General features: G+C 41.1%; 1 protein-coding gene and 1 long non-coding RNA gene across 8 annotated transcripts; one reads left to right on the top strand and one right to left on the bottom strand.

Moving 5' to 3' along the window:
- Nucleotides 1–8,470: 8,470 nt before the first annotated feature.
- On the top strand, nucleotides 8,471–11,151 carry LOC148055187 (uncharacterized). The gene is made up of 2 exons (XR_015705824.1): nucleotides 8,471–9,483; nucleotides 10,334–11,151. It is a non-coding gene; the product is annotated as an uncharacterized LOC148055187 (long non-coding RNA).
- A 299-nt stretch (nucleotides 11,152–11,450) lies between these two features.
- Nucleotides 11,451–89,624, bottom strand: LOC104020651 (kinesin-like protein KIF2A). Of its 7 annotated transcripts, XM_087762456.1 has the most exons (22): nucleotides 89,441–89,624; nucleotides 78,675–78,821; nucleotides 65,761–65,855; nucleotides 64,326–64,445; nucleotides 63,807–63,861; nucleotides 59,238–59,360; nucleotides 58,560–58,660; nucleotides 55,519–55,614; nucleotides 52,521–52,575; nucleotides 49,076–49,238; nucleotides 45,806–45,896; nucleotides 45,603–45,666; nucleotides 45,102–45,193; nucleotides 44,721–44,863; nucleotides 43,839–44,043; nucleotides 40,364–40,474; nucleotides 35,747–35,814; nucleotides 33,832–33,945; nucleotides 32,559–32,709; nucleotides 30,842–30,943; nucleotides 28,344–28,479; nucleotides 11,451–23,048 (listed from the first exon to the last, which is right to left on the bottom strand). In XM_087762456.1, exons 1-22 carry the CDS (start codon nucleotides 89,502–89,504, stop codon nucleotides 22,963–22,965), a joined length of 2,382 nt encoding a protein of 793 aa, XP_087618582.1. In that variant the 5' UTR covers nucleotides 89,505–89,624; the 3' UTR covers nucleotides 11,451–22,962. The 7 variants fall into 7 exon arrangements, with proteins under 7 accessions (XP_087618582.1, XP_087618577.1, XP_087618576.1 ...); XM_087762451.1 differs by lacking the exon at nucleotides 78,675–78,821 and having other exon boundaries at nucleotides 59,295–59,360; XM_087762450.1 differs by lacking the exon at nucleotides 78,675–78,821 and having other exon boundaries at nucleotides 33,862–33,945.
- Between the last annotated feature and the right edge of the window lie 54,555 nt (nucleotides 89,625–144,179).

The following is a 144,179-nucleotide window of genomic DNA, read 5'->3' on the forward strand; positions in this document are numbered from 1 at the left end:
ATTTTGTACTTACATGGCTGAGTTGGGGGATGATATTGTCACAATGTATTAATGTTTCCTAATTTCTGCTAAAGTCATCTCTGTCATGTAGTAAACTCAGATTACTTTTCTCACTTTCTGTGCCATATTATTTTTCAATTTTTGTCAAAGGAACCATGTTATGAGACTTTGTTCATTCTAAAATTACCTAGCTGTAGTCAACTCTCAATAACGTTTTGCCATTCTGTTCTGGTGTGGATTGTCTGTGCTGTAAGTGTACAGAGAGTCTGGCATAAACATTTTTACTGATTAGTTGTAATCCAGTGCTGCTCTAACACTCTTTCATACAGCATGGAGCTAGAACTGGCTGACAGTAACTTCTAAAGCTTCTACAGAAAACGACTTACACTAGTTGCATGTCAGTACAGACTTGTTGCCGCTGCAGTAAATTTCAATACGCACTGAAGTTTTCTGGACCCATCTCGAATCTGGCATGGAGAAAATCAAGCTGGATTAATAAGTTCTGAGGTAAGTGCTACAAGACCCACACAGGTATCAATGCTCAGGGTTGCACAAGAGCATATGTTTTGACAAAGCACTAAACCCAAGATGTCTCCATGCATTGGTGTCACAGCAGGCCAGAATTTATAAGCCTTCTTGGCACCTGGTATTCTGGAAAGTGTAATTCAATGTAAATTAATTTAATGTAAATTAATCAATGTAAATTAATTCACTTGACTGAAAATATGTGCCAGAGAATATAAAAAAACCCACAAATTTAATGTAGGAGGATTTGCAGTGTTTGGTAGTGCTTACTAGCAATAGTTTTGAAATGGAAAAAACAGCACTATGACTTACTCTAGATAAATGGCCCATCACAGAGAGAAAAAAAGTACTATATTCGTGATTCACCCCCACTCAGTAACTCTTTTGACTTTTAAGTCCAACTCATTTTAAATAATTGTTTGAAATACATAAATTTTCAAGAAACACAGGCATTAAATCCAGCTTATTGCCAAAATAGCATCAGTTTATTCACTATGTATATGTTTCTAAGCTACATAGCTATCTGATAATCTATAACTTTACCAGATTTGAAAAGCAGAACAATTAACTTTTTATACTTTATATCATGAGAAGTATTGTTGTGACCAGAGGAAAAGTAAATAATTTTCTTAGCATGTAATAGAAGTGGGTTAATATTTTCGCTGACAGGCATTTTATTACTTAAAACTGCGTGAACTGTGGGGCAATGTAAACTGGTAACGTAACTTAGAATTTGATTTCCACATCATTTCACTGTATCCCGAAGTTACTCATAAAAGCTGGTTCTGTGCTCTTCTGGGGCAGAGTGACTTCACTGTAATAAAATTTTGTGGAAGATCTCTGTGTGGTATCTGTACTTAGGTATCAGCACTGGTTAGTACATTTTTTGTCAGGCCCTATCTTATACATATCTAGGGCTGTCTAATCCAGATTTCCCCAGGAGAGGGGTATTTTGGTCTGCATGCAGATTTGAACTCAGCTTTCAGATTTACCTATTGATGCTTGGAAAGGAGCATGTTATTGCAATTCTTTCCTTTGTAAAGGGAAATGTAAGCTCCGACTGCAGGGAGCTGGAACTGTTGCTATGTGCCAACCTTTCTCTGAAGCCAGATCACTTCATACAATGGAAAGTACGTAAAAGTCCCCTTGTAGTCTTGACCAGTGCTTTAAGGGTATTGTCATGGTTTAACCCCAGCCAGCAACTAAGCACTACACAGCCGCTGGCTGACTCACTCCCCCACCGGTGGGATAGGGGAGAGAATTGGAAGGGCAAAAGAGGAAAACTTGTGGGTTGACATAAGAACAGTTTAATAACTAAAGCAAAATAAAAATAGAACAGTAGTAATAGTAATAATAACAATAATAAAAAACCCAAGTAATAATAGTACAATAGTAATACAAAGCAAGCGATACATTCTACAGTTGCTCACCACCTGCTGATCAATGCCCAGCACGTCCCCCCAAGAAGCGATCATTGCCCCTCCCCCAGCCCATTCCCATAGCTTATATACTGAGTATGATGTCATACAGTATGGAATAGCCCCTTGGCCAGTCTGTGTCAGGTGTCCTGGTTGTGCCCCCCTCCTGTCTTCTTGTGCACCCAGCATAGCATGGGAAGCTGAAAAGTCCTTGACCAGCGTGAGTGACACTTAGCAACTACTTAGCAAAACCCAAAACTTCAGTATATCATTGACATTGTTCTCACCCTAAACACAAAACACAGCCCCATACTGGGTACCAAGGAGAAAATTAACTCTTTCTGATATGCTATTCTTGAAATAGCATTCTGAAACACCTAAAAATAAAATATTTTGCAATGTTACTACTAAGCTGACTTAATTTTATTCATCATGTGAATAAAGCACCTGTCGTGGTTGACATAACTATTTATAGACTGGTACAATTCAATTAATGTTTTAAGAACCTTTAGACTAGTCATCCTCGGGGTATTCACCCCCTGAACTGGAAGATGGAGATGGGAAGAAGAATAAAGCCCCAATAATCCAAGTGGTAAGTTAGTGACCTGCTCCTCCACCTGGAAGCCTACCTGGGATCTACCCAAGGGTATTGAGGGAGCTGGCAGAGGAGATTGCCAAGCCACTCTCCATCATTTATCAGCAGTCCTGGTCAACAGGGGAGGTCCCAGATGACTGGAAGTTAGCAAAAGTGACGCCCCTCTACAAGAAGGGCCAGAAGGAGGATCCGGAGAACTACAGTCCTGTCAGCCTGACCTCGGTGCCGTGAAAGGTCATGGAGCAGATCATCCTGAGTGCCATTACGTGGTACGTGTGGGACAACCAGGGGATCAGGCTCAGCCAGCATGGGTTTATGAAAGGGAGGTCCTGCTTCACTAACCTGATCTCCTTCTATGACAAGGTGACCCACTTAGTGGATGAGGGGAAGGCTGTGGATGTTGTCTACTTGGATTTAGTAAGGCCTTTGACACTGTCTCCCACAGCATTCTCCTGGAGAAGCTGGCTGCTCACGGCTTGGATAAGTGCACTCTGCGCTGGGTTAAAAACTGGCTGGACGGCCGAGCCCAGAGAGTGGTGGTGAATGGAGTCAAATCCAGTTGGCGGCCGGTCACGAGTGGTGTTCCCCAGGGTTCAGTACTGGGGCTGGTCCTGTTCAATATCTTTATGGATGATCTGGATGAGGGGATTGAGTGCACCCTCAGTAAGTTTGCAGATGACACGAAGGTGGGTGGAAGTGTTGATCTGCTGGAGGGTAGGAAGGCCCTGCAGAGGGACCTGGACAGGCTGGATCATTGGGCCGGGGCCAACTGTATGAGATTCAACAAGGCTAAGTGCCGGGTCCTGCACTTGGGTCACAACAACCCCATGCAACACTACAGGCTGGGGGAAGAGCTGCCTGGCAGAGAGGACCTTGGTTGACAGCCGCCTGAACATGAGCCAGCAGTGTGCTCAGGTGGCCAAGAAGGCCAATGGCATGGTGGCTTGCATCAGGAATAGTGTGGCCAGCAGGACCAGGGAGGTGATAGTGCCCCTGTACTCGGCATTGGTGAGGCCGCACCTCGAGTACTGTGTTGAGTTTTGGGCCTCTCACTACAAGAAGGACGTCGAGGTGCTGGAGCATGTCCAGAGAAGGGCAACGAAGCTGGTGAAGGGTCTAGAGCACAAGTCTTATGAGGAGTGGCTGAGGGAGCTGGGGTTGTTTAGTTTGGAGAAGAGGAGGCTGAGGGGAGACCTTATCGCTCTCTACAACTACCTGAAAGGAGGTTGTAGCGAGGTGGGCGGGGGGGAGGGCCAGTCTCTTCTCTCTAGGAAGAAGCGATAGGACAAGAGGAAATTGGCTCAAGTTGTGCCAGGGGAGATTTAGATTAGATATTTTGAAAAATTTCTTCATGGAGAGAGTGGTTAGGCATTGGAACAGACTTCCCAGGGATGTGTTACAATCACAGTCCGTAGAATTTTTCAAAAAAATGTGTGGATGTGGTGCTTAGGGACATGGTTTAGAGGTGGACCAGCCAGTTAGGTTAACAGTTGGACTCGATGATCTCAGAGGTCCTTTCCAACCTTAATGATTCCATTATTCTATGATTCTATATCTGTGACACTAAGGTTTTGTTTAGAAGAAAACCAAAGTGGCTTATGATCAGAGATGAAGCCGTAGCTGTTTCTGTGCTTTGATGCTATATCAAAGTAAAATATTTGTAACAGGCAGATTGATGTAAAACATTAAAAAAAAGCCTGAACTACTGAACACTGCATTCTGCATTTGGAAAGAAAAAAAAAGGCAATGAAAGAATTAAAATCTGACTACTATAAGAGAAGAGAGCAAGGAGTGGGAAAGGTAGGAAACAGTCTAACCGATGATGACAGCATTGGTTAAACATTTAGCAATCACTGGATTTATATGACATGAGTAATTCTGAACATGGGGTTCACAGCCTAACTTATCACATAGACCCAGGTGCCTCACATTTGGAGATGACAGAGCTGAATGCCTCCATGCTGAGGTCTTTTTTTTTTTTTGTATCAAACACAAGCTGAGGAGTAATTTATATGATGTGGCCTTGCATATCTGGAATTTTGGAATAGAGATATAATCAAAGGAAGGTTTATCAAAAGGATAAACAAAACTCCTTATTGGTTTAATGTCATTGTTATCACTGGCGAAACATTACAGAAGAATTTTAATGACTGATATTTACTGAATGCAGATGTAACACCTGAGGAAAATGTAAATTTTTTTGCATTGTAAAGCAAATAAATCCCCGAATTGTGGTCTCCCAGACTTCCCTGGCTCCATGCCAGTGGTAAAAAAATAACTGTTTTGATTAGAAGCTGAAGTAATATTAGAAACGACATGAAAAAACCAGGAACATTTCTAGCTGGTAAGTTGTCTGAAGAGCAAACTGTTGCACTGCTTTTGTAGCATGAATCCATATCAATACTCTTTAATTTTAATAAATCTCATAAAGATTTATGTGGCACAGAGCAGACTTGGTTGTATGGAATGGCTCTTTATTATCGCTCTGGCATAAAGACCTTTTCTCCTTAGGCAACAATGAGGAATTACAAAGCATGCAAAGTTTTAAAAAGTCAATCCAAATACCATTATGCTTATGACCCATACATAATTGCAGTGTGCGGTTAGCTATAAGAGATAAATACCTCCATGATTTTTTGCCTTTGTTCTCCTTTTGTTTTTCTGTGCTTGCATTCTCTTACATGCTGGTGATAAGAGAGCCTACATCCCATCATGTTTAAAGAAGCCAAGATCCCTGCGGATACACAGTGATAGGTTTTGTCCTCCATCCACAAATTGTTTTCATAAGGTGATAACTAAGGACATTAATAGACAAAATAAGTTTAATATTTACAGCAGGTTTATATAGACGTTTAGTGGCCAAATCAAGTTTGATATTACCAGAAAAATTTATCTTTGGCTGCAATCATATGTAACAGGCATATTTTCTGTGAAACCAGCCTAAAAATACTCATTGGGTGTTTCACAAGACCATGCGACAGTCGTCTTCCCCACTCCCCAAGCAGCTCAGAAATGCTGTGATTTTCTGAATAGCAAGGAAGTCTATGACAACCATCCTGAATTCAAATACTGTAGCAGGAGCTTTAGAAGAGAGTTTGGTTTCTTTCAGTGTTACACATGGTGGGGTGGACATGCCACGGACACTCAGTTTCCATCAACAGTTCGAATACACCATATCTAAGTAACCAGACTGTTATGAGAGCATATGAAAAACTGAAGTTCAGACATTCTCCATTTCTGGGGAGATTCAACATTATAGTTTTTGCCATGCAAGAAAGCATAGGGTTTTGTCATTCATCATCCATAAGTCTAAACCTTCACAGAGAGAAAGATTATTTCTCTCAACTTTCTGAGTTAGTGTCTTGAAATACAATGAAGCTCTGAGTGATGCAATCCAGATATGGTGACAGGCGGAATCTTAATCCATGGATTTGAGATAAGCATTCCTGTTCGTGTCTCAACGGAGATTCTTAAAGTTAGAATCACAGAAAATCCAACACCTGAGCAGCACAACAGTATATAATCCAGTATAATAATGTGCATAAAGTCCAACCTAGAATTTCAGGGGAAGGGATTGCAATCCTTTAAGAAATAACTACAGAATCTTTGCTCATAATGTAGTAGGTGAACCTTCACTAGTAGATGTCTTAGGCCTGCTCCAGGTCTTAGTCTCTTCTCTTCAGCATAACTATGTTTGTTTTTCATTTCCACATAAATGTTTAATACTGGCTTAAATCTTTCCTAACTATTTGTCTCACTCACATTCACAGATCTCATTCCCATAAGCAAATTGCTACTTTGAAAAAGTTGTTTTTGAAAGGTCCTACCCTATTATTTTCTTTCTCTGTATTACTATTTTATATCCAGTTAATCTGCTGGTTTCAGGTTAGCTAAATTTCCACTTTCAAAGACAGTTTATGATTATTAAATAATTGAGTACTTAGTCATTTATGCCACAATAATTTTCTGTTTCCAGTTTTGCTTAGGAGAAAGGGTGCTTTCTTCGACACCATTAACGTAAAATAAATAGCTAATGGGAAAATATTCTAGTCTTCATTTTTTTAAAATTATCATTTTTTTAAACTGGTTCTCTAATATAAATTGTATTGATACAATTTTAGATTTGGCACACTGTATGCATTGTGAATGTTGTTTTTAGGAACTGTGCTTCATGGGGTTTATTGCTCATTCAGTTGTGGTTACTGATATGTGTAGCGAGCTAATTTTTATTATTAATAATATTTTTTAGATTTGGCTTTGATTTTATCTGCTCTAGACAGAGTATTTAATACACTTTTGTTGACAGTAAACTTCTAGCTTAATAATACTATTCTGTTTGCATCTAATGATGGGGAATAATTTAAATTTTTTTACAAATATTGCCAGATGGATGAATCTAATTAGACGATATGAACCAGATTTACAATATTATTAAGTATCAAAGGTAGATGTCTTGTAGCATTTACAAAACTGTAAGATACCTGCCAATATTCAAACCGAATAAATGGTATCCAAACTGCTTAGGTCTGCTGCTTGCCTTATATGTCTGAATACATTTTGAAAATATATTCACATATCCCACAAAATCCTGTTTTTCTCCTCACATAATGAGGAGTCAGTGACCAGTGCGTCAGCTGGTCCTGACCATGAGAGAACACCCCGACGAAAGAACGTTCGGATATTTTTCACAGGATTGATACTATCAATATTTTTTCCATTGCTAAACATCCCAAATCACCTTATTTCACTTTGCAGCTTCTCACATTGGCATTTAAATATGAGGCACAACTACAGGAAGATCTCACCTTTTTCATCCTCTCAATATGAATTTTGTGACTAAAAGAAAATAAATCTCTCCCAGGATGAGACTCATCTCTCATAACTTCAGGGTACCTGCATCTGATTTAGGTGTTTATGGTCCCTTTACTGTCAATATAGCGCAGGAGGTGATGCCTTTGACCAGATATAGATGTTTGCTGGAGGATGAGAACAATGATATGTTATGCTGTACTGACTGTTTAGACAAAATTCCTGTCAACTATAATGGGATCTTAACATCTGTATCGTATGCAGACACCTAATGTTAGGAGAAATGAATACCACCAAAAGTAAAAAAGATTTTTTTCTTTTAGTAGAACATCTTGAAAAAAAAAAAAGCTACAAGCCAATCTTGGTTGGCTCCTGTTAGAAAATTTATGGGAGTCTTTGCTGCTGTTGGGCCTATTCAACATATCTTGCAAGACTTTTTCCTCTTGAAAGATGATCTTAGACTGATAAGATGTAGTCATAAAAATAAAGCACAAAATTATTGCTTTTCTCGTGGTTAAATCTTGTGTGGCAGATCACAACTATAGTTCACAAAATACTTTTTTTCTTTTTCTAAGAACAAATAGAAAAAGGTAAATGTTGTCTTCCTTAAGAGTAGTAGTAAGAACATCCCTACTGCAAAATGCATGAAAACTAGATCAGGTATACTAGCAGTTTCTGGATTTCTGAAGAGCAGAAGACTGTTGATTTTTAGGCTACAAAACTGATTTTTCTAGAAGGAAGGTCAGATGCCTTCATGCCAGATGGGAGTGGGAAGTCAAAAATGCAGTCCAGAATCTGTATTGTATGATTTAAGGAAAAGATCTCATTAAATCATACACTAAAGTATAAACTCTTAGATTCATCTGAGATTAAATGGTGCCAGATTAAAACTTTTTTCCATGCTAGGGTCATATCTCATTTACTACAGAATGTTGTAGGGTATGCCATGCAGTAATCAAGGGGCAAAACTCATCTTTTTTACTAGGAAAGGCAAAGTAGTTACTTTACTTCAACAGATCATGGCAAAAAAGGATTCTGTAGATTACCAGGGAATACTACAAACAACCCTCCCCCTCAGGACAAGATACAAGAGGCATTTTTACCTATTTTTCCTATTGTCCTGGTTTCAGCTGGGATAGAGTTAGTTTTCTTCTTAGTAGCTGGTAGAGCGCTGTGTTTTGGATTTAGGATGAGAATAATGTTGATAACGCACTGATGTTTTGGTTCTTGCTGAGCAGAGTTTACACTAGTCAAGGACTTTTCAGCTTCTTGTGCTCTGCCAGGTGCACAAGAAGCTGGGAGGGAGCATAGCTAGGACAGCTGACCCAGACTGGCCAAAGGGCTATTCCATACCATATGACATCATGCTCAGTATATAAGCTGGGGAAAGAAGAAGGAAGGGGGGGACATTGGGCGTGATGGCGTTTGTCTTCCCAAGTAACCGTTACGCGTGATGGAGCCCTGCTTTCTTGAGGATGGCTGAACACCTGCCTGCCGATGGGTAGTGAATGAATTCCTTGCTTTGCTTTGCTTGCGCGCGCGGCTTTTGCTTTACCCATTAAACTGTCTTTATCTCAGCCCATGAGTTTACTCACTTTTACTCTTCCGATTCTCTCCCCCATCCCACCGCGGGGGAGTGAGCGAGCGGCTGTGTGGTGCTTAGTTGCTGGCTGGGGTTAAACCACGACAGTCCTTTTTGGCGCCCAACGTGGGGCTCGAAGGGTTCGAGATAACGACAGATTTAATTGGAATGTGCTAGATCGAAGTTATAGCAGGTATTGCTGTTTAGGTATTAATCGGCAGGCTTCTGTACTTGCCATGGGGCTTGCTTGCCTTACTGTATATTAGAGTCTAGTGCTCGTTAGTGGCTGCTTTTTGCTTTTGCTGCTTGCTGTACTGCTGAACTGCTTATCATCTTACTCTGCTGTGCCTGGGAACATTTTGATAACAACAACGGCCATGCGCCTGGTCTGGCAGATGGCCAGGGCATCGCTGCTGTTTCTGTGCTGCTGTACTGGACAGGCTGGAACTCCAGTGTGAACTCGAGTGGAAGGGACTGTGACCTGTGGATGAGTCCATGCGGGAGCAGGACACCCCGAAGCATCTGTGGACGTGGATAAACCCATGCCAGAGCAGGTATGTCTCGAAGCATCTGTGGCCATGGTTATGTCTGTGCCGCAGCAGATATACCTCTTGAAGGGATTGTGGCCCAAGGATAAGTCCATGCTGGAGAAGGTACACCTCGAAGCATCTGTGGCTGTGGAGAAGTCCATGCTGCAGCAGGTATGCCTTGAGGCATCAGTGGCTGTGCATGAGGTCATGCTGGAGCACCTCAAAGCGTGTGGCCATGGGTAAGGCCATGGTGGAACAAGCTTACTTCTGAAGAGACTGTGGCTGCGGGTAAGGCCACGGTGGAACAAGCTTACTTCTGAAGAGACTGTGGCTGCGGGTAAGGCCATGGTGGAGCAAGTTTACTTCTGAAGAGACTGTGTCTGCGGGCAAGGCCACGCTGGAGCAGGTATATCTCTGAAAGCATTGTGGCCCATGGAGAAGGCCATGTGGGAACAGGTGCACCTCTAAGTGACTGTGGCTGTGGATAAATCCATGCCGCAGCAGGTATACCCCTGGAGAGACTGTGGCTCATAGACAAGGCTCCACTTGGAGCAGGTAAACCCCTAAGGGACTGCAGTCTGTGGATAAGTCCAAGCCGGAGCAGGGGCAAGGGGAGGAGTCCATTGCAGTGTTAAGCCCAATGGTCTGGTCCAAAGGGGCCAGGGGTGGAGACTGTAATGGAAATACCTTTAAATTGTTGTAATCTGGGATTCGAGTTGCATGTTATGGGAATTACTATAGCAAGAACCCTTTATTGCTAGCCAGGCTAGGAGCAAGGGGAGGAGTTCCTTGCAATGTTAATCCTGGCCCAAAGGGGCCAGGGGTGGAGATTGTAATGGATATACCTTTAAATTGTTGTAACCCATGATTTGAGTTGCATGTTATAGGAATTACCATACCAGGAACCACCTGAACCAATGGAGAAGAAGCCTTACAAGAAGCAGTGCAAGTGCAGCAGTGACCCAACCTGAGCTGGCTTTGGTGCCCAATAACTCCACGCAACACACCACCTCTCCTGTCCTGAGTGACCACCATCACAGATGGAGCCCAAAGTCACGGACTAAATGAACTCCATGGACATTATGTGGACATTTGTGGATATTTATGGACATTTTACAGACATTTTACAGGGGTGGTCCATAAAATAAGTGGGGTGGTGGTTAATGAGGATGTATTGGATAATGTGGGACCTGAGCATGACGTAAATGGTATGGAATAAGGGGTGGATACTGTCCTGGTTTCAGCTGGGATAGAGTTAGTTTTCTTCTTAGTAGCTGGTAGAGCGCTGTGTTTTGGATTTAGGATGAGAATAATGTTGATAACGCACTGATGTTTTGGTTCTTGCTGAGCAGAGTTTACACTAGTCAAGGACTTTTCAGCTTCTTGTGCTCTGCCAGGTGCACAAGAAGCTGGGAGGGAGCATAGCTAGGACAGCTGACCCAGACTGGCCAAAGGGCTATTCCATACCATATGACATCATGCTCAGTATATAAGCTGGGGAAAGAAGAAGGAAGGGGGGGACATTGGGCGTGATGGCGTTTGTCTTCCCAAGTAACCGTTACGCGTGATGGAGCCCTGCTTTCTTGAGGATGGCTGAACACCTGCCTGCCGATGGGTAGTGAATGAATTCCTTGCTTTGCTTTGCTTGCGCGCGCGGCTTTTGCTTTACCCATTAAACTGTCTTTATCTCAACCCATGAGTTTACTCACTTTTACTCTTCCGATTCTCTCCCCCATCCCACCGCGGGGGAGTGAGCGAGCGGCTGTGTGGTGCTTAGTTGCTGGCTGGGGTTAAACCACGACACCTATTCATGTTGTTGTCCCAAAAACTTGGATCCGTTACCCGGTATGCGTCGCCCAATTCACACACAGAGTCGAGGTATTTTTCCTTTATTACATAAATGTGCAAATACAGGTGCATGGTAAAAACCAGCACACCGTTGATGTAAGCTAACAGTTATTTATACAATCATATAATACATATTCGTTGTCTTTTATTAAATAATTGGTTAAAATTCTTCGCCTGCCATGTAAATTACTACGCATGCTCACTATGATTCTCGAGAGCTTTACTTGCTTAATCTTTTGGGTCGGTGGGTTTCTTGAGTGGGTGGTCCTTGAGTCGGTGGTCGTGATCTCCCCCTGCCGGAATTACCTTTCCCCTAAGTTCACTTAACTTTGGCAACACTATGCAGTCTTTCACAGGCCGTTAGCGAAGCAAACTATAATTCACTTTGGGGTTCTTTGTTTTCCGACAGATATCCTGTTTAATGATACTGTAGTATTTTTAGGGTAAAAATGAGCAAGGTTAATCTTTACTGACATCAATGTCCTAATCATTTCTTAGCCTCTGCAGTTAATGCACCATAGCAAAATTTTACTGACTACACAATTTACCTCAAAAAAATCACTGGTTAAAGAATAAAGTCTATTATAAACAGAGTAGGAAAAAAATCACTGTGCTTATGGGGAAACATGGACTATTTGCAAAGAGCCTGCATGTCTTCTGCAATGTGCAATCCTGCATCAATAACATCCTAGAGTACTAAGAAGGTATCAATAAGCACGTGGATGGGGACACTCATGGAGATAGTGTGTTTCTGCACCAAAAATTACTAAAGAAACTATCTTGCCATGGAGCAGGAAATAATTGGACTGAAAACTGGTTAAAGGATAAGAAGCAAAGAATAGAAAGCAAAGCTTAACAGTCACTTTTTAGGCTAGAGATGAGTCAGCAGTGTTGTCCCCCAGGGATCAGTGCTGGCACTGGTGTTATTCCTGGAGATGGCAGTGAGTAGTAACATCTTTTTCCTAGGAGTTCTGATGAACGTTTTTTGGAGGATGTTCTGAGTCACCAAACTCTAGCATGCCTACTGCTAGTGCTCCCCAAGCGCCTTAAAATGGTACTAGACCCATGCTCCTGCCTTCCCCTCTGGAGGCAAAGGAACAGCTGAGCACTCCTGTCTGTTAGAGCAGCTGCCTCCAGAGGAGACATGGGAATGCAGACACATCTCTGTGCCTGTGTGAAGCCCAGCACAGGACTGGGCACTGCTGCATGACACAATTTCTGTGTTGGTGATATCCGAGACCTCCATCCCAGGCTGCTGTGGCTCCTCAGAGAGCCTGGGCTCTGGAGGACTCAAGAACAGCTGTGGTGCCTCTCGCTTCTCAAGGCACATTTAAGCCCAGCTGCTCTGGCAGTCCTGAGTTTGTTCCCAGTTTAGTAATCATTTGAATCCTTACCTAAGGAGATCTGTTCCTTGTCCAATCAAATAAGACATATTTAAAGGCAGTCTTACTTTTTCAAGCTTGTGAAGAACATATTTTTCTCACTGAGATCTGCAACAAACTGTAAACTCTCAAGTGTAAAGTGTAAAGTGTAAACTCTCAAGTTTAGAGAGTGGGTGGCATCAGAATGTTCTCTTTATCCAAGCAGATGTTTTAAAAAAAGTATTTGAAAATTAAAGTTGAAGACAATACCCATTGATTATTATTCTCAGTAATACTGAACTAAGGTATTGGTCATAAATAATTAGCGAATTATTCAAAATCCATATGGAAAGTCAGAATCCTCTGTGGTTTGACCTTACACAGAACACTTCTCACATAAAAATTTCAGTACAGTAAAATGCCAGACTAAACTATATGCCTGGTTTTACCTAATCCCATCCTCAGTAATTTTAAATATATTACCTCTATGGAGTAATCCAGCTTCTCTAACCCAGTTAAAACAACATGAAGAATTTGGTGCTACTTGAAGCAAGACATTTCATTTTAAATTAATTTCATTTCATTCTAAAACCATTCTATAATGCCTCTGCATATTTCACTGGTTGTGCAGGCATAACCCTTGAAGATCATTAAAAGATTAAAATGCGCATAAGAAGGACAGCTTCGTGATTTGTTTCAATGAGCAATCACATTACCAACAGTATGCTCAGCAAGGAGATACTAGCAGTGCTCATAGAGCTCAGACTCCGTGTTTCTCCTATCAAAATTGTTAGTGAAACACCCATACTCTTTATTTTCTTCATCTCTAAGCAACAATGCCCTACATATTCTTTGCATTTTCAATTTACTTCTTGCCTTTCTTTTTTATTCCATTACTGGAAAGAAAACCACCAACTGCCTTGCCATTTTTCAAGCAAAAAAAAAAAAATAAATAGGGAATTCTTTTTGAATTTTTATTGCTGTCTAAAATTTTGATTAAAAAGTGAGATTGGTGTATAAACCAAAGAAAAAAAAATCTATATTTCTGGTAGAAATGCTACTTACTGTCAGCTTTCAATATTGACTTAAGCTATAGGTCATCACAGTTATACTCACTTTAGCTTAAAGTTATTAACTAACATTCCCAGTAGTATTTTTACATCCATTTGAAAAACAAGTTAGAGCCTGCCATCTTAAACATCGTTGCCATCGATCTTAATCAACCCTCACAGCAGACAGGTACAGCCTCTTCTCTGCCAGTGGTAGCTCCAGATCAACATTTTGCATGGCTCAGCTAAACACGTGCTCTGTCACAGCAATTCCCATTTGTTTCAAGTTAAGGATCACTGGGCTACAATTAAGAGGGTTTTTTAAATCCCTCCCAAACTGCTTTTTATGCCTAAGCATGAGTTCAGCCTGCCTGTGTTTTGGGCTGGCTAGCACTTGCAAATGGGGAGCTGGATAACCGCACGAGATTTGTAAAGCCTGGCTTTTGCACAGGAACGCTGCCAGTTATCCAGCATCTGCTGCTGAGAAAGTTGCAGGCTGCTCTGAGGGTGCCACAGAGGCAGCTGAGCAAAACTATCACTCGCTAGTACAAAATTAACTAGCACAACTAACAGCACGTGCTAGTTTCTGCGTGCAGTCTGCGATACCCTGTGCAGCCACAGCCAGTCCGAGACAGAGAGAGCGAAAGGACAAAACCCTCCTTCCCACCTCCCACTGATCTGTGTCAGGCATGAGCTTGCAGCTGCCACAGAGCACTTTTGGCAAATCTGGAGGCAGAGAGAAATGGCAGCAGCTGGGAGTACACAGATGCCATGTCACAGTCTTCCGCCTCCTCTTCCTCCCTGTGGTTTTAGAAGGCTGCTCCTGTCACCTGAACTACAGAGTATACTAGAGTAAGATGCTCAGTTTAGCCCACTGATCTTCAGTTAGGCAGAGACCACAGGTACCTGGAGCAGCTCTGCAGTGTCTGTTACAGATATTCTTAGGGGCTCATGCTTAATAAGTTGCTTTTTGAGTGATTATCCATACACACACAGACCCTTAGGCAATATCTCTTAAGATGGAGACAGTCTCAGCAGCAATGCTCTAATACACCCTGTGCCATCACATGCCACTCGTGGACAGATAGGATGCTGCATACTGTGTGCACCAGGCAGAGCCAGAGCTTTATCCATTTGTGACTGTCACCTTAGCAAGCAGATATTAGACTTTTGTAAACATTTGTATTTGGTTTCATTTTTTAAAATTCTTCATTTTCCCTTTCCTCACTCCATTTTGCTGCTAGTACTTACTCTTTAAAAAAAAAAAAAGACTGAAACTTTGTGCCCTTTGTCACAATTTTCTCCTTTTCCTTGAGCTTCACCTGCCTCATTTCCTTATGAGAGACACTTTTTCTTAGCAAGAAAAAACACTTCAATAACAATGTCTACTATTGGGAAGCTTTCCTCTTCAATCAACCAGCAGGTAGTAGATACCTTTATCAGAGAGATATACATACTGTTTCTGTTGTCTAGAAGACCCTACTCTGGCAAATATAAATAATTTCACTCACAGATGCATTAACGGATGACACAGAAGTGTTTTCAAACTTGGGGACCATGGACCATTCTGAACTGCATCTCCTTTTCAAGACCTTTCACAACCTGGACCCTACACTGGAAGGGGGAAGAGTAGACCTTCTGCACATCTGACCTGTATACCACAACCAGTCTCCACCAAACCTCTAAGAAACGTTTCTGGCTGATGAACTCATGCCCAAAACCTCCCAGGCCACAGATACCCATCAATACATAGACATGCTCTGAGTAATTTTGCCCACTATATAATTTGTACAAAACTAAGGAGCAGAAAAAGAAAAAAAAAAAAGAAACAGCAGGTTTTTTCCTGAAGTTGAAGCACAAGCTCTCTAAAGATCTAGCATTCCATTCCTCTGCCTGAGAATGGCAGCCCTCTTTGAGGTCCACCTCAAAATCTGCTTCTGGAGCTAAATACCTATTTATTCACCTCAGATTTCAATTAAAATCAAACATTTCCTTTCCTAAACCACATACTCTGAGACTGAGCTATCACTGCAAACCTAGGATGTCAGGCACATGTATTTTGCACCTATACAAAACAAAATCCTTTAGAAAGCTTTCTGGTCTCTTCCTCTGCTATGGCAGGCTCCAGAGGCACACCTATCTTGAGGCAGGGACCCAAGTACAGCCCAGCACCCTGCAGCGCTGAAGGCAACTCCTGGGAGGATTCCCATGTTCCCCTGAAGGCTGAGGAGACCTTGGTAGCACCTCTGGGGAGGGCTCAGCCCTGGAGGCCAGCAGCAACACTGCGGAGAGCTCGTATGAGAGCAACATGGCTTACAGGATAGCAGCAGAGGACATTTTTTCCCCCCAAAACCCCAAAATTCTCTTTCAAGTTGCAGAATATGCGGTTCTGGGGGAGGAAGAGGTACTACTTCGGGGCGTTGGGGTGTGAATGTGGTATATTGACAGTCAGCTGAGGGGAAAAAAGTTACTTGCCAGTAACTAGTTCTTCAATACGTGTTGTCTAATACGTACACCTGGTATGTATTATGTATGATTGCAATCCTCCCTCACCTCCACAACCAAGTCTCCTGGACAGGTTAGGACTTGCAGTCTGTGAGGACTGAAAAGCACAGGCTGTGTGCCATGTGTATGTGTGCGCATGCAGGAGAAGAGATGGGGGAAAGGAAAAAAGGCTTCTCTGAGCAGAACTTGTGACCTAGACTAACAGTTTTAAACCATTTTGTAACAAAAGAAATTCAGCAGAAATTCCAATATTCACAAAGCAAGAAGTCCAGAGCAGGACACCAGGCTTGCATATGCCACAAACATGAAGCAAAGAGCTAAATGGGCCATGCCTGCTCACTTTTTGCCTATGTGTTTGCAATGCAGTGTCCAAAACCTTTCCCCTAATCTTGGAAGCACCAGGTGACAAATCAATCGAGTAGGAGTGCGAGATAAACTAGGTTATGGATGCCATTAAATACACAACCTGCTGATGCCCTCCATGTGCTTCAAAATGGTCAGGGACTAGAAGGACTGGGTTGGATGCACAGCTAGGTAGCAACATAATATTTTTTAGGAGTGGACATATAGAAACAAAGGCCTGGCCAGGGATCCAGGTTCTTCCTGTTCCTGAGAGACCCTCACGTTCTTCCCAGACAGACTTTCAAGCAGGCTCCCCATAACAAACTGCCTTACCTTGGCACCCTAAGCACATCCTCTGAACAGCTGCATCAAGCATGTCCATGAGCTCCAGCATCCGCCACCCCCTTGCAGGGGTTTCTTTAGAGAACAAACTTAAAATATACATTTAAAATATTGGAATAAGATTTGTCTTTTTTTTAAATATTGATGTGAATGACAAACAATGATTAATTTCAGCAGCTCTCTGTATACATCAGAATACCCACATCCTCATCCCATGAGTTTATTGTTCCAAAAATAAGCCATAAATAAATTCACGCTGAATTAATGTGATTATGACAAAAGCCTTTCAGGAAAACTTTGCCTAGGCATAACCAATAGTAATGTTTCATTCTTCATTTTAAGACATTAAAAGGTTCCACTCTTATTGCAAAAATGTATGTTTTTCTGAAATGACAGTTTCATTTAAAGCTAATAAAAAGGAGTTCTCCCTTCCCCATTACATGAAATCACAACCCCTCTTCTGTATATTACTGTTCTGTAATTTTAGAAAGGATTAACTTTACACAACCTGTTTCACTAACATCCATATATTCACTTCCATGTGCTGTACTATGAAACATCCTGGATAATAAACCTTGAGATATTTGGGCTGTAAATGGAGGAGCCAACTCAACCAAAACTACAGCTCTGCTGCTGGAATCGCAGCAATAAACACAGAAAGTGCCTCCCTTCAGTTTTCTTTCCCTTAAATCCACTTTCAGGAAATTTGCCAATCTAATAATTTCATTCACCTCAGTAGTGTTTTTTCAAAATTTTGCTGTCCTGGTTTCGCCTGGGATAGAGTTAATTTTCTGCCTAGTAGCTGGTATAGTGCTGTGTTTTGGATTTAGGATGAGAATAATGGTGATAACACACTGATGTTTTGGTTCTTGCTGAGTAGAGTTTACACTAGTCAAGGACTTTTCAGCTTCCCATGCTCTGCCAGGTGCGTAAGAAGCTGGAAGGGGGCACAGCCAGGACAGCTGACCCAGACTGCCCAAAGGGCTATTCCATACCGTATGATGTCATGCTCAGTATATAAACTGGGGGGAGTTGGCCAGGGGGCAAGGATCACTGCTCGGGGACTGGCTGAGCATTGCTTGCCAGGTGCTGAGCAGTTGCATCACTTGTTTTTCCTGAATTGTACTTCTCTCTTTTTGTTATTTTCCTTTTCATTGAAACTTATTATTATTATATTTGACTTCAATTATTAAACTGTTCTTATCTCAATCCATAAGTGTTCTCGCTTTTACTCTTCCAATTCTCTCCCCTATCCCACTGGGGGCGGGGGACTGAGCAAGCAGTTGTGTGGTGCTTAGTTGCTGGCTGGGGTTAAACCACCACAGTCCTTTTTGGTGACCAACGTGGGGCTCGAAGGGTTGAAATAATGACAGATCTGACCAGAGTGTGTTAAAACAAATTTGTGATAAGCATTCATTATATTAGTTTAATAGTCTCTAGTCACAATGTTGATTCATTTGCTCTCAGAGCTGTTGTGCTTGCTCTCAGAGTTGTGTTATGTAACACCTTACTTGCCATATGCACTCCCTGTGGTGCTGTTTATCACCTCTGGGAGTTGGATTAAAGTTATCGCTTTGCTGTACTGTGTAACACTGGCTTATGGTATGACAAAATTATCGATTATGAGATGATTATACTCAGCACTGCTGTCATCCCCATACTTCAGGAACCATCTCTCGGAAACTATTAATAATTACACTTTTTACCTCTTCTCCTCGGATAGCCAGTCTACGGGGGAGAGACATTCCTTCCCCTTCCCCATCTACTCCAGGCTGATTACAATAGCTCTTGAGAATTTTTAATATCCTTGGGATGTTCAAACCAGCATGGTACAATTGCTATATCTCCTGAATATGTTTCAGGCCTTGTTTAAGGTTAAGCAACTATTTAAGAATACCACCCAGAGATCTGCCCCGACGCTGGATAGTTATGAGTGGCAGGGTGTGTGGGAGAGCATGGGCAAATGCCTAGGATGGTGGGGCCCTCCAGTGTATTGGAACTTCACCCCTGAACAAGTGCAGAATCCTGAAAAACTAGTAAAGTATTTGGAAAAAGTATGCTGTCACCCTGGCAACTCCAGAGAGACACAAATCACCGCAATGTGCTGGGCCCTGGCCCATGCCTACTGACCCCTGTTCAACACTATTTAGTACCCTCAAGGAGAAAAGGTGGTCTCTGGATGTGATGACAAAATGACAGGCACTGCGGCTAAGCCAGCCCCGAACAGCAGGCACTGCAGCTACTCCAACCCCCACGACAGGCACTGCGGATAAACTAGAGAACCAACCTGTGCTGGTATCAGTCGCCCCTATGCCGAAGAAGAAATATTGGAAGCAGAAGTCAGCTCGTTTAGTAAGGGATGAAGAAGCTTCTTCTAAGAGGGAGCAGGAGGAAGAAGTAGAAGAGGCAGATGACTCCGAAGCAGGGCCATCACAAGAACATGAGGAGGAAGAGAGGAGGCCACTTCTCGGGGAGGAGGAAGAACTCATAAATGAGATGGTAACCACCCAATCCCTATGCCTGAGTGAGCTGCGAGATATACGAAAAGATTTCATCCGTCGTCCAGGCGAGCACATTGTCACCTGGAAGTGCCGATGCTGGGATAAGGAGACCAGTAGCCTAGAATTGGAGGTGAGGGAAGCCAAGCAGCTGGGATCCCTTCCTAGGGAAGGGGGCATTGACAAAGCAACTAGAAAAGGGGCACAAGCCCTCAGCCTCTGGAGGCAACTCCTGTTAGGCGTGAAGGAAAAGTATCCCTTCAAGGAAGATGTATATGTCACCCAGGCAAGTGGACCACCATGGAGAGAGGTATCCAGTACCTGAGGGAATTAGCTGTGCTGGAAGTGATTTATGGTAACCTGGACAACGAGCAGTTATCCAAAGATCCAGATGAAGTCCAGTGCACATGACCCATGTGGCGGAAGTTTGTGCGGAGCACACCATCATCGTATGCAAACTCTTTGGCAATAATGACCTGGAAAGATGAAGAGGGACCAACGGTGGATGAAATGGCTAGCCAACTCCGGGAATATGAAGAAAGTCTCTCTTCCTCCCTCGTCTCGGCTGTGAAGAAACTGGTCCAGCAACTCAAAGAGGATATATCCTAGTCCCAACCTGTACAGACCAGTATCTCAACCATTAGGAGTAAGCATCCCTCTGCTCAAGAGGGAGGATATAGAGGGTACACAGCACAGGCCACCCTGTGGTTTTACCTGCGTGATCATGGCGAGGACATGAGGAAGTGGGATGGAAAAATCTACCTCGACCCTAGAGGCACGGGTACGTGAGTTGCAAGGAAAAACAATCACACAAGGGGGGGGGGTGTGTGTCTTCCAGGAAAACTGCTGCTCCAGTTTTCGGTGGACAGTTCCCCAGACAGAGAAGAAGGGCCGATCTTACTCCTGATTTTAATGAAAGAACGCCTGGCTCATATGTACAAGAAGTGAGTAATGACTGCTATGACCAGGACTAGAGGGGCCCTGCCTCCAGCCAGGTGGAGGAAAGGGACAACCGGGTGTACTGGACTGTGTGGATTCGATGGCCTGGGACATCAGACCCACAGGAGTAGAAGGCTCTAGTGGACACCAGTGCACAGTGTACCCTAATGCCATCAAGCTATGAAGGGGCAGAACCCATCCGTATTTCTGGAGTGACAGGGGATCCCAAGAGCTGACTGCATTGGAGGCTGAAGTGAGCCTAACTGGGAACGAGTGGCAGAAGCACCCCATTGTGACTGGCCCAGAGGCTCCGTGCATCCTTGGCATAGACTACCTCAGGAGAGGGTATTTCAGGACCCAAAAGGGTGCCGGTGGGCTTCTGGTATAGCTGCCTTGGAGACAGAGGAAATTAAACAGCTGTCTACCCTGCCCGGTCTCTCAAAGGACCCTTCTATTGTGGGGTTGCTGAGGGTCAAAGAACAACAGGTACCAATCGCTACCACAACAGTGCACCGGCGGCAATATCGCACCAACAGAGACTCCCTGATTCCCATCTATAAGCTGATTTGTCGACTGGAGAGCCAAGGAGTGATCAGCAAGATTCCCTCACCCTTTAACACTCCCACATGGCCAGTGCGAAAGTCTAATGGAGAGTGGAGACTAACAGTAGACTATCGGGGCCTCAATGAAGTCACGCCGCCACTGAGCGTTGCCATGCTGGACATGCTAGAACTTCAATACGAATTGGAGTCAAAGGCAGCCAAGTGGTATGCCACAATCGATATCGCTAATGCGTTTTTCTCAATCCCTTTGGCAGCAGAGTGCAGGCCACAGTTTGCTTTCACTTGGAGGGGCCTCCAGTACACCTGGAATCAACTGTCCCAGGGGTGGAAACACAGCCCCACCATTTGCCATGAACTGATCCAGACTGCACTGGAACAGGGTGGGGCTCCGGAATACCTGCAATACACTGATGACATCATTGTGTGGGGCAACACAGCAGCAGAAGTTTTTGTGAAAGGGAAGCAAATAGTCCAAATCCTTCTGGAGGCCGGCTTTGCCATAAAACAAAGTAAGGTCAAGGGACCTGCACAGTTGTCCTGGTTTCGGCTGGGATAGAGTTAATTTTCTTCTTAGGAGCTGGCATAGTGCTATGTTTTGGATTTAGGATGAGAATAATGTTGATAACACACTGATGTTTTAGTTGTTGCTAAGTAGAGCTTATACTAGTCAAGGACTTTTCAGCTTCCCATGCTCTGCCAGGTACACAAGAAGCTGGGAGGGGGCACAGCCAAGACAGCTGACCAAAACTGGCCAAAGGGATGTTCCATACCATATGATGTCATACCCAATATATATACTGGGGGCAGTTGGCCAGGGGGCAGTGATCGCTGCTCGTGGATTGGCTGGGCATCAGTCAGCAGGTAGTGAGTGGTTGCATCACTTGTTTTTCCTGGGTTTTCCCTCTCTCTCGCTGCCTTCTTGTTTTCCTTTTCATTACAATTTGTTGTTATTATTATTGTTATATTTTATTTCAATTATTAAACTGTCTTTATCTCAAGTCGTAAGTGTTCTCATTTTTGTTCTTCCGATTCTCTCCCCCATCCCACTGGGGAGTTGGGGGAGTGAGCGAGTGGCTGTGTGGTGCTTAGTTGCTGGCTGGGTTTTAAACCATGACATTTGTCCATTTAGATGTGATATCTTTGTGCTACTGGATTTGGGTTCTACTCTAATGAATAGTTCCAATTAGCTTTCTATGGGCAAGTGCTCCTGAAATGCATCTGCCTATGGTTGATGTTGTACATAGAGACTTGTGTAGCAAAATCAAGCCTTAACAGCCTCTTCTTCTTCCAGATTCACATCCTCAAAGTATAGCTATTCTATAACCTTAATAAAGTATTCTCTCTTGCCGTTTCTTACATCATTTAAGGTCCCAGTACACTAAGTGTACTGGGGGGGGGGGGACATCAGCATTTAGCACACAAAATGGGGGGTTGCTGAGGGTTGAAGAACTCAAATGTACACACACAAAAAGTAATTTATATTGACAAATAAGGAATGTTGTTTATTAAGGCTGTGCTTCAGAAAGAGGATGTTTAGGGTTAAGTAGCCTTCATCAAGGCACAGAATGGGAAGAGGTAAGCACAGCTGACGGTAGAAGATAAGTTATGTAAAACCACTAGCGAAGTATGCATGCATGCATGCAAACACAATTTAGAACTGCACAGCTGGTCTTTGTAGCAAAACTGAACATAGTTAAAAGGAAATACTGTGACTTTTTAATGGCCAGTTTTACTTCATTATTAAAAACATGGCAAATATTTCCAAACATAAAATTCACAATTTGAATAAATGAAATATTTTAAACAAAGTACTTCACAGATCTGAACCCCGCGTGGTTGTACTGTCTGGTCTAGAAGCATTTTGTAGACATCATAGGAGCATTTCACACAAAACTGAAAATGTCTTTCAGGTGAATAAGAAACAGGACATTTCCACAGACATTTCTAACACTTTTACACTTTCAAGTAGTTGAGTTCTTACGGCCACTGGGTTTTGTAACAAATGTGTGCTACAGCAGTACGGGTTCATGGATTCCTTTAGCAGCAAAGGCCCATTTCAAAGGGCACGTGGTCTTTTCGGGTTGATCTGTTTACTGGCCTGTTCTTCCTCTTGTAGAGCTGCCCGGAAAGATTTCACTTTATCTTTAATGAAAAAGAGAGAATGAGTACTGATGTGCCTGTGCTCAACATACATAGATGTTGAAACTAACCCCTGATGCTCCACATCCTGGCCCTAATGCTCAACAAAGAACATTCCTCCACAAAAACAGCTGACACTACAAACTACAAGAGGATTGAGATAAGTTTAAATTCAGTACTCACCATACAAGCAAGTTGCTTAGCAACTTAGTCCATTCTTAGATGCTACCCCTGTCTCTAGGCAGGATAGGTTTGGAAACTGCACAGTTGCATTGTGCAGCTCAAGAAGAAAAAGAAATTGTACAATCTCTGGAAGCAAGGTCAGGCTTTGCAGGAAGATTACAGAGCCGTGGTTCATATATGCAGGGAGAAGACACGAAAGGCCAAAGCTCAACTAGAGTTGAAACTGGCCAGAGTTGTTTCAGACAACAAGAAGGGCTTTTAAAGTATGTTAATAGCAAGAGGAGGTCTTAAAGAAAACATTGGACTGACACTTGTTGAAAATGGTCATCTGACTAATAGGGATGAAGAAAAGGCGGAAGCATTCAATGCTTTTTTTGCCTGAGTCTTTAATAATGCTGCCCAGTCTCCTGAGTCAGAGGACCACAAGTGCGGGAACAGTGACTTTCCATTTGTGGACACTGAAATTGTAAGGGACCAGCTGTATCAGCTGAATGGTCACAAGTCCATGGGGCCTGATGGGATTCATCCCAGAGTACTTCAGGAGCTAGCAGATGTTATGGCAGGACCCCTTTCGATCATCTACCAAAAGTCTTGGGAGTCTGGGAAGGTCCCTGCTGACTGGAAGCTAGCCAATGTTATTCCCATCTACTAAAAGGGCGTGAGGGAAGACCCAGGGAACTACAGACCTGTTAGTCTAACCTCAGTACCTAGAAAAATTATGGAGACGATCATACTGGGTGTTACTGAAAGGCATTTCAAGGACAATGCAATCATCAGGCACAGTCAACATGGGTTCACAAAGGGAAAGTCCTGTTTAACTAATTTGATATCCTTCTATGATAAGGTCACCTGCCTAGTGGATGAAGGGAAGGCAGTGGATGTAGTTTTTCAGGATTTTAGTAAGGCTTCAGTAAGACACCTCAATGTCTGTCTTGTAGTGAGGGGCCCAAAACCGAACACAGTATTCGAGGTACTGCCTCACCAGTGCCAAGTCCAGAGGGACGATCACTTCCCTAGTCCTGCTGGCCACGCTATTCCTGATACGAGCCAGGATGCTATTGGCCTTCTTGGCCACCTGGGCACGCTGCTGGCTCATATTCAGCCGGCTGTCAACCAACACCCCGAGGTCTTTTTCTGCCAGGCATCTCTCCAGCCACTCTTCCCCAAGCCTGTAGCATTGCATGGGGTTGTTATGACCCAAGCGCGGGACCCGGCCCTTAGCCTTGTTGAATCTCATACAGTTGGCCTCGGCCCATCGATCCAGCCTGTCCAGATCCCTCTGTAGGGCCTTCCTGTCCTCCACCAGATCAACACTCCCACCCAGCTTGGTGTCATCTGCAAACTTACTGAGGGTGCACTCAATCCCCTCATCCAGATCATTGATAAAGATATTAAACAGGACTGGCCCCAATACTGAGCCCTGGGGAACACCACTTGTGACCGGCTGCTGGCTGGATTTAACTCCATTCAGCACCACTCTCTGGGCCCAGCCATCCAGCCAGTTTTTTACCCAGCGCAGAGTACACCCATCCAAGCCATGAGTAGCCAGTTTCTCCAGGAGAATGCTGTGGGAGACAGTGTCAAAGGCCTTACTAAAGTCCAGGTAGACAACATCCACAGCCTTCCCCTCATCCACTAAGCGGGTCACCTTGTCATAGAAGGAGATCAGGTTAGTGAAGCAGGACCTGCCTTTCCTAAACCCATGCTGACTGGGCCTGATCGCCTGGTTGTCCTGTACGTGCCGTGTGATGGCACTCAAGATGATCTGCTCCATAACCTTCCCCAGCACTGAGGGATGATGAGCAGGTACACAGCACTCTGGGTGAAGAACTGGCTGAACAGCAGGGCTCAAAGGGTTGTAGTGAATGGGGCTACATCTGGCTGGCGACCAGTCACCAGCAGTGTTCCTCAGGGTTCAATTCTAGAGCCAGTTCTGTTCAATATATTTATCAATGATCTGGATGCAGGAGTTGAATGCACCATTAGCAAGTTTGCTGATGATACCAAACTGGGAGGTGCTGTTGACTCTCTTGAGGGACAAGAGGCCTTGCAGAGGGATCTACATAGATTGGTGCATTGAGCTATGATTAATGGGATGAAATTTAACAAGTCCAAATGCCAGATTCTGCACCTGGGACAGAGTAATGCCAGGCACAAGTACAAATTGGGAGAGGATCTGGGGGTGCTGGTTGACAGCAGGCTCAGTATGAGTCAGCAGCATGCCCTGGGAGCCAAGAGGGCAAACCACATCCTGGGGTGCATCAAACACAGTATAACCAGCCGGCCAAAAGAGGTGATTATCCCTCTGTATTCGGTGTTGGTGCAGCCTCACCCTGAGTATTGTGTGCAGTTCTGGGTCCCACAATTTAAGAAGGATGTGAAGGTCCTTGAATGCATCCAGAGGAAGGCAACAAAGCTGGTGAAAGGGCTGGAAGCCAAGTCCTATGAGGAGCGGCTAAGGACTCTGGGTTTGTCTAGTTTGGAGAAAAGGAGGCTGAGGGGCAACCTCATTGCTCTCTGCAGCTTCCTGAGGAGGGGAAGTGGAGAGGGAGGTGCTGAGCTCTTCTCCCTGGTATCCAGTGACAGGACACATGGGAATGGTTCAAAGCTGTGCCAGGGGAGGTTTAGACTTGACATTAGGAAGCATTTCTTTCTCAAGAGGGTGGTCAAACACTGGAACAGGCTTCCTAAAGAGGTGGTCTATGCCCCATGCCTGTCAGTGTTTAAGGGCATTTGGACAACACCCTTAATAATATGCTTTAACTTTTGGTCAGCCCTGAATTGGTCAGGCAGTTGGACTAGATGATTGTTGTAGGTCCCTTCCAATTGCAACTATTATTTTCTATTCAGTTCGATGCTATTCCCAGCATGTAACCTGTTCACACTTAAATTATGCTTCTAATTTACAGAGTATAGGGAGATACACACCGCATACTTCCTTTTCCTTCCCAGCAGCTTGCAAACCATCCTTAGATGCATACAAAATTGTATTTAGTGTACAATCAGTCACTTCTGTACATTCTAATACCCAGCAGAGTAAATTCTACTCCCCCCAATTTTTCATAGAATCATAGAATTGTTTAGGTTGGAAAAGACCTCTAAGATCATCAAGTCCAACCATTAACCTAACACTGCCAAGTCCACCACTAAACCATGTCCCTAAGCACCACATCTACATGTCTTTTAAATATCTCGAGGGATGGAGACTCAACCACTTCCCTGGGCAGCCTGTTCCAGTGCCTGACTACCCTTTCAGTGAAGAAATTTTTCCTAATATCCAACCTAAACTTCCCCTGGCGCAGCTTGAGGCTGTTTCCTCTCATCCTATCGCTTGTTACTTGGGAGAAGATCTTCTCCTACGGTGGGCGGTACTTCATTCTCCCAGTCCCTGCCTTTACATTCTGTGACTTGGGCAGTGTGGCTATAGCACTTGCCGGTGAAGACCGAGGCAAAAAAAGTCATTGAGTACCTCAGCCTACTCCATGTTGGTTGTATCCATTTCACTCATTGGGGGGGGTACAGTTTCTTTCATCTTCCTTTGTTGTCCTATGCCTGAAGAAACCTTTCTTGTTATTTTTCACGTCCCTAGCCAAGTTCAGCTCCAGCTGTACCTTGGCTTTCTTGATCCCCTCCCTGCACTCCCTTGCCATATCACTATAATCTCCCCAGGATGTGTATCCCTGCCTCCACTGCCTATGCATTTTGTTTTAGCGACAAGGATGTTGTGCAGGACAACTTTTCTGTGAATATGAAAAGCATTTGTGATTAAATTTTGGAAGTAAATAGATAAATGCATCATTCGTTTGTTTCATCATAACTAGCACAAGAATGGGAGAAACCTGAGAAAGGAATTATGGCATCCTTTCATATTTCTATTCCCCCCTCCCCATTCCCCAGTAATATGCCCAAGAACGGGAAGAAGGAAACCAAAATGATAGCATAAAAAAGTCAGTCCCAAAGTGACAGGAATAAAAGCTGAAATATTCAGTGACCATTATGTGTCATGAGCATAACACAGAAGTTACTGGGAGAAAGAATCTTTGACTTAAAACAGTTCTTCCCTCCTGTAAAGCTATACATGTATCATGCAAGGATCTCTTAGATATCCTTTACCTCCAGTATCTTATTTCAAAAGCAGTATCTAATAAATTTTGGACAAACAGGGAGTCACCTAAACTGTTTTTTTCACTGCTGGTGTCTCAAATTGTCTTTTCCTGAAGAGGAAGTCATCATCTATAAGAAGTAAAGGAATGCACATCTAATTCTTTGCTAAAGTATACTGGTGCCAATACAGGCAAGCAGGCCACATCCGATTTGCTTAATGTATTCTTCTAACTTACAGCAGATACTCAGACTGAGTAAAAATAAGATTTTTATCTTATAAGGAGTTTTCTAACACAGATCAAAAAAAAAAAAACCAACCACCCTTGGATTTTTACCAGTATAGCATGTCTGCTGAAATCCAAATAGATACAGAAACTAAAATGAAAAATTCATTTCCATGAGGTACCAAGCTGACAAGCTGATTTTAGAAGACAAGTGGAAGAGTCAATTTTGGGAACTAAGAATTATCTGCATTTTTTTTCTCAACAAAGAGCAGCTGACAAAATTTTGACAGAAAGGCTGCTGAGGAAAAAAGTAGGCTAACAACAGCCAAGCTACTCAGAGCTCGATGCCACTCAAGCACAGACTGAAAAACAACAGCAGGCTCCCTGCTACACTACAGAGTGCAACAGAGCAGGAACTGGGAGTTCCTACTACTTTTTCCTCATTGCATTACCTTCTTTTTTCGTACAGTTCTTTTGGATTTTCTTTTTCCTTCCTTTATTGTTTTGGAACGAAGGAAAAAAAAAAAAACCAACAAAGTTGCAGGATCAAGTTTATACTTCCTGGAGGTAAAGCAGAGACTTTTCCTTTAAACTAGGATGAACTGAACACAGATGTGAACTTGTTCTTAGGCAGCAGAATAAATGTTCCTTCCACAGAACATTACAGGACATCATAAGGTGAAAAAAGACCCCAAAACATAACCACACTCTTTTTTTTCTCCTCATTATTACTGCAAGTCTCCATGGCATATGAAAATGCACACAAAAGTGATTAAAAGCAATCTACCTCTAAGTTCGGTCAGAATATCAATTTTTTGCTCTAGAATTGCTTCAAGTTGGGTAGCATAAGAATCCACATCATAGTCTACTTCTTCTGTCATCTCAAGAAGAGCTTTTTCATCTTCCAGCCATCTAATAGATTCCTAGATAAAAGTTAAAAAAAACCCAGCTAAATACATAGCAAAGTTTCAAGACAAGTTTCAAGACAACAAGCTGAATTACTTACTCCTTTTCTCAAGATGACCACACTTTTACTGTCTAGTCACCTCACTATAATAGATTTCAATCCTAAAATGAATCCTTATTCCTAATTCAGCAAAATTGTATGTTTTCTACATAGTTTCTTAACTCCAGTGGTCACACCAGCAACAGATAAACCTCAGCTACCCCAGTTCTCTTCAAATTTAGAACATTAGGTGGTTGTAAAGCTAAGAAACTCAGAACTTTATGTCATGGTTATGTCCCCTTAAGCAGGTATCAAACTTTGAAGCCAGGCTTCAATTTTAAGTATGGGCTAGTTGCCACTGACTATAATCATAGTATCATTACTACAGTCAAGGAGCCAAGATAATTCTGGCCATACTCAAAACCAGTTTTGAGAGAAGCTGTATAAAAGAAGACCTATTTTAAGCTATTGCATGAGCTAACTACCCAGACAGATAAGAGTACTGTAAAAGTTGGTTAAAGCAGCTCTTAGGCATCCTTGCACTCCGAATATTACAGAAAAAAAGAGGGGGAAAAAAAGAAAAAAGTCTTGCAGCAAAGAAGAATGCAACCAGGAGCTTAAAGCTTACAGAACCATGCAAAGCTGTGATCAGGAGAACTGATCCCATTGGAAATGCTTTGATTTAAAAAAAAAAAAAGCAAGCAGCTGACAGTTCTATGCGTGCTGGGCCTGAAATACTAAAATTAAGTCTTTCCCTCTGTGCTCAGTAGTCCAAGTAATATTGAAAGCATAGTCCAAACCCCATGTATGTTTTGTTGGCTTTCAGGACAGATAGAGCTCACATTGGGATAGGATTCATCTCATCTAATGTAAACTCATATATCTAAGAAACAAAGGAAGACCAACACCTCTAGAGCACGATTCATTCAGTTGCTCTATTTTAGACATTTTTGTTAGGATAGGATGTTTTGTATCCCAGAATCAACAGCTTCCAGGAGAAAACTGACTGAAGACAACTTCTGCGTATTACAGCTTGTAGATTTTGTATTGGTGCAGCCCATCTCCACCCACGGCATAAACTAACATGCTATGCTGCAAAAGAAGGGAGCTGAGGCTTGGACACTTTTCCTTCTAATGACTGCTGTGAGGAGCAGTTATCTCCAGCATAAGGCCAGATGGACACACGGAGGCAGTAACATCTTAAATTAACGCAGCTCATCTCTCCAGAAGTCGCAAGCATTAGGACACAGCTACGGCATATGCCATAAGACTTTCACACTTCTGCATGTTTTACTTCAGGGCTAATGTTTCATAACTATATCTCTACATCTGTTGTAAAATGTGCTATTTAGCATCCTACTGTATTATATGAACACACATCAATGTTCCACTAAGTTAGATACCTAAATTGAGGAGATGTGTGTATTCCCTACAGGTTTAATGTTTTGCTGTTTTCTTGCAGCAGATGCACCAAATGGACAGCCTGCCTAAAGACTCTAAGGTTATGAACAGAAGCAACTCACATTTCCTTCTGAAAACTAGTAATTCATACTTATTATTACAATTTATTTTGTGAATGTAAAAGGCTCCAAGGTGCTGACCAGCATTACACTGTGTGGGCAGTATTCCTTCCAAAGACCCTGACTAATAGCAAGTGAAAACCTTTATGTATCTGTAAAAAGAAAGCAAACAGGCAGTTAGAAATATATTTGTTTCTTCTGGATCTCAGTATCTCAGAGGAATATGTCACAGAAGGATATTTAGAGGAGATACTTGGAGGGAGTATCACAGTATCTTAGAGGGAGATGACCAGAAATGGTGCTGATAGAGACATTACTATGTAGAGACATTACTATTAATTACCAGCTTTGGCATAGGAATATTGGCATAGATTAGACAGTGAAATTGAAAATTTCAAGACCAATCTGAGTAAGCTCCCTGCAACTAGAAAAAACAGTCACTAATGCTGGAAAAGGACTAACACAGAAAATATAGTAAATAGTTAAAATAGTAAAAAGAAAATAGCAACTTTTCTTATGACGAATGAAGTCTATTTAGGAATGTTTGTTGAGAAGAAAAGGAAAATTTTATTAAATTTCTGGGATGGTAGAAAAATATGCTTCTCTTTCATCATGGGGACAAAGATTAATGGTTATGGGATCTAAACATCTGTTCCTATTTGTTTGCTACAATGGGCTTAGCATAATAAAACAATTTAGAAATCTCTAACAGCAGCGGAATGACCAGATGATATCCTACATCTTCAAGAGTATGCACTTTCATTGGGAAAACCTGAATTCCTGGATTAGGATAAAACAGAGTAGAGCTCCATCTTTTACCTGGAAGACAGCCCTGTGGTCTTCTACTACTTGCTCTTCCATTTCTACCATTTGTGACACAGCTTCATGGAAAGTAAACAACTGTGGAGAAACTTCCTCTTCCTAAAAACAATAGTTAAGCTTGTTAGTCTGGAATGAACTGTTGCTACAGGAAATATATTGAATGTGACCCATCCCATCACAGAACATGAAAAGAAATATGCAGAAAGCAGAATCTGTCAAAAATAGAACTTAATACTTCTAACAAGAAAATCTCCATAAATGAGTGGACAGGGCAATAAATTCAAAATGTTCCCAGAGTTAGATTTAATTCCTATTCATTAAAAATTTCCAGCCACTAATCCTAGTGAATACTGGAAAACAGAATATTCCACATGAAAAAAAACCAAGTTATAGTAGTGGGAGGAGGAAGTCACAAGGGAAGAATATTAATTTCTAGTAGGTTTTAACACCTACAGAAAACTCATTTTCTGTCAGGGCTTTTTGTTGTGCATACCGCAATAGACAGACAACAATTTTCAAAAAAGAGAACAGCAATTACATTCAATACATTTCAGGAAATCAAAATTAAATTAATCCTTTGGGAAAAAAAAGTGGAATAAATGTAAAGTGAAATATCTAAAAAGTATATAGTGATTAATACATTAGAAGAATGCACAACATGGATTTACAAACTGGGACAAACAGGACTTCTTTAGACATAAATAGTTAACAATCAAAGGGGAAAGCGCTAGGTAGGCTGCAATTAATGTTTTAGCAAGACAGTATGGTTCCTTATACCATGCCTTTAAAATCTTTTTAAAAACACATTGTAAAGCTTAATTGAATTCCACATGAACAATGAAAAAGTATGATATGAAAGGATATCTGGCTGGAAGGACTATCCAGTGGGAAGCTCTAGGAATCACTAGCATGTTCTTATAAAATAGAGTCCTGGAAGAAGAGCCAGTTACTAAAATGAGAAATACAGCAAACACCATGAAGAGGTGTCTGAGAAGGCAGAGAGTCTTGAGAAAAATAAGTTAGGGTAGTAAGGATTTTTCTTTTCTGTCTTTCATCAGCATTTTCACAAACCAAGCTTTAATCCCTGTTGAACACTTAAAGAACCAGGACTAGAGCTGATAATCAGCAGTGAGGGAAAAATGCCCTTTAGAAGATGCTTCTCAGTCCCAGCTCTCCACTCATGCAGCCCAGGGAGACATCCTGGGAACATGATGTGGCTCTCTCCCAAACATTGCTCTGGGGTTTCACTCCATGAAAATCAGGATGTTGGGAAGAGGAATGATGGGTAGCCAGATTTCTAAATGCAGAGAAAGGCAAACTCGCTTGAAACAGGTGTTGCATGCAGGGAAAGTAATGGTCAAAAACACAGGAGTGTTAAATAAAATGGACGGATTTCCCAGGCTAATTCTAACTACCTAACAAGAGATAAAGCACACTAAAAAATGTGAGATCCTAGAGCAGACCCTGCCTAGACATTAAAAGCCCTAATCAGCAAGGAAGATAAAGAAAAGTAAAACATTCTCCTCTCACCCTTCAAGGAACCTTTTTTTTTGTGTATGGGAATGAACATAATACCATAAAATGAAAAGGTGAAGGGGCATGCTGTATCTACTTAATGATATTGCTAACAGGCTATAAATACACATTACTCTGGATTTGTTCTGCCACTGTATTTATCATCATCTCTTTCCATGTAATGCTGTAAACCACTCACGTTTTGTTCACAAAGCAGTTTGAGATCATCTCTCTGAGGAGAGCTCCCCACACCCCACTGTGTCTCTAAGTCATCGATCTGATTGGGACCATGGTGTATAATGGGACAGATATCTCCTGCAGCACTAGGAGCAACCATCAGCTCCTTCACCCTACAATCAGAAAATATTTAATTTGTAAATTAGCAACTTCCTGTGCAAAAGAGTCACAACAAAAAATAAAGCTCTATGGGTTTATGTGCAATTTAATTCATTTAATAAGGATGATAATGTCAGCTTCACAAATTTAATGTACTTTCAGTGACAAAAAGATGTTAGTCCAACTCCTAAAAAGCATGGACCATTAATTTCAACTACTTGCAGGTGGATTACAGTCCATCTTCTAGCAAGAGGCATTTTTTGATTGAAATCTTACTACTCATTAACTGTTAAGAGGGCAAAAATCTCCAAACCCTCAATATTAACTCCTTAACAATGAATAATATTTGAAAGAAAAGTTCATTCAGCACCCTAAATCTGACCATCTTTCTTTTTCTGTGCACACAATTGAGCTTTAAAAAAAACAATACCCCACTAGCTGTTATAAGCAAATCCACCAAGGATTCTGAAGAAAATAATAATTTGCAACCAAGTATCCCAGAGAATGAATAGATCCTTTAATTAAAATAATTTCAAAAGTGAAAATATCTTATTAAAATGTTAGGCTCTTGCAGCATGAAAATAGTTTAAAAGATTTATAATGATTCTGTCCAAAAAAGCCCATTTAAAAGAACATTTATGAAACAGACACATCAAAGTCTGCAAGTATAGCAAGTTTTAGAACAAATTCTTCATTTTTTAAGGGGATTTTTTTTTCAAGTAGCACATATTTACTACAATGGAAACTGTATTTCATTCATCTTTGGAGTGTTGAAAAGTTTTAAAAATATATACGTATTAAAATTTTTTTCTTTTTTAATTAGACATATTCAAATTACCCTAAACACAGACTTGTCAGCTTTTGTCCACTAAATGTACAAAGGTGACATCACCATTTTTTTTTAAATGTATGAAGGAAACTAGCAAGCCTGGATAAAGAGTGTAGATGTTTAAGGAGAGGGAACAAAATAGTGAGAAGATGATTGCAGATCATGCAGAACCATCACCTGCCAAACAAAATAAAAACAAAGTATGTGTGACTCAAGGCAAGGGGACTAATGAAAGGTTGGTCTGTAAAATTACATTGCCAAAAAGAAAACTTAAAAATAAAGATTCCATGTATAGAATGAAGTAGACCTGGTGATTGAAGGAGAAAAGTCGTCATACTCATAGGAAGGAGAGAGATCAGAGCGACTGCCACTACCCTGTGAGAAGGGAATGTCCGAAGGACTAATTCCAAATTCCTTTACTCTGCAGCAGCAAAATACAGCAGCAAATTAAAAGAAAATGTTCTCATAAACACAGTTAAAATGACAACTCTTTGTTTTGCATTCCTCTTTAATAGTTTAACAATAAAATTATTTTTATATTAAAACACAAATAAGAGTGTCAACATATTTAAACCTTCTGCAAATAGAGTTACACTAACAAAATTGAACAAAACCAGTGCTGCTAATTTGCAGGAGACTATAATAGCAATGTTTTCAGAAGAGTAATTCCAAATTTCAGTTTGTGCAGTTAATAATATTTGCTCTACATTCAATATTCCATTAAACTGCTCCTTTTAACATATCAAACCACTACAATACTTTAAATTCTATACTGCCCCCTGTCTTACACTGTGCAGACACTGGTGTTCAGCACTTAAAAACTAATTGTACTATGAAAATGATATATTGCTAGAAAAAATTAAAATACTACACAAAACACATGAAGCAACTTTACACTGACAGGCATTTATTCCATAACAACATACAAATTTAACACCAAGGAGAAGAAATAGTTTCACCACAACGATTTAGTATAGTAGAAATAGGTAATTAATTTTTTTTGCAGTGTCTTTTTCTGGAGTCACTTCAGCAATGTGTATTCTATAAGGGATAGAAAGATCCAATGAGTTTTGATGAATGTGCAACATCCTTCGTTATTTTACTGTAAGCAGGGGAGTAGATGCCCCTTTCTCACCAGGAAGGAAATCCCATAGACTGGTCCAAGCCAGGCAGATTTGCTACTAACTCCCTTGATCCAAACACAAAGACATTCGGATAGCAAGAGGAGCGGGCAGTAAGCTTCCCTAGCAGCCCTTTGTGCTCAATTAGCCACTGGCCGGGGGTGCCCAGCCAAGCAGGAGCAGATGTGGTTCTGCCCTATCTTTCACTGGGGCAAGCAGGCCACTAGGTCGTAGCCTCTTCTGGCAAAAACAGGCTTTCTGATGGCCCAGAAGCTTGTTTGCCTCCTTCGTTCTTTGCAGCAAAGCGGGAGGTGGGTCTCTGGGTCGCAGGTCTGACTGCAGGCACATGCAGGACCTCATTTCCACAGACATTAAACTAAGGAGAACTGCAGCTGGGGAAGGCTCCTTTCACATTCACTGAAGAGACAAACACTTTCAGAGAGCAGTACAGGTCTCAGAGGTGCTGCATTAGCCTCTGGAGGTGCTAATTTCTCTACACTGATTATAACGTCACTGTTGGATTAACTGACTCTTTACTTAGGGGTCTCAGATATTTGCCTGAAGTTGGGAAGTATAAAATTTGGGCCACAGCAACTGCAGAATTTGCATAAGAATAAGCTAGTTGAGATAGATATAGATATGATATGATGTATCATACATATAAAAGAAACAGACTGGCAACTGAATGCAATTCCACCAAGGGGATGAAAAATCACATTGCAGAAAGGTATTTTACCTAACACCCCAGGGAATCATAATGAAAACTGACTACCCCTAATGCAAGAGAGGATGCCTCCAGAGCAGGAGCAAAACTAATAGGGGCATCTCGCCCATTCCTTGCAATCCACACTATATCCATCTCTGGATAATGAATTAAATGCAGTTTCTATTGATTCTCTTGTAATGGCTGTAAAAAGTGGCAAATTAAATTAAATGTGAGCCTGAATCAGTAATCAGTATTTTGGTTTTAATCTTATTAAGAAATGCAAGTATGCTAAAATTATTCAAGTAGTTAAAATAATTATACATCATGGAACAACAGTATTACAAACATCAGTGATCAACAGCCAGTATAGCTATAAGCAATAACATTTTCCATACCTATTTGCATATCTCAACGTATTTAGAGTGTTTTCACATGATGCCATCCCTGGAGAAATTGTAGCAATCTGGAGAAAACAAGCCACGCATTAATAAATTGCTTTGTACAGATGAAAGGGTAGACGAATTCAAATTAACTTTTGGAGGAAATGCTATCATTATCTACATGTTACCTTGTTATAATAGTATTGCACAGTATATAACAGCATTGTACCTAAAAAGGTCTTCTATGCTTTAATTTACTTCACATAAAGTACACACTCTTCTAGACAACATAGCAGTGATCTCTACAGTCAACCGCAGAAACCTGAAATGAAACTACTCATTATTAAACTATTTTTTAATTATTTTTTAGAAGTTTGAAGCACCACAGTTAATTACATGGCTCTGCTGCAAACAATCAGTCAGTGTACCTACAGGATAAGTACTCTTTTAATTTAATAAAATATTCAACTTTAGCTATTATAAACCATAATGACTTGCCCTTTTCTTTCCCTGTATATTTCATCAGTAAAATTTTGCCAGTGCATGATATAAAATCTAAACATGAACATACTTACAAACCAGACACATCCTGCCAAAGAGCCAAATGTAAATACCACACTGGAAGGCTGAATACATTTTCTTGATAAAAGAGGCAAAGGAAGACCCAGAAGAGTGGTAAAGCTGCAGATCATTATCCACTGTTCTCACCACTTGGCCACTGGAGTGCAAATCTCCTCTCCTCTTTCCAGGGAACTGGGGAGGACTGGAGGTAATTCCAGGCTAAGGTATCTCCTACACCTCCCTCAGTTCAATATACGCTGTTCAGAAACCTGTCCAATCTCTACAGGCAGCTTTTTTTTGCATCCATCTAGTTATCGCAGGAACAAGCGCTGCAAATGCGAGAGCTCAATTCAAACAGTTGTAAAGATGCACTGTAGGTTTCTTTTCCTTCCCTCCTTCCTTTCAACTATAATATATAATATAATTATGGACCATATGATGGGGATCAGGGGGGCAAAGTTCCTCCCACTGTAAGTGAAGATCAGGTTCAAGACCACCTGAGGAACCTGAATGTACATTGCACCCATTTTTAAAAAGGGTAGAAAGGAGGACCCTGGGAACTACCGACCTGTCAGCCTCACCTCTGTGCCTGGGAAGATCATGGAACAGATCCTCCTAGAAGCTATGCTAAGGCACATGGAGGACAGGGAGGTGATTCAAGACAGCCAGCAGGGCTTCGCCAAGGGCAAGTCCTGCCTGACCAACCTAGTGGCCTTCTATGATGGAGTGACTGCATCAGTGGACGAGGGAAGAGCTATGGATGTCATCTATCTGGACTTCTGTAAGGCCTTTGACATGGTCTCCCACAATATCCTTCTCTCTAAATTGGAAGGATATGGATTTGATGGGTGGATTGTTCGGTGGATAAGGAATTGGCTGGATGGTCACATCCAGAGGGTAGTGGTCAATGGCTCAATGTCCAGATGGAGATTAGTGACGAGTGGTGTCCCTCAGGGGTCCGTACTGGGGCCAGTGCTGTTCAATATCTTCATCAATGACACAGACAGCAGGATCGAGTGCACCCTCAGCAAGTTTGCAGATGACACCAAGCTGAGAGGTGCAGTTGACACGCCTGAGGGATGGGATGCCATCCAGAGGGACCTGGAGAAGTGGGCCTGTGTGAACCTCATGAGGTTCAACAAGGCCAAGTGCAAGGTCTTGCACCTGGGTTGGGGCAACCCCCAGTATCAATACAGGCTGGGGGATGAAAGGATTGAGAGCAGCCCTGCTGACAAGGACTTGGGGGGTACTGATAGATGAAAAGCTGGACATGAGCCGGCAACGTGCTCTCGCAGCCCAGAAAGCCTACCATGTCCTGAGCTGCATCAAAAGAAGCATGGCCAGCAGGTCAAGGGAAGTGATTCTGCCCCTCCGCTCTGCTCTGGTGAGACCCCACCTGGAGTACTGCGTCCAGCTCTGGAGTCCTCAGCACAGGAAGGACATGGACCTGTTGGAGAGGGTCCAGAGGAGGGCCACAAAAATAATCAGAGGGATGGAACACCTCTCCTATGAAGAAAGGCTGAAAGAGCTGGGGTTGTTCAGCCTGGAGAAGAGAAGGCTGCGGGGAGACCTTATTGTGGCCTTTCAGTACTTAAAGGGGGCCTACAAGAAAGATGGGGATAGTCTTTTTAGCAAGGTCTGCTGTGACAGGACAAGGGGTAATGGTTTTAAACTAAAGGAAGGTAGATTCAGACTAAATATAAGGAAAAAAATTTTCATGATGAGGGTGGTGAAACACTGGCACAGGTTGCCCAGAGAGGTGGTAGATGCCCCATCCTTGGAAACATTCAAGGACTAGATGAGGCTCTGAGCAACCTGATCGAGTTGTAGATGTCCTTGCCCATTGCAGGGGGGTTGGACTAGATGACCTTTAAAGGTCCCTTCCATCCCAAAGCATTCTATGATTCTATGATAATTCAGAGTAAGTCATAACCACCCAAGTGCTCTTCTTCCCACATCACTATCTTAAGAAAAAACATTGCTGATTAGATTCTTGATAAAAATTACATGTAAACAAACACTAAAATCAGAATTTCAGAAATGGTCCTAGTACTAAGAAACTACATGAAAAAGTAACAGGAAGAATGAGTTTGAAAGCAGTATCTCATCATGAAAGGGTTTTCTTATTCTCAATTATAAAGTATATGACTTTATAGTATATAGTGACTGTAGTTATGTGAATGAGAAAATAAAAAATAATTCAAGCATATTTCCTCTCACTTTCAGAGGGCATTTTTTCCTTCATTTGGAACTATATTGAATATAAAAGGAAGGAATGCAAGCTTTATCAGAACTTAAATACCCATAGATCATAGATTATTCTTGATGGCATTCTCATGCATTTAAACGCGAAAAAATGTTATGTCAGCTCCATGAGAAGAGTAAAAATTAAATAAAAAAGCTTCACCGAAACGAACACAGCTTGTTAGCACTTTAAGGAGTGGTAAGGGTGATGGTGAGAACTTCATGAAACATTCACAAATGTTAATCCTTCTGTGTACAGAGAGCAATTCCCAACAGGCTAACTTTCCAAACCTTCTTCAACAGTGTGGATACATTGGCTAGAGATGCACAGTTTAGCTTTCTGATCCTGAATAGGATTTATGAAATTATGTCTCGGTGGAAAGAAAACAATCTTGTTGTTTTCATTAGAAAACTGAAGAAGAATAAAAGATTAATCAAAAATGCTTTTACCACCATTTTCAACCATACCTAACATCTGAAGAGAAGACTAGGCTGCCCTAACACCATGGTTTTCATGTTGTGGTCTGCAGACTTCTGTGGCCTCTAGACTAATTCCAAGGAGCCTGTGAAAAGTAACCAACACAAATGTATTGGGTCTGCCTGGGATGGAGTTAACTTTCCCCATAGCAGCCCTCATAGTGCTGTGCTTTGTATTGGTAGCTAGAAAGGTGTTGATAACACACACCAGTGTTTTGGCTACTGCTGAGCAGTGCTCCCACAGCATCAAGGCTGTCTCTCCAACATTTCCACCCCCTCACCCCCGAAGGCCAGTAGGCTGAGGGTGGGCAAGATCTTGGGAGGGGACATAGCCAGGACAGCTGACCCAAACTGACCAAAGGGATACTCCGTACCATATGATGTCTGCTCAGCAATAAAAGCTAAGAGAAAGGCGGAGGAGAGGGGGCATTCATTATTATGGTATTTGTCTTCTGGAGCAACCGCTACTCATACCGAAGCCCTACTTCCCGGGAAGTGGCTGGACATAGCCCGCTGATGGGAAGTAGAGAATAAATCTTTTGGTTTTCCTTTGCTTCTGCACACCTTTGCTTTTGCTTTATTAAACTGCCTGTATCTTGACCCATGAGTTCTTTTCCATCTTATTTTCTCCCCCCGTGTCCTGCTGAGGAGGGGAGTGATCAAGTGGCTTGGTGGGCACCTGGCAGCCAGCCAAGGTCAACCCACCACAGCAAACAAGCCTAACAGTCGGTGTCTACTGCAGAGAGTTTGCATTTCCATAAGGAGAAACGTTAAGGATGCACAAATAAAACCACCGGACATCTGCGCTTTTATCTGTCCTTTCCACCATCTGACAGAAGAATTCTTTTTTTCAGATTGATGCAAATGCACATTTATACAGTACACAACTATTCATCCCATCTATCCCAACTACTTCTCCCTTCAACAGCCTAGAGCATATTCTGATGCCTTTGATACCAATTCTGAATTTGCCTGTCATTTAAAGATCATAATTCACCGCTATACTTCCAGTCTACACCACATTTTCCAAAATTCTCATTCAACAAACAATACTCTCATATAATTAAGACATTATTTAAAACAAACAAACAAACAAAACCTCAAGCTAGAAGTGCTTCTAGCTAGGTGCCTAGCTAGAAAACTAGAACAAGCAATAAGAAATGCCAATAAAAAGTGAGAAGGGAGCAAGTTATCTGAAATGTCTCTGCTGAAAGACTCACTCCAAATATCATGTCAGTTAAGTCTAACACATTGGCAGTAGCAAGTGACCAGTTCTAAACAGAAGATCCTAAATTCCCAGCTTCTTTTCTCTTTGTAATTGGAAACATACAGTTAACTAAACAAACTTACCATACATGTACGGGAGTTTTCTCCTATGAATGAATCTCTTAGCACCTGAGTAAGTTTACTTGCTCTGAATGGTGTATGAGGTTTATTTCGGCCTAAGGCTCTAATGCACTCCTGAAAGAACAAACAGGTTTATATTTATTCAATCTATGTTAAAGAAAAATACATAATACAAATGCAATTCAAAATCAGAAAATATATGCCTTAGTTATGCTGCTGTCCTCTAAGATATCATTAAAATTTACTATTAAAGCTTGAATTCAAGAAGTGTTAGGCTTTTACCTCTCATTAAGTTCAGTAGAGAGGTAAGAACTTAAAAAGGACTTGGGAGCCTAAAAACTTTCTGAATCTCATCCAAAATGTTTACATATATTGTATCCAACAACAACAGCAAAAAATTCAGTGTTGATGTTAAATCTCCAGACTAACAACTATTTCTGATTATGAGCTGCAAAAGCCTGAATGATCTACAGCCTCTGCCAGCAGAAGAAGCGTGGACAGTAACTCGCGTTAACTCTATCAGTTAAAAGCAGTAGCTTTGATTCTGGCTCTACCACTGACTTTCTTTACAGCTCAGAAGAACACACTGGTGTCCAAACTTTCTGAAAGCTTCCACAGGTCACAAACCTAGTCAGTATAGCTCTGTATTGATGTATTCAATATTGGAAGACACTTGAAAATGTAAGTCATTCCCTGTTTTAAAATATTCTTCATGTGAAAAAACAGGGATAACATCTCCCCTTTCACTCACAAGAAGGGTATGGGGCTAAACTAGTATTTGCAATTGGTTGGAGAGTTCCAGAGAGAAATACTGTACAGAAGTAAATATTAAGAAATTACTATAGAAGTTACAGCAGCAACTAAGTACAACAGTGCAAACCAAGATCGCACTAATCTAAACATCACTTCTGCCCACTCAGAGTTCTAACATCAGCTAATAAATTACTTCTTACAGAAAGAAAGTTTAAATTTAAATTTCTGGTTTTTTGTTGTTGTCATATTTTGATCATTAATTCCAGTTTCTGGCTTTGCCTTAATACTTTGTGTACAGGCATCTCTTCAGATTCAGGGCTTCCTTGGTACAGTTTTAACACGTTTACACAGAAAACTTCTTCAAACAACCGTACATCAAAATCTTTTCATGTTATAGCTTTGCTTTTAGCAGGACTAACAGATGGAATGGCTTTTGTGTTACATGAATAGTTCTACAGTAGTTCAGCTAATCCTCCAGCTGCAGCCATATCCTTGTGGCCTTTTGAAATTTCCTAGAAACAGCTAGCCAGGTTAGAAACTGTGGGATGATAATCCAAGAAAGCATTGCAACTGTGAAACAACATAAAACAGAACTAAACAGGCTCAGAATAAAACTGCCATGATACAAAACAGAACAAACACAAGGGCAAGTTGGCTTTAACTAAAGTGATTATTTAAAAACTCACCAGATTAATTTTATAGAATGGACACAGCTCAGATAAACAGAAAGACTGAAGCTTGTTGAATGCGAATTTCACATGCAAATGCTAACAAGAATTCAACACTTATAGGTGAGCAAGGCAGTGCATTCCTTGAAATTTTTTAATTTGTTTGTACATTACTACTATATTTACATAAGGAGAAAAGCAGATTAGACAGGAAGAGGGGCAACAGATTTTCACCAAGTGACATTACAAACTAAAACCAGTAACAAATGTGTATGTTGAATTACTGATATGGCAACCAACAAGTTTAATTAAGATATTTTAATTTACTATAATGATTTTTAGTTTTCTCACTCTTGAAAAATTAGAATTGGATTGTCTCCTTAATAGTAAAAGGATTATGGGAGGATACTGCCAGCTTCTAAATTAATGGAGTTTTTAACTACTTTTGCTTTTCATCACAGCTCAGAAAACCAGGTAACAAAATGACAATACTACTTCCATGTAGAGACATTACAGAAATAATTTCCTGTACCAAAAATCTGAACAGGTAAGACAGGACTGATATCCACATGCAAATAGCAAATCTTGGATTAGCACCAAAAACCACTCCTCAGAACATACTAGTTTAATTCGAACTTGACAATAACTTCAAGGATCTTGAATACAAATGGAAAAAGCTGTGTAATGTTTTTGGGGATAGATGAAAAATGGAAAACTAATATATCATTGAGAAACATTTATATCTTCTTGTATCGCTGTTTAGACCTCTGCAAGACCTCCACAAGACCTCCACAAGACCTCCACTTATTTTTATTTCCCCTTCCCCATATAATTTAGATCACAACCACCAGTACAGCAGCCACAGAGCCTTTCACTATAATTAAAAAGACAAGTTGTATGAAAATGAACTAAGTATGTCGTATGGGTATTGTATTGAAGGCGCTAGACAGCACAAAATCAGCAAGTAAACTAAAAAAACAAAACCAAAACAGCTTTATTCAATTACATTTGGAAACAAGTGATAACGTCAACACAATGTTGTTTGCATTATTTATTTTGATACTAAATCAAAACAGGCCACAGTTTTGGAACTGCTGCTTCCAATTTTTCAACATGGCATACAATTTTGTAATGACACGTTACAGTTTTGTGGTGTTTTGTGAGATCTGCTTAGAGTCTGATACAAGTCTTCTCCCAAGTTTATACTGGGATAAAAAAGTAAGCACGGTGATTTTTGGGTTTAGATTCTTTATATAAAACCACAGTGCTGTGCAGAGAGTAGTGAAACCTAAAGCAAAGCTAACCAACAACAGAGATAAGTTTTGGACCATTCAAAACTACTGTTTCCCCAACTGAGACCAAAAAATTACTTTCCCTATTATAGACTGAACCTCTTTTGAGCATTATGCAACAAACAAAAAAAGCATTTGAATATTTAAATAATATTTCTTAGCTCCCTTGATGTGTTCTGGATTAATATATGAAAATCTGCAAAGTGATTGTATCAGACAATTTGCTATAAAGAATAGTCAAAAATGGATTCCACCTTTCAAGGGTTATTTTAATTGATTTGTTAATTCTTTCTGGATATAGTGCTGTTGTGTTGTTTTCTTCTTTAGTTAATTAATTAAGTGGCAAATAAATCTGTCATAAAGGTAACTTTATTTTTTATCTTTTCTTAAAAAAATATATACTGAGATCAGTAAGAATATTTCCAGTTAGCATTTCAGACCTTGAGTACCAAAGTAAGTCATCTCTCCTTCCATTTTAGGTGTATATCAGAAAAGTGTTCAAATTCAACTACTGGGGATTTTGTTTTGGTTTTTTTTTTAAGCTACATGAAAGTTGATAGCACAATGTTTCTGCAATGTTTCTACTTGGTAATTACCAAGTGTTTCTTCAGGCATTTAAAGAAAAAATCAATACGTTATTTTACCTGTCACATCAGTAGACAACGTAGACAAGCAAAGCCTGCAAAAACACTCATTTTAATAGTCATTGCTATTATATGTAGAAGGCTTCCACCTACTCAAAGGCAATGGAAACATTTCAGTTACCTTGAGTGCTAAAAGGCTCTTGTTAATTTCCGCACCTTCCAGTCGTGTCTGCCTATCTGCACTGGAAGTATCTGCTCCTCTTTCATTGCCAGCCAAATCAATCAGAGAAAATTTACCATGCAATTTCCCTTTCCTTCTGAGAATAATCTGAAACACTGCATGGCTTCGAGATGAGTGTGCATTTGCAGATGTCTGGCCAGATGTCCTTTAACAAAAGGAAAGAAAGGAAGGACACATGAACAGGCGAAGGACCATACATGTTAAACACTACCTTCAGAACATTAGTTTTTTCAGGGCAGAGTCCTGTATTTACCCTAATAATTTGATGCACATAGTATAATTATACCTATTTTTCCAATTTTTCAAACAGAAATGGAAGATTAATAACATTTTACCTCCCTCTTAAAAGCAAGAATAATCAGATCTCCAAAGATTTCAGACTATCAGAGAGCTTACATGTAAAATGCCGCCAATGGCTGCTCAGGCAGCAGTCTATGCAGAAGGCTAATTTTAAAAACAATAAAGCTGGATCTTAAAAAAAAAAAAAAAATTTTATGCTTAACTTCTGTCACTACATATCAAGGCCTTTTAGAACTGAATTATCCGGCAGTATTCCAGATTATAAATTATGTGAATTTAAGTCAGTAAACTGGTTATATAATGCATGCAATTAACATCCTGTAGAAAAATCAGTTCATATTTCTCTCTAGGAGAGAAACTCTAAATTATCTTTATTCAAAAGATAGGCAGACTCCTTACTTGCAGCCAACATTATCAAAAATACCACTGCATTTTAAAAAGCCATCACTATGTAGAGACAAAAAAATCTTGTTCCAATTCTTTAATTTACAATGAAAAATTGGTGGAAGCTATGGGAGATACCTGCAGCTGTTGCCTATTTCAATAAGCTTAAGAACATCTTCAACACATTTGACTTCCCGTTCCTGTAATCCCACCACCTGGACTTGCTGTTTACCATCTTCTAACACTCTTAATTTTGTCTTCCTGTTCAACAAGTCAAAAACCTTAGGGAGGGGAAACAGAACAGTTAAAGAGGAGCTTTAAAAGACATTTTTTCTTCAAATCTCGTATCAAAATATGCAAAGCATTCCATGAACAAACATGATTGGAAGGGAAGTGTAAAGAATTATTTGAAATAAAGCTTTCAGTACAAAAAGGAAAAAAATCTTTTATGTGACAAGCTCACAATCTTGTTTGTGAAAGAGAAATTCCACCTTCCTCAGAAAAAGATCGGGTACTTACCTTACCACTGTAGATCTCAAAAAATGTTGCATATACTTGAAGTTCTAACTTCTTATAGTTTGGCTTCTTTAGCATTAAAAAGACATCTCGAGCTGTGAATACATTTCCAAAATAAAAAGAAACCTAGTTATGCATTTTCATTTAGTGAAGACACATTAATGCATAACAGTCTGTTTTACAGCATCTCTCATATTTTGCAAGTGTAACAGATAGGATCAGTCAATCAAGTAAAAAACTCTTGCAGTTTAAACTGCCACATTACATTGGAAGATGCAGAAGACCCCAAAATTGTAAACTCAATTAATCATCAGTTATATTTCTTATGTTTTTGAAGCTATCTACATATATATTTACTTCACTGTGTAAAGACTACACACCTAGGAACTATTTTTTATGTTACCAAAGCTCCACTGTAATGCAAAATATGTTTGTATGACAGGGAGTAGAAATGTATTGACCTCAACTAATTTGCAAAAAGCCAACAGAACAATAAAGTCTCACCTGCAAGTGCATATATTCCTTTAGAACAATCTTGGTTCTTTCCTGAAAAGTCACCACCCATAGTCTAAATTAAAAAAACAAAGACGACCAAAAATACAAAGATCACAGAACTGTAACTTACATATTTGTTACTTATTAGAATTTATCAAAGTGTATCATACATAAAAAGACGTGTATTGCTGACATGTAGAAGAAATACTTACATGGGTTTTTCCACTGCCTGTTTGTCCGTATGCAAAACAAGTGGCCATTCCCCTTTCAAATATGGTCTCCACTAACGGTCGAGCTGTAAACCTAAATGCAAAAAAAACCCCAATACTTAAGAAACTTAATTGCTTTAAGATGTAACACTAACCACAAGGACACTATACATTTTAAGGCCAGAAGTGACAAAACTGGTTTTGTACTTTGAGAGGCCAAAGGACATCTCCACATTAATTCCTGAACTAAAGAGGCTACCAGCTCTAAGGCATTAAAATATCCTAAACAATTAAACAAAAGCTACAAGGTGTCTCCCATTTATTTTACAACAATATTATCCTCCTTCAAACCCTGAGAAAAAAAAATTCCTTGTTTTAATGATGCAACATGGCACAGCTTACTACATGGAGTTTGGAGCTCCATAAAGAAGACAGGATTAGAAAATATGGAAGTAGGACAGTGCAGCAGATAAATACTTAGATTTTGCCAATACAAAAATTCGGCTATAGTTTTGTTTTTGGGGTTTTTTTCCCTAAATCAGCTTCCAGGAATAAGTTTAGAAGACAGGTGGCCAAAACAACATTGCACGTCTTAATATTTTGAGAACATAGTTACGCTGAGAAAAGGCTCAAGAAAATGTATACCCAAGTTCATCAGAATGGAAAAATCCAGTTATCCCTTAAGTATTATTTGATGTGTCAAAAATATTCTCCAAAGTATCATTTTTCTATTTTAGAGAATTAATTTTTGCTTTAAAAAATGTAGAGTTATTGCTTCTACTTCAGCTGCTTATCACCATTACTTCATTAAAATCTCCAAAAGCAAAGGGTAACCTTATGGAGGGTTACCTCCACTAAGTGATGGAGGTAAGATTCTTTCTGCAACAGTCTCTCTTTCTAAACTTTTTCCAGGTGTTTACACATAAAGTATGTTTAGTGACAGAAACAAGAACGATTATTTACAGAAACACTGAGGTGTTACAACCTCCTTTCATTCCACTTTGGAACAAACACAAGATAACTTACAAAAATAATATGGGTAAGACCAAGCCATTCAGCAACCAAGGGTTATGCAAAAATCTAACTGAATCATCAATTTTCATCAAAAATGTACCAGATGATTCCTGATCAGCTTTAGTCTTTCTTTTTTGCTTCCTCCAAACATATACTTCTTTTGTCTTCAAGAGGATATTCCCGTATTTCGGTGTTTGTTCTTTTTATATTTGAAATATAAATTTCAAGAAACCTATCCACCTAAGAAGCACGTTCCATTATCTCTGTTTAATTGAGTTTGAAATTATTTATTTTGCTGATAAAAAAGGGATTTAATAATATGTATTTTAAAATAAGGCAAAATACAAACATATCTATCTTTGTAAAGCATTATACAAGTCCAAATGGTACCATGCCAAAACAGTCCAACTTTCTTTCTAGTAGAACCTTTATTTGCAGTCTTGATCCTTCAGAAATATAAACTCTGATTCTCCTTTAAAATTCAAAAAGCCTACCCATTCACACTAGTGCGTGTTTTTTAATACTAAAGAAAACTTGCAACTCAGTGTTGTGGCTCATGGATTCAAAAATACTTAAAATACAGCTTAAGCAAAATAATAATAAAAAAAATAAGAGTAGTACATTTCTCAAGAATGTTTTTCAGTACAGAAGTATAGTGAGTAATTTTAGCATACTGAAGAAAACTGGAGTAACTTGTCATACTTTTTTTTTCCCCACTGTGACCCTGATAGTTCTGGTGAGAGCAGATGACGATACCTATCTTCCTCTTAATTTTGTTATTACAGGAGGCCTTGAAGGAGATTATCCTTCATGTAATAATCATTATTGTGCCATATGAGGGAGAAGGAAAAAGCCTGTACTGCTATACAGACTAGAGATTTACTATTTCAGTATGAATACAAGCATCTTTAAATATTTTCCCATACTACTATTAATTTATTATGAAACTAATAAAAATTGTCCAGAAGTAACTCATTACAAAAACATAATAACGTTGTATGTCAAAACCAGCCCTCACATTTAAACACAAGACAAATAACAGGAAGGAGGGAGATTACAAGAACTGGTTGTTAAGCAGGAGGAAAACTATTGCAAGAGGCACATCTCACCAGCTAGATCACTCTCTCACATCTCTTCAGTATCAAGTAAGAAAAGATGCTACCAGTAGAAAATCATTAGAGACAGAAATTTCCAAGGGCACAGCTTTGCTGTTTAGAAGTCTTTCGTTAGCGTAAACTAACAGACTAAAAAGATTTTACTTTGCTACCCTTCTCCTCTTACTTATATCAAGCATAAGACACAAGTTTTCATTTTCAAGGCCTTTTAATAATTCTTTTACTATGAATTTTCTCTTATCCACCGACAGGATGTTAGCATCTAACATCAATCAAGATCGATGCCAACTTTCACTTCCTAGTTGGATTAAAAACAAAAATTAAGATATTTCTCTGTCACTAATCCTTAAGGCTATGGGAAGCACTTTCTAAGCATAAGGAAAATATCTTCATCAAATTCCTTTCGAATATCAATATTCCTCACAAAAATCTTCACAATATTTAGACTGCATACCGAGATTATGACCTGTCATGGTGTCTAACCTTGCCTGCTACTGTATCTAATCCATTTAGTGACTTGTACAAGGTAAACAGCTGCTTCTAAACAAGTTTTTAAAAGTGCTGTGTGCATTATTCTGTTCCAACTGTGGAAGTGAAACAGAAGAATAAAGGAGAAAATGGAGATCCAAATACCTTGGGGCTGAGGGGATGTGTGTGTCTCTGTTGCTTTTGTTTTTTAAATCAGAAAGATTCAGCATTTTGAGCAAGATAGATAAATTAGCTCTATGTACATGTTACATCAGCTAGATTGCTTCCAACAGCCAAACTAGCTCAGATATCTCAGCAATAGAGCAAACATACACACCTCACCCCCCACCCCCCCACTTTGTACTCTTTCCCCACCATCTCCTGATTCTTTTGCCTCCTGAGGAGGCAATACATGCTAGAGCCTGGAAAGGCAGGGCTTAGAGGAGGACTGAGAGCAGGACTGAGGTCAATAGAAGTGGAGATGATACTGCAGATGAAAAATTCAGGATAAACAGAGATAAAACAAAAGTAAACAGGCAAAAGAATGGAGGTAGGAATATACGTATCTGATAACACAGAGAATAGAAGTAAAATCCATGACCAAGGTAAGCCCACAGTTATTGACATGGGAGATACATGAGAAAAAAGATTAAAAAAAAAAAGCATATACACATACCTGTAAACCATTTCATTAGGAGCCGTGTCATCAAAGGCATAATCAAAACGAAAAGTTTGGTTTTCTAGGTACCTTGTTAAATCCACCTTTTGTTTTGGTTCATGTACCATCACAACATCTTTACTAGGAATTGTTATTACATCAAGGTCTTTCATTAAAGTTTCTATAAAATAAATGAAATATATATATTTAAGTAGCAACACATCACTATTTTTTACATTTCTTCATTGTTTACACTCTTATAACATCTCAGATAACACAGCTCCTCCAAGTAACAACACTGCAATGGACTTGGGCTTCTGATACCTAGATAGTAATCTGCTAAGTAAGAGATTTCATTTTGGAAGTCTAGTCATCCTATCCTACCAAGTGCTAGAAAGTAAAGAGAGGTTGTACAAAGTTGTTTAGAAAAACTAAGATCATTAATTATAGCACTATCATTATAGCTTCATTTTAAAATTTTGTCTTTTTATTTTCCCTAAATCCTTAAAGTTATAGTCATATGTTCACAGCTTTCAAAAAGAAAAAAATTGTTTTCATTCTACACAGACATTTTCATTTGTGCATTCCTCCTGGAATCTAGAGTATACATCTTTAATATAGAATTTCTCTAAAGTAAAATCCTTTCTAAAAATTACCTTGTAAGCGGAAAAAGCTGAAAATGCTAATGATGCTTCCTATCACTGGGAATGAACAAAAGCCATCTAGATGCGATTTCAATAGTGAGTTCCCAGGTTATAATTACTACACAGCACTACAATTTATTGCTAATTGTTGTATGAGATACGACTCGGCAAAACAGAGAACCCAGCGATCCATGAGATGCACAAAATCCTTTCTGTGTACAGTCAGGATCACTAATGTGTCCTACTTGCATTTCTATGTAAAATTTCTTAAAGGCATGCAGTTCAAGAATTTGATGTGGCTTTATATGATCAGATAGAAATCTTTTCATCAGTTAACATACTGATCAAACAGTACAATGGTTACCATTGCATGACATTACACACCAACAGAAATATGCATTCAAGTCACTATATAATCAATTTTTTAACTGCACTGCAATAAAATAAAATGCAATTATTCTGCAGTAATCACAGAGAAGAAATAAGGAATAGTGGTGAAAAGATATATATAAAGGTCAATTCTTTGCAGCAAAAGCTTTTTAGTTAAAGCAGTCAAAAGCTGGTTTTTCTTAAATGATTGTTTGGAGTAAGACATTTACCTGCTCCCAGCTATTTGTTATGACAACCTGTATTCCTTGCCGATGAAAATTTGAAATAGTGTCTCTGAAACCCACCACACAATTATATAATTTCTCAATTATAAATATATGTCACTGAAATAAAATCTTAAAATGTCAATCTGAAGACCTACTTCCTGCAAAGTCAATCCACAGAACGATTGGTGCTGAGAACACCTAAAACTTTGGTGATAATTCTGTGTTTGTGAGACTGACAGAACTTGATTTGTACACTTGATTTCTATTAAATTATTTGAACATCTTACAGAATTTCAAAATACAGAATACGAAAGGGGAAAGATAATATTTTTGACATGTTATATTTTTTGACGTGATATTATTGCAATAATAAAGGAAAAAATATTTATATTTTTTCTCTTCAGGGGATTACACACTAATATCTTTGATTCCTTTATACTCTTCAATTTTAAAATGTGGCATGAGAAATATTGTTTCTTATGAACTTTCAAAATTAAAGTGCATGTTCTCAGAGATTGTATTATGTGGGTACTAGATTATCTCTATGGTTAATCCCCAGCATAGATTATTTCATTAATAACTTTTTATTATAGCTTATTCTTAAAAATGCAAAATAACTTTAGTGCCAACCTCATTTTTACTTAGACACTCATCTTCCTACCAACACCTCAGAACTATTTTTTTAATAGCTCCAAACCACTAATACCCAAGATATGCAACTTGCATAGACTCAAATCCCACTTCTGAATACCAACTCATGCCTCATGACAACTTGCTGTCATTTACTGTAATTTCACTTTGTCCACCTTCAGTGCAGGTAGAAGGGAACATTCCCTCCAAATGTATCACATTTCTAAGTCATATTTTATTAAAGATAACCTCCAATGCTAAAACAGAAATTGAACTGCTACCAGACTTGTATATTGAATGCCCTTATTACATAGGTTGTGCAAAATAGTTTCAATCGACCAATTTTTGAGATTATGCATTCCATTCAGATCAATAAAAGAAAAAATACAGGGAATAAGAAAACAGTAAAAGTAAAAATAAAGAAAAAAAAAGGTAGGGGAAGCAGCAACACGGAGGGAAAAATTAGAAAAAAAAACCCTAACTATATACTGACATCAACATATGTTTTCCCTTCCCCTTTCCCATACAATTCTCCCATTTTCCTCTGGATATGCTCCAGATAATCCTCAATGGGCAGTTCTGACAGTACAAAAATAATAAATGCATCCCATGTTGTTTCAGAGTCAGAGTGATGTTCTTTGAGTCCTTTAGCTAAACGAAATATAACAAAAAGAGAAGGAAAGAAATATCTTTCAAAATGAAAGTCAGCTTACTTTAGTGCTGGATTCAGACAGGCTGCAATCCAGAAGCATTTGTGGTTTTTAATTTCCCGCTAAAAGTAAAGAACTTCATAGAAAGATTGAGATTTAACTGGAGTCGAAAACCTAAATGTTTGGCTGGTTTTGTTTTTTTTTTTAATACAGACTCCAGTCTGATCAGCAGGCAGTAAGAAAAAAAGTTGTAATACTAATCGTACATAAAAATAAGTCACTAGGGAGTGATTCCAGTACCTAAAAATAGTTGTTTAGTGCCATTTCATATGCCCTAGGGTATCCTGTCCAGCCCTGAGCAGCAACTCCAGGAGATACAAGTCTCCAGTTTGTCTGTAACCCATCAGCCCTGCGAGGATGTCTTGGACACCCTTGGGCACCTTACATGTCAGAAGACACCAACATTCAGGCACCTGAATTGTTCCCTTGATGTCTGATTCAAGACCACTTGAAAGTATAAATATGCATATATAAAAAAAAAGTGTAGAAAATTTTTCATTGGGTAGCTCACTGATCAGAAGATCACTTAAAGGATAGTTTAAAAGAATGGTGATCCTAACACAATGTAAGAATACTGAAGAAATTACAGTAGAATTAATTCCTTGATCAACTAAATACATCCTAGATGGCCTTGGGAAAAAATTACAGTCTTTCTGTGCCTCAGCTCCCAGTCCATAAAATGGTAACAGTTAAACTACTTTTCTCCCTGTCTTTATCCAGGTTATGATAAGTCTATGAATTTTCTGGGTCTCTCACACATATTGTCTAGTATAACAGAGTTTCACCTTTGATCAGTATTTCTAGATCTCTTTAATACAAATAATATTACTATCAGAAGCAGCTTTTCAGAGAAAAAATTCTGCAAAATCTTAAATGGCCATACCTTTTTTATTGAGTGGTCGTTTTCGTACACAAACACATATCCTGTGCTCATCAGTCTACAAAGGAAACAATCATTCAGTGAACTATACCCCAATTCTAGTTATACGATATTTTACTTCTATTCTTGAATTAATTAACCAATCATTTAAACAAAGAGAAATTTCCAAGACACTGAGTCATCTTAACGTGTAAAAGCCCCTTGTGTCTGCACAATAACCAAGAACCCAAAAGGGAGAACCATACATTAATAAAACTCCCTGCAGACAGTGATCTGGTCCTACAGAATACCAGGTATATCTTGGAACATTGCAAGCAAATCCAGCTGTAACAGGGTAGATACGCTATTGACAGAAATTGTCAAAATCTCCTTGATCATGCCCTGGTAGAATTCTCAATCATGAGGGGTACAGGATGGGTAAAAAGTAGAGTCAGGACCCTAAACCTCAGAAAGGCAAACTTTCAGCTGTTTAGGGTGCTAGTGCATGGGATCCCTTGTGAAACTGCCCTCAGAGGTAAAGGAGCGAACGAAAGCTGGGAGATATTTAAAAGACATTTTTCTTAGGGTGCAAAAGCTCTCAATCCCAACGTGCAAGAAGTCGGGCAGGGGAGGCAGGACGCCAGCATGGCTAAGTCAAGAACTCTTAGCCAAACAAAACCACAAAAACAAAATGCATAGGCAGTGGAGGCAGGGATACACATCCTGGGGAGATTATAGTGATATGGCAAGGGAGTGCAGGGAGGGGATCAAGAAAGCCAAGGCACAGATGGAGCTGAACTTGGCTAGGGACATGAAAAATAACAAGAAAGGTTTCTTCAGGCACATAGGACAACAAAGATGAAAGAAACTGTACCCCCCATGATGAGTGAAACGGGAGACCTGGATACAACCAACATGGAGTAGGCTGAGGTACTCAATGACTTTTTTGCCTCAGTCTTCACCGGCAAGTGCTCTAGCCACACCGCCCAAGTCGCAGAATGTAAAGGCAGGGACTGGGAGAATGAAGTACCGCCCACCGCAGGAGAAGATCAGGTTTGAGACCATCTAAGGAACCTGAATGTGCACAAGTCCATGGGACCTGATGAGATGCATCCACGGTTCCTGAGGGAACTGGCGGATGAAGTTGCTAAGCCGCTATTCATCATATTTGAAAAGTCGTGGCAGACTGGTGAAGTTCCTACTGACTGGAAAAAGGGGAAACATAACCCCCATTTTTAAAAAGGGAAAAAAGGAAGACCCAGGGAACTACAGGCCAGTCAGCCTCACCTCTGTACCTGGCAAGATCATGGAGCAGATTCTCCTGGAAATTATGCTAAGGCACATGGAAAATAAGGAGGTGATTGATGAGAGCCAACATGGCTTCACTAAGGGCAAATCATACCTGACAGATTTGGTGGCCTTCTACGATGGGGTTACAGCATTGGTGGATAAGGGAAGAGCAACTGACATCATCTACCTGGACTTGCGCAAAGCATTTGATACTGTCCCGCGCGACATCCTTGTCTCTAAATTGGGGAGACATGGATTTGATGGGTGGACCACTCGGTGGATAAGGAATTGGCTGGATGGTCGCACTCAAAGAGTTGCCGTCAATGGCACGATGTCCAAGTGGAGACCAGTGATGAGTGGCATTCCTCAAGGGTCAGTATGGGGACCGGCACTGTTTAACATCTTCGTTGGTGACATGGACAGCGGGATTGAGTGCCCCCTCAGCAAGGTTGCAGATGACACCAAGCTGAGTGGTGTGGTTGATACTCTAGAGGGAAGGGATGCCATCCAGAGGGACCTTGACAGGCTAGAGAGATGGGCCTGTGTGAACCTCATGAGGTTCAACAAGGCCAAGTGCAAGGTCCTGCACATGGGTCAGGGCAATCCCAAGCACAAACACAGGCTGGGCAGAGAATGGATTGAGAGCGGCCCTGCGGAGAAGGACTTGGGGGTATTGGAGGATGAAAAACTGAATATGAGCCGGCAATGTGTGCTCGCAGTCCAGAAAGCCAATCACATCCTGGGCTGCATCAAAAGTAGCGTGGCCAGGAGGTCGAGGGAGGTGATTCTCTCCCTCTACTCTGCTCTCGTGAGACCACATCTGGGAGTACTGTGTTCAGCTCTGGGGCTCCCAGCATAAGAAAGACATGGACCTGTTGGAGTGGGTCCAGAGGAGGGCCACGAAGATGATCAGGGGGCTGGAGCACCTCTCCTATGAGGACAGGCTGAGAGAGTTGGGGTTGTTCAGCCTGGAGAACAGAAGGCTCCAGGGAGACCTTATAGCGGCCTTCCAGTACTTAAAGGGGGCCTACAGGAAAGATGGGGAGGGACTGTTTATCAGGGAGTGTAGTGACAGGATGAGGGGTAACAGTTTTAAAGTGAAAGAGGGTAGATTTAGATTAGATATTAAGAAGAAATTCTTTATTGGGTGGTGAGACACTGGAACAAGTTGCCCAGAGAAGTTGTGGATGCCCCCTCCCTGGAAGGGTTCAAGGCCAGGTTGGATGGGGCTTTGAGCAACCTGGTCTAGTGGAAGGTGTCTCTGCCCATGGCAGGGGGGTTGGAACTAGATAGTCCCTTCCAATCCAAACCATTTTATGATTCTATGATTTCCACAGAGATCTGATAATCTTAATCATTTAAAGATTCTGTTCCTCTGACTTCTCTGCAAATCAAAGGCCCTCATCACCTTCAAAGATCAAATATTAATCTTTATACTCAACGGGGTTTTCCAGAGAAGGTTAATGGTTTTGTGTGCACATCCCTTAGCAACCCAGGAAAATCTATAATATAGAGGCTGACTGACTACTTAATACATGTTGGTACTATTTTATAGTCAAAAGATGACATAAAAAATGACTGAAAAAATAAACCCATGTTATAAAGAATACTAATATGTATTAAATTACTTATTTTTTATTTTTACAGAAAGAAGTATATTCATACATTGAAAAAACTGGAAACAAATAGCAAAATTCAGAATAAAAAATTTCCACATCACTGGGGTACTTACAGGATCTGCAGATGTCAGTGGTCTGTAATCCAAACTTCCCCTGAAATCTCTTATCATACACATAATTTCATAATTTGGGTTTGTAGCATCAACATCCTAGGGAAGCAAGCAATGTCATTTCTAATACATTTTTTTTCCTGAAATGAACTCATTAAAATATCTTCTAAATTTACTTGTAAAAAAAAATACACATTAACTGAAATGTTAATTTTTCTCCAAAGTGTCATAAATGTCTCGACTGCAAGTTTAACACTTTTTTCCGTTCTGATGTAGCTAATTTACTGATCATAAAGCAAAACAATTATATGCCTTCTATTTCATATTTTTGGTTGACATGTAACAAAAAATACTTTTTAACTGGGGACTCATTAAAAGTCTACTCAAGAAAGAAATGACTCCTGCCTTTTGCCAGAATCTTCACATTAAAGAAACGCAGCTGAACAATTGCGCAACAGATAGCGTATACAGTCAACGTATCTTAATCTGAGATAAGGCGGTCCAAGAGACAAATGGATACACTCTATTATACAACGTCCTGGATTCGGCTGGGATAGAGTTGATTTTCTTCCTAGTAGCTGATAACTAATAATAATAGCTAATAATGTTGATAACACACTGATGTTTTAGTTGTTGCTAAGTAGTGCTTACACTAGTCAAGGACATTTCAGCTTCCCATGCTCTGCCAGGTGCACAAGAAGCTGGGAGGGGGCACAGCCAAGACAGCTGACCAAAACTGGCCAAAGGGATGTTCCATACCATATGATGTCATGCTCAGCATATAAACTGGGGGGACTTGGCCGGGGGGCAGCAATCGCTGCTTGGGGACTGGCTGGGCATCAGTCAGCAGGTGGTGAATGGTTGCATCACTTGTTTTTCCTGGGTTTTGTTTCCCTCTCTCTCTCTTGTTGTTTTCCTTTTCATCATCATCATCATCATCATCATCATCATCATCATCATCATCATCATCATCATCATCATCATCATCATTATTATATTTCAATTATTAAACTGTTCTTATCTCAACCCATGAGTTTTCTTACTTTTTCTCTTCCAATTCTCTCCCCCTTCCCACTGGGGAGGGGGGAGGGTGAGCAAGTGGCTGTGTGGTGCTTGGTTGCCGACTGGGGTTAAACCACGACATACAGGTACAAAACACACTGCAGAGGACAGTGCAGGTGCCCCAGCTGCTCTAAACACAACCTTGCTGGATCTGAGTTGGTTAAAGGACATTGATCCTACTTGCTGGTCCTGAGTTAACTCCTACAGTTACTTGGATGCATTGGAAACTCTTCTAACACTCCTAGACCCCCCAAAAATCAGAAGCAATCCCAATGATACAATAGGCTACATCCAGGCTCACAAGACCTCCTGTCCCTAACCCTGGAACCATCAGTATCAGAGTGAACTGACATGCAAGAGGCCATGCACGGAGCCCCTCTAAACCTTGCGAAGCCTGAGCTACTGAGCCTACTGTGAGCTGAGCTGGTTCTCTGCAGAATCGCTCAAATGTCCTTCTTGTGACTTCTCCCTGCGACTGTCAGTTTTTACCCCATTTCAGGATATGGTGCTGATGCCATGCATAGCCAGCTCTGGTGCTCAGACCTTATTAAGCTTTGCATGGCACCCACAAATGAGCTAAAACTCCTTCTGGATCAAAGCTGGCTGTGGAAATAGCATAGGCACTTTCAGAAAGCACTGCATTGGGGTTAATAAGCTGAAATGCAGCCAGCTCATGTCTCTACACCTGTGACACAGCTGATCCACACTTCAGACAAAACTGTGCCCTGGTAATCAGAAGTTGACTGTACCTTTAAGTTGTTCACCCTGACTACAGCGAACTAAAAACTACTTACAGTCAGTCCATACAAAATGTATTCCTGATGAAACATTTCCTTCTAACATTCAGAAAGGGGTATTGCTATTATTAGGTATTTGCCTAATATTCTTCAAATCCTGTTTAAAGGTCTTGCCCACCAGAAGCCAGTGCTTGGCTAATTATTGCTGCATTTCATAATAACAGAATACACAAAGCAACACGAAGCATAGATACATACAAGTCACCAAGAAAAACAGAACTTTCTCATACAGAGGTATGCAAAGGGAGTCGTCACTGAAGTAATAAAAAGAAAATCTTAGGTGTCGTACCACACCAAAGAATTTTAATATATAAAACAAAAATTATTTGTTCCTCACACATAAAGCCATAGTAATGTTTGCATTTGTTTAAGTGGATGGAAATTAGAGAACATGAATTCAACATAAGTGATTTTAGGTCAACTTAGAAACATCATTAAACCATGAAGTAAATTGCCTGAATTATTTATGTGGTGGTGGCACTTCTCATGTCAGTAGCAGATTGGTAGTATCTCTTTAGAGAGACTAACACATACACGCAGGCCTGCCAACAAGATCACGCTACTAGTTTTGCTAAAGCTTTTACACTACTGTGACAGAAAGTCATTTAATATTAAGAGATTTTCTCAAAGGATTAACAACTTCATTTCTTTCACGCAAGTTTCTAACAACTTGCTGCCAAGCTGTTTGCATGATGCAAAGCTAAACTATAAATGCATAGACAGGTGTAAAGGAAAAAAAAAATCACTGTTCAAATTTGAGCCTCAAATAGATCTCCTACGAAACATCAAAGATCATAAAGAACACTTTATCATAATGTTGTAATACCTCCTGTAGAATAACAGCCCTATCTAAAAGCCAAAGATTTGATTATTTTCATCAATATATTTTCCCTAAGAAATAGCTATCATCAGTACTTGATTTTTAAATAACACACAGAAAGATAAGCAATTTTAAGCAATTATTTCTGTAGGAAGAAAAAGAGGGGAAAAACTGTCTAAAGAAATAGTTATCAGAGCGATGCAACCATGCACCAAAATATTTATCAAAATTGTATACAGGATGAAAACATTTAATTTCAAGATTATTACGGTTCATGAAAATTATTGAAGACTGAAAAAAAGCACAATAATTTTGCAAACATCTCTTCCTGACATACGTTTTCCATCTGAGCTAAAAATACTAACCTGAGCTCTTTTTTCTCTAAGTTCCTGCTGCTGTAACCTTCTTTTTTCACGTTTCTCTTGCAATTTTTCAACCTCTTTTACACAATTAGATTTTCTACGTGCTTAAAGAAAATGATATAATTTTAAAATATTTGTAGTGTTTCATGAATTTAGTATTTACACTATAACATTTCAATTCTACTAATTTATGAATAATTAGAATGCATTTATTTATATCAACTATCTTTTCAAGCAAATCAGTATTAGTACAGAATAATAACAGCAATTTAATTTCTAAAATTTATAGAATAAATGAATTAGAAAAAAACATAGGAATGGGACAATAATTACACAATTGAAAATATAAGAACAATGACCCTCAAAAAATATTTGGACATGTGATAATATTTGGATAGATGTGATCTCTTGGTTTGAATTGAAAGAAAGCCCAGGCAAATTGAAAAAAAAAAACAGTGTCATGGTTAAAAAAAGATAAAGGAAAAACAAATTCTAAATACTAGAACAACTATGACAAAAGTGAACATTTGTTTAGCCACAGCACTCTGAAAAAGCTTCTTGAGGAAGCCTACAGGCAACTGCGTATATAGACCATTTGTCATTTATGGACAACAACATAATCCAAGAGAATGTACATGTAATGCCCAGAATGAATGAATCCTTGATACACGGTTTACATACAAGGGGGTCCAAATTCCTTTTTTGCAGCTTGAACTGGAGATATATCTGAAACACTACCATTCTGTTGTGAGGAGGAAGACTGTTCAGGAAGCTGAGTAGGCCGCGCACGTGCAGAACCAACCACTGCAAAAGAAAAGCACAAAGCTCATCTAGATATGGAAGAGTAACGTTTCTATCAGATTCTGAAATACTTTATTATGACAAGATAAAACAAGGCCCCTTTCAAGACACAATTTATTGGGGGCGGGGTGGAGCCATACATGTAGAAAGTCTATTAATAAAGACATTTGGTATGCAGCTTTTTTTATCCTAGTGTTATACACCAACACAACATAATTATTAAGTTCCAATGCTGCATGTACATATTTTTAAAAACTCTACTACAGAATTAGTAGAACTTATTATGTGCATAGAACGAAGTACGTACTTGGAGATATGCAGTTTTGAAGTTTAAAGTGTTGAAATTTTATTTATATTTAATTATACCCAAAAAAACAGTAAGAAAAAAGGACCCAGTGTTTCACATTCTCTAGATGTTACAAAATGGTCCCACCCCATTGAACCTATAATCTGTGGACGAGTAGAGGGATACAAATGAAAGGCAGCAAAGTGCAGTTCAGTCTATGAGTGGAAGAAACAAACCTTTTTGACACTATACTGAAAGGGATATGGATACTATCAATATGTCTACCTAAATTTATTGATTCGATATACGATAAGGATGCCAGTTTCTGAAGATGCAGAGTGATGTCTGTTCCCAGTGAATGCAGTGGGAGTGGCATGCATGCAAGCCTCTTTGGTAGAGCTGAAAGTTTTAGGTTGTTTTTCAAAGACTTGCTTCAAGCAGCTCTGCTTCAGCTGGCCAGTTTCCTGTACATGTTCCTAACGAGGTCTGCCAGAAGAGTACGAAAGTGAAGGTAACAACTTTGATTAGTAGCCTACATTCCAAATGAATGCCAACTGTATGAGGTTTAAAAAGGCTAAGTGCCGGGTCCTGCACTTGGGTCACAACAACCCCATGCAACTCTACAGGCTTGGGGAAGAGTGGCTGGAAAGCTGCCTGGCGGAAAACGACCTGAGGGTGTTGGTTGACAGCTGGCTGAATACGAGCCGGCAGTGTGCCCAGGTGGCCAAGAAGGCCAATAGCATCCTGGCTTGTATCGGAAACAGTGTGGCCAGCAGGACTAGGGAAGTGATCATCCCCCTGTACTCGGCACTGGTGAGGCCGCACCTCGAATACTGTGTTCAGTTTTGGGCCTCTCACTACAAGAAGGACATTGAGGTGCTGGAGCGTGTCCAAAGAAGGGCAACAAAGCTGGTGAAGGGTCTAGAGCACAAGTCTTATGAGGAGCGGCTGAGGGAACTGGGGTTGTTTAGTCTGGAGAAGAGAAGGCTCTGGGCAGGCCTTATAGCAGGCCCAACTCTCTCAGCCTCTCTTCACAGGAGAGGTGCTCCAGCCCCCTGATCATCTTCGTGGCCCTCCTTTGGACCCACTCCAACAGGTCCATGTCCTTCTTATGCTGGGAGCCCCAGAGCTGAACACAGTACTCCAGGTGGGGTCTCACGAGAGCAGAGTAGAGGGAGAGAATCACCTCCCTCGACCTCCTGGCCACGCTACTTTTGATGCAGCCCAGGATGCGATTGGCTTTCTGGACTGCGAGCACACATTGCCGGCTCATATTCAGTTTTTCATCCTCCAATACCCCCAAGTCCTCTGCAGGGCCGCTCTCAATCCATTCTCCGCCCAGCCTGTGTTTGTGCTTGGGATTGCCCTGACCCATGTGCAGGACCTTGCACTTGGCCTTGTTGAACCTCATGAGGTTCACACAGGCCCATCTCTCTAGCCTGTCAAGGTCCCTCTGGATGGCATCCCTTCCCTCTAGAGTATCAACCACACCACTCAGCTTGGTGTCATCTGCAACCTTGCTGAGGGGGCACTCAATCCCGCTGTCCATGTCACCAACGAAGATGTTAAACAGTGCCGGTCCCCATACTGACCCTTGAGGAATGCCACTCATCACTGGTCTCCACTTGGACATCGTGCCATTGACGGCAACTCTTTGAGTGCGACCATCCAGCCAATTCCTTATCCACCGAGTGGTCCACCCATCAAATCCATGTCTCCTCAATTTAGAGACAAGGATGTCGCGCGGGACAGTATCAAATGCTTTGCGCAAGTCCAGGTAGATGATGTCAGTTGCTCTTCCCTTATCCACCAATGCTGTAACCCCATCGTAGAAGGCCACCAAATCTGTCAGGTACGATTTGCCCTTAGTGAAGCCATGTTGGCTCTCACCAATCACCTCCTTATTTTCCATGTGCCTTAGCATAATTTCCAGGAGAATCTGCTCCATGATCTTGCCAGGTACAGAGGTGAGGCTGACTGGCCTGTAGTTCCCTGGGTCTTCCTTTTTTCCCTTTTTAAAAATGGGGGTTATGTTTCCCCTTTTTCCAGTCAGTAGGAACTTCACCAGTCTGCCACGACTTTTCAAATATGATGAATAGCGGCTTAGCAACTTCATCCGCCAGTTCCCTCAGGACCTGCGGATGCATCTCATCAGGTCCCATGGACTTGTGCACATTCAGGTTCCTTAGATGGTCTCAAACCTGATCTTCTCCTGCGGTGGGCGGTACTTCATTCTCCCAGTCCCTGCCTTTACATTCTGCGACTTGGGCGGTGTGGCTAGAGCACTTGCCGGTGAAGACTGAGGCAAAAAAGTCATTGAGTACCTCAGCCTTCTCCATATCCCAGGTAACCAGGTCTCCCGTTTCCTTCCAGAGGACCCACATTTTCCCTAGTCTTCCTTTCATCACCAATGTACCTATAGAAGCTTTTCTTGTTGCCCTTGACATCCCTGGCCAAATTTAATTCTGTCAGGGCTTTAGCTTTCCTAACCTGATCCCTGGCTGCTCAGACAATTTCTTTGTATTCCTCCCAGGCTACCTGTCCTTGCTTCCACCCTCTGTAGGCTTCCTTTTTGAGTTTGAGTTTGTCCAGGAGCTCCTTGTTCATCCATGCAGGCCTCCTGGCGTTTTTGCCTGACTTGCTCTTTGTTGGGATGCATCGCTCCTGAGCTTGGAGGAGATGATCCTTGAATATTAACCACCTTTCTTGGGCCCCTCTTCCCTCCAGGGCTTTATCCCATGGTACTCTACCAAGTAGATTCCTGAAGAGGCCAAAGTCTGCTCTCCTGACGTTCAGGGCAGTGAGCTTGCTGTGTGCCCTCCTCGGTGCCCTAAAGATCTTGAACTCCACCATTTCATGGTCACTGCAGCCAAGGCTGCCCTTGAGCTTCACATTCCCTACCAGCCCCTCCTTGTTGGTGAGAACAAGGTCCAACATAGCACCTTTCCTCGTTGGCTCCTCTGTCACTTGGAGAAGGAAGTTATCAACTCATTCCAGGAATCTCCCGGATTGCTTATGCTCTGCTGTATTGTCCCTCCAACAGATGTCGGGGTGGTTGAAGTCCCCCATGAGGACCAGGGCTTGTGAACATGAGGCTGCTCCTATCTGTCTATAGAGGGCCTCATCCGCTCGGTCTTCCTGGTCGGTAGCCTGTAGCAGACCCCCGCTATAATGTCAGTTGTCCCTGCCCTCCCTTTAATCCTGACCCATAAGCTCTCGGTCAGCTCCTCATCCATCCCCAGGCGGAGCTCCATGCACTCCAGCTGGTCATTGACATAGAGGGCGACACCCCCTCCTCGTCTCCCCTGCCTGTCCTTCCTAAAGAGCCTGTATCCTTCCATTCCAATGCTCCGGTCATAGGAGCCATCCCACCACGTCTCTGTGATGCCAATAAGATCATAGCCCTGCAGGCGTGCGCACGTCTCTAACTCCTCTTTTTTATTCCTCATGCTACCTGTGTTTGCATAGAGGCATTTAAGTTGGGCCCCTGATGAAGCTGACTTACTGGCTGGAGTGGCTGGAATTCTTTTATGCTGCTCTTCAGGTGCTCTCTTGCTGACCTGTGATCCTTCTCCAGGCTCTGGGCATCTATTGCTGGCACTGGCATCAAACTGGTAGGAGTGGGACAGATTGAGGTTCCCCTCCCCCGGCAACTTTCGTTTAAAGCCCTCTTCACCAGCTTGGCAAGCCTATGACCGAAGACACTCTTCCCCTTCTCTGACAGATGGACCCCATCAGCCCCTAGTAGACCAGGTTTCTCAAAGAGAGTCCCATGGTCTAAGTAGCTGAATCCCTGGCTGTGGCACCAGTCCTGTAACCATTTGTTGATTCACCAGATTCGACTGGCCCTTTAAGGATACTTTAACTTGGAAAAGTCCATATATGATTTAATTAATTAACTTCAAATTTTTGCACCTTCAGTTCATTCAGCTTAACTTTCCTAATGCTATATTGCTTAAACTTGCATATAAATACTATTCATACAGTATGCATTCCTAAATATACATAGGAGTAATTTTAGGAATGATGTACCATGTCTTTTACATTCACACGCATACATACTGAATTAGAAATGCAGAACTATTAAGGAATGTTAGATGAGCAGAAGATTAAAATGTTCCCATATTTTTTACTTCCTTGAAATGGAAAGAGAGAACATTTACCTCTGTTATCTCTGGCAGGAGCGTCATTCTTAATAGGTGCCACGGTTCGTCGACTCTATAAAGAAAGAAATCTCTGTTATTTGGTCACCTTATTATTGAAAACATAAACTGCAGCCCCACCTCTGCTTCTTTCCAGGGAATAAAAATAATACAACGTCAGCAATACAGAGAGGTGATTGCTGCCAAATCCTTCCCTGAAGAGCCTAGGGTGAAGACTGCTTGAACTATATGTACTGTTTCAAAACAAACTCCAAAACCTTTTCTATATTTTTCTTTGAAATATATTTAGTTATATAAATATTAGTTCCCAACTCCCTCTCTGCCAAACCTGTTCTTAGAATATTTTTAGAAACCCCTGTTCACCATAGGGAAAAGAAAGGAACACAGTTATCAAGTAGCTCCACAGACACAAAAGTTAGATTCAAAAATTCAAGCATAACAACATGTATAGGAGTACTGTAAGTTTAATATGAACATGTTGCATAGGTATTATCATATGGTATTATTCATACTACCAACCTTTACAATTTTGTTTACTTTGGCTGCTGGAGTAGGTGGTGGTGGTGTCTCTGGACTAGGTTCAATATCTTCATCAGGTGCAAGATCTGGGTTAAGTGAAAATATGCTCTCCAAGTCAATCTGTGTAAAATAATATAAAATGCATTTATGAGTCTTAGAACAATATTCTCCCTCTCCATTTCTCCTGTTATGTTTGAGAATAAACAATAAATATATTTAGTGTTTTTACCCCACAATTTGTTAATTCTATAACCTGAATGATCTTATTTTATATTAACTAAAAACGGTGTAAGCTTTGGTCTTCATATTAGTTGAAAACACATCCTTCAGAAAAGGGATTAATTAAAAATGACCAATAGATATTCATAATTTTGTAAAGTGATTAAATTAAAACAGTATCTAGTATTACTGTGGTAATTTGACAATTACTGCAGAATATGAAAGACATTCTGTAACATAAAAAGAAAGAGATCTCAATTATTTGAAATTTCCTAGACAGCACAAAAGAAACAGACAAATTACAACCACTCAAAAAATAAAAGCACAGTTGAAACCATGTTAAATTTATCATGCTATTTTTTTTCCTTGTAAGTGTTCCTCATTGAAAATGCTGTAAAATGTAAGCGGGGGAAGGGCAGGATCTTAAAAATAGCTGTCTTCAGATCTATTGAAACTTGGTTTCCTAAAAATCTTCAATAGCTTTGGTCTCTACAGACTGCCATTTCCTCTGGCTGGACCTTTCAAAGACCTCACTACTGTACAGATTCTGTGTGTCCAGAGGGATGAGCTCAGCTGATGAGATCACCAGGACAGTCTCACAACTTTTTTTTTCCTTTTTCCTGTTTTCACAAAACTGGTGAAGTGTAATTATTTCTGAGCTGCTTCTCCAAATCTCAGCTGAAACTGGCTAACATGGTCCAAAATTTACAGGAAGAGTGGATAGCAAAGCATAACTGGGACACACACAGACACAGTTTCTTAAGGAAAGCAAGATTGGAAAATTATTGCCTAAAATAAATAAACAAACAAACTAGCAGTTCAATCCCTCAATAATACAAACACAAAAAGATTTCTAATCCAGCTCTCCTACTAGTCTCCTGTCTGAACTGCAAGTCATTCTCCCTCTCAAAAATTTGATTTTTCTACTTGTAAAAAGGGGTAACAAGGTCAGCCTTTGCAATCTGGTTCAAAATCAAAACATGAAAAGCACTATTTAAAAGCTATGACACAGAGTTCAGGAAGTCAAATTTAATACAACAGAAACCAGCATTTGCCCGATAACTCCCATTCAAAACAGTCTATAACCAAAGAATCATCAAGTAAATTAAGATTTATATTTATATTTTCTCTTTGTTTCCAGTGCATATTCCAAAGCAATATTCATGTAGATTACACATTTTTTAAAAGAGAAAAGTTCTAAAATAATTAGGTTTACCTCTTTGCCTTTAGTATCTCCATTTTCAATCCATTCAACAGTTACACTTTCATTATCTTCATTTAGGGATGTTACCATAGCTTGGTGAATTCGGCCTAGAAAGGAAACACAAAGATCAATTAACAGATGGAAACATTTTCCAGAAGTTATTTTAATCCCTGCACTGAGAAATGCAGATAGAGGTAGGAATAAGAGGGTTTAAAAAAAAAAAAAGTAATAAATAGAAGATGATTCCTGGCCACATACTGTAAACTGGCTCAGATTTGATCCACTATCGGAGGCTCTAACAGGACAGTCAGTGTACAAGTGAAAAACTCAATGAACAGAAAACTGAGTGTAAGTAAACAAAATACCATGTGAAAGCCACACCACTTAGACTCTCTTTTCTGAGAGTCTCCCATGGGTGGGAATGTTTCCTGAGGTGCACTCCACAAAGGCTTGTTTGTCTCCCTTCTAGGCTGATTAAACATTAAATGTCCCGACATAGGAGGAAAGCCCCCTGAAATTGTATTCTGATATCCATTTCTTATGGGCATTCAATCAGTTGGTAATTCAACTAAAATTAAATTGCCTGCAATTTAATACAAATCATCATTTTAAAAACAATTGCTAACACAGACTGTTAAGCTGGAGTTAAGGTGCCATTGCTATGACTTCTCCAGTGAAAGATCCAAAGCCAGCAAGCCCCCATAAGGTACAAGAAAACCAGTAAACTTTCAGTAGGAATAAGGATTTTCCTTCTCAAATATGTAGTGTACCGCATTTTTTTAATATGTCATATTTTATCCTATTTCCTACACGTGGTAGCGAGGAGCAATTGGAAGAGCAGAGCAGCCATGCACTGACACAGAAGTGTATGTCACATGGATTTCACATCTGTGCTTTGCCCGAAGAGTACCAAGAATTGGGGTTTCTAAAGAACACAAGTCCAATGAGACTGCTCCTCTAACATCCTCCTTTAATGAGCCATAGCACAAACAAGCAACCCCTTACTCCATTGCATTTGAGAGGGAAACACAAGCGATACAGTAAAAAAGGAAACCTAAATAATGTTTTGTTATCTCCCCAAAGGAAAAAAATGGAAATGTAAAGCTTTATACACCCAGCAAGAAGTATTTTCATTGCAACTGTACTTAATCCTTCCATGAACTCCCTGAAAACCACACAATTTAAACTTGTTTGTAGCTTGCAGCCTGCAGCCCACACACACCCACAGCGGCCCCTGCAGGTGTCTCTACCAGGCCACCCTCGGTCCCACCAAGCTCACCTGGGCCCACAACACCAACACAGCTCCCCAGCAGTTCTGCAGGACGAGCGCAGTCTGGTAATTCTCACATCCACACACCACAGCGCGCACCTCCTCCTGCAGCACCGTCAGACAAATCCACTCCTCCAACGCCAGCACGTCCCACCTGCCTGCCGCCCCTGAGCCACCCCCCAGAGACCACACTTCAGCACCCACCCTGAGCCACCCCCCAGGAGCCCAAGGGCCATGTGTGCTCCAAAAGCACAAGCCAATTGTCCTGGACAGTCCATGCATATGCTGCTGCTGCTGGGCACCTGCTTAGGGGCGAAACATAGCACGGTCCTTACACATCTGCTCTTGTCTGGGTCTCCATCTTGCATCTTCTCTTCTCTTTTCCTAAATCTCCCAACCTCCCAAATCCACCCCAGTTTTTTCCTCCATCGACTGTTTCAAACTTCTGTTTCAGCCATTTCAGTCACAATTTGACAGTTTTCCAAAGTTAATCTTTTTATACAGTCTAAGCCTCTTAGGGCCTGCTGAGGGACAGGAAGGAAGAAAAACCTTAACTGGTATCCCAAATTATCTCACCTAACAGCGCAAGTAACAGATGTATATTGTTAATATATCTTTTATTGCAAAGGCTGCCTAAACATTCACATCTAGTTAAAATTAAGCAAAAAGAGAGGCTACAGGTAAGTGTCATGGAAGGTAACAGCAAATCTGTGTACTCTAATATAACATGCAGAGGAAGAGACTAACTGAAACTCAGGCAGAGCATAGCACATGGGGGAACTCGCAGAGCTGTCGGCACCCCTGGGCAGCACTGCTTTCGCATCTGTGGTGCTTACCTCACCGGCAACAGTACATTACATACACATTTCTAACCTCCACACTTCTCCTTGCCTAAAGCATAAGATTCAGTCCACCACTAAAGAAGGTTAAGTAATTTTTTTACTCAAAAAAAAACCAAACCAACCCACAACACTTCCCCCTTTGCTTCACTTGGTTCCTTTCCTCTAGCATTTGCTAGCTTTTATTTCCCCGACCTGTATTTTGTCTGAATAAACCCTTCCATTTGTGCTTCCTGAGCATCATTCTCCCAGGCGCCTCAGCTGTGTGCACTGCAGGGACGGTCTGGATTCCTCACCGAGGCACTGCCAGCAGGAGATGTGCAAGCAGGGATCACAGCCATGCCCTCCCCTCCGTGCACAAACATTCCTCCATTTCCCCTCATCCAAATGACATAGTGCAGGCACACATCCTGCCTTCAGGATCGTGCCTGAATTCTGCTGGTGGCTGGGCTGAAGCAGACTCACTGAGCATGATGTTCCCACACCTCATTTCCTTGGACGAGCATTTTTGTGTAAATTGTCTTTGTGCAAGGTCCTCCATACACCTGTCCATTAATTTTTCTGCATTTAATAACCTCTAGTGACTTAATTTGGTGCAAGAACACTGTCATAGAACTGTTTCAATTAGCTATCTGTCTGGTCTGTTAGCAAAGTAGCAACAGTGTAGAGAACTGCTAATGTAAAACAACAAGATGTCTCAAACAGCCTGGTGCTAAAACCACAATGCAGAGCGACGGTCGCTAGGACCCAGGACCAGACAGTACCCTGGAGTGAGGGTGAGGGAGGGAGTCCTGTGGAGACAGGCTGGCCTTGCCTCGGCCCCATCTCCCGAGGTCTGTGAAGCATCTTATTCCCCCCACACACCTACTGCCTGGGGGACAGTCCTGGTATCACTCCTCTTGGTTTGACTGGTCGCTGATGTAATTTTCCAATTAGCAAAACTACTAACCACTTGTGCCTTGGGAAAGGAATTTGGGAGGGAGCTAAAAGATAGCAAACTGTGGAAAACTAACGGCTCTGACCTTGAAGAAGAGCTAACAAGCTAACAAGCAACAAAAGTGAACATCTTGGCACCAAAGACTGGACGGTGGCCAGAGAAGATAAAACTGCAGAAAGTAGGTGAAAGGTAAATGTGGCGAGGGGAGATCACGACCACCGACTCAATTCAGGACCAAAAAGATTTGCCCCCCCACACCTGAAAGGAGCATGCGTGCTAATTTACATAGCAAGCGAGGCTAATTTTAATACAGTAAACCAATAGTGTATGAAATGTTAATCACTAACCAATAAGAGTAAATTTAGGCGGGTTTATACTAATCATGTAGCCTGATAAATGTGCTGTAGGTTGTGTGTGGTGGGTGCTTGTGTGTGTACCGGTACTCATGTTTACGTTCGTGCTCATGCTCGTGCGTGCGTGATTTGTGGAATTATTCTCACTGAGCACCCTGCGCAGAATTAACATCTCTATAAGAATCTTCTTCTTCCCTCACCGAATACCCTTGTTGGCAGGACCAACGCTGGATCCAGGACTGGTGATTTTCTCTCTCTCTCTTTTTGTTTCACTTTTCCTAAGGTGATTAAGTTGTTAAATTGAAGTCAAGTACTGCATGGCCTACCTTGATTTTCTGTAAAACCACATAGCTGGGGTGAATATAACTGTGAGAGGGTTGGCGGGTATCGAATATTTGTACTCAATATTTGTCTCTATAGAAGCTTTCTATTAAAGTTGGTGTTTGTGTACGGACCTTGAGCGTTGGCCCACCTTAGTCCAAGAGGATTTGTGAATCTTTGTCACTCCTCCCCCCTCCTCCCCAGGTGGGACATGACACAACAGAAGCCACTTTCTTCCTGTAGCAGTGCCACTTCTACAAACAGCATGCTGGGAAGCAAGGACACAAAAACTTTTCAGCACTATGGGAAGTGGAAGACTCTTCAAGCTTATGTTGGTATAATCTTCTGCTATTGTTTTGAGGCTTGGCCCAGCTGTCAATCCGGAATCAATACTATAATAATCTTTTGCATGTTAACAGATTTTATAAATTTTGAAGAAAAGCACTATTCACAGCCTGTGACACTGTATTAGTCACAGAGCCATCATGCAAGTCCTATTACCTACTCCTGTGCTCTATTCCTTTTGACAGAGAACGAATAATTAAAAAAAGGTTTAATCTTTGCCATAACAAGTAAGTTTAAAGCAGGCTGATGAATGAATAGAAAATACTGAATCCTCTCACAAACACAGTAAGCCAGCATGCTGTAACAAAAGAATCACAATAAATCTTCCATCTTTGTGCCAGACTTTATCCGCTCCCTGGCCAAGAAAGTCAGGATTGAATTAAAAAAACACTAACAAAAATAAAAGTTATGTCCATCTTCCAAATATTCTCAGCTTAAATAGAAAATTTATACTATGTTTAAACTGGCAATATACCCATACAATTTGTTCCTCAAAATCCTTTATGTTACTAAAAGTTTACATGTTATTGAACTGCCAGAAAGCACACGTACATCTTTATAATTGTCTCTTGCTCTCCACAAACAGTATTTCATTATATTTTTCTAGTACACAGCTGAATACAGTAGTTGTGAAATTCAGGAATGCCAGAAACCAATTAGGCTGGCATAAACCTTGTCTAGCATATAAAGCAAGACCAAGCTGCAAATGCTAAAGCATAAGAGCCAAATCAATCTGCAGAGAGTGGTTGAAGGTAATGTCCCTGATTTCAGGTGCATTTTCTGTAGTTGGTATCAAAATCTGAAATGTGAACATGTTCATGTAAACATGAACGTGCATTATGACAAACTGAAAAAGGAACAAGTGATTTGAGAAAGACTATCTTCACATACATCAAAAACAAAAGAAGAAAGCAGAGTCATAATGCTGATACACCAATTCTTCACTCAGCATTTCTTTATTTTTTATTGCCTCTCCTCACATGATTAGAATTCACATCACAGGCAAATCTTTTCCTGGGAAGTCGATCCATTGCTACAGAACTCAAAACTAATGGAGAAGTTATTTGAAAAGACTATTATTTGTGTAAATAAGTTCTGTTATACAGTGTGTGGCATCTGGAGGGCCTGGTGGGCAATGTGGTGGTCAGAGGCTGTCTTGGGCTCAGCGACCATAAAATGATGGTGTTTTTGATTCTTGGAGAAGTAAGGAAGGGGGTCAGCAAAACCACTACCCTGAACTTTAGAAGGGCAGACTTTGGATTGTCTAGGAGTCCGGTTAACAGAGTCCCTCGGGAGGCAGTCCTGAAGGGCAAAGGAGTCCAGGAAGGCTGGATGTTATTCAGGAAGGAAGTCTCAAAGGCACAGGAGCAGGCCGTCCCCATGTGCCATAAGTCGAGCAGGAGGGGGAGAAGACCGGCCTGGCTGAACAGAGAGCTTTGGCTGGAACTCAGGAAAAAAAGGAGAGCTTACTGCCTTTGGAAGAAGGGGCAGGTGACTCAGGAGGACTACAAGGATGTTGTGAGGTTATGCAGGGAGAAGATTAGAAAGGCAAAGGCTAGAACTTAAACTGGCCACCGCCATTAAAGATAACAAAAAAAGTTTTTATAAATATGTCAGTGACAAAAGGAGGGCCAGGGAGAATCTCCCTCCTTTGTTGGATGCGGAGGGAAACTTTGCCACAAAGGATGAGGAGAAGGCTGAGGTACTTAATGCCTTCTTTGCCTCAGTCTTTAATAGTCAGGCTGGTCATCCCGGGGTTTTCAGGGCCCTGAGCTGGGAGATGGAGATAGGATGCAGAGTGAAGTCCAAGTTGTTGAAGAGGTGGCAGTCACCGACCTGCTCCTCCACCTGGATGCTCATAAGTCCATGGGGCCAGATGGGATCCACCCGAGGATACTGAGGGAGCTGGCGGAGGAGCTTCCCAAGCCACTCTCCATCATTTATCAGCAGTCCTGGTCAACAGGGGAGGTCCCAGATGACTGGAAGTTAGCAAATGTGACGCCCCTCTACAAGAAGGGCCAGAAGGAGGATCCGGGGAACTACAGGCCTGTCAGCCTGACCTCGGTGCCGTGAAAGGTCATGGAGCAGATCATCCTGAGTGCCATTATGCAGCAAGTGCAGGACAATCGAGGGATCGGGCCCAGGCAGCATGGGTTTATGAAAGGGAGGTCCTGTTTCACTAACCTGGTCTCCTTCTGTGACAAGGTGACCTGCTTAGTGGATGAGGGGAAGGCTGTGGATATTGTCTACTTGGACTTTAGTAAGGCCTTTGACACTGTCTCCCACAGCATTCTCCTGGAGAAGCTGGCTGCCCATGGCTTGGATAAGTGCACTCTGAGCTGGGTAAAAAACTGGCTGAACGGCCGAGCCCAGAGAGTGGTGGTGAATGGAGTCAAATCCAGTTGGCGGCCGGTCACAAGTAGTGTTCCCCAGGCCTCAGTACTGGGGCTGGTCCTGTTCAATATCTTTATGGATGATCTGGATGAGGGGATCGAGTGCACCCTCAGTAAGTTTGCAGATGACACCAAGCTGGGTGGAAGTGTCGTTCTGGTGGAGGACAGGAAGGCCCTACAGAGGGACCTGGACAGGCTGGATCGATGGGCCGGGGCCAACTGTATGAGATTCAAGAAGGCTAAGTGCCGGGTCCTGCACTTCGGTCACAACAGCCCCATGCAACGCTACAGGCTTGGGGAGGAGTGGCTGGAGAGCTGCCTGGTGGAAAAGGACCTGGGGGTGTTGGTTGACAGCCGCCTGAACATGAGCCAGCAGTGTGCTCAGGTGGCCAAGAGGGCCAATGGCATCCTGGCTTGTATCAGGAATAGTGTGGCCAGCAGGACCAGGGAGGTGATAGTGCCCCTGTACTCGGCATTGGTGAGGCCACACCTCGAGTACTGTGTTTAGTTTTGGGCCCCTCACTACAAGAAGGACATCGAGGTGCTGGAGCATGTCCAGAGAAGGGCAACGAAGTCGGTGAAGGGTCTAGAGCACAAGTCTTATGAGGAGCGGCTGAGGGAGCTGGGGTTGTTTAGCCTGGAGAAGAGGAGGCTGAGGGGAGACCTTATCGCTCTCTACAACTACCTGAAAGGAGGATGTAGCGAGGTGGGGGTCAGTCTCTTCTCCCTAGTAACAAGCGATAGGACAAGAGGAAACGCCCTCAAGCTGTGCCAGGGGAAGTTTAGGTTGGATATTAGGAAAAACTTCTTCACCGAAAGGGTAGTCAGGCATTGGAACAGGCTGCCCAGGGAAGTGGTTGAGTCTCCATTCCTGGAGGTATTTAAAAAAGGGTAGACGTGGTGCTTGAGGACATGGTTTAGTGGTGGACTTGGCAGTGCTAGGTTAACGGTTGGACTCGATGATCTTAAGGGTCTTTTCCAATCTTAATGATTCTATGATTCTATGATTCTATCTGGCTTATCTCCTACTGACTAGAGCATGCAGAAAATATTGCTGCAAATACAGCAGTAAGACAACACAAATGTATGTGAAGCCATCACTTTACAATTACCTTAAATACACATACGTTACGATATTCTCACACCTATCAATACAAGTGAAGAACAGAAACTCTCCATTCCCTCTCTTCCTAGTCATCTTATGAAAATTTGACAAACAGAAGAAAGCAAGCATAAATATCTGCAGAAATAGCAGATAAATCCCCTCTATTGTAAGAGTTCCTAGGCTAGCTATTGGTACAGAAAAAAGGTTTAGGAAACAGTAGCAAAAGCAAATAACCAGGGCTAAATCAAACATTTTGACTAACCCTCAACCTAGGCAGCAATGGCAACTGATAGAAATACCAAGCTGTACTTAGATCCTTACCTTTAAGCAAACTGAATATTTTCTACCTGCAAAACTTCTCGAAACTACCACAATTTTGTAGCAGTGATCAATGACAGTACTAAAACCATGGCCTTTTCATCTTTCTAATACTTTTTAGAAACGTAAGTTATCAGTGTTAAATATGGGTTGGTGGTTTTTAAATTACTGTCTGGGATAAAGCATTAGCTGACATGTGACTCAAACCAGTTTGCGCTCTCCTAAGTGACTCAAGAAATAAGGCTGGGAAAAGACCACAACCTTCCCCGCCCTTCCAAATAACTAAAGTGCACTGGCCCCAAAAGACACTGTACTCACACTTCTCATGCAAAAGTTTTGTGAAGTCTTAGAAATATCTTTGAGCCGTAATAATTAAAAACTTACACACAGGCTCTGGATCAGGCTATAGAGAAGAAAGGTTCATAATTTCCACTATGACCCTCTCATTCCTCCTCCAAAAACAGCAGCAGGACTCTGCCTGGCAGCAGATACAGTTGATGGCGATCAACTCATCATATAGTTGAGCCTTGTCAGCTCAAACCCAGGCAATTATTTTTAGCAGGACCAGGCTATGGCAATGTCAATGGACCCGACACTCAGTAAAGGAAACTTGCAGCTTATGTGAGTTGAAGTTGCCACTTCTTTAGGAGCACAAATGTGTTATATTAGCTCAGGCAGTGGTCCGGTCAGCTGAACACTTTTTCTAAGTGCATCAACAGTAGATGTTTCATAGATGAATACAAAAATATAGTACAAGTTAACATCTGCTACAGAGCCTCACTGAGAATGACCACTGCAACAGCAACTACCCATCCCTTAAAGGATTATAATGGACATTTGTGAAATAGCCATGATTTTCCTAATCACATTCATGAGGGACTAACATGAATGTTATCTCATCTAGAAACACCTGGACCTTTGCCCTCTGCCACTTGATATTAAAAAATTAAGTAGAATTTTCTTCACTCTCTTTTAAACAGAATACAAACCACAAGTTTTAAAAAAAAATATGTTTAGGAGAAACATGAGAAGAAGCAGCATTTACCAGAATTACCATGGTCCAGAAAATTGTCTCCTGCGCTACAGGCTCCAATCCTGGCAATTCTGGTGGAAGGACTTTCCTGCTCTCACAGAGCTCAGGGAGGAAAAAAATAATCCTTTACCCACCAAGCAATGTCTATAACAAACTTTCAGGAAAAAATCCCAAGGAAAAAGAGAATTTCAGGCTCAGTGTCTCCAGCAATGTTACCCACGGTGACATCCCTATTCACGCGATCAGCGCTTGTTATGGTTCTCCCTGTACTATATGGACAGTCCTGCTGCTAATCCCCCAAGGAAAAACTGGAAGTTACTAGTGACTGATGTTTCTTTCTCCACAACACTAAACATGTTTGATTTTATTTTGTTTCAAAGTTTCATTTATCCATAAACAACTAGCCTTTTATTTTCTTTGTATCTACCACAGTTATGCTTTAGTTTTGTTTTACTTTATCATATAGATTTTTTTCTTTGTTTCATTTTTGGCATGCCACCCTTCCTTATTGTCTTGTCTCTTGTTATAGTGTTATCACACTGTTGACTGGGTCACTAAACATACATGGTACCTACCATATTTCTAAAGCAAGTTCTTAAAATATTTTTTTAAAAATCCATATAATTTTAATTAAAGATATATTTTAATATGTATTTTTGTGAATGATCCCTAGCTACCAACTCATTTTGTTTTATTCTCTAAATTATCACAGCAACATCCAAGTCCTTCAAATGACAAGCTTGTTACAACAGCATTTTATGATCTCCATAAACCTCCACAACATAACAGACAGGAATTTTGAGAACAGAAACTAACATTAACCAAATCAAGTTTCCCATATCTGCCTGTATATTTCAGTTTTTAATTAAAAACCAACTTAATCTACTCTTGCTCCATCTAGAAAGCTACCAAACTCAGAAAACTCCCCATCCAAGATATGTATCTAATTTCTGTGCAAAAACCAAACAAACATAGTGCTTCAGAAAAACAAAGTTCACAGATCTTACTGACAATCCACTAATAAATGGGGGGGGTAAGCTCACACATGCCACTGAACTGTGTATAAAACTTAGCTTCAAAATACAAAGAGCACATTTAATGTTCTTCATACAGCAAACAGGACACAAGCAACTTTTCAGTCCTCCTTGCATTCAACACCAACAACATCCTCCACCCCCCGCCCCAAACCACTAAATTATAGTTTGAAATGCTCAGTCTAGCTGAACTTGTTAGCTGTCTATTCTGATGCACCTTCTCTAAAGAAGTTACCTAGAGCTGCATCCCAGTGCTGCTGTCACAGTTTTTGCTTCTCTAATAATTGTTAAATCTCCAATCTTTTCACATTGCAATTCACTGATTTTTTCTGCTGACCTTTCATTTTCCAAGCCGATCTCTAAAATTTCCCTTTACATTCAAAACAAGTTTCCTGTGGTTTCCCCAGTTAGAGGAACACTTTGGTTTTTACTTCCCTTCAAGATAGGTCCAGTTTCTTTTGGGGATGGGGAGCTAATACTCTTTTAAGCACATTTCAAAGTGCATTATTTCACATTAGTGAGCTCCTCCTAAAACATCTTCCCTTTATTTGGTTTCAGAAGCTTCAATTGCCAGTGAAATCAATGGCAGTCAGCCCACTGGCTTCACAAAATGTTAAGAGTATCTCACCGCCGTAGCATTCAGAAGCTATAGCTACATATTGCTTCTGTAGGTGTCATTGTCAGAGCGAGAGAGGACACACGTTTCTAAAGCAGCTCAATTCATAAAGAAGTATCACATCACAACGGCTAACAGATGCACTGATATTTAGATATTTATTAGTAAGTAATTTCAGCTATACCATGCCAGTGAACCTATCATTTTTAAGAGCAGATAAGTTCTCCACATATAACTTAGCCACAGAAAAAGATATTTGAAGGAAGCACCTGTCCAATCATATCTAATACATACTACCATAAGTCCCCTATAAACCGAACACATTTCACCTTTATGTTATGAAGTGGTCTGTCTCTGCTGTTCACCCCAGAAAGTTGCACTAGCACCTCACTGTCAACATATACAAACTTTTTTCCAGATTACATGTGTTCACAGTCATTTAGTACTCTCTGCTTTCTTTTATGGCTTGTATAAAGACACCTGTACAAGAACGGTGAGCCTATCTGTACCTGTTTCAGTCTGAGTATCTCCTTTTCCAACACCGGCAACCAGGATGAGGTACAATATCCCACACGGGCTCCAGACTGCTTTCCACAGGAACACTCACTGCCAAATTACAGTAATTCTAAAATTGCACTCACTTTTCCCCTTGTCACTTCACCCCGGTAGTCCACATTTATTTTGTGATTAACTAGAATATCAAGAATTTTCTGCTGTCATTTACAGTTTATGATCTTCCAATTTTTAGCAAAAGCACATTTAACTTGTGCCATGTTTTACCCCAGTTGTTTCATTCCATATTTCCTAATCTTCCCGCATGATATAAATCTCCACAGAGATGATACTTCCACTCTAGCATAGTAATGAAGTTTCCGTAGAACAATGTTACTTTCTGTGTTATGACCAGGAACTAATAACTATAATGGATGGAAAAAACAGCCAGCCAGTCCCAAAACTGATCCCAGAAGGCACACTATTAGTTAGAAATTATTAGGTACGCTATCATCACCTGTCTTAAATACATTACCATTCTTGTATTAAACTTCATCTGAATAATTTTTAATGCTCTACGAAACATTTTACTGAAATTCAGAGAAACTTATGACTGACCTTCACAATGGGTTGATACCGGTAATGCTGCGCAAAGCCTCTCGCATACTAACGCATTGGCAGGGCCAAGCTCAGGTCATGTCATCCTGCACTCAGCTCCAGGATTCAGAACTGCATTTACCTGCTCCACCTCTAGGACGCTAGTTTGGGATACAGAGACTAGAAGCACTTCAGCATCTGTCCTCCACTGTTTGCTACTACTTTTAGTTGAGGCACTTAAGTTCCTAGAGTGCTTCAATTAGATTTGTAATTCAACCCCCCCCCCGCCATTTTACTGCAAAATCAAGCAGGATGAGCTAAAATCACTTCCAAAACTGATGTTAATGTGATGGCTGATTGCTCTGTGACCTAAAATTCTTTTATTCAGTTATGCTGGTTTTGTCATTGGGGTACAACAGTGGTCTTTTTTTTTTGATGGGGAGGGAAGGCAACTCCTACGAAGATCCATCATTTGCTGTCAAGTTAGACTGTGTCATGCTCTTACCAAAACATGGCATAACCCATGACCAACCTTCTCATTCTCAAGCAGCAGGCAGTACTAGGTTATAATAGAAAAACTCAAGTACTGGAGATCACCTCTGTGCCTTTTTTCCATACCACACCAGGGACAGAACCCCTAGGACAACTGGTACAGGCTGGCTCATGCCCACAACACCCTTGGGGCAGCACCTTTCACGGCACATTGCTCACAACTACAGCACTTGGTGCTCATAGCCCAGGTCCCTCAGCTGTGCCTATGGTAGCAAGTAGCATACTGCAACAGGAGCAAATTTGCAGAGCAGAGCAAAGCAGGTAGTGCTGAGGATCCAACATTCACACCGCATGTTTTGGAGGGGACTGGGGGGGGGGTCTAGTGCCACAAACTGAACACCCCTTGTTAGAGTGCATCACATACATACATTTCTGGAGTGCACCCTCCAGCTGAATTTCATCCAAAAGGAATTTAGTGTGCTCCGAGACCACTTTCAAAACAAACTAAAGCATAGCACAAGGACATAAGGGATGATCAGAAGATACATGTCCAAAGCCCATTCTTGATCTGAAGTGAAATGCTTGTACAGGTGCACCCCTGTGGTCCCAAGAGGCATGCCTAGAGCACTAAGACTTAATTTTTTATGGTTATTCACTTTGACTTACACAAAAGTGAGAAAACTACATTGCAGCCTCCCACTATGATGCTTTTAGAGCACGAACAGGAGCATGTGCTGCATGTCCTGGGATGTGCAAGAGAATTTGAAAGTGCAATGCCTACTAAAATGCAGGACTGTCTGAGCAGTGATAGCCAAAACAATACAGTTCAGGTCTCTTCTCATCAACCAGTCAAGGAAGTTTAGGTTTCCTATAGAAGGTAGGTAATCTGGTTCACTCCAGATGGGAGCGTGAAAATGAACTAGCACGTGTGAGATGAGAATAATCATGGTACCAGGACGCTAGACTAAAATGAGGTGCAAGATAAATTCACAATCAGAACAGTCCAAACCATGAAATACTTGAATTCTCTCTACAAGAAGATTACATGCAAACAAGTGCTAATGAAGGAGGGGATTGGGAAAGTGAAGCACTGTTTTCTTTTATGATGTAGGCCTTTCAAAACATTAGCTAGAAACTTACGCGTTGTCTTCCAGCTTGATGTTCAGTTGCACTCTGAATAACACCAAGTTTGGGGTCTGATCCTTTGGCAAGACCGCTTTTTGGGTAGTCAGATGCCATGACAATTGTGAGGAACTTCAAAAGGGCCTCTTAAAAATAAGGGAGTACACAAAAAGGTGGCAGATGAGCTTCAACATAGACAAAAGAAAGATAAGGCAACCAGAGAAAAATAATAATTTATGGGTACGCAATGCTGAAACTGGAATTAGAAGTTACAACTCAAGTAACAGATCCTTAAGTTAACACTTACAGTTCTCTAAAATCACCAACTCAATATGCAGCTGCAACAAAAAAAGAGACAATGAAACATTGGCCATCATCAGGAACCCAGAGAATAAAAGCAAGTGTCATTTTCAAACTATAAATAAAACTTTGGTGCCCCCACATCTCAAGTACTGTGTGCACTAGTCTTCACACCTTAAAAAAGATGTAGCGGAATTAGAGGGGGTAAAGAGAAGGACAATGAAGAAGACAAAGAGAATGAAGCAAGTAGAGATTAAGGTGGGTGAGATTATTCACTCTTGAGGAAAAGGCTGCAGGTGGATTTGGTTGAGCTTTACAACCATAAAGGACAAAATGAGTGGAAACTGTTATTCACCAAATCCTGCAACGCTAAAACTAGGAGCAGTCTCTTAAGGCAGATTGGTTTCAGGCAGATAAAAGTAATAATGTACTTCACTATGCAGCAAGCAGGGAACTTCCCGATCTTGCTTCCACAAGAGGTTTTGGAGGCAGACAGTGTAAGTTGGGTCAGAAAAGTATTCAATAAATTCACAGACAATAGGTCTATAAATGGATATTTAATAGGACTAGGCAGAGTTGTACTTCTAATATCCCAAATATAATTCTGGATACTGGGGGATGACAAAGGCATGAGACTGCAGACAGTGACAAGGCTGACCTGCTTTCCCTAAATAGCCTCTCCTACCACCGTTGGGCTAGATGAACCATCAGTCTGATCCACTGGGGCACTTCTTATGGTAGTGGTGAGCATACTTTAAGGAGAGGGAGGAACCTCCAAAAAGGCAGAAACACTTCATAAGCTTTTTAAAAAATTTCACATTCCCCATTTTCAGTAAAAGTCTTATAGAGAGAAAAACAAAAGTTTTCATTCACTTTTCATAAAGTAATCTTCATTTTGTCATATATTCACAAGGCAATCTCCCTTCCAAAGTGTAAAGGAAGCCCAAACCAAAAAAACAAAAATACACCCATTTTCAACATTCCCGCGAGGCTTTCCAACACCCACAGGTCCCTTTCATGGCCTATATGAACCCCTGCAGTTCTCAGATTTAAGGAAGATTAAGCAATTAGAGCTGCAAACTTTATTCAAATGAGAACAAGACGTTGCTCACTCAACGTATTAAGGACTTGTCAAGCTGTATGCTGGACATTTTGTCCAGGAGGATACTGTGAGAGACAGTATCAAACGCTTTGCTAAAATCCAAAAATACCACATCTACTGGCTTCCCTTGGTCAACTAGATGGGTGACCTTGTCATAAAAGGAAATTAAGTTAGTTAAACAGGACTTTCCCCTCATGAACCCGTGTTGGCTATGACCAATGACTGCATTGTCTCTCAAGTGTTTTTCAATAACACCCAGAATAACCTTCTCCATAATTTTACCAGGCACTGAAGTGAGACTGACAGGCCTGTAATTACCAGGGTCTTCCTTCTTACCCTTCTTGAAAATCGGGACAACATTTGCCAGCTTCCAGTCGACTGGGACCTCTCCAGACTCCCAAGACCGTTGAAAAATAATGGAGAGAGGTCCCGCAATGACATCGGCCAGCTCTTTCAGTACCCTGGGATGAATCCCATCAGGCCCCATAGACTTATGTGCATCCAGCTGGAGCAGCAAGTCTCTAACAAGTTCAAGGTCAGCTGGGAGTTTATCATCCCCCCAGTCACGGTCTTCCAACACAGGGCTCTGGGGGTCCCAGGGCCCATCATCAGTGTTAAAGACAGAGGCAAAGAAGGCATTAAACGTCTCCGCTTTGTCTACGTCCCTATTTGTGAGGTGACCGACCTCATCAAGTAACGGACCAATGTTATCTCTGATCCTCCTTTTGCTATTAACATATTTTTAAAAGCCCTTTTTGTTGTCCTTCACAGTGCTGGCCAGCTTGAACTCTAATCAAGCTTTGGCCACATTAATTTTCTCCCTACAGTGGCAAACAGGATCTCTGTAGTCCTCCCATGTCGCCTGTCCTTGCTTCCAATGTCCATACACTTTCCTTTTCCACCTAAGTTCTAGAAGAACCCTGCTCAGCCAAGCCGGCCTTCTGCCCTGCTTGCTTGACTTCTGACACTTTGGAATTGCCAGCTCCTGCGCTCTTAAGAGATGGCTCTTAAAATGTGACTAGCATTCATGGACCCCAATACCTTCAAAAGCAGATTCCCAGGGGACCTTACAAACTAGCTCCTTCAGCAGCCCTAAGTCTGCTCTCCCCATATCCAGGGACAAAGTTTTGCTGGCAGTTTTTCTCCTATCGCCAGCGATTTGAGACTCAACTACTTTGTGGTCACTGTGACCAAGACAGCCGCCAATCACCACCAGAGTTCTTCTCTGTGGTTTGATGAAAGCTTATTGTAACTTAAAAATCATCAGGTTGTGATTTATATTTACCTCATTCATCACCACCTGAATTCCTATCCTATTAAAATGTCAAGATGAACTGGGAAGTTCAATTCATAAATGCAGTATAGAAGAACATGCAAACATAACCCAAAATTGAATCAGAAACTTGGAGTATTCCAAAATCTAAGTGTACTTGTGCTTTTCAAACTTAATTCATTTCCACTGCCCTCTTCCTAGAGCCAGAGATCCTCATCACCACATCATTATGCATGCCTGCATCTCTAGCAGACACTTTTATAGATCAGTTGGAAATATACCTCAAACTCCTTATGCAGTTCAGCCACAAGGGGAAAGTAACACATTTTAGTGATCGCAAGATGTGCAACACTGTGCAACAAAAATTCTAGATCCAAACTCTGTAAGGGCACAAGTATGCTACATACCTTGCTTCTAAAGAGAAAACTTTAAACAAAGCTCGTGCTCTACCTCCCTCCACTCACATACACATTCAGTGTGTTCATCCATTGAAGGCAACTCTTAACATACTATATTCCGTAAGTAATGGAAGAGACTGAAAATACTCACACTTCTGATACCTGGGATTACACAGAGCTTTCAGTGCCTGATGGGAGCCATGAGAAACTCAAACTTGCACTTGACAAAGCTTCAATAGGATTATTGATAACTTGAAAGCAAATAACATTCCCCTATGTGAAAAGCATGACCACCCACCAATAAAAATGCAACCAAAGTCAAAGATTTATTGTTATATGCAAGTTACTTGAAGTCACTTTGTTACTGCTTGGGATTGGACAATTATGTTTTACAGAGTCAGCGTTGCAGAAGGAATGCAGCAGACTTGTCCCTTTACAAGTCTGGGAAACTTGAAAGCAATTTATGCCTGATGCAACTAGAACTGCCACTAGGTAAAAACAATAAGCTATACTGAAAGCAGTATTATTTGCATAAAGCAAAATAAAAACCTCCACTACCACATTTAAGCCTTTAAGCAGCAAAATCCCTCATTCTTCTTTTTCAAGAGTCAAATATAAGATCAGACTCAGTGTTGCTGAACAAGACCCCATTCCAAAAAAAAAAAACAACCAAAAAACTGATCGAGTGGCTTAATTACTAAATCTAACTGATAATTCACATTTTTAAAAATGTCACAAAGTTTTAGTTATAACACAGTTATACAGTTATCTTCAAGAACCTCTACTCGTTTTAACTAAGCAATTCTAAAATTAACTTGGGTTCCTAGCAAATTAAAACAACAACTGAATTTAGACTGTAATAGTAGAGTTATCAAGTTTCTTCTAGGTATATTCTGCTCATGTAAATGATTCAGTGCGCTACAGACATTAAAAAAAAAAAAACCGTAAGTCTGATAAATTCATTCCCTTTTCCAGCAAAGGTAATTTTAATGTAATTTTTCACACAGCTTTATTACCTTTTGTCTAACATGTAAAATCTAGTTTTACATATTTAGCAATGACCAAATTCAAAGACAGCAAAATTAACTCTGCAGAACACTCTTCAACAGAGAAATGGCAATGCCATCTTCATAATACCCTCCCAGAGAACTACCTGCAGCTGCTTTGTTTCCCAGGAGCGATTACAAGGCACAGAGAAGAGTGACACAAGACAAGAAGATCTAGCCCTGTATTCTGACACTATTCTAAACACTTACTACAGAATTCAAAGTGTCCCTTTACAGAGGTCAAAGTTGTAGGAAAATCATGTCAACCACCTGTCTATCTCTCTATTGGGAACACTATAGTGAGCTATAGGCTTTTTAATTCTTCAAGTGAAAATAATAAATAGTACTCAAACAGCAGTATAACAACTGTGAACATTTTAAGGAAAGGAATGAGGACAGAAAAAGAAGAAACAGTACATGTGTCTGTGCATATACAATATGAACAGGTTCACAGATATAACTAACAGCAGTTTAAGACAATCTACATCTGGATTACCATAATTTTAGTTCCCTACCCTCCCTCCCTCACTTCCCTCCAACACATTTAACTAAAAACTAACACTGATGCAGTGGACAAACAAAAGCAGCCCAGAGTTAAACATCTTAAACAGCTGTGGAATCACAGCTGAATAGTCAAAATTAACTGTAGCTAACTTAATTATGATGAGTGTCTAACAGTCTTACAGAAAATTCTTAAGTAGGCTGTATTGGGTTTGCATGGCAAGGTTTTGGTAGCGGGGGGGGGGGGGGGGCTACAGGGGAGGCTTCTGTGAGAAGCTGCTAGAAGCTTCTCCTATGTCCGATAGAGCCAGTGACAGCCGGCTCCAAGACAAACCCACCACTGGCCAAGGCTGAACCAATCAGCGACGGTGGTAGCACCTCTATGATAACATATTTAAGAAGGGGGAAAAAAAAACCTGTGCAACTGCAGCCGGAAGACAGGAGTGAGAATATGTGAGAGAAACAACTCTGCAGACACCAAGGTCAGTGAAGAAGGAGGGGAAGGAGGTGCTCCAGGCACCGGAGCAGAGATTCCCCTGATATCCTGCAGAAAGTAAAAATTTTCCACTGAGCAAAACTATGAACCACCTGTGCTTTGGGAAAGGAATTTGGGAGGGAGCTAAAAGATATAAGAGCATTTGTTTAATTAACGAACTGTGGAAAACTAACGGCTATACCCTTGAAGAAGAGCTACTGGACTGATAAAAGGGAACATTTTGGCACCAAAGACTGGATGGTGGCCAGAAAAACATGAAGTCTGATAAAACTGCAGTAACTGGGTGAAAGGTAAATGTGGTGAGGGGAGATCGCGACCGCCGACTCAATTCAGGACCGAAAAGACTTGCCCCCCCACACCTGAAAGGAGCATGCGTGCTAATTTACATAGCAAGCGACGCTAATTTTAATACAGTAAACCAATAGTGTACGAAATGTTAATCACTAACCAATAAGTGTAAAATTAGGCAGGATTATACTAATCATGTAGCCTGATAAATATGCTGTAGTTTTGTACAAAGGTGTGCTAGCTTTGTGGATTTACCACCTAGCACCCATCTCTGCACAGACATGAAATAAAATACCTCTGCTCTGTGTGTTAATTGGCGTCTGCACACCAGGCAAATGACCCCGCTTTCGGGACTACACTCCTGCAGCCCGTGGTGAAGACCATGGTGAGGCAGGCTGTCCCCCTGCAGCCCATAGAGGTTAATGGTGGAGCAGATATCCACCTGCAGCCAGTGGAGGACCCCACACTGGAGCAGGTGGATGCCCAAAGGAGGCTGTGACCCTGTGGAAAGCCCACGCTGGAGCACGGTCCTGGCAGGACCTGTGACCCCATGGAGAGAGGAGCTCACGCTGGAGCAGGTTTGCTGGCAGGACTTGTGATCCCGTGGGGGACCCACGCTGGAGCAGTCTGTTCCTGAAGGACTGCACCCCATGGAAAGGACCCACGCTGGAGCAGCTCGTGAAGAACTGCAGCCTGTGGGAAGGACCCATGTTGGAGAAGTTTGTGGAAGACTGTCTCCTGTGGGAGGGACCCCACGCTGGAGGAGTCCTCCCCCTGAGGAGAAAGGAGCGGCAGAAACAACGTGTGATGAACTGACCACAACCCCCATTCCCAGTCCCCCTGTGCCACTCAGGGGGAGGAGGTAGAGAAAATCAGGAGTGAAGTTGAGCCCGGGAAGAAGGAAGGGGTGGGGGGAAGGTGTTTTTAAGATTTGGGTTTATTTCTCATTATCCTACTCTGATTTGATTGGTAATAAATTAAACTAATTTCCCCAATTCGAGTCTGTTTTGCCTGTGACAGTAATTGGTGAGTGATCTCTCCCTGTCCTTATCTCAACCCACGAGCCTTTCGTCATATTTTCTCTCCCCTGTCCAGCTGAGGAGGGGGAGTGATAGAGTGGCTTTGGTGGGCACTTGGCATCCATCCAGGGTCAACTCACCACATCATAGGCAATTACAAAATAACACAGCCACAGGCAATATTTCTTCCTACCTCCTGTCAGTTAGAGGTTATTTAAACTACAGACTCAGGTAGAACAGAAACTACTTGCAGACGACACCAAGTATGGGTGGAAGTGTTGATCTGCTGGAGGGTAGGAAGGCCCTACAGAGGGACCTGGACAGGCTGGTCCAGGGAGCTGGGGTTGTTTAGCCTGGAGAAGAGGAGGCTGAGGGGAGACCTTATTGCTCTCTACAACTACCTGACAGGAGGCTGTAGTGAGGTGGGGGTCGGTCTCTTCTCCCTAGTAACAAGCGATAGGACAAGAGGAAACGCCCTCAAGCTGCGCCAGGGGAAGTTTAGGTTGGATATTAGGAAAAACTTCTTCACCGAAAGGGTAGTCAGGCACTGGAACAGGCTGCCCAGGGAAGTGGTTGAGTCTCCATCCCTGGAGGTATTTAAAAGACAGGTAGACGTGGTGCTTAGGGACATGGTTTAGTGGTGGACTTGGCAGTGCTAGGTTAACGGTTGGACTCGATGATCTTAAGGGTCTTTTCTAACCTTAACGATTCTATGATTCTACCTTTTACAGTTACTGGCATATTTTTTTTAATTTTTAGTGTAAAATTGGATATTCCTACCATCCAAATCAGCATCCTTCTTAAAATTCTGCTATGCTTCTAGCCTCCATCTCCTCTGGTAACAAGCTCCACGTGATAACTGTACCTAGTTTATTCTCCTTTATCAGTTTTAAGTTTTCTCTTTTAAACACTGACAGCTCTCCTGTTCTTGTATTTTGAAAAAAAAATGGGCACAAGCTCATGATCTTTCTTTTTTACACTATTTGATAGTTAATCCCTAAAAATTCACCATTTTTACCTTCCTGGAAGTTCTGTCAAATCTTCAATCACTCTTCCAATTACAAGAACATCCCTTCTCCTCATGCTTGTTACATTATTTCTGACACAGTAAGACCAGAAGTGTATTCCCCCCCGCTTTCCAAATGAGCAAATATATAATTAATTTCTCTGTCCTCTAGGTAATATTTCAGATCTACAAAGACAGAGAGAATAGGAACAGCCTGAGGAGGAAATGGACGGAACACAATTGGACTGAAAAAGTAAAGGAAAAACACTAATCAGCCTACTAAAGGGCTGCAGGGCATAAGAGATTTATCCTATTTCAGCAAAAGACTGAATTTATGGGAAAAAAAATGTGAGATGTTCTTTCTCCAAGTAGTTATATAGGTTTTTGTCATCATCAACTGGATAATGCACAAGAAGTAGAGATACAGGTGTAAGTTCACACATAAAGCAGTGGGCTATTATTATTTGAGTAAAGGGAATTCATCAACAGACAAATGCCCATATTTAGACCTCAGCAAGGAGCATCTTCTGGACAAGAGGAAACACCATTACAGCAGGTCTCGCAGATACCTTCTGGCCACCTCTCTACTTCCCTAAGCTTCCATGTGATAAGGCACATTTTTCAAGACTGGAAATGCAGTCCATTCTTAGCAATTCACAACCTAAAACAAATGAGTTCTTTCCCGTTTCCAAGACAGATTATCAAGGCATAGTTCAAGCAACATACATAAATTATACTGAAATAAGTAGTAAATTTCAGTATCAGAAATGATTATAAAAAGCCAAACTAGCTGACTTAATACGCTCTTACATTACATGAACATAACTAGTTATTCCAGTTATAACTGGAAATATTATCTGCACCTCTAGACAACATTTATACCAATGTTTACCCACTGAGAAAAACCAGATACACAGCAGCTCTGCAGCATCAGTCCTTGAAAATGTTGGGTTTTATCCAAACACTGTTTTTCATGTGTGTTTGGCCACGAGTTCTAATAATGCCTTTAATTTCTACAACATCTATTTTCTATTCAGTCCTATAAGAAATCTCTCATGAAACACTTAAACCTAATTAGAACTTGTCAAAATGACAGAATATGTAACTTCTTTCCAGAATGTTCTGGTCACATTCTCACATTTATTGTGTTCTACATGTCTTTGCAATTTTGTTGTAATGAACAAGTATGACTTAACAGTGATATTTCACCAAAAAAATGCTATTCTGTTAGTTTTTCTTTTTATTTAAAGAAAACTAGAGTTATCTGGAATTAATAAAGCTCTGTATCCAGAAAAGTGTTTAACATAACTGGTGGACAAATGGAAAAAAAATGCATAATTTTTCAAATGACCCAATTAACAAACTAAAACCTTATTCTTCTCTGGATTCTGCAAATAAACAGGTAAATAAGGAAATTTTAAAGAATTATTATACTTACCTCTCAAAACAATATTTAGTTTTAAAAAAAGACTTACTGCAGACAAGACAACATATGAAAAAAGCCCAGACCAACACACCACTTTCTCCAGAAGTTTCTTAAACGGTTTTAATCATGCTTTCAGCCTAGGGTAGCTGGTATGATACACAGCCCTGATTCTACCTAGGATATAGTTCTGGGTAGAGCAGATCCAGTTAGCTCACTGTTACTGAACCAGAAGATCATACTTCTCACCTCCACTTCATCCTGGCCATGCATTTCCTATACACTGATACTGTTGGGGTCACAGATCCCTCCAAGTCATTTGAACGCACTAATCCTGCAGAAAACTAGCACATCCAAAAGTTTTCTACTATGTTTAGTGAATCAAATCATCAATTAATGCATTAAATCAACAGAGAAAAAAAAAATCATTGGCCACACTGGATGGGAGAGAGAGTTTGTAGGAACAACACAGCTGACAGAGGCACAGGCAGCAAGACCTCCCCTTGTTAGAAGCAGCTAGATCAATCTCAGTTGCCTGTGCAACCACAGCTCAGGTTGGAAACCTACTTTCCGAAAGGCAATGCAATCTAAATGCAATCTAGTGCCGGCTGTCCTTCGATATCTTTCTCAAAATGCTCCCTTCCACATACCTAGGACAATTCCTCCTACAGAATTTCTCCTTCCAGACAAATATGAAGAGTTAGTACCCTAAACCTAACACACATGCTTCCTTTATTTACATGTATTTCTAGACAGCACCATACATCCTCCCATCAAAAGATGCTGGGCAAGATGAGAAACACTGGATCCCCAACGGAGAAATAACAACTCATAAATAGCAAGCACTCTTCTTATATTTTAATCATAAGGAACATCTGAAATAATAACATCAAGCTTTTTTGTCAAATGATGGAAGCGTCCAAAGGAATTTCTGTCAGAGCATGCTGCTGTGTCATTTTTTTCAGAACACAGCTCATACGCCAGAGCAAACAAGTTATTACTTTGCATTGAAGGCCTTTCCTCCCTCCATCACCTCATCCCCTCCCCTAAGGCCCTCCCACCTCCCCGCCAAAACCTCTCCAGGCTTTCCTCCCCACCCACGCCCCTCTCCCCCCCAAATCACCTCATCACCCCCATCCACAGCCACCCCGCACGTCTCATTGCTCACCCCACGCTTGTCCCGTTTTCCCCTTCCCCATGAGCCCATCCCATCCCTGCTTCATCCCCCTCGCACCCACCTCCCCCTCTTCTCCCCCATTTCAGCCCCCCGCCCCGCCGCCGCCCCTCCCCGCCCTGCTGCAGTCTCCCCGTCCCCAGCGGCGGCCGCCGCCGCTCGCGCCCCGCTCAACCGCCCTCCGCCGCCAAGCGCGAGCGCTCCCCTGACAACCGCAGCGCGCCAGGCCCGGCCACTCCCCGGCCCCGCGCACACAATGAGCCCCGTGCACACAATGGGACCCGCGCGCAGCCCCCTCCCCGCCCCCCCCGAGCCGCGCACCGGGGCGGCGGCGGCGCCCGGGCAGGGCTGCGGCCGCTCCGCCGGGCCGGCCCCTCCCGTCGCCCCTGCCCCGCTGACCATCGCTGCGCTTGATCTCCACGTAGATCCCTATCTGGATCTTGCCGAAGTTGGCCGCTGCCATCGTTTCATGGGGCAGCCGGGGAGATCGGAGGTGCTGCCGGCCGGGCGCACAGGAGGCAGTGAGGGCGCGCGCAGCAGCAGCAGCAGCGGCGGTGGCGGTACCGACCGCGGCGGCTCCGGGAGGGCGGGAGGGAGGGGAGGAGGGAAGGAAGGAAGGAAGGAAGGAAGGAGGGAGGGACGGACTAACGGGGAGAGGGAGGAGGGGGGAAGAGAGAAAAGGCGCTGGCCGGATACAACAGGCGCTGGAAGCTGCTGCGCCTGTGCGGCTCGCCGCGGCGTCACGGCAGGACCGGCTCACGGGGGAGGCGGGGGCAGAAGCGCTGCCGCGGTCGTCCTCGGCCTCCGCCCTTCGCGGCACCTCGGCGATGCTGGCACAAGATGGGCGCCCTCGCTACCCTGGGGCCGCCTCCCCACTCGCTCGGGCCTGGGCCGGGAGAGGCTCGTCCCAGCTGCCGGCCGCCTGTGAGAGCATCTCTTCTTGGCCCTCTCCCCAACTTACAAACACACACGCGCCTATTTGGCACCAGATGGTGACTGAGCTGCCTTGAAGTTTTAATGTAAAATAGCTTTATCTACCTAATATCTGCTCATAAGGCTCCTGTGTGCCAAGTAGAGCAGATTAGAAGCATGCTTTGTACTCGCTCCCCAACCTGCCAGCAGCTCTTCAGTCCAAGTAAGGCCACCGCTGTCAACAGCATCCATCCATTCTTACCTCACAACTGCCTTTATACAACTTAAATAAAAACTAAAACACACTTCATGTTCCTCATTTCACTATAATGATTCCTGTACCTTAGGCAAGCCACTTCGTTAAAAATTGTCCCTTGGGTTTCTCCTCTGAGGGCAGTTCCTAACATGATGAAGCCACCATGGGTTTAAAATTGCCCTTCCTGTACAATTTCCTAGTCACCTTGAGCAGCATCACAATAAATACGCCTAAACACACAACCTCTTCTTGCCCAGCAAAGCCAGTCTTATTAAAAATAATCCCCCAATCCATGCTTCAAATGGTAATACATAATGACAACTGACACTGTGCCACCCCCCCTTAGAGCTGCACTGTCCTGGTTTCAGCTGGGATAGAGTTAATTTTCTTCCTAGTAGCTGGTCTAGTGCTGTGTTTTGGATTTAGGATGAGAATAATGTTGATCACACACTGATGTTTCAGTTGTTGCTAAGTAGTGTTTACACTGGTCAAGGACTTTTCAGCTTCCCATGCTCTGCCAGGTGTGTAAGAAGCTGGGAGGGGGCACAGCCAGGACAGCTGACCCAGACTGGCCAAAGGGCTATTCCATACCATATGACGTCATGCCCCATATATAAACTGGGGGGAATTGGCCGGGGGGCAGCGATCGCTGCTTGGGGATGTCCTGGGCATTGATCGGCGGGTGGTGAGCAATTGTATAGTGTATCACTTGCTTTGTATATTATTATTGTATTATTATAATATATTATTATTATTATTACTACTATTCTATTTTATTTTACTTCAATTATTAAACTGTTCTTATCTCAACCCATGAGTTTTCTGACTTTCACCCTTCCGATTCTCTCCTCCATCCCACTGGGGTGGGGGGAGTGAGCGAGCGGCTTTGTGGTGCTTAGTTGCTGGCTGGGGTTAAACCACGACAGTCCTTTTCACGACATCCCACTTCTGAACCATGTTGTTGAACCATGGTCAACAACATACAGCTTTTTTGCATGAAGTTTCAGTGCATTCACACAAATATATTTTATTTGTAATAATTCCTGATAATGACCTGTCACTGCACATACAAGCATAAAGCACTGGCATCAGAATAATTTGTAAAGAAAACTTGGGTCACTGCAAGATACCTGCCACAGTGGAGGACTGTGATAATAACAGACATTGTAGGACTATGGGAAAAGCTTATTTTCAACGAGCGACAAAAATGGCAGCTTGAAGCAAGCTGTACCAAGGGGATGGCTCAGCACCACCAGATGCAGGAAGCTGCCTGGTAGATATACCTAGTTAAATAGAAATCATTGTTGCTGTATGGAAACAGAGTGCTCACTAAGACTGGATAAAATATAAAATTAAGACATTCTCTACAAGTTGTTTTTTACTTAGACCAATGATGCTTGGACTAGTGATCCTAACTGGTGTTAGGACATCAAGACTGTGCAGAGTTATGTCCCCAACTAGATCAGCATTCAACAGACCTCCATGGAGCCAGACAACACAAGACCATTAATGCTACTGTTATCTCTGCTGTCCCATTTCTGCACTTGGAAAAAATGAAGCTAATTATTAAATTTTTTCTTGTATCCCAGGAAAATTGAGGCATGAGGAGTCCCCCAATCTAAATATACCGAATAAGAAGAAAACACGAGCACTTGCACAAGGCCAGCATTTCACATATTCCTTATGCTACGCAGGTTTGTCCCAAGGATTGACCATCCATAGAATTTCATCTACCAGTTGATATGTCCTTTGGTGCAGAATTGTTGTTCCATATAAAGTTGTATGTTCAAGACTGTGATCATCCTAGTGACGATATAACCTGCTATTGTTGCACAGTCAGTAATAGAAATAGTACAGTGCAGCACTGTTTGCCGAGATAAATAATCACATATCATAGTCTTGTGTTTTACTAAGGAATCTCACTAGTCCCAGTTAATAAATGTAGTACCTCTGTTGGTTCAAGGCTGTGATTTATTACCTGAGAGGTTTTTCACATTTTCTATCTTTTCCTTATCAAGAGATTCCACTTTCAAAGCTCAGCAGTTTGTACTGAGCATTGCTATATTATATCATTTAGGTAAGATAGGATCCTTCCTTTTAATTGAAATTCTGTCAACATTTCAAAGATTTCTCTGAAAAAAAGGATTTCTGTGAGACAAATTGCATTTTCTGACATTCTTTCTTAGTCTCTTTGTGGATATAAACCTTCAGCTGGATCCTCATTTGAGCTTTTCCTGTGTGGCTTTCATTTCTTTCACTGCTACTAGAAGCGCATCAGCAGGAATGCATTTCCAAATGATGGCACTTTTCTGTAGAAAATTTAGGTTTCAACCAGATAGGAAAAAAAAATGTAACTCCTCCCTTGAAAGAAGCTCTCTGGTCTTGCTCTACAAGCCTCTCCTTTACCCCATAGCTCAGTTACTAACACAACAGGAGGCATGAAAAGGACAGCAACTTACCTGCACAACTGACTCAGAAACAGATTTGTAAAAATCACTGAGGAAATTGCACAGAAGTACATAAGAGCACTGCAGGGAAGATAACAGAAGGAGCTATTGTCATGTGAAGAATAAAGAATCACAAGCTTGATTTTTTTTCCCAAGGAAAAAGAAGGGACTTGTCAAAACGGTATTATCTTTGCCACTACTCAGTCTTTATATGTACCTGGTTTATTCCTAAAATGGACTGTATCCTTTTCTAGGAAATGTTCTGAAACAGTCTTAAAGGAACTCTGTCTTTGTCCTCACATCTTTCTTTATGTTTTGTGTTGAAACAATCTCAGAAGTAAATCAATAACTTCAGGGCTGTCAACTTTTTGTTGTTTGTTTTTGGTTTTTTTATTGTGACTGCTATCATATATAGGATTTTCCTTATCAACTCATTTCCTGGACTTACATAGTTAAAGGAAAAATAATTTAAAAATAATACATGTTGCTTCCCTGGTTTTATATTTATACTAGTACTTAGTATTTTTATAGGACCATAAGTATTCAAAGTACAGTGCAAACATTTATCACCCCTTACAAAATTACTGGTATTGGATAGGAGAACAAATGATCTATTGAATACCAGTAATAAAACTGGAAAATACAGAGATTAATGATATGTTTCTAACAGATGAAAGTAAGCAATCAGAGATTCAGTACATGTGACTTCTCGGCTCTTAGTCTCCACTTCTTTCAGCTTACAAGCGCCTCTGCAGCATGAAGTGTGGCAGGCTCACCCTCATCCTAAAGTGTCTTGAAGGTGCCCCATCAAGAAGACATCCCAATCCTTTTCTGTGATGCCCACAAGGAGCAACTCTTTGTGTATTCATTTTACCCTCCTTATAGTCTGTCACTATTTAATGTGACTCCCTCCCTGAAAAAGTGTGACTGAGATCCTGCAACCTGTCCTTTCAATAATATACCATATCACCAAATTATTGTCTTCTCCAGGCAATTTTGCATTAAGGAAACAGTGATTTGCCAAATCCTCAAACATGCTGATAATATTTTTGAAACTGGGTTGTCTTTGTGAGAAGTGCTAAATATTTAAATTCAAATTTAAACCTTGAAGTGTACTATTTCTGTCTTTTAAAGAATTTGATAGTACTTGCAAGGCAAAGTCTAAGCACTATTAAAGCAAAAAACTATCTATCTGAATTAAAAAAGGAAAACATATTCCTTAATATAAAAATAACAGGAATTTTGGCAAGCTGAATAGCATCTTTTTACTCCAGTATGGAGTTAAACTCAAACCATACCAGTAGTTTCACATTTAAAATCAACAGCGATTTCCATGCAGAAGGAGAGATGAAGGATAAATTGGTGCAGTTCTCCACATGCCCAATTTATAACAGTAACATATTCATAATCAGCATTCCTTAAGCATCATTTTTTTACACTGAAGTGTTTAGATTTGACTTCTGAATACTATAGAATCTGTCACCGAGGACAATTTATCTCTGTGTTGCATACCATTTTTGTGTCATTAACAGGCAAGAATCATGAAAAGAAGATGGCAAAGGCTGGAAGAGGAAGAAAAAAAATTCATAGGAAGTACAGCAGAATTAGTGTCCTTGTTCATAAAAATTATGGCAAGGATAATTTTGTTTAGTAGAGAGGTGGTATTGGGATGACTTTAATATAAGAGGCATAAATAGGTGAGACGTACAAGAAAAGTTTATATAATGTATTTCTAAGACAGTAGTTTAAGGAATTAAATAAAAAATCAGCATGTTCAAAAATTATCTATTTTTAATATTTTAAAAATTTGAAATGTTTAAATTGCAATATATTGGCTTGACCAAAGTGATAATATTTACCGCTGCTGTGATAAATTTTGATGAAATGCCACTACTGAGTGTGGGTGCCAGTTCCCCTTTCACTTGGCAAATATATTTGGAAGCAGTGGAGCTTAGGAAGACATGGCATCTCCCAAGAGATGATTAAGAAAACGTTAAGACAGTCCACTTACTAGTTAATATTTTAGAGAAGGATTTGACAGTTTTACTCTTTTTTGAGAAGAAAAAGCTGTTGAATTTTAAAGCTGAACAGTATGGTATCATCTTCAATACATGAAAAGAAATCTTCTTTCATAGATGAAGAAGAAACTGTCATTGCCTGGTCGCATTATTTAGTTGTTGCCATATCGGTCTTTGAGGGACTTGGCCCAACAGTGACACCTAGACTCTCATGCTAGGGAGCCATTTTTCCTGCCTACCTCAGAAAGTCACAAGGTTTTCAGCTCAGGACAGCATATAAACCCGCCACCTCCTGGGCTAGGTGGTTATGCTAGCGGTGTTTCTGGCAGACACACCAGAGAGCACCCCGTTATTCTGGAGTTTAGCAGTGAGCCCAGTTCACAGCCATCCTGTTCGGGACAGAGGGAGTATGTTTAAAACACTCCCTCACTGCAGTGCAAGATTGGTCTTAATGCAAGCTTTTTTTTTACAGAGATATTTATTCATAGGATCCCTCAGAGCACCTACATTTTTGGGACATCATGAGTATCTGGATTACTTTTTATCTAAAATTATTGCAGTACCAAAAAGATGTATTGACTTTTAATCCACTGAAATCAGCACTGAGTAGTCTTTCCACTTGACATGCGAATTCTGTCTACTTTAAAGATCTCTATGCTCACTAGTACCTAAAATGTATGCCATTTATTTATGGATCTTAATTTTAAATGTTTTATAAGAATACAAATGAACTTGGCAAACTCTCTGTGTGTGTAAAAGGCACTCGTATTCATATGTCACTGTCACAACTCACCAAATACTAGCCAAGTGCCAGCCACTACTTTTTCAACAAATTAGCACAAAAATATATAACATATAACATATAACATATAACATATGATATGTGCTATATGCTATATGCTATATGCTATATAATATACAATATATAATATATAATATACAATATATAATATACAATATATAATATATAATATGTAATATGTAATATGTAATATGTAATATGTAATATGTAATATGTAATATGTAATATGTAATATATAATGGGTCGGGGCAATCCCAAGCACAAATACAGACTGGGCGCAGAATGGATTGAGAGCAGACCTGCAGAGAAGGACTTGGGGGTGTTGGTGGATGAGAAGCTCAACATGACCTGGCAATGTGCACTTGCAGCCCAGAAAGCCAACCGTATCCTGGGCTGCATCAAAAGAAGTGTGACCAGCAGGTTGAGGGAGGCGATTCTGCCCCTCTACTCTGCTCTGGTGAGACCCCACCTGGGAGTACTGCGTTCAGCTCTGGGGCTCCCAACATAAGAAGGACATGGACCTGTTGGAGCAAGTCCAGAGGAGGGCCACGAAGATGATCAGAGGGCTGAAGCACCTCTTCTATGAGGAAAGGCTGAGAGAGTTGGGGTTGTTCAGCCTGGAGAAGAGAAGGCTCCAGGGAGACCTTATTGCGGCCTTCCAGTACTTAAAGGGGGCCTACAGGAAAGCTGGAGAGGGACTTTTTACAAGGGCACATAGTGATAGGACAAGGGGTAATGGCTTTAAACTGAAAGAGGGTAGATTTAGATTAGATATAAGGAAGAAATTCTTTACTATGAGGGTGGTGAGGCACTGGAACAGATTGCCCAGAGAAGTTGTGGATGCCCTGTCCCTGGAAGGGTTCAAGGCCAGGATGGATAGGGCTTTGAGCAACCTGGTCTAGTGTCTCTGCCCATGGCAGGGGGATTGGAACTAAATGATCTTTAAGGTCCCTTCCAACCCAAACCATTCTATGATTCTATGATAATATTTCATTTGTTTAGCACAGAATGTGATTTTTTAATCCATGTAACAATTATATTGCAAAAATAGATTGATTATACATATAAGTTCACATTAAAAAAAAAAAAAGGATAATCCATTCTAAAACTCCTTTTTACTGGCCTTTAATATGTTTGTAGCAGGTCTTTGGAGTACACATAGCATTAATCTTTTTAAAAAGCTTTTGCTGTTCTGCGATGCTGACAGCTTTTCTGTTACTTTGAGAACAACATAATGATATTTAATTATGTATTGTTCTAAAGGTTCTGCACATAGGTAATGGGCCTTGAAGTCCTCATTGTGCCTGCAGAGAGAGCAAGTCACATCCTAGTCAATTATTTGCAGATAGCGCTTTCAACAGAGATACGATTCTACTGTAGCTAAAGTAGGTTTCTAATTGACTTATCTGGGAGCTGAATCGAATACCAACAGTGGGGATTGGGAGTATTGCTTAAATCAAGCATAGGAGTAAAATTATTCTTTGCTAAAGAGAAACTCAAGGAAGCTGTGAGGCTTTCAGAAATTCTAAAAATGGTGTTTTGTTGTGGAAACTATTCTGTTCTCATCAGCACAAACTTTACTCTGTAATGCTGATGGATTAACATCATGAACATTACCAGTGTAACTGAGTACAGAATTTGACACAAAATCAATAGACCCATTGCATTGCTGGGCTCTGTTGAAGATCTGATCTAGTGTATGTAAAAACAAAGGTGGACTGATGCTGACGTGTCTAATATTAAACTTTTCAAGTTTGGCACTGAAGCCACTATACAAGTTTTGAGATAAATTTGCCTGTGTAAAATGATACAACTTTAGTAAGACTAACGAGAGAGGCAAAGAAGAGTTGTTGGAACAGGGTAAACAGAAACTGCAGAAACTGTTTGGATCTCTTCTAGCACTTCCACAGACAGCATTTCTGCAGTTTGTTGTCCCGAGAAGACAAGAACCAAAAAGAGTCCATGCTGGAGTCTGTCACATTTTTATGGCGAGCCACAAAAAGCATCTTTGATGTTTACAGAGGGAAGCAAGATCAGAGTTGATCAGACAGCTGCTGACAACCTTCCCTGAAAGCACAGCACAATGAAGTTGCTATATCCAAGAGTCTATTTCCGTTTCTGTTATAATGAAGCTAATTTGTTTTGTTGTTTATTAGGAGAAAAATCTTCAAAGTGATGTCTGCAAAGTTCCATTTCCTGCTTTCTGCCCTTGGTTAGGTGTTTCATAATAATACATTAAACTTGTGGTTAAATAACTAGCTCCCCAATATACCATGAATTTACATTCCAGAAATTATGTTTTGTTTAAGTATAATAAAGAGCTTTTTGATAACCTTGATTGCTTCTCTTGAGGTGCTGATCTCCTCTCTGGTGACCAGCAATAGGACACGTGGGAATGGTATGAAGCTGCATCAGGGGAAGTTCAGATTGGACATTAGGAAAAGGTTCTTCACTGAGATGGTGGTCGGTCACTGGAACAGGCTCCCCAGAGAAGCGGTCACAGCACCAAGCCTGTCAGAGTTCAAGGAGCATCTGGATGACACTCTTAGTCATATGGTTTAGTTTTAGGTAGTCCTGCGAGAAGCAGGGAGTTGGACTCGATGATCCTTATGGGTCGCTTCCAACTTGAGATATTCTATGATTCTATGATTACTGTGTTTGCTTAGAGTAAACAAGGAAAAATGAACTAGGAGCCTTTAAAAGAAGAGGAAGAACACTTTGAAAGCTTCCCCGTCCCTTCTTTTCTAAGCTCCATAGATAACAACTCAGTGGGCACAGCAATTTCATAGTAAGTGAAAAAATACCCAAACCAAATATCAGTCTAATAAAAACATCAATGTGGTTGTTTTTCCTGTTACAACAGTTCTAATATGAGTGAAAACCCAGTCTTTTTGTAGGATATGAAAAAAATACATAATGTTTACCCTTGTCAGAGCTAATTAGCAGTTAAACAATGTCAGTCCATAGATTTTGAAACATCCAGGGATGAGTGTTTTGAAAAAGAGAGACTCTTGTGGATGTGCTGGCGTTATTCAGGAGCCTTTTGGGGTGAGAGTGTTCTCTTTAGACCACGACAGGAGTCCATGTAGTAAATGGTAGAGGCCACTGAGTTATTCCAATGATGTGCTTTGATGCAAGTAACTGCTTAGTGAAAGAAATTACAGCGACAGATAAGTGCCAGTAATGCATAACTTTTGATAATTAATTAATTTTTTGAAAAATGCTACTGTAACACTTTCAACTCTGGAATTGCTAAATTATTATTTAAAAATATCAAACATAAAACCTTCAAAACTTTTGCACAAAGGGAGTAGGACCTCCCTCCAGCTGCTGAAATACTGACGAGACAGGAAGAACTTGGAATTCACTTTCAATGTTCTTGATACATGTAATTTCTGAATCACCTGGTATGCGGCAAGAAAGAGAGTACTGGAAGAAACCACAGATGTTAGTATTCTATATAAAGAGTGCGCATTAAATTCTAAGTACAGATTTGTACGCATACTTTGCTGTTAAGCACCTGCATAAATAAGTGATTTAACCTCTGGATGGATGGAGTATAAAATTGTTTCACATGCATTCACTTAGAATATTTTAACCTGGCATATACATTCTTTAGGCCAAGAATTACAGAAATATGCTTGTATGCTCATATCTCAGTGGATCTTTGTTGACCAAGTATCTTTTAATAAAAAGGTCTTTATTTTCCACCATGATTATCATTTTTGTTATGCATTCCATTTTTTTACTCAGAAGTCTGTAGTATTCTTGACTTTGTATAGAAATGAAGCTTGACAAAATCTCTTTAAATATAGCCACATGAACATTGAAGTCAGCCTGTACAAATGATGCTACTCATTTCAAATGCTTGATAAAAATATCACAGAACAGAGCTATAAGAAGGTGTTTTGGCAGTAGCATTTGAAGTATCTTTGTAATTAGTGTTATCTAAAGGTTATTTACTGTTCAGATTCAGTGAGATTTGCTGCCATATTAACAGTTTTTGCTTTCTTAGGACTTTTAAAATAACATAGTCCAGCATGCAGTTTTATTTCCATCTTGCCTCAGTTCTCTTTTTTATTTTTTAATGAAACCGATTATTTGCTTATGTCTTTTGTTCTGTTTTCCTGATGTGCTACCTTTTTTTTTTTTACAAAGTTCAAAGGAAAACATGTACAGATTGGTGTTTAATACGTAAAAATCCCACAATCATGAACAAGTATAAGGGAATGAAGAAGAAATCTTAAGCTATATGAGCATTACTGTTGCCTCTCCTGGCCTGAGCTGTTACCTGGCAGTTGAAACATTCCATTAGAAGGAGACATTAATGACACAGAAAACCCCATTTATTACCACAAGCACAGTCAGAGTCTTTTTGCTGTAAATGACTTAATTTCTGAAGGGGGTAGAGGGTAGCAATATCGTTTTGGCAAAGGCAAATGCCAATAAAAAAACCCAGCTATTTAATCACAAAGGTTAAAAAGCTCCAAAACAGTGGCTGACAGACTAGTTTTGTGGTAGAGAGAGGATTAAGTTAAGAGTTTACCACTTGGCTTTTTAGTCCTTTGTGGAAAAAAAGATTTAATTCATTCCTTCCCAGTTTATTGCTGTATTCCCTCTGTTGGCAGTAACAGTGTAAGGCTGTTAGGTCATTCTGTAAGTCAGTTGGGAGAGAATCAGTCATTAAGAAAGGCTGACGTCCAGCTTACCTTTCCCAGATTCATACCTTCTCCTCAGCCCTAGCCAGAATAGACGAAGTTCTAGGGTCTGAGCACACCTGCCTGTGATTAAACACACACTGTTGAAAAGCCACAATGAGGTCCTCTGTTATTTTCAAAGTGGTAAATTATCTTACTGTAAGATGTAAGCCTTGAGGAGCCAGAAACTGGAATCAGTCTCCTTTTACTCCTCTGTAGTGATATCAGGCCCTAGCCTTTCTGGTGTGCTGTTTAACACTACTTCAGAGATCGTCCATTCCTTCAAGAAGGGTCTAGTCCCTTTATAAAAACTTAAACAACAGGTATTCTTCAGAAGCAGAAAAACAAAATGTACACTACAACTCCCTGTAGGTCAAGTCAGTTATTTTAATGCCCCGAGTGGAATCTTTTTAAAGTTTGCTGAGGTTTTTCTCATGGAGGTTTATTTCTGTCTGAGATTTGAGAATATAATTCTGCAAAATTCTTGCTTTTTCCTTCTTGCTGTGATTTGTTAGCAAAGAGAAAGGAATGCTAAATATTTTATTTCCCTGTCCCTAACAAATCCATATTTTATAGCACTCACAGAAGCTTTGTCAGAGTGCTATCACCATTTAAAACAAGGTTGAAAACATGTGACGCTAAATTGGACAATGTTGTTCGATAGTCCTACATCTAAAAGACGTGTGAGTATTCCTCTGAATCCTTTGCAAAAGGCTCCGCTCAAGATGAGCAATAATAAAGGACCAAGAGTAATTCTTTTCCATTTGCTTGTTATCCAAGTTATGGAAGGAGAAAAACAAGAGATTATTAAGGTGGTTTAATTAACTCATAATTTTCTTAATTCATCTGTAAATACCACCTGGCACTAGATAATCCATTGCAGATCATCAGGCATGGCAGTGAAACAACAACATGGGCTATCTCTGGTTGCTGTGAAATCTCCTTAGAGAAGGGGCTGGACAAGAGCAGGTGAAGGAGAGTGCGGCTCCTGCTCCACACAGGGGCGGGTGCTGAAGGCCTCTCCCCACCCCCGGCTCCGTGGTACTTCTCTGGATGACTCTGCCAATTTGGGAAGGCTGCCCTCAGACATCCCTCTTTAAGCATGATACAAGTCTGTGGCTGGGATCCTGCTGTTGTCCCTGGACTGGTAATGAAGTAGCTGTGCATGGGTGGGTTTGAATGCCATCAATGGAAGGGCATATTCCACCTCCTGTCTCAGATGGGCGGTGCCTCCTTTTTGCTGTTTCCTGAGTGATATTCCCCCGGTGCCCGTTTCCAGTCGCCCTTCAAGAATGAGCAGCAGTGCTGGAAATGTGATGCTTTGAACAGTATGTCAGCCATTTCAGAGCAGTGGGCCCTCCTCTCCTTTCAGTGTGCTTTGCCTGGCCTCACTGAGCTGCACCTGGGCCTCGTAATACTTCAGCTGCTAGAAAGCTGCTCCAGAGATGCTGGACATGGGTTGATGATGGATGGCTGCTTATTAGGATGGTTTTGTTTCTCATGCTCTGCATGTGGCAGGGCACTGCAGGAGCCAGCAACTCCTTTGTGGACAGAACTGCGGGGGGGGTCCCCAGGGCGGCAGGGCACGTTCTCATGGCCAGGGCTGTCCCACCACCACCACCCCCAGCTAGGGAGCTGGGCAGGACTGGGAGCAGCTGGGCAGGACTGGGAGCAGCAGGGCAGCACCCACCCTTGACATCGGGCATTTCCCTGAGGATGGACCAATGTCTGCAGCAGGATGAAGCAGCTTTTTATATATAAAGCATATGCTTGATTTGAAAGTAAAAAGACTCAGCATATAACAATTTGTTAAAAAGGGACCTAAAATTTCTAAAAGTGCTCTACTTGCCCACTTTTATTGGACAGCACCACTACTGTCACTGGGAAAGAGGGCCCCAGATACCCTACAGCAACTTTTTGTATCTTTACTGAAAATAAACAGTGCCTTTTAAAAAAAAAAACAACTTACTCCAGGGACTCTGTTAAAGGCCACCAGGCAGTGGACAAAGCATATATTACCAATTAATAAATCAAATCTGTTCCTGTTCCCTCTGACCATGTTTCCCCTCCCAAGACCCTCAGGTGCTCTGCTGCTGGTAAAAATCCATTCCTGTTCTCTCAAATGCTCTGAAATCTCGGGGACAGACCTGCAGGTCTCTGAAATAGAGAAATGATGCTTAAGGTGATAATAACAGTTACACAAGTACAAAGACTCATACTTCAAGAAAATGACAGCTGACAAACAGCAATAGTTATAAATCTACTATTGCCTGATAAGGAACAAGCATCCAGCAGTGTACAAGCACCTGACTCCATTTAAATCAGTAACAAAACCCCCATTGACTTGTAGGGAACTGGGATTTCTGTACTCATTTAGCAATTCAGCTGCAGGGTTTGTGGAAAAAAGCAAGGTATTTCTATGCGACACTGACCACCCAAGAGATGGGACAACAGCCCTGGCAGCCAGCAAAAAACAAAGGAGTGTTGAGCTGAATCCACATGTGCTGCACAAAACACTGGCTGCATTTGTACAATTAGTCCATAGTGATGTGAGCCATAGTTAATAATGAGCTGTCTGTAATCCCACGCAGCAGCAGAGCATGAGGAGCTGCGCCTTGGCGCTGCAGGCAGGATTCCTTAAAGAAGCATAATCACGTTCCTTGACATATGTTAGGCATCCATATGGCCAAGAAAACACCTCAGCCAAACACTAGGAAACATCATGGGATTGGTGAAAAAAGATGCATTACTAACAGGAAAATTCTGCAAGCCCAGTTTCCTCTTCATTGCTTTTAAACATGGCCATCATTTTCCTCGTTTACTCACACGGGCAAATACAGATCCATATAAATTATTTTTGTAATTAAATTCATTTTTTTAAATGAATGAAATGTTCTGTAACATCTTGCTGAGATGGCTCCCAGACGTGTGTGAATTAACAAGAGCAAGAGGTTTTTCAGAAAATGTTACCTCAGTTTATCAGGACTTCAGTCTCAGCCAGCACATGTTATCCTTTCATACATCTGTGAGAGTGACTTTTCATTGTTTTGCTTCATGCTTTGTTCATTGTGAACCCTTATAGAGATAGATGTCATCTTGTTTAGCTTGACAGAAAACCAACAGTTCTCTCTGCCACTTTTATAACAGATATCAAGAGTTTAGAGTGGTGGCTACAGGGTGACAGGCAGGAGGCCATAGAAAATTATCTACAACTGATCTCTTAAATCATGTTTAAAAGTTTAGTTTTCAAGTTTAGCAGACTCCTGTCACTACCCTGAAGCTCTCTGAGAAATGTTGAGTTTTGGCAGTGCTCCATAGCTTGAGAGAGATTGGAAATCACTGATCGGAAGGATTTAAAACCAGCAAAATGTAGAACCTAAGACTTTCTGCTCTTCTTGGGTCCAGGTATAGGTAGCTTGGTTAGTTCAAACTGATAGTCACTTCTGTAAAATTAGCTTGGTGAAGGAGACCATCGCATCCTCCTCCAGTTTCTGTTTTCAGTGATACATTAAGGCTAGTGGTTTTTGTACAAGCCTACTTCCAAGAAATAACCAACTGTATTACTAAGTTTGTATTCCTTCTCACAAGGAAACATTAATAATTTCACTGAGCTATTAATACAGCTATCATCCCTTTTGTTCTCTTTTGCTTTTTAAGATATTTTGATGGGACCTGTAGTGGTGGCTGCTGCTGTCTAAAAATCCTGGATTAATTTGTCTTTTGATTGAAACAAAGATTTTAAAATAAACAAGGAAAGATCTTTCCAGCAGACAAACACTGAGAAAGTATTAATTCAAAAGAGCTGGCGATTACAACAAAAAGGTTTGATTTGAGTGTCACTTAATATTAGACATCACTCTGCACTTGTCAACTGAACAGGGTTAGTGGGAATTTGCTTAAATAAAGTATACAAGAGCAGGCTCATTCCTAGGGCACGTTCTTTGTTCAGCATCAAGAAAATATCTGTAAGTCTGGATAGGGCGAGCTAGAATTTTTATTGCACATATTCATCAGAGAGATTAGAAAGGGACTTAGAAAAAGTGTTTTTTTACATTAAAGCATTCTGTACATAAGCCTCCCAGATTGATGCTGTGTCAGGGACTCTCTACTCCCATCTCATGGTGAGCAGAGACCACAGCAGCTCTGGGACCAGAGAGCCTGGCCCTGGAATGCCTGTATTTTGCGGGAACTGCAGAGATTGCCAAAATATTTTCATTGTGTATTGGACAAATGTCAAATAAAATCCCCTCCTAGAATAAGATTTCTCCAAGTCATACACTTTAAAATAAAATGTACCATTCTATTTTACTTTAAACTTTTTAATATCATGTATCACATAATCTGAATGCATGCCTTTGCTTTGAAGAGAAGATCTAGTGCTTTAAATCTACTGTCTGCTAGGAAAAAATAATCTGTGAATTATATTGAATAGTACAATTAAGTGAGAAAGAAGGTGGATCACTGATGGATACTGAAAAGCAAGTCTACCATTTATGAGTTGCTCCTGCTTGGAGAACCCATCCTTGAAATAGTGACATTTCTCTTCTGAGAATGATCAAGAAGATCACTCCTTTCTTCTGTATCACATCTACGGTTTAGGAGTAACATGGTGAGACCCCATTTACAGAAGCAGATCTTAAGAGAAATGAAAGAATATATTTCCTTCTGAGCAGGAGAATAAACACTTGGATGCTTTTCTATCCCTGACCCAGGGATCCCTAGCTGGGCACTCAGAGTCTGTGACAAGACCTGCTTGAAAGCTCAGCTCTGAAATAACTGTCTTGGTTCTTGCGAAATGCTCCTGTTGCTATGTCTGGCACACAGAGCTGTGCTTGGAGGAGATCACAGGTTTAGTCAACATAGTCAATTAACACATCTTTGCTTGCATCAAATTCCTGCTTTAGTCCATAGTCACTCATTGTTTTACACGCCTGCAATTTTAGCTCATCTGGCATGAGCCAACTGACTCCCTCAGTGAGGCAAGCTGGGTGTAGCAAGGGACTTGCTTTCTGTCTGCCGTTACAGGCAGTAGGACTAACATCATTGGCATCTGAGTTTCCATGCAGCTAACTCACCTGGAGTCATCCAAAAGCATCCTAGCCTCCCTCCCCTCCCTATATGCCCCTATACTGACAACCCTTCAGGGCTCAAAACCTTACTGTTTTCTAGTACAGTCTTCTCGTAGGAGGGAAATTCTTTTGCCTTGCCTACTGTATGGAGGAGCTCCTTCAGTTACGGGAGACTGGCGTGTTTGCCTCTGAGGGATTTTGTACATGTTTGCCTCTTGTGGGGGTTAGCCGCTTCATCAGGTGCCACAGTGTGGGAACTTGGGGGGCTGTGGCTAGCAGCAATGGCTGACCAGGGCGAGAAGAAACTAAAAAAGCATGAAGATATTCACTTTAAGACGAAGAATTGAATCAGCCCTTTCTGGCCACAGCCCCTTTTCTGATGGGGTACGGGCATCTTTGGCATCCAGGGAAGAGGGAACTGGAAAACAGCACAATGCCAAGGAGGATGAACCTCACATCAGGCCACAGAGCATTGCTCCAACCCTGCCTAGGACTCTGGAAAAGGGAAATTTTGTGCCAGCTACATCTGTTAGAAAAAGTTGGATGACGATGCTGGACTAGACCCTCCTCTGTTTGATTTCTCTGTACTTGGGCTGGGATGAGACCTGTCAGGGATGATGGTCCATGGGCAACTTCTGTATGCCTTTGAAAGATACCTAAGAGAAGCAGTGCTACTGCCAGGCATCTTACATTGCTATACAGGGCCATGGGAAACTTGTAGAGGGATCTGCAGACTGAAAAAAGCTGGAAACCAGCTCTGTTTGATTCCTTTGGACTTAAACAAAGGCTAAAAGCCCTCTATTTGATTTGTTTGGTCTCAGATAAAGGTGAGGAGTGTCTGCTTGATTTTTATCTGACCTATTGAAGGTAAAAATTGACACTACTCACATAAGGTGATGTTATTGACTTATTCTGCTGTAGTAGACTATATGCAGCCTCTCCTAGACCTGAAAATATTTCATTTTGTATCCTGGACTCCTCAGGAAAAATGGTGGGGTTTATTGACATAGAAAATATTTATTTCCTAGATTCCTAGGGGAATGGCATTGTCATCTTCTGGCCTTATCTCGTTGCTGTTAGTTTGCCATGATGTCTTGTAATGTGCATGTTGCCTTAAGGTTTGTTTATTGCTTGTCTGTTGGTGTAGGCCAAAACTGGTCAGTTTTGTAATGTTCCTGAAGGAATTAATAAATTTGTCCTGTCAGAATCATGTTACCTCTTGTCTCTCAAGACCTTACTGGGGCCTTAGCTTTACCGTTTCCTCCACCATCAGTCTTGCCATTCTATAGAAGAAGGACCTGAAAGGGTTAAAAACTACAAGAGCAAGAAAGATGTTGTAAATACCTTAGTCACTTAATTAGCTCAGAAGACACCCTGGTGTGATTTAAGGGTGTTGTGAATGCCTTACAGTTTGATGTGATTTAGGGAGTAGCTAGAAGAATAGTTATAAGGGGGGCTCCAGGATAATCTCATTACAGACAACTCGGCCTTGGGAGAACAGATGCAAAGAACCATGAAGATAGGAAGACACAGACGAATGGCAACACTAGCCTTGAACGACAAAGTCTATGTGATCCTAGGACTGAGTTTGCGAGCACAGTGAAGACGACTATGAGCCTTCATCTGAAGACCCCCAAAGACCACTTGAAGACCACCACGAGAGGTGACTGCGCGTGCAAATTGGAGATTTACATATTCTAATAAGTTCATGGAAATCTCATGTTTATATAAATGAATTCCCGGAATTCCTATGAATATGTACAAGTCTATAGTATATATTTTCTGAAATTCATCAACTCGTTGGAGCACTTATGGTGGAGAATCCCCAGTGCTGCCCAGCACTGCAATAAAGAATACCTGCTTAATAGTAACTTCGTTGCTATGGAGTTTCATTTCAGGGACTCTCTGAATACTCCGTTTCTCCCTTGGGGAGATTTGGACTGGGAGGAGAAGCATCCATGAAAGTTTGTATCAGACCTCAGAGGCAGGATGTGCAGTAGGAAAGCACATAGGTGGCATGAGATATGGGGAAGAAGAGAAACTGCTTGTGGATTTGTGAGATTGCACAGCCCAGCATAGTGTTAGGCCAAAGATTATCAGGGAGGAGCAAAAAGGAGAAGGATCCTTCGAGGAGGCTTTTGGAAGTAGGCTAGGGAAAAGGATGGGCTGTGGGAGAGGAAAGCACGTGGGGGCTTGAGCAAACCCATCCAGAGGAACGATGATTGTTCCACGTATGTTCAGAAATCATGCGCTTTGCCGCTGGACAGTGGAAATACAGCTAGTCCCAAGCACGGGCTTCCCTCACAGAAGCCCTGACATCTCTAGTGATGGTTTCAAGATAGATTCATGAGGTCCTGAGCACTCTGTCCTAGTGACAGCAATTCTCACAAGCATCAAAGAAATTGTACAGCCTGTCATGGGTTGTGATGATGCAGACAGTGCTAGGGATGCTGGCAGGCAGTCTCTAGAGCTCTCTGTATGTGTGTAACTGATCCACACCCACCCAGCAGGAGCTGGGTGGGTACCGAATGAGGGCTGTCATTGGCTGAGCAGGAGCACACGACCAAACCAGTATCTGGTTTGTAAGGTCACCCAATGAGTAGGCTCCTCTTCGTGAGAAGGAAGATGGCATTGATCTGGCCCACGCTAAAAAGGCCGCTATACCAGAATTCAGCTATATGTCTTGTTTTCAACACTATTAATAGTATTTTCTTCTGAGAATTATTAGTCTTTATTAGTGCAACCCCTCTTTGTGGTTAAAAAGAAAATACACTAAGATAAAACTTTTTGATTTCTGTAATCCTCTGATACTTTCTGATTTAAACGAATCCTGCAAGTCCAGGGATGGTATGTTAAGCAGTTTTCCTCTTTTGTTTCTTTAAATAAATTTTCCAAGAACTAGTTGTATAAGCACTTTCAGTCATTTTTTTTCCGCTATTAATATATTCTAAGACAACGAGTTATAGGACTGTAGAGAGATTGAATGATACCAATTAAACTCAAGATCTGACAATCTTTTCATAAGCAGAGAAAAAGATTTCGTTCAAAAGGCACTTCAAGTTGTTTCCTATTATAGGATGGGACTTGCAATCAAAATAGACTTTATGAGGCTAATATCTGTTTTTGTTTATGCTGATGTAGAGCCACAAACTCCTGTGAGTTGAAACTGGTGTATTGCAGAGCCATTTGATTCGCTTCACATAGAACCTGGTGTCAAAGCAGGTGTCAGATCTCTCTCTTCAGTTTTATATTTAGAATGAGATTGCTGTCTTTAAGCACTCAAGCAAGCATGTGCTTGTTTGCAATATTCTATACTTGGAGCCGAGAGGTACTCATTTCAGCCTTCAGAAACTCTTCTATTATCCTTTTAGGAAAAGTCATTTTTCATGGCTAAATTCAAAATTTGCAAGGCTAGATTTACAGACAGTTTAAAGTATTTCTTTATCTGTATCTCAAAAAAGCAACACAGTGGGAAATTATTTCAGGATCATACTTACAATTAGGTAATTCAGCTTTCTTTTCTTGATATATGACCTAATCATACATGTTTTATTAAACTGAGTAATTTCATTAAAGCCAAATACATTTTTTACGCGAATATGTTCACGCAAAATTAATTTTATTTTCAGAGATCCATTTCCAAAATTCAGAGTTACTTTTTCTAAAATGAATTTAAAAACAATTTAGAATGTCAATAATATAAGCACTAATGAGGAGTGCTATAATAAACCAGCACTTCTACATGCTGCAGATGTTTACTTTAGTGAAAGAATAGATTTAAGCATTGACTCTCCAACAGGTCATGTGTAAAAAAATAATGGGTCAAATTCAATGCTAATTTGGGGATATTTTTTTTTTCATGGCATTAATCCCTGCAGTATGTAAGAACTCATTTGTATCATATGAGACATCCCAAGAAATTCAGAAAAAAATTTCTGGGAAAAACCTAAGCCATACCACCAGCCTTAGGCAGAACCTAATATTATGAGAAAAATGCAGGCCTCCCTGGGGAGTGTAAGGCAGTACAGCGGTACTGTCACATGCACGTAAAGGCAAATGGTAACTTAAACAGAGGCAGGCAAACAGCCCTGCCTGCACCCAGTGCAGGAGCCTGAGTGCCTGATGTTTACTGTACCCAGGTAAATCTATGACTAGCAGTGCAAAGGGCAGCCAGTTCAAGCGCCTTTGAGCAATGATTAAGGACAGGTGAAAGTCTAATTGTGTGACACTCAGCGTGAGTGACAGCTGTTGAGGGCAAAGAGAAGAGCATGAGGAGGTCCAGGCAGACCAAGCAACATGTGTGGTGCCACAATGGGGAGAGGGATTTAACCATTGTGGTAGGTTGATGAGCTTCCTGCTTGTCGTCGTTTAACCCCAGCCAGCAACTATGCACTACAGAGCTCACTGTAGCTCACTACCCCCAACCCAGAGGTATGGGGAAGAGAATTGGAAGGGTGCAAGTCAGAAAAATCATGGGCTGAGATAAGAACAGTTTAATAACTGAAGTAAAACGAAACAGAAGAGTAGTAATAGTAATAATATAGTATAAAAACACTATAATAATATACAAGGAAGTGATGCACGATACAATTGCTGACCACTTGCCAACCAATGCCCAGCATGTCCCCAAACAGCAATCGCTGCCCCCTGGCCAACTCCCCCCAGTTTGTATACTGGGCATGACATCATATAGTATGGAATAATCCTTTGGCTAGTTCGGGTCAGCTGTCCTGGCTGTGCCCCATCCCGGCTTCTTTTGCACCTGGCACAGCATGGGAAGCTGAAAAGTCCTTGACTAGTGTAAACTCTACTCAGCAAGAACCAAAACATCAGTCTGTGATCAACATTATTCTCATCCTAAATCTAAAACATAGAACTATACCAGCTACTAGGAAGTAAATTAACTCTATCCTAGCTGAAACAAGGAAAATATCCACTCCTTATTCAATGCAATATACGTCATACCCAGGTCTTATTCTTTCCAATACATTCCAATTAATCACCACCACTTTTCCAGTCTTTTGAGATAGATATAGATATACATATAGATATAGAGATAGAGATACATATAGATATAAAGATAGATATAGATATAGAGATAGATATAGATATAGATATAAAGAAACACAGATATAATTTCCTTAGTCTATAGGCTATCCCTCTAAAACATTTGTTGACTTCATTTAGTCCATGACTTCGGGCTTCGTCCATCATAGCAGTCCTTCAGGGCAGGAAAGATGGTGTGTGGTGTTGGACTGTTGCATGCTGAAGTCAATTCTGGTTCCATCACCACTGCACTTGGTTTCCTCAAAGCTCATTCTTCATTAAACTGGCTGCTTTTAGTGCAGTCTTTAACAGTCCATCTTATCGTTCGATTTTCCCGGAGGCTGCTCCGTGATAGGGCATGTGATATACACAATCAATTCCATGCCCTTTGGCCCAGGTGTCTATGAGGCTGTTTCGGAAATGAGTTCCGTTATCTGACTCAATTCTTTCTGGGGTGCCACGTCGCCATAGGACTTGCTTTTCAAGACCCAGGATAGCGTTCCGGGTTGCATAGGGCACAGGCTATGTTTCCAGCCATCCGGTGGTTGCTTCCACCATTGTAAGCACATGGCGCTTGCCTTGGCGGGTTTGTGGGAGTGTGATATAATCAATCTGCCAGGCCTCCGCATATTGATATCTCAGCCATCATTCTTCATATGAACCGCTTGGCTGGCTTGATTGCAGTGCATGTTTCTCATTCATGGATAACCTGTGCAATAGTGTCCAGGGTCAAGTCCATCCCTCAATCACGAGCCCATCTATATGTTGCATCTTTTCCTTGATGGCCTGAGGTGTCATGGAAACACCAAGCTAGAAATAATTCACCCTTATGTTGCCAGTCCAGACCCACCTGAGCCACTTCAATCTTAGCAGCCTGATCCACCTGCTGGTTGTTTTGATGTTCTTCAGTGGCCCGACTCTTGGGTACGTGAGCATCTACGTGACGCACTTTTACAACCAGGTTCTCTACCCGGGCAGCAATATCTTGCAGCAATGCATCAGCCCAGATGGGCTTGCCTCTGCGCTGCCAGTTGCTCTGCTTCCATTGCTGCAACCACCCCCACAGGGCATTTGCCACCATCCATGAGTCAGTACAGAGATAGAGCATTGGCCACTTTTCTCGTTCAGCAATATCTAAAGCTAGCTGGATGGTTTTCACCTCTGCAAACTGACTCGATTCCCCTTCTCCTTCAGCGGTTTCTGCAACTTGTCGTACAGGATTCCATACAGCAGCTTTCCACCTCCGATGCTTCCCACAAGACGACAGGACCCATCAGTGAACAGGGCATATTCCTTCTGACTTTCTGGCAGTTTATTATATAGTGGGGCCTCCTCAGCACGCGTCACCTCCTCCTCTGGTGATATTCCAAAATCTTTGCCTTCTGGCCACTCCATGATCACTTCCAAGATTTCTGGGTGACTGGGGTTTCCTATTCGAGCCCGTTGTGTGATCAGTGCGACCCACTTACTCCACGTAGCATCAGTTGCATGATGTGTACAGGGGACCCTCCCTTTGAACATCCAGCCCAGCACTGGCAGTCGGGGTGCCAGGAGAAACTATGCTTCAGAACAAACCACTTCCAAAACGGCTCAAAAGCCTTCATATGCTGCCAATGTGTCATTTTCAGATGCAGTATAGTGGGCCTCGGACTCCAAAACCCTAGGAGTCGACCTCGAAACTCCCCTGGTGCTTTCTGCCAGAGGCTTCAGGTACGGCCGTTGTCCCCGGCTGCAGTGTAGAGCACATTTTTTACATCTTGTCCTCCCGGACTGGCCCAAGGGCGACTGCATTAAATTTGTTCAAAGGCTTGTCGTTGCTCAGGGCCCCATTTGAAATCGTTCTTCTCCTGGGTCACTTGATAGAGAGGGCTTATGCTCAGACTGTAATTTGGAATATGCATTCTCCAAAAACCCACAACGCCCAAGAAAGCTTGTTTTTCCTTTTTGCTGGTTTCTGCAGATATGGCTGTGATTTTGTTGATTGTATTCATTGGGATCTGAAAAAAAATCCATCTTGCCATTTAATTCCTAAAAACTGGATCTCCTGTGCAGGTCCCTTGACCTTACTTTTTTTTTATGGCAAAGCCAGCCTCCAGAAGGATTTGGACTATTTCCTTCCCTTTCTCAAAATCTTCTGCTGCTGTGTTGCCCCACACAATGATGTCATCAGTGTATTGCAGGTATTCCGGAGGTTCACCCTGTTCCAGCGCAGTCTGGATCAGTCCATGGCAAATGGTAGGGCTGTGTTTCCACCCCTGGGGCAGTCGATTCCAGGTGCACTGGAGGCCCCTCCAAGTGAAAGCAAACTGTGGCCTGCACTCTGCTGCCAAAGGGATTGAGAAGAACACATTAGCAATATCAGTTGTGGCATACCACTTGGCTGCCTTTGGCTCCAATTCGTATTGAAGTACTAGCATGTTCGGCACGACAGCACTCACCAGCGGCATGAGTTCATTGAGGCCCCGATAGTCTACTGCAAGTCTCCACTCTCCATTAGATTTTCGCACTGGCCATATGGGACTGTTAAAGGGTGAGTGAGTGTTGATGATCACTCCTTTGCTCTCCAGTTGACGAATCGATTTATGGATGGGAATCAGGGAGTCTCTGTTGGTGCGATATTGCCGCTGGTGCATTGTTGTGGTAGCAATTGGCACCTGTTGTTCTTTGACCTTCAGCAACACCCCAATAGAAGGGTCCTTCAAGAGACCGGGCAGGGTAGACAGCTGCTTAATTTCCTCCATCTCCAAGGCAGCCATACCAAAAGCCCACCAGTACCTTTTTGGGTCCTTGAAATACCCTCTCCTGAGGTAGTCTATGCCAAGGATGCACGGAGCCTCTGGGCCAGTCACAATGGGGTGCTTCTGCCACTCCTTCCCGGTTAGGCTCACTTCAGCCTCCAATGCAGTCATCTCTTGGGATCCCCCTGTCACTCCAGAAATACGGATGGGTTCTGCCCCTTCATAGCTTGATGGCATTAGGGTACACTGTGCACTGGTGTCTACTAGAGCCTTCTACTCCTGTGGGTCTGATGTGCCAGGCCATCGAATCCACACAGTCCAGTACACCCGGTTGTCCCTCTCCTCCACCTGGCTGGAGGCAGGGCCCCTCTAGTCCTGGTCATAGCAGTCATTACTCACTTCTTGTACATACGAGTCAGGCATTCTTTCATTAAAATCAGGAGTAAGAACAGCCCTTCTTCTCTGTCTGGGGAACTGTCCACCGGAAACTGGAGCAGCACTTTTCCTGGAACACCCCCCCTTGTGTGATTGTTTTTCCTTGCAACTCACGTACTCATGCCTCTTGGGTCGAGGTAGATTTTTCCATCCCACTTCCTCATGTCCTCTCCATGGTCACGCAGGTAAAACCACAGGGTGGCCCATGGCGTGTATCCACTATATATTCTCTCTTGAGCAGAGGGACGCTTACTCCTAATGGTTGAGACACTGGTCCGTATAGGTGAGGAGTAGGATATATCCTCTTCGAGGTGCTGGACTTTCTGGGACATTCTCTCCGCAGCCGAGATGGAGTCCTTCATACCTGGCAGGAGTCGCCTTCAGAGGCTGAGGGCTTGTGCCCCTTTTCCAATCACTTTGTCAATGCCCCCTTCCCTAGAAAGGGATCCCAGCTGCTTGTCTTCCCTAACCTCTAATTCTAGCCTACTGGCCCCATTATCCCAGCATCGCAGCAGCCAGGTGACAATGTGCTCGCCTGGATGATGACTGACTACTTTTCTCATATCTCGCAGCTCCCTCAGGGACAAAGATCGGGTGGTTATCCTCTCATTTATGTTTCTGCCTTTTCCTCTTCCTGCTCTCCTGATGGCCCTGCCTCATTATCAGCCCTTGGGGGATGAGAAGGGGGAAAGAATTGGAAGGGTGAAAGTCAGAAAACTCATGGGTTGAGATAAGAACTGTTTAAAAAGTGAAGTAAAATGAAATACAATAGTAGTAATAGTAATAATAATTAATATTATAATAATATAAAAAGCAAGTGATACAATTGCTCACCGCCTGCCAATCAATGCCCAGCACACTTCCGAGCACTGATCCCCACCCTCAGCCAACTCCCCCCAGTTTATATACTGGGCATGATGTCATATGGTATGGAACATCCCTTTGGCCAATTTGGGTCAGCTGTCATGGCTGTGCCCCCTCCCAGCTTCTTGTGCACCAGGCCGAGCATTGGAAGCTGAAAAGTCCTTGACTATTATAAACACTACTTAGCATGAAAAAAAAAAAAAATCAATGTGTCATCAATATTATTCTCATCCTACAGCAAAAACACTGCACTGTACCAGATACTAGGAAGAAAAATCAGTGCTATGCCAGCTGAAACCAGGAAGAAGCTACAGATTAGGGTTCCCAGGAGTTATTGCCAAATTGCACAAAAACAAAAAGAGGAAAATATTCCACTTAATAACTAGTTCCCTACCCCAGAATTCATATTCATTTTTTCCATACTGTATCTTTACAAATGTCCCCTATTTAATCATGTCAGATCTGCACACGAGTTGTGTAACTATGACATACTAAAATCCTCATTTTACTGCTAAAGAAAATGCTATCAAGTGATTATATTAGTCATCTGATGAAGATAGGTAATGAAAGGAATCACTATTAAGAGCCTCTCCTGCATTTTAGCAGACTACCCTGCTTTGGCTGTTCTCTCATTGTGGCAGCTTGTCTTCGCTGGTCCTGAAGGATCATGCCAGCACAGACACTCCATAACACTGTGTCTGTGGGAAGAGGTATAGGGCAGTGACTTACAGGGTGAGTTACAACTCCCAGGCATTTGGCCACCTACAAGTTGAGGTAGATACTGTGAGCTGGATGTCTAGGCTGTCTTTAGGGTTGGTGGGGACAGATGGGCTTTTCCAGAACGTATTTTATTGTACTAGATTTAGAAAACTGTTTCAGAGGGGAAGGACACCAGAACGGTCTCTTTGTCCCCAGCAATCATGGAGGGATCTTACGCGACTATCTTAGACTAAATGCCTGTTTTGGTTGGGATAGAGTAAATTTTCTTCTTTGTAGCTGGCATAGTGCTGCGTTTTGGATTTAGGATGAGAATAATGTTGATAACACACTGATGTTTTAGTAGTTGCTAAGTAGTGCTTACACTAGTCAAGGACTTTTCAGCTTCCAATGCTCAGCCTGGTGCACAAGAAGCTGGGAGGGGGCACAGTCACGACAGCTGACCCAAATTGGCAAAAGTGATGGTCCATACCATATGATGTCATGCTCAGTATATAAACTGGGGGGGGCTGGCCAGGGTGCAGTGATCACTGCTTGGGAACTGGCTGGGCATCAGTTAGCATGTGCTGAGCAATTGCATCATGCGTCACTTGCTTTGTATAGTCTTTTATCATCATTATTATTCGTCTTCTGTCCTATTAATCTGTCTTTAGCTCAACACGCGAGATTTATTTTTTTTCCTATTCTCTCCCCCATTCCAATGACGGGGGGAGGGTGAGGGAGTGGCTGTGTGGTGCTTAGTTGCCAACTGGAGTTAAACTAAAACAATGCCTATGTCCCATATGGCCTAAGTTAGATAGGAGAATACTAAACTTTGATCTTCTTGTGTTTATTGCAGAAGCACACAGTTTCCTATAATATCTTTAATGATAAATGACAGTTTAGGTGGAGGAAGCTAATTAAAAACAGATATTTAACTGTCCTATCTTTATCTCTAGCTAACAGTGTACAGGATAGCCCACATCCAGATTTAATAAGAAGAGCAATTATAAATAATAATAAAATGCTGGAGAGAGGCCAAACCTACGTATGCAATGTGGGTTTTAGCTGGAATTTTTTCAGTTTCCTCAGTGCATAATGTAACTTCTAGCTGGGGTTTCATTTAAATTTAGGCAAGCAAATAAAAAAAGTGCAAACAATCTGAAATAGATTTTGTAAAAATTGACAGACTGTGCAAAGTAAAAAAAAAAAAAATCTGACAGACTCTGCAAAGTAAAGTGTTTGTGAACTTACATTGTACCTGGTACTACAGTGGCACCGCAGCTCTGTTTTTCTCTAAGGCAAAAAAGTGCCCTGAGAAGTCTAGGGGAAGCTGACTGCCCACAGCTTGGATAAGTGCACTCTGAGCTGGGTTAAACACTGGCTGAACGGCCGAGCCCAGAGAGTGGTGGTGAATGGAGTCAAATCCAGTTGGCGGCCGGTCACAAGTAGTGTTCCCCAGGCCTCAGTACTGGGGCCTGTCCTGTTTAATATCTTTATGGATGATCTAGATGAGGGGATTGAGTGCACCCTCAGTAAGTTTGCAGATGACACCAAGCTGGGTGGAAGTGTTGATCTGCTGGAGGGTAGGAAGGCTCTACAGAGGGATCTGGACAGGCTGGATCATTGGGCCAGGGCCAACTGTATGAGATTCAAGAAGGCTAAGTGCCGGGTCCTGCACTTGGGTCACAACAACCCCATGCAATGCTACAGGCTGGGGGAGGAGTGGCTGGAGAGCTGCCTGGCGGAAAAGGACCTGGGGGTGTTGGTTGACAGCTGGCTGAATATGAGCCAGCAGTGTGCTCAGGTGGCCAAGAGGGCCAATGGCATCCTGGCTTGTATCAGGAATAGTGTGGCCAGCAGGACCAGGGAGGTGATAGTGCCCCTGTACTCGGCATTGGTGAGGCCGCACCTCGAGTACTGTGTTTAGTTTTGGGCCCCTCACTACAAGAAGGACATTGAGGTGCTGGAGCACGTCCAAAGAAGGGCAACGAAGTCGGTGAAGGGTCTAGAGCACAAGTCTTATGAGGAGCGGCTGAGGGAGCTGGGGTTGTTTAGTTTGGAGAAGAGGAGGCTGAGGGGAGACCTTATTGCTCTCTACAACTACCTGAAAGGAGGTTGTAGCAAGGTGGGGGTCGGTCTCTTCTCCCTAGTAACAAGCGCTGGGAGTAGAGGAAACAGCCTCAAGCTGCGCCAGGGGAAGTTTAGGTTGGATACTAGGAAAAACTTCTTCACTGAAAGGGTAGTCAGGCATTGGAACAGGCTGCCCAGGGAAGTGGTTGAGTCCCCATCCCTGGAGGTATTTAAAAGAGGTGTAGATGTGGTGCTTAGGGACATGGTTTAGTGGACTTGGCACTGCTAGATTAATGGTTGGACCTGATGATCTTAATGGTCTTTTCCAACCTTAATGATTCTATTAATGTTTTATTACATATCAGTTGTTCCATTTTTAAATAACCATTTAAATGTTACGAGTCACACTTGAAAGGAATCATTACTAAAACAAAACAAGGACTTCTTACTATTATTACCTGCGGTACCTAATTTCTTTTCTTCAAGGTTTTTAATATACTCTGTCATTCTGTGCATAGACACTGTTTATTATTTTATGCAATATTTACTCATTTTAAAAAATGAAGTGAAAAAGAATAGAGGCAAAGGTCTCCTGCTTGCAAGGAACGGTGGATAAATATATTTGTTTATAGTATGCGACTGCAGTTCCAGTAAAGGAACTCTTGTCATTTTGAAGAGTGCCTCCAGGGAAAAAAGTACTAACTTCAGAACTTAGTTTTAATTGTATTAAGGAGATTACATTATTCAAAAACACCCCACTGGTAATGTGCAGCATTTCCTGAAACAGTTTCGTGGAAAATGCCACATTAATCAGTTCAGTATTTCACTCGAATTAATGATGGGAAGAAGTTGAATGCACTGTCGTATGAAAACAAAAAGAGACAGAGTATTCATTTAAGGGAGTAGGATTACATTTAAATGACCTCTTTCAAGATTAAGTTTTAGATAGGAGAATGACAGGGCGGAGGAGGCAATACTCTTTTACTCTTTTTGGTATTGTAGTACCCGCAGTGGCTCTGCTGGTGTGCTCAGATGGAAGAAGACATCAGGCATGTCTGAGAAGCTCACAACCCTGCAAGTTGTGCCTATGGCCTTTGGCTGACTAGTTGCAGTGTAACTATAATTTAGTGTAAAAACCATTGATGTGTTTGCATTTATGACCTTGGGATGAGAACTCTGTTTAATTAAGACAGCAGATCAAGCAAAAACAGACCCGCTGTGGTTTGTCTGCCATTATAGTTAAAACGCAAGACCAAAAGGGTTCAGATGGAGTTGTTTCTCTTTTCTTCAGAAGGATAAAGGACAGATAATTGGGGCAATCTCTTTTTGATTAGACAAAAAGAAATGAACATGAGGTGTATGAGTGTGAGTTATGGGTCTGTGCAGTCACTGCACTTCATTTCCGTACATATCTGGACATTTTTATCTTCTCATGTACAGTCCATAGGCATTTGTGATGTCTCTGTTAATGACGCACAGCATTACCCTTGTGTTTTGCTGTCACATTCATGTGCCTAAACATTTTATTACCCTGTCCTTTCTCCTCATCTTCCCTCATTCCCATCTGTATCCCTGGGCCATCAGAAAAGGGTTTGAACAGCTGGTTCAATGGCAACATACGTGAAGTGAAATAAAGTTGTCAGTCAAACTATCAACATCAAATAGAATCAGAGTGTGGGCTGCAATTTTTCGGAAGCAGTGACACATAAATGTGTCTGCACACGGAACACTGACGCCCTTAGCAGTAAAATTAGCCATGGTGTGCATAAGCACATTCAGCTAAGAGAAGAACCACAAGTTCCAGCCACACCACTTTCTCTGGTCCTCTTCAAAGAGAGAAGAGGGACGCAGCAAAGAGCCTTTTTGATTGGTGATATTAGTAGAGAAGAAAAATGCAGGAAAACAGAAGCATGGTGGAAGTCCTCCCTCAACTCACTACCACTGAGATAGAGCCAAATCTGCATTTTGCTAACATACATACTGTAGGAAAGTGCCTAGAAATTCAAAGGTGGTAAGTGACTACCAAGATGGATTTTTCAAGAACAGATCATGTCAAACCAGTATAATTTGCTTCAATGAAAATATAAGTGGCACTGTGGTAAAGGGAGAAAATAGAGATGTGATATATCTTGACCATTTTGTGTCTTTTTGCACTGTCTCCCATGGCATGCTCAAAACTAGTCTAGTGCAACATTGTCCAAGGGAAACTGCTGAAAGACAGGACACAGGTCTTGAGAAAAGCCTCCATAAGTAATAGCTGTCAATGATTCAGCATCAGTTTGGCCGCACGTATCAACTCGGATTGTACGGGGATCAGTCTTGTGTTAGCTACTATTGAATAAAGACTTAGTTGATAAATGAGAGACGATGCCTGCTGTATTTTCATATAAGTCTAAACTGCGAAGGATTGCAATTATTTTATATGGCAGGCCTAGAATTCAATAGGATTTTAACGAACAGAGATAAATGGTCTGAAATATATAGGCTGCCATTCAATGAGGATAAGTGGAAGTCTCTACTCAACGACTGAAGACATCAACTTCAGTGCTCGGTGGGGCACTTAGACGCAGTACCACAGAGAAGGATCTGCAGTTTTTAGCAGGTCACAAACTGAACAGAAATTAACAGTGTCATAACGTTGTAAAAGAGCGAATCTCAAGCTGGTATGTATAAAACTAGGGCTATGTAAGGTGCATAAAGCAATCCTTCTCTTCTGTCGAGCACTGGTAAGGCCTCACCTGGACTATAGCCTCCGCTTTTGCATAGTACACGTAAAGAAATATATTAAGAGAAATATCTCTCAATCTGCAGAAAGCGATATAGAAAGAGACTCTAAAGTGGTTTTATATTACTAGGACTCCTGCAGCCAGAAGTGTGTTGTAGAATATTACTGTATGATTTGAAATAGTTTAAATCATTAGGGCTAACCTGAGAAGCAAAGAAATAAAGGCAAGGGTGGTGGACATTTTCAGGCAAAATGACTAAAGCTAATATGTGTGTTTTTTTGGGGCAGCCATTACAGTTAAAAAAATGAAAAGTAATGTCACTGGGAATAGTGAGAATAGATTTGCATGTTATGCACACACAAGAAGTGATGGGTCGCAATCAGAACTAGAAGTTGGGCTAATATTAAAAAGACCCCTGCCCTAATGAACATGCAGTATTATTAAGTAGTCTCCGTCAGGATGTATGGGAAGCGCAATGTAAAAGTCTGTTATTGACCCTGTTCAGTGCCTCAGTAACAAACAATCCCACCTTTACTGTTAGTGAGAAAGATTACTGCACACAGGTATTATCTTTCTCTAACTTTAAATATTCTTTAAAAGAACTAAAAATGTATTTGTTTCTTTTGCTGTCATGTTATATACAAATTCTGCATTTCCCGGTAGGTTTTTCCACTCATTATTCCAAAGTCATACATGTACCTTTAAATAGAGATCGCTGGAAACCAAGATCATCATATTTGATTTTAAGTAAGCACACAAGAGGAAAAAAAATTCTACTTTTATGTAGTCACAAAGGACATGTTTAGTTCGTCTTTCTACTTGGGTGACAACCTGAATTCCTCTGGTTTTGTCCCCCCTCTTTTCCTTATCTTTTCTGGGATGTCTAGTTCATCATTGCTGATAAGAGTCCAAACCTCCTCTTTGAATGGCAGAGAACTGCAGCTGACTGACAGGCAATGCACACAAACATCTCCAGTCAGAAGGTGAGCTGTATCTATAGAGCGTATAAGCTGATGGAACATACTATGCTACTGTTATTAGACAATTCCTCTCACATAACAAACAGTTAGTGCCATGCTTGATAATTTTTCAGTATTTCATCCCAAACGTCATACTAGCCATGTCTTTGGAGGTGAAGAGGCTATCACTTATCAAAAGAAGACGCCAGAGGCTATCACTTATCAAAAGAAGACGCCTTTTTGTGTCTGTCCTGGTTTCAGCTGGGATAGAGTTATTTTTCTTCCTAGTAGCTGGTGTAGTGCCGTGTTTTGTATTTAAGATGAAAATAATGTTGATGACGCACCTATGTTTTGGTTCTTGCTGATCAGTGTTTACACTGGTCAAGGACTTTTCAGCTTCCCATGCTCTGCCAGGTGCAAAAGAAGCTGGGAGGGAGCACAGCCAGGACAGCTGACCCAGACTGGCCAAAGGGCTATTCCATAACATAAGACACCATGGGGAAGAAGAAGGAAGGGGGGGCGTTCGGAGGGTTGGCATTTGTCTTCCCAAGTAGCCGTTATGCATGATGGAGCCCTACTTTCCTGGAGATGGCTGAACACCTGCCTGCCCATGGGAAGTAGTGAATGAATTCCTTGTTTTGCTTTGCTTGTGCACGGCTTTCGCTTTGCCTATTAAACTGTCTTTATCTCATGAGTTTTCTCACTTTTACTCTTCTGATTCTCTCCTCCATCCCACTGCGGTGGGGGGAGTGAGTGAGCAGCTGTGTGGTGCTTAGTTGCCGGCTGGGCCTAGACCACCACAGTCGCTCTTGACACTAATAAATTTTGAGTCAGATAACTGAGAAGGGCCAGGCGGGTCTAGTAGTGCATACTCAGAGATAAATTGTGGCTGGTGCCTTTTTAGCCTTCTTTCTCCTGTTTCTTCCTGATATAACTCTTGACTTCTACAACTGGGACAGTTGGGAGTCTTCCTTTCCTTTGCCACTTGCTAATTCCGTGTGTACATACCATGTTTGGTAGTGATTTGATTTGGATATTTAGGCCTTTTTTACCTGCGGTATGCCTGATTTTCTAGGGTTTAACATTTTGGGGCTAATTCCTAATTAGGTCAAGTTTGTGCTCCCACTACCTTTCCAAATACTGTTTGCATTAGTCCTGTAACTACTTCTCCATTCGTAGACAAATAAAAGAAAGATGATGTGAAAGGACATTCCAGCATGGGAGAAGCCAACATTTTGCTTACCTCTTCCTCTCGTTTTTTATAACACTGCCCTTCAAAAACTTTTGCTCAAACATCCTCTAGATGGATAGAAAAGAAAAGAAGCCTTCACTTTTATTCTTAAAAATAATATATAAAGAACAACAAAAAAAAATCATTTGCCCGCCGGCTGTGCCATTGTGCGTACCTGCAGAGCATTGCATGGTGTAGGCCACACTCCCTTGCGCTGTGTCCACCTTCGACGGCTCCTCTGTGGAGACATGGCTCCAGCGTGTGGGTAGGAAACCCAGAGCAGATTTGCTACTTCTTAATGCAGTTTTTCAACCTTGAGACTCAGTGCATCTTCAGGATTATATATCTTATGCCTCACCTTATTTTCTTAATCTCAAAAATGTAAGCTTTTTTCTTTTGTATTTCAGGCACTTCAAAAGCGCATTGTAATTATGAAGCTTTCAGGGCATTAAATATGTATTTCATGGTAACAAGCAGATCTTTTTTTTTCTTAGGATTTCCGACTGGAATTCTCCCCAACCTTGATGTTTACAATTCCAGTTCACTCTAATTAGTCCCGAAGTTAGAAATATGCAGGTACGCAGTTTTCACCAAAGGAGACTTGGCTGCCGCTATTTTTTTGATTATGAAATTTAAAAACCTCTTATGGGAAAAAGTAGTCATACTTTCTTTAAGAAGTGTGAGGTTTAACCACTACAGCTACTTTGTAATGGCTAAGTCTATCTTCTGTCACTTCAAATAATGTTCATAACTCTGCTCTCTGTTATCTTTGGAAAACTCCCCATATTTTACCAGGCTTACCTTTCTTTAGGAGAGAGCAGGCTTTCCCCCATGCTTTCTTCCAGAACTCCCAGCTGGATAAAATCTATAAAGATATTGAAGACAGAATTTTGACAGAACTGATGGGCAATGGAAGCAGAATAAAATTTAACAGAGGATACTTGACTTAGATCAGTCTCTCACTTTACTATAATTTTATAACACAACAATGTAAATTCACTGGCATTGATTGAGCTACCCCAGAGTCACACTGTTAAACCTGCAGATGTCATCTGGCCTCTTAAAGCAGAGGTCACCAGAAAGAGAGACAAATGGCTTTTTTGGTGCTGAATCTCACTAACAGTCACAGATTCTTTTAACTGCCATTAAGGATTGCAGGAAGGAGAACAGAAAAGAGAAAAAGAATGACAGGAGACCTAGTTTAGAACCAAAGGAGGTGCAAGACGATTCGGCTGAACAGTGCCTGGTGCTTTCACTCTGGGGATTCAGGGGGACTGAATCAGACCTGTGGAACTGATTACAGATGATGATGTTAAGTGAATGTGGAGAGCATCTCCTTCTCAAAATACGGGAGAAGAAAGCCTGCGTCAAGTGAAAAGATTTTACTTGTGGAATCAATGCAAGCAAGTGGAAAATAAAAACAAGTGAGGAAAATGAGAAATTAGAGAAATATTAAATCTGGAAAAAAAGCCGTAGGATTAGACCAGGAGACAAAGGATGTGGATATCTGAGGACCCTCCCCCGACTTTTTGAAGTGAGGTGAGATGTACATCAGCTCAGTTTGGGTAAAGGACTTCAGGTCTCACAGGTCCCTTTGTCTGATTTCACCAGTGAACCAGGTAAAATACAAAAAATCCATAAAGAAACCAACCGAACAGCCTCCCCGGCAGTAACGTGCCACTTCTGTTTTGCTACAGGATAGACTGTAACGTCTTTAGGGCAGAAACTTTCTTGTGGTTTGTTCATCATGCAGTTACTGAGAGCTGGAGGTGATATTGCAAGGTAATTATTAATACAAATCTTCCTCATATCAAGGAGAAAATCTTCAGTGGCAAAGGCTTCTAGAAGGAAGTGCCACTGAAGAGAATATCAAGGTTCATATGTAGCTATTGGACATGAAAAAACAGAAGAAAGCTAACCAAAGGAGAAAGAAAAAGCCGAGAGGCCTGTTTAAGGTTTCTTTTGGTCGTTGTTTTTTTTAATGCTGGTTTTTATTGTTTATTGAAGCAAATGCTTAAATAACCACTACCGTTCTTCTCAGGAACAATGTAACATTTACCTTCAGGCCCTTTGTTGCTCATTGAACATGTCAGATTTTTCACTATATTTAGCCTTGCCATTTACTTCACAAATCACAGCTGCAGAGTGGTACAACCAAGCCAATATAACTAGAAATGAAATGCTGAGGAAATGAAATTTTTGCAGTGGTATTTCCAGGTATTCTGAGTTTAAGGTAATCTTTTCATTGATTTGGCTCAGCAAAGAGATAAGCTGTAAAAAACATAGTATCCCTGTAAGATTAAATACTAAAGATCAGCAGTGACAGTTAAAGAATGCAACATTTTTACCTTTGTGGGTCCTAGTGTAACTTTGTATTGATAAAATATTTTTCAGAATATAAGCATGTGTTATTAAAAAGGCAGATAACAGATGGATGTAAAAGACAAAAAAAAAAACCAACTAAAGCCGTCAATGTAAATTCACAAGCTGATGTTTGAGCTAAGATGAAATGCCCTCTCCTAAATGAAATACCATTAGTCAAGGTCTTGCTATAAATATATAGCATATATATAAATATAAATATGCTATAAATATGCTATAAATATTTTACCACGGATAGTAATGATAAGCTTCATTTTTAAGGCATTTGCTGTGACCTTCAGGGAAGACAGAAGAAAGAAGGTGGTTGCAGTGAATGACATGTTGTTACTGAATTCCAGTTCTGGGATACAGACATATCATGTAGCTGTCTGTGGATAATCCAACACCTACATAAAAATGCTACGGGAAAGCATCATATTTTTTTTTGCCCAGTGAGGATTTAATTCCATGTGTTTTGCACTGATTAAAAATCTAAACGAATAAGAAAATGAGAAAGGAATCATATTTTCTTCCTCATGTGTGAAGACTGCAAGTAATTCTTATCAAATAAGCAGAGATCAAATATGTCTCACAACAGACTAAGAGCCAAGGAAAAACTGTCCCTAAACTACAGTGGTACTGTAATAAGGTCAAGACATTCAGAAAGAGACACCTGACTTAACTCTTCTCTTAGTGATGCTGAGGTTTCCACACTCCAAAGTTCCCTGTAGAAATATCACTGTTTAAAATTTGATTTGGAAGGCACAGAGAGAAAATTGATGGGTGACAATATGTAAAGCCTTCAGGCAGCTAAATAGATGCATACCAGGGAGAGGAGACGATTGAAGGTGCAGTGCTTTTGAAAAATCGCCTTGAATGCTTCCAGTGCCTTCAACAGAATAAAGATTTTCCTTCCCTCAGAGTACGACATAATAACTTAGTAGCAGAAAAAAAAAATCAATTATTATTTGTGAGCATGCTATGATATCGATGTTGCATGAAACCTCGCACAATATGTTAGGCAAATTATTATAAAGTACTCATGTTTTGAAATGAAGTGCAGGTTACTATATAAGAGAATAATGATAATAACTTGTCATGGTGTTCTAGTCTGTAGAATGCAAAGCTTGAATTCAGATAAATATTCACAGCAAAATTTTGGTTATACATAAATGCCAATTAAGCCAATTAGAGATTTTTCTCCCTGTTCATTATTCTGATAACTGGCATATACTAATGTAATAGAGGAAATGATTTTGCAATCTGTTTTGCAGTAAGAAATCTGCAATAAATCATCCTGATCTGAATACTCCTGTGTAGAGTCAATCTGTGTCTCTCATATTCCTTTGACATTACAGGTCTTGTGTTTCCATAGAAGCATTATGAATATTAAAAAACAAAATTTGGAAGTATATATTAGTAAATTACTTAATTTCTTTACAAAAACATATATGATAAATTTTTTTGTTATAGAGAATAATACTTACTGGCAAAATTCTAGTTTCGTTGAATTTGATAATACATGGCTTTTCAGATTTTTTTCCCATTTCTCCGATATTATTTCATTCTGAGGCACTTTTGCATTGACACTATGCCATAATTCCTTTTTCCACTTAAATTTTATCTGAAAAAAAGCTATTATTGTTTTACAATTGTTTTCTTGAGGGAACAGAAGGAGAAATTGCAATGAACCAATGAAGAGTAAAGCAAACTCTGCTTTATGCTAAATTTTTTTTCCCTGCTAATTGGAAATACGTCACCTGTGTGCAGAACTTTATGCTCCAAATGGAGAATCATAAAGGGTGGGACTTCAGCGGAAGGCTAGCTTTAGAAACTACTTGATTAGTGCTTCGCAGTTTCCCTGCTACTGGCTGCTACCTCACTGAAATGCGATTTCTACTGGTGTTGTGAAGTTTTCTCCTCGAGATGCCCTAGATTCTCCTTGAACCCTCACTCTGCCCTTCCTGCCTCTGAGTTATGTCTGCCATCTCACAGAGAGAAATAAACACCTAATCCCTTACCTTTATCTCTCTTCCTTCTGATGTTGCTGAATATTCTCCAAATCTGAAGTTCTCAGTGACCCCCCCTTGCTGTGGTGCTGTCTTCTCTTGTGTCTACTCTTCTTCCCTAAGATTTTTTTTTTTAATTCACTCTTTCCCCTCTGGGCAACCGTCCTTGGCCCCTGGCTACTTTCACTCTGTGAGCTTACTTTGAAGGCATCAAGCTGACAGACATACAGTACCCTTCCTATGCACCACGCCCTGATTGCCAGTGCTCCCTAGCAGTTTCTTTTATAGGTGTAGGGGCTTGGCTTCTGTGGATCCTGGCCCCACTCAGGTCTCGTCAGCCACTCTCCTGTGAGCTGCAGGGTCCTGGCGGGAGTCTCCGCTCACTTGAGGTTTCCCTGGTTGAGGAAATCCCCTTATTTATCTATCCCTATTTACAGATAGTTTAGAAAAAAGGTTTTCATTCTCACATTTATAACAACTGATGTGCAGTAAACACATTAACACTAACAAGACAGCAATTAATAGCTTTCAAAAAAGCATAAACTGGTGGGCAACCTGAGATTAAAGCTTGGCAAGAATAAAAAAAACCCTGGAGATCATGTGCTGTCTCTGAAGGAAAAATCTGAGTGGGTGGAGGGAGCTGCCCCAGAGCGAACAGCACTGACACTTGTCATATCCTCAGGCAAGTGGCTTCCTGAGTCATGGTCTTTGCCAAGAATATGAAACACGTTATTAAAAAAAATATATAACTTCTTTTTCAACTTTTAAAAACAGCAGTTCACTTAAAGACACGGCTATCTAAGAAAGAATGAGATCGCCACAGCTTTCTGGATCTTCCGTTCATGGAAAAGTTTCTACGGCAATTGATCAAAAATCAGGAATATACTTAATGTATTCGATGTTTTCCTCAGGGAATTAGCGATAAAAGTGTAGCATTATAGCGATCTAAAATTTGTGGAAGTCAAAATAATTAGAGTGCTAAATACAACTGTGGCCAGGAGAGTCAAAAAAAGAGGTCGCTTACTATGAACTTTTTCTTATATGCAGGCGTGGGAGTAGCACATACGAGCAAGAAGATAAACATAACCGGGAATGTGGCATTGCTGGGGGCGCGTGAAGATCTGGGTGCATCCATTTGAGAAGAGCATTGGTAAAATGGATACGGAAACTGGTCCAGAAAATGCTTAGAGGAAATGTCTTATAGTGAGAAACTTCAAGAGCTTGAGCTATATATCTTAACAAAATTAATACTGAAAAAATGCCTCCAGGGTAGAAAATATAGACTATTATACGTCCCTTAAACTTCCCAAAGAAAGACCTAATAAAAAGATATGGTTATGCTGAAACTAATTGAATTCAAATTACTCTCTGATTTTAATAGCAAGGATGGTTAATAACGGAGAGGGATTGCTCCAAATTCTTTCTTCGCAATTGTTTAGAGGAAGGTTTTGACCGAGGATAGCCCATGTGCCCCTGTGGTTTGGGCAAGGTTGATCCAGAGCTCCTGGTGGCTTAGGTGCTGAGGAGAGAGCTGTGAATTTGATAAATCTGAGAAGACTCCTTCCACTCCAAAAAAGGACCTGTGTGGGCTACCGCTTGTCTATGAATCTCAATTTTAAAGATGCATGTAGGAAAAAAATGTTTTTTTTAATTAAACAGTTCTGTACGGATTCATTTCATAATCAGCAAAATAATCCAATATTCCTGGCAGAATTTTTTCAAACTGGTGTCAACTTTCTGCATTGGGGCTAAAAAATGTTATTTTACTCCATTCCAAGCTGATATGGTTTTCTGTTCTTGAAGGGAATTGAAACAATGTTGTAGGCAGCATTATAATCTATTCTTTTTTCATCATCATTATTATGCTGTTACTCTTATTAGTATGATATTTGAATGTTTTTATTGTTCTTTGTTAAGTGCTTTCAATCTGCATCATATTGTACATGATATCATCTTGTGAGTGATGCAGTAGAAAACACCTGTCCCTGAGTGCATATAATTTCACCCTCTGATATGGCAATTTAAAATGTATTGTTTGAATCGACATTAAAGTTAATGGTGCTCCACTTGAGCACAGCAGTCTGCCTGAGCATTATAAATTACAGGATCAGGTCTATAAGTATTTGTAAATGGGTAGAGGATACTCCTTAGTCTCTTAAAGTCAAGGCTCACAACTAGAGCAGAGAGTGCAATTTCTGTACATTGGAAAGATACAAGAACTGCTCTGAAACCAGGTGTTCAGCTTTATAGAGTGGTTGTTGGTTTCCTTATTTTGGGTGGAAACCTTTCTCTGACCCAAATTTCATGTGAAGCTGAGTCTCCTTCAGCCCAGCAGCCTGGCATGGAAATGACTGTCTATGTTGGCTTTGCTGTGGACAGGGTCTCTGGAAATCACCCGTGGCTCTGGGGCAGAGCCAGGAGGTGCTGCCAAGAGGTTCTCGGCACCTCCAGCATCCCTTGCCGGAGATGGACAGGCCGAGAACTTACTTAATGCAGGGCTGGGAGCCTGGCTCCTGGACTAGTCCTGCACCTCACAGGGACATCTGCACTGCTCCACGTCTCCAGACAAAAGCTGCTAGGAAAAGTGAATCTGGCTTTGGGGTCAGCAAAAGGGTCAACCCAAGATGGTTTGAAGAAAGTGATTTAGGTTCAGAAAACTGATTTTTTTGGAAGATTTTTTTTTCATTAGAAAAAAGAATTCTGAGATCTTCCATCACTTTAATCACTCAAGACTGTCTGAGTCCTATTTACTTTTGTGCTTAAAATTGAAAAACGCATGAATAGAAAAGAACATAGCTAGTGGAAATGAATTCCCTGTTGCACTTCTGTTTTAATAATTAAAGAAAAAGAAAGTGTTGCAGCTGAGGTTGAGACAAGCTGTGGAACTGTTTTGCACACAAGGCATTTGATAAGGCACCATTGCCGTACAGCGCTGTGAATCTGAACAGACCACGCGGCATCCACCACCAAGCACGCACTTCTATATTTAGAGAAGCCTAGAAAATCCTACTGAGTATAAGATGATTAACAGAAATTATTAATTCTTATGAGGGTATTATCGTCCCCCTCTTTACACAGACTCTTCAGGAGAAAAGAGACAGCTAAACTCTAGCTGCTATTAGCCAAAATAACAGCAATCCAACTGGAAATAGTTTCACTCTTGACTGCATTGCAGTGTAAACAACTGATTTAATTCCAGATTCAGGAGAGATCAAAAGTATCATGGCTATTTTTGTCTTTGACTTCTGCCAGGTACAGCTAGTGTCTGGGTCCAGTCATATTTCTCTATCTGAAATGCCAAGCGTGTTTTTTTTCTATTTCTCTTTTCAACTTACCTATGAAGTGTCAAGCCAGCTGCAGAAGCTTAATGAAATTTGGCTGCCTCTTGTTAACTGTGCTGTCAAAGGCTCTGTTCCCTCCTCCAATGCAAGCCTGCCTCTCTTTGTCCCCTAACTGAGATTCAATTTCCAGGTTGCTATTCTTGTGTGCTACCATCTTGGACCAGAAAATATCCTCCAAAGTCATCGGGCCACCTCTGTTAGAATTTGCAATCACAAAAGTTACGGGTGGAGAAGAGCATGCTGCCCTCTTAAATGTCAGAAGGTTAGTACAGCATGCGGTCAAGTGCTGCCCTCAACTATACCAGTACAGATCTGGAGGAATTTTATTTTCTTCAATGACATTAATGCTGTTAAGTGAAACTCAAGAGCACTGCCTGCACATTTTCTATTGTACCCCTTCCACTTCTCCAGTTTATAAATGATTCCTATCATAAAGGATTTCGGGATATCTTGCATAGCAGGTTTATAAATATTAATGGTATCATACCCTGCAGAATGTGAGACACAAGCCAGGTAGTCAGTTTAGAAACAGCTTGTTTATCCTCTGTGGGCAATGCAACCATGGCCATTCTGAGACAGCTTGAATTTATAAGGTGCAGAGATTTTAGAGGAAGGAAGTACCAACTATTCACTTCTTCCTGTCAGTGTAAAACTGTCCTGCTGCAATACAGGATTTGATCGCCAGGTCAAGATTACACTGTAGTCAAGGAAATATTTTGTGCAGAATTTTTAAAGATGGATGAAGATGAGCCTTTCCTCTCACTTCTCCTCCTCCCCTTCTCTCTTTTTGTCCTTCCTACTCTTCTGCATTTTCCCTTCTGTTCTCTTCTTCTCCTCCCTGTATTGCACTTCTTCCTATTCTCTTAATTATTCAGGAGTCTTCTTCACTTCATCTTTTTCATTTCTGTGCCCACCAGAGAAGGCCATTTTCTTACACATATTTTCATGTTGTGAAGAGCAGAAATTTAGCTTAGTTGTTTGTACAATTACTTCAAATTTTTAGGAAGCACAGCTTGGAAAAATTGCTCTAATTTGTGTTATTTTTTCTGGACTCACGCTAGCACAAAATTTAAGTAACTAGAGTATGATTTTTTAAAAGGAAAAGCTACCCCAGCAAGTGCTGCTTTAACAGCTTCTGTTTGTAGCTGGATAATTACCGTTATCATTATACTCTCCTCAGTTTTTCCATAGAGTGGTTTTTTTGAGTAAAATTTCTGTGGAAACTTTGTTTGAATGTGACAGTAACTGAATGGTACTACCTGGATGCTCTGTGCCTGCGACAGGACTGCTGGTGGGTTCCCATTAGCCGAATTGCTGCTCTGTGTCAGCTGCCTGCGATGTGGTCACAACCTGCAACAAACACTCAGCTGTGAGTCATTGCCATAAAGAGAACTGAACATGCATCTATAATTAACACCTGTAGTCTTCAGCAGAGCTGGCCCTGAATGGGAAGAGCAGGAAGTTATTGCCTGTCCTGTATAAAACAACCTCAGGTACAAAGACACTGAAACCTCATCCAACAGATTTGCCGGGATGGCTCCTCCATGCAAGTCAGCCCAGACAGTGTTGACCACAGAAGCCCATGAAATTCTGAAAAACTGAAGTGTCTGGTAGGCACCAGTAACGACCTCTGAGGGAGGGCCTTGAGGAAGGTATAGGGGTCTTTCCAAAGGACACTGGTCAAACAATACTAAATCATTTTGATTGTGATGGTCTGTGCGCCATGAATGCACAACAATAAAGATATTTGTTTCTAAGGCTTTTTTCTCAAAAGGAAAGCTCTGCCCTCAATCTGTACATCATTTTTTCCATATTTTGTCTTTTCCAATGTTAGTATTACACATAAGCAATTTCTGCTTGGGTAAATACCAAAACTCTATACATTGGAGCAGGAGAAAAAAATCTGCGTTCCTCAGGGGGCCAGTGTCTCCCCCACCACAGCTCGATACATGTTGCTTCACCACAGGCACTAAAACATCCGTGCAAGAGAGTCCCGCTGGAGGAGGAGCATGATGTTACTCGGTTTCTCTGACATGTCTGAAACACCTGAATAAACCCCATATCAAGATTGCTGGTGGTTATACGGGATGGACACTTGTTTGCTAGTAGCTCAATGTAGATAATTTCATTTTACAGCCACCAAATTGCAGTGATTACTGGAAAGAGCTCTGTTGTTTCTTGTAGGAAATGAGCACAGCCATATGCAGATTTACTGCTACACTGTTAGTACACTAGGAGCACCAATGATCCCAGTGTAAAACACGTAGGATTTTGCTTGGAAAAATGACCCCACTGAACTTAGGGAGTACTATAGTGTATTTTACTCCAAATAATTATTTGTATTCAGGCAAGGAACTTGCAGAAAGAAATAAAACTTCTACATGGCAGAATTTTCCTTGTGCATCAGAATTCTACTCACACTCATGAGACTGATGAGGCTTTTTGCAGTGGCCAGGCAGTAGACAGAGCAAAAATTTACAAAACACATGAGAAGACAAAAAAAATTTGATTTTATAATCCTGCCTGTTTTAAAAAAGAAAAGATATTCTGGAAGTATTTTCAAGATAGGATGTTAAATTTCTTATGACTGAACCCATTTGTGCATCAATTTCTTTTTTCAATTTATTTATCTGAAAGATAGGTATAAAAATACTTATGTAGCGAAGAAGCAGGTGCTTCTTGGTTCCCCACAAGCTAAAGAATCATTTACCATGCAATCCGTGGGGAGAAAAAAAAAAAACACCTGTATCTTCATGCTTGGGCAATTACCACAGCTATGCCATGAAACAAATGCGGTAGAATATTTTAGACTTAGCAGTCTTGGAAGAAGTGTGAAGACAGCATTTAAGTAATGACAATTTACTGTAATTACCAACTGTTTTATGTTTTAAAATAAACATGGCAAAATAGCTCCACTGCTTTACTACTGCTTAGAAAGTAGTCAAAAACTAACCAGAAGAGAATCACTGCAAAGTGGTGGGATTGTTTTCTGTGTACGCATCCAGAAAAGGATTGTCTGTAAAAAGCAAGCTAAAAGGATAAACAAAGTGCATGCCTATTTAATACTCAGTGGTGTGGAGATTTACTAGATGGGTTCTGCCTTAATATTTTTCAAAGGCTTTTGAATACATTATCAAATATTTTTGACTCCCGTCATCTCAGCTTCTTAATTTTTCCTTTACAAGAGCTGTAGGATCTGCGATTACTGCCTCTGTAAGTCCCTTGGAAGCATCTGGGAGAGACTATGCAGCATTTGGCTCTCCAAGACTGTGTTTAAATCCCAGAGTTGTTTGTCATATCAAGAATTCTAGCAATCTGAGGAAAATTCAAGGGCTCAGCATCTTTGGACTGCTTGTATGTAGCATTGCTAAAACTCCAAGGAATATTTTAGATTTCTGTGGACATCTGAGATAATAAGTTGTTCTCTGTAACAGTGATCAACATTGGCAGGGCTCCACTTTAGAGAAGCAAGAACTGTTTTTGCTTTTTATCACATCTGGAAGACATATCACTCCATACCTGCTCAGGAGAGCTAAAAACAAACCAAGGTTGAAAGAGGAACCTCTGAAAGAGCAAGCAAATGAGATGATATAAATCTCCACAGACTCTGGGAGGAAAGTGAGACCCTCAGTAGAGCTCGCATGGGAAAATTGGAGCAAGGGAAGCTAGTCTTACCTTCTTGCTTCTTCCTAGGAATTTAGAGGGATTTTTTTTAGCAAAGACACTAGACATGACCTCACCTCCTGTTGCTGCTGCAGAACAGGAGGCCAGAAGAAATAATGACACTATAATGATTCAGTGATACAAGCAGGAGTATTCAGAGGGGACCCAGCCTGAGCAGCAGGCTCAAGCCCATCCACGGTGCTTTTTAATGAGCTGTCACAGCTCTAGACTTGTCTAGACTCTGCATCTGCTACTCAAAAAAAGGCTCTGTACTTATTTCTGCAGTACATTTGCTATTAGCTCTAATATAAATATGGAGTAACTCTGTCTGTTTGAAAGGATTTATTCCTCAATTACCCTGCTGCCATAGAAAACAGAGTTTGAGTGAGATAAAGCTGTGAAAAAGCCACTCTCTTTGTGATGGATTGTAAAATTCCACATGGGATTTAACCCTCTTATTAATTACAAAATGCTCCAGCTGCTTAATTTGATTCCATAGTTTAAGTATCTTCTGTGTGAAACAGAATTTGGTGTGAAAAATGAGAGTAAAGAAGGAGACTTTTTTCTGGGCAGCAGTAGCATCTGTTCTGGATGTTCTGTGCTTTATTTTTTTATTGCAAAAGGACAAGCGTGCTGGGAAGTGACATTTGTAGAATTAGCCCAACCCGAGAGGTCATATTTTTTTAAAATGGAAAAAAAAAAATATAAAACATTAACAAGGAAGATGTAATGGACCCAAAAGGGTTTTTTTATTTCTATTTTAATCTACGTGAAATTGTTAATCTTTTGCCAAGACAATCTAAATTTTTTACCATTCTCAGACAACCAAGGAATTAAGGCTGTAGTTTTCCCATCGTATTATCATCAGGCTGAAACAATCTGCAGAATCCTCAAAAATATGCCAGTGAAAAGGATATTATTCTCCCTTGTATATCTCTGGTTTTATTCCAGGTAACTCTGCTGATGTCAGAATTGAGACACATTTCTTTACGGCTGACATAACTGAGACTATATATTACAAAAACAGCTTAAGAAGTACCATATGGTCTAGGGTGTGGGAGCACTGTGAACATTTCAAGAGATTATAAAGAAAAACGTCTGAACACTGGTTCCTGCCTAGGAAGCAAGTACTGGGGAAATGCTGAAACAGCCTAAACTTGTGCTGGTTCTGATGGAGCCTATCACTAACCAGTAACTTCCTATGCCCCCGAGCCTTGTTTTCCCTTCTCAGTGTCTGATCAGAGTCACCTGAACCCTTCAAGATAAGGGAGAGGATCCCAAGATGTTAAAATTATGGAAAACTTCTGAATTTTCTCATGCATCCCGTCATGCAGCTGCAGGTCCTTTTATCAGTATCTACTATTCCAAGCTATGGGTTCGAGGAATTAGAAACAAAAATAAGTCCGCTTGCTTCGGTTGGATTTCCACAGAGACTGACACAAACACCCTTCCGTCCCTATGCACATAGGTAGCCTCAAGGACATAAATGGGATGATGCATATAGGACCTGGGAGGTATAAGCATGTAAAGGATTGCAGGAAGAGAGAAGAGTTTTTCAGCCAATAATCTTCCAAAGTTAAAAAAAAACCAGAACTGTCAGCTCAATCCATTGGGATCTGTCTGTGCATATATACTTGTAGACAGCTCGCATAATTATAGTAATGATGTTACATCCCTAAAAACTTGGTGCTAGCTATTTTGCTCTGTCATTAATTGCTGACTTCCTAACATGCTTTTCCTTTCCATGCAAATTTTGAACCTCATATCTACATTGCCCGCTAAGGCAAGGTGCAGTGGAAAATTAATGAAAAACTTAGGGCTGTATTGTTAACTTTTAGTAGCATTAGCTCTTCTGCAAAAAGGCTGTTGAAGCATTACTGTATGTCTCATATTAGAAACGCCAGGACAAGATACAATGATGACACACAGACTTTCAAATATTGGAAACTATTTGGGCCTAACACTGTAATGGAATTTTACGCAGTTACTCTTCCCAGGAGAAGGGAGTTCTGATATCATTTATAATTTACCTTAAGCTGAAGCTTTCCTAGAGTCTTCCTAGCATCTTCAAGGACAGTGCAGCTCTCTTTTCAGCAAACAAATTTGCTTTTTTGACATCTATCATCCTCTATATAAAAGTATACATTATATTAAGAGACAAGTTCTAGTCTCAGGCAACAATATCAATCCAGAATAAATGTCAAAGGCTGGCTTAAGTGTAGGTATTCCGGTTTGATAATGGCAACAGAGAACAGAATTTGGCCTGTGAGATATGTGTTTTGTCTGTGTCTTTTTCCTAAGAGGAAGAGACACCTGAGATAACCTAACTAGACTAGAGATATCCCACTGGCTTCTCCACGGCATGACTGGGCTCAGAATGATGCCCCATCACACCAGGTGCGTCGCTGTTCTGCATCCTTATGCTTTGCCGTAAGTATCAGCAGATCCTTTAGCTTTAGTAGCTGCGGGCTGAGTAGTGAGCAGGAAAAGGGAGCGTGACAGAAGATACTTTGGATTGATCCCTTTGGACAACAGAACATATTGAGATACATAACTGCTTCTCCAAAAATAACCTCAGAATTAATCTGGAAAAAAAAAAAAAAGATTAATTCCTTTCAGGAAATTCCTCCTCAGCCTAAAAACTCAAAAAAGAAAAATACCTGATTTTCCTGTTTAAGGAGCCTTTGGTAGCTAAGAAACAATTGCTGCCATTTTGTCACAGTGTTTTCTTTCTGTCTGATAGCTTTATTTGTGAGAGGGCATGTAGGGTTACACAGGATAGGCTGTAAATTCTTGTGGGAGAGGTCATCTGACGGTTGGAATTCTGTTGCCCTCTTCACTATGAGGGGTGTCCTTCATTCAGAGAAGCTTATTTTTTAGAGTCATTTTAGCTACTGTGTAACATTTGGTTAGATCTCAAATTCAGTATTACGGAAGAAAATCCACTGTATTCTTGTTCTGCACTGTTTATATGTCACTAATGGACCTGCTTCTCTTGGGAACATCATTAAATAACAAATGACTTCCAGGCAGGCTGTCAGTAGAGAGCTTCATTTCTGTTAACCTAAGATGAAACTTTCGGTCTTGCCTAAGCTTGGATTTTTCTTTCCTGCCCTTCTTCTCTCTTTGGTGCAAGAGTTCTTTGCACTGAGACTCTGGCCCAGGACGTTACACTGTCACTTATATCTGTCCAAGGGCCTTTTCATCCCCTGAGACAGAGTGCCGTTATTGCTTCTAGCGTTCCCCATGAGAGAGGCGTGATGAAAAGTTCTTCTTTTTCTTTCCTTGCTCTTCTCTCTTTATTGATTTTCCAGGGTTTCTGCAATCTATTGTTGTATAGAACTTAAAAAGTGAATAGGTATAGTATTGGTTGATAGCTTCATGAATCATGATTATTAGGAGCTTTCCGAAGCAAAACTTAATGCAATATTCACATAATAATCAAAAATAGGTTTGAAATGAAAAAATGTTTATGTAATAACTCCCACATAATGAACGCTGCTGTCCCTTAAAACTTTGAGCAGACTCTTTTTAATCTGCTTATGGAGCTTAAGAAACATATTGATCCAGAACCTTGTTCTGGACTGGTGTAAATCACTAGAGGCACCATGTAAAATAGTGGCAAAAGCACAGTTAGCACAGCTTTTGGTAATGATTTCACCATGGTCAGGGCTTCATTCCTACTCTTAGGAGAAACTATTTGCTGATTTATCTGAGGTAAGAAACTGGTGCTGAGCAGAGCTGTGAGATCCCCACTGCCTGGTCTGCCTGCAGGTTTCCTTGTCCTGGCTAGGGACGACAGTTTTGCTCCTTCCCATTTCCAAACCGCGATGAGAGCTTGCTGCTACATCACTATGTCTAGCTCTGGGCCTGTGTTGTTTAATTGATGCTGCTGCAAGCGTGCCAAAGCGTGGGGATATGGCTACCTGGTCACAATAAAGTGAGTGATTGGTTGTGACAGTTCAGTGCCATTTTTGTGTCTTTTATGATTGAAAAGTTTATTGTACATCGTATAGAAATTAATATCTAAGTGGAACATTTTTCAATTAAAATGCCTGCAATATGATGCCATAAGTTTTGTCTTGAGTTATGATCTCAAAATGCTTTTACTTGGCTAAGTAATATATTGCCATATGTGGAGGTATTTTCTTCCTGAGGCATTATTCTTTGTGTACTTTCCACTTGAAATTCCCTTTCCATTTTATTGCAAATGTCCAAAAAGAACATTGCATTCACCCTTCTGTTCAAACGACACCAGAAAAATCAACCAATTTTAGGGCTATCACACAGAAAATGCAGGGTTTCTCTTATTACACTGTTGGCTTCTCTGATTCAGCTGGAAAACATAGTTGTGGTTTCTCCCTTATTTTCATACTACTGCATCTGAGGTGCTGGGCATCCAGAACTACGAGTCTGGTGACCCACAGTTGTGCAGTGGCATTGACATTGAAACTTTTGGACTTGTACATGCCTCATTGATTTACCTTTTGTGTGTGTCCCTCTCTGATTTTGCAACATTTCCTATGTAATTTGCTTCCCCAATGTAAAAACCTTTAGACAGTGTTGTACCCAGAGTCACCAGAACTATTAAAATGTTTTTGGAAACTCCTCCTCACTTGAAAGTGGGTTTTAGGAATGCAGATTGAAACAGCCTAGTGGATTTAAAAAAGTCCAAAGAAATAAAAAATATTTGGTTACCTGGCTAACAGGGTCTTCTTTCCAGAATGTGCATATTATTTCCATCAAAATTAATACATGAAAATCCTAGCTCTTTGCCACTAGGTAGTACCCACATAAAGCATTATGTTTCTCTCTTAATTGTATACGTGCTCTCATTTGCAGATAAGTTCTGGTCTGAATGCACTCACAATAGTTTATGTAAACACTGAAGTATGTAAGTTTTCTCTAGTAAAGAATCTTAGTATGCTTTGGATACATAATTATCAGATAATGACTCTTTGTGATAGACTTCAATTGATTAGCTACAGAGCAGAACACAGGTCCTTGGTAAGAGATGGTAAAATTTAGGCAAATATTAAATAGTTGTGATTTTTCATATTCAGTACCTTTTAGGAGGCAAAACTGTTTGTATCCTGGAGTACAGAAGTTAGCCAGGTAGTTCTCCTCCCTGGCCTGCTACCTAGTAAGTAAAAACATCCTTTCTAAAGAGGCCCCTCTGGGTACATGGAAAAGGACCTCAAGGCATCCAGGTTCTTGTCTCCTTGGGAAAATGATGATTAAAAATGAACGAGACAGAGATTCAAGGTCATTGATCACGTGCTCCTTGTTTTGGTCAGTGTTTTTTCACCTGCTGGCCAAATATAACCAGTGTCTTGTACTTTTTGGAAGGCTATTGTTAATATTCTGGGTCATCAGGACTTTGTTCCCCTGGATTCAGCTTTATCCACATTAGGCAACGTGCAAATATTTTTGTTGTCTGACGAGGTTACTTATATGGAGATGAGGAGCTGTGCTTACCTTTCAGAGCACACTTTGATTCAAATAATGAGATTCTTGCAGCAGTCACCTTAGTGGCGACTGACTTTTATTCAGTTATTTATTTATTTTCTCTCTGAGTAGGGCTTTCTCTCCTGCTGTTGAAAAGGAGAAGTGACCAGCACACTAGGGAGCAGTCAGTAGCAAAGGAAATATTTTTCTCTTCACATATCTTGCTGTAGCTGCTACAGTTTGCATGCGCTAGGTAAATATTCAATAGGAAAGGGAGAGATGACTCTAAAATGTAGTGTTTAGCCCATTCATCTGAGAGATTGCTGTCATGGTGTGACTGGTACCCGCTACTCCCAACCCCTGGCAATATGTTTAGCATAACTAACACCATTTTATGAGGCAAACAGCCATTCTCCATGACCGAGCAGTTCACATATTCATTCCCTTTCCCTCATTATCAGGCCCTGAAGGTCCTGTGAACCAAGCAGACAAACCAAACAGATTTCTTCTTCCCCTCCTTACCGGCCTCAAGATTCCTGGGTGCCAGGCTGATTACTCCCTTCCTTACCAGCCTTGAAGGTCCCAGGCACCCAGCCAACCAGGTGTTGTTGATGACCCTGTCACAGAACAGGGAAGCGTAACAGCACACAGAGCACTGTCTATAAAATCAAGCAGTTACAAGTCCTAAGTGGGGAACTTGGACTGGAACTGCTGCTGGACAGTGAGACCCGTGACCCCCAGTGACCAGGAATGCCTCCACCATCATCTGCTTCCTCCGAGGATTGAGTATTCATATTCTTTATTATCATTTTCAAGTCCAGATTATAATTGTTATATTGATACAGCAAACCACGCATTAAGTTTTCAGCTGATCTACAGAGGGTCCAGGTGATTATAAATTTTAAGTTGCATTATAAATTCTGTATTACTCTACTTACAGGCTGTATACTATATTTGTTCTGCTTGTAGAAATCCTGTGCCATTCTAATCATAAAGTCTGTGATATACTAATCACAGTTAAGAAAATAAAGCTTGAACTGTAACTAAAATTTAGTGCCATCATCATTCTGCCAAGGATCCCTAAAAGAACCTGTCTGTCCCCTTAGTATCGGGTGACAGAGCGCAACTGTAACACTGGAAGGAAGTAGGAGCTCAACTTCAGTTCTCTCCCTTGTGGAGCATCCAGAGAGGAACTTGAAGACAGAGTTCATGTCTCCCCTCCTTCTCTTCTGGCTTTCTGACTGAGAAAATTATTGTCACTTATTTGGACTTCAGAAAAAAGGGTTAAGGTATTTAACAGCCAGGGAAGGTTTAGGGCTGCAAATCCTGAATGGGAGGAATCTCTCCATGCAAGGCAGAGAAAGTGACAGTTCTAGTGGGGGAGAGGGTTCAATACCCATGTGTGTCTCCAGCATTTCCTTCTGGCTGCCTACAGTGCTTTTTCACCTATGAGAATCCAGTAATTCTATCCTTTTACTGAAGCTATGCACACCACCTGAGTGTTATGAACACTGCAAAGAAACAGGGCACACAAGAGTACAATAATGGACTTACTGCTCCATGTGCACCTGGCTGTGTACTGCTCAGGGACATCTAGTAAGGAGCTCAACTTGGATTTTCAAATTCTTTAGACAACATATTGACCCCTTTCTTTCTGTAGCTGTAAAGAAGGTGCTGGGATAAAGACTGCATTCTTTCTTTGCACTCATCCAGATTTGTTACTACCTGTTTTGTGCTAAAAGGAGCCATGCTATTGCTAAATCTTCTATATCTTTGTTGTTGTAAAATGAATGCTAATAATACAAAAGTATATTGTATCTTAGTGTGGTATTAGCGCTATATATAATACATTTGCATAGGTATTATAAAAAGCAATGTTTTGTATTATCTCCTCCATTACTAATATTTTCTTAAGTATTATAGTTAAAAGTTCTCAGATGTTTGCTAAAATATAATTTATATATAGAAATACAATATCATGCTGCTTAATTCAAAGCCATTCAATACTATACTTCATACCAAAGCATCACGATCAAAGTCAAAGACATTTACTGGGAATTGACTTCAGTCCTTAGGAGGTTGAAAGTATCTTCAGTGGGATTAATGGCTTAAAGTTAATTGGTTTTGCTAATGTTTTATTTTAAACGTCCTGCTCAGCAAATATAATGTGATATTTTGCTCACTAGCAATGTTGAGCCACTTTCACTGCTGACATAGGCAGATGTAACCTCATTGACCTAATTAGAGCTGCACCTAGTTACATCAGCAGTGAATTTGTTACCTTGTCCTTCTGAAGGAAAAGGGACAAATGTACAGTTTGGAGCTTAGAAACCTAGAGGTGGAGCACAGAAGACAAAAGAAAGAGGAAATACAAGAATCTGAAACGAGTTCTCTAGTGTTTCTCCAGAAAAGTAGCTAGTAAAACCAGCCAAAGCTGACTTTAGCCTCTCCAGAAAGGGCTGTACGTTAAATCTTGCTAAAATAATTGGTGTGAAAATAATATGAGGTTTTAATAAGCACTTGAAAGAAAAAAGACATAATTGTTTCTGGAGCAAAGAACAATCTCTTTTGTGAGGAAGAAACTTGCTCTTTAGAAAAAGAATAGAGATAGTGCAGAGACATTGTTGACCCGGAGCAGGGCATAGGCATTTGTATTTAGAAGTGCATATTAGTCCTGAAAAGCTGGAAGAGATAATGGGGAAGTGGGAGACAGGTAAGGAGGCGCCTAGCCACTTTTCTTTCTCCAAGGCAAAGGTAGTGACCACAAGAGGTGCTAGGTACCCCCAGGAGAGCAGTGCCCCATCCCTTCGCAGCGACTACAGTGGGACTCTCCACTGTCACCTTGTGCAAAACAGAGCTACATGCCCTGACTGCCTCCAGCAGAAAATTTGCTTGTATTGGATCTGTGGGAGTGGGATCTTCGTGCATGGACTTGATTTTTTTTTTTTTTTACACTGCATTTTATTTCCTTCAGGGGACTTCGAGCCTTCTCATTACAAAGTCAAATCTTCGTTCAGAGCAGAAACTCTGAACCATGGGTCTATTGCCACTGTTGTTTTCTGTACAAAGAGAAAGAAAGATAATACTTTGAACAGAAATGCAGGGATAATTTCAAACGCATTCAGTGGTGGAGATCACACTTTCTCAAGGCAAAAATCTATACACCTAATCAACGTTATAGCCTTGAGTTTCTTATATCAGTTGATTTTTGACAGCCAGGAGAGCGTTAGCAAGCCCCCTGGGTCTCCAGTGAGAAGCTCTATTGAAGATTTTATGAACTGAGGAAATCTGCAAATTAGTTATTCTTCTGAACTGTACAGGGAGCGTATATTTCTGGTCAGATTCTGATCTGAGATATGATGGACAGGAACAACTGAACGTATATTTTAACTTCACATGTCTACTCAACAGAGAGGAAACTCAGTCTGAGCATAAAAACAGCAAGTTACTTTAACTGAATAGTAATCCTTAAGTTCTTGTGAACTGCAGGTATAGGGTGAAGGTTTTTCTAAGTGGTGACTATGCTATATACTAGTTTGTAGTATGTACTAATACAGTATATTATGATTATTATGTTTATATTCCAGGAAGAGATTACAGAAATTACCAGAATAGAAGAAAGGCCATTACAATCACATAACTTTATACTGGTACGAAGCTGCTTGAGCTTCTTAGCTGTACAACAGACTGAGTTATGGTTTCCTATCACTTTACCTAAGATTCCAAAAAAAAGGCTTTGTTATTTGCTCAAGCAGTATGACTTTTCCTTTATTTGTAATTGACAAGTGTTTCTTTAGCACTTCCAGATATATTTTGGTGAAATCAAGGTAAGTTCAGCCATCCAAAAAGCCAGTTTATAAACTAAACAAAGATACGTGTAGGACTGAAGATCAGAGATACAGGAGGAGCTGGCAAGAGGGAAAGAGCATATTTCTTGTGCATCAGAAAATTGCTGTTGATTGTATTGCGTCTATATCACAAAAGTGTTTGGGTTTTTTTAAGGACTTACTTTATGATTTTATAGGATTAAGTATCCTATGCATCAAGGAAGTCTCCAGAAAGGGTTTTGGTACCTCCTGCACCACCTCTGATCATTGTCAGTCTTGGTAAGAGAAAGAGGAAAGAGATGAAAAGTGATGAGTTGTTTATCAGCCCACACTAGTAGTTTACGTATAAATTTCTTTCTATCGCTTTTATCCGCAAAGAAGAAAATGTTTCCCTGTCCTATTTCTTTCTAACTCTTTCCAGCTTCTCTGTGGGGCAAGTAGAGACAACTGGATCTTTCACTGTCTGCACTGGGGGCCTGTGATATTCCCAAAACTATTTGCAATTTGCCAAGACCCCTGGCATCCTGTCAGGTCATCTCTGTAGCTCTCCTTCTCCTGAGCTCTGGGATCTGCGTCAATAAATGGCTCCCTGTCAGCAGCCATTGACAGGGCTCGGAGCTTGTGGGAGCCTGCCCTCAGTGGCAGAGCACTGTAAATATTACATCACTGTTTGCTTTTTCTGAACACTGCCTAATACCTATAAAAAAAATCTATATTTACTAAGATGTTCCTTTGGGAGTGCTGACTAAATGGAAGGTCTAATAACCACATCCATCGTGGTGTGAGAGAGCCTGTCACAATGACATTTATCTGTTGCCTGTCACTTAAGAAGACAGAAGCACTACCTTGCAGATGGTATTTGCATAAGTGCATTATTTATTAATTAATTTGTGGTGTGTTATTTATTGGAATAACGTTCTGTCCCACTTTGCTCACAATCTTTAATTTAGACCACGAGTCTTGGTTCACTTGTTTTACAGCATCACTAAACTTATGGGCAAAAGGTCTCAGGTTTTCTTGTGAAGCATGAGTGGGGAGAATCAGGTTACAAGACACTTTCCCAGTTGGGTTTGGATTATGCAAAATAAAAAAAAAAATTAATTGATCTAATTTTGTATGCAGCAGTTCTGGCAGGATCTGTATAGCACTTTCTGATTTGGCTCATCTCTAACCATGTAAAACTGGCTTTTGTTTACAGTAGCTTTTCAGTTTTATTTTTTTTTCTAGATTATCGTTGGAGCCTTAAATAAGAACTGCATGCGTTTTCAAACTATCATTTTTTGTGTCAATGGCTTTGCAGAGCTTGTATATTATTGTTAAAGCATCCCTGAGCTGCAGGTGAACACAGGGCTATACATTGCAGTAGCATCAATTTAGCGCAAAGAAAGGCAGGAAGGGAGGAGGAAGAACGGTTCTTGCAGGAGTCAGTCCCTCGTTTTGGTCTCTTACGGGATGCAGATTGATGAAGTGAGAATGTGAGCGCCATATTTATCCCCATGCCATGATGATAAACGTTGAGT

The sequence above is a fragment of the Nipponia nippon genome, unplaced genomic scaffold (genome assembly GCF_047370975.1).
Source record: "Nipponia nippon isolate SJK-2023a ecotype South Korea unplaced genomic scaffold, ASM4737097v1 scaffold_26, whole genome shotgun sequence".
NCBI lineage: Eukaryota > Metazoa > Chordata > Aves > Pelecaniformes > Threskiornithidae > Nipponia > Nipponia nippon.

Excerpts from the sequence above, each read along its gene's own strand:
- LOC104020651 (XM_087762456.1), bottom strand. The coding sequence starts at position 89,504 with ATGGCAGCGGCCAACTTCGGCAAGATCCAGATAGGGATCTACGTGGAG. Across the intron at positions 45,194-45,602 it reads AGGAATATATGCACTTGCAG|CTCGAGATGTCTTTTTAATG; the intron begins GTGAGACTTTAT and ends ATGTATTCACAG. Across the intron at positions 44,864-45,101 it reads TTGAGATCTACAGTGGTAAG|GTTTTTGACTTGTTGAACAG; the intron begins GTAAGTACCCGA and ends CCCCTCCCTAAG.